The sequence below is a fragment of the Podarcis liolepis genome (assembly GCF_965112155.1).
Source record: "Podarcis liolepis genome assembly, chromosome: 1".
NCBI classification, from domain to species: domain Eukaryota; kingdom Metazoa; phylum Chordata; class Lepidosauria; order Squamata; family Lacertidae; genus Podarcis; species Podarcis liolepis.
Window position 1 is genome coordinate 119,405,817 of NC_139554.1, and position 144,179 is coordinate 119,549,995.

At 43.4% G+C, this 144,179-nt stretch overlaps 2 protein-coding genes across 4 annotated transcripts in view; one reads left to right on the forward strand and one right to left on the reverse strand.

The window, feature by feature from the left end:
- The first annotated feature begins 7,308 nt into the window (after positions 1 to 7,308).
- Positions 7,309 to 104,844, forward strand: COL3A1 (collagen type III alpha 1 chain). 2 transcript variants are annotated; one of them, XM_083467460.1, is made up of 51 exons: positions 7,309 to 7,565; positions 39,657 to 39,865; positions 44,375 to 44,425; positions 47,115 to 47,234; positions 50,981 to 51,043; positions 54,401 to 54,463; positions 55,496 to 55,549; positions 57,192 to 57,245; positions 58,131 to 58,184; positions 59,555 to 59,608; positions 60,643 to 60,696; positions 62,029 to 62,073; positions 62,733 to 62,786; positions 64,127 to 64,171; positions 66,255 to 66,308; positions 68,000 to 68,098; positions 70,384 to 70,428; positions 70,540 to 70,638; positions 72,933 to 72,986; positions 73,151 to 73,258; positions 73,951 to 74,004; positions 74,139 to 74,237; positions 75,555 to 75,608; positions 76,019 to 76,117; positions 76,563 to 76,616; positions 76,711 to 76,764; positions 77,574 to 77,627; positions 79,661 to 79,714; positions 80,814 to 80,858; positions 80,996 to 81,094; positions 81,193 to 81,300; positions 82,089 to 82,142; positions 83,055 to 83,108; positions 83,214 to 83,267; positions 85,284 to 85,337; positions 86,894 to 87,001; positions 87,103 to 87,156; positions 88,127 to 88,180; positions 89,550 to 89,711; positions 91,466 to 91,573; positions 92,531 to 92,638; positions 93,513 to 93,566; positions 93,930 to 94,037; positions 95,603 to 95,656; positions 96,420 to 96,527; positions 98,329 to 98,382; positions 98,513 to 98,620; positions 100,100 to 100,373; positions 101,710 to 101,897; positions 102,743 to 102,985; positions 103,661 to 104,844. In XM_083467460.1, the coding sequence occupies exons 1-51, from the start codon at positions 7,487 to 7,489 to the stop codon at positions 103,805 to 103,807; spliced, it is 4,380 nt and encodes a 1,459-aa protein (XP_083323586.1). In that variant the 5' UTR covers positions 7,309 to 7,486; the 3' UTR covers positions 103,808 to 104,844. The 2 variants fall into 2 exon arrangements, with proteins under 2 accessions (XP_083323586.1, XP_083323587.1); XM_083467461.1 differs by lacking the exons at positions 7,309 to 7,565; positions 39,657 to 39,865; positions 44,375 to 44,425; ... (1 more) ...; positions 50,981 to 51,043; positions 54,401 to 54,463 and adding an exon at positions 54,804 to 55,167.
- A 9,201-nt stretch (positions 104,845 to 114,045) lies between these two features.
- The window catches only part of COL5A2 (collagen type V alpha 2 chain), a 178,271-nt gene continuing 148,137 nt past the window's right edge, over positions 114,046 to 144,179 (reverse strand). For both annotated transcript variants that reach the window (XM_083467403.1, XM_083467402.1), the window contains 22 exons: positions 143,767 to 143,865; positions 141,510 to 141,617; positions 141,351 to 141,404; positions 140,765 to 140,818; positions 140,601 to 140,654; positions 139,794 to 139,847; positions 138,234 to 138,341; positions 138,090 to 138,143; positions 137,836 to 137,889; positions 136,917 to 137,078; positions 135,768 to 135,875; positions 135,409 to 135,516; positions 133,008 to 133,061; positions 132,121 to 132,228; positions 130,657 to 130,710; positions 129,863 to 129,970; positions 127,631 to 127,684; positions 126,367 to 126,474; positions 124,354 to 124,645; positions 121,312 to 121,499; positions 120,478 to 120,717; positions 114,046 to 117,756 (listed from right to left, as the gene is read on the reverse strand). In XM_083467403.1, the coding sequence (XP_083323529.1) occupies positions 117,610 to 117,756; positions 120,478 to 120,717; positions 121,312 to 121,499; positions 124,354 to 124,645; positions 126,367 to 126,474; positions 127,631 to 127,684; positions 129,863 to 129,970; positions 130,657 to 130,710; positions 132,121 to 132,228; positions 133,008 to 133,061; positions 135,409 to 135,516; positions 135,768 to 135,875; positions 136,917 to 137,078; positions 137,836 to 137,889; positions 138,090 to 138,143; positions 138,234 to 138,341; positions 139,794 to 139,847; positions 140,601 to 140,654; positions 140,765 to 140,818; positions 141,351 to 141,404; positions 141,510 to 141,617; positions 143,767 to 143,865 (2,370 nt within the window). In that variant the 3' untranslated portion in view covers positions 114,046 to 117,609. The remainder of the gene's footprint in view (positions 117,757 to 120,477; positions 120,718 to 121,311; positions 121,500 to 124,353; positions 124,646 to 126,366; positions 126,475 to 127,630; positions 127,685 to 129,862; positions 129,971 to 130,656; positions 130,711 to 132,120; positions 132,229 to 133,007; positions 133,062 to 135,408; positions 135,517 to 135,767; positions 135,876 to 136,916; positions 137,079 to 137,835; positions 137,890 to 138,089; positions 138,144 to 138,233; positions 138,342 to 139,793; positions 139,848 to 140,600; positions 140,655 to 140,764; positions 140,819 to 141,350; positions 141,405 to 141,509; positions 141,618 to 143,766; positions 143,866 to 144,179) is intronic.

The window sequence follows — 144,179 nt, forward strand, 5'->3', positions numbered from 1 at the left end:
CATGCTGCAACCCCATCTGGCCCATGCCCTCCCCCTGGCCCATGCAGCACAGGCTTTCGTTTCTTGACCAGAAGAAGGTTGGGAAGATCCAGCCCTTACACGTTATATCTTGCCTGTAAAAAAAAATCACGTACATGTTTATAAACGGAGCAGAAAATTTCGAGAAGTGTTGAAAGAGGAGCTGATGGATTCTTGGCCATTTCCCCAAAGCATTCATTTGCTAGACCTGCCCGGTGAGATGACATGTTAACTGAAACACGCCTTTATGGTTGGCCATTTGTGCTTGATGGTCAACCTTAAAATAAGAGGAGTAACAGGATTGCAAAGGGGTCCTGAACCCCAGTCATGGTATAGAAATGACTGAGTTCAAATCTGCCTACAAGTCTCTATGAGCTGTCAGGATGCCATAGAATCATTGTCAGGACTCTGTAACTGCCCCCTCTCAGGGAGAGCCACATGTTACACTTTGGCCATGTGTAAAGTTAGCCTCATCGATCCCTTCTCCTTTGAAAAGTGTTGCTGTTCTTACATTTCTAGCCCACTTTCCCTCCAAAGAGCTCAAGGTGGCATACGTGATTTTCCTCCTCCTCATTTTACTCTAATAACACTGCTGTGAGGTAAGGTAGACTGAGAGTCACTGGCTGGACCAAGGTCACTAAGTGAGCTTCATGGCTGAGTGGAGATTTGAACTTTGGTCTCCCAGATCCTAGTCCAACCTTCTAACCGCTACACCACTGGTGGCTGACAAGTAACTGGCCTACTGTTAGGCTAGCATACCAGACAAACAATACGTGTGGTCAGTCAGGAGAAGGCAAGATACATAGATGCTTGGATGTGATGCCCTCAGCCTGGCTATGGACTGTTCATAAGGCAAGCATTGAAATAAGGCCAACTCCTGGGGGCCGAGGTCCTTTCAGGCACCCCAAGAAAATATTTGAGGGGGCCAGGGCCTCCCAAAGTTGCATTGCCATTCTAATTGTGTGTATGTGCCACATCTTGTGATCAGTTGTGCAGGGCAAGGCTTACTGGGTCCCCTGCAAATATTTTCAGCCGTGTCTGTGTGCTCCTCCACCCAGCACTATCCCCATGAAATCCCACTCTTTAATGCTGATTTGGAACAAATGGCCATTCGGGGTTTCTGTGGATTCCAATTCAGCACAAAAAAGTGGTCAGACCCAGTGCTTTAAAGCACACATCTGTGCTTAGAATGAATGGGACAAAAGGTAAGTGTGGATAAGCCCTCATTTTGTGTTTCTCATCTCTTTATTCCTGGGTCTGGTTACAACAGAAACAGGTTATTAGACTGCTTCTTTTGAAGGGCCCAGTTCCACCCACCACTTGTTCTTGTGGTTGTAAATTGTGTCAACATTGTCAGTTTTTAGGTGTCTGGACAATGGAGCTGCTGCACCTTTAGTAGTTGCATAGAATTTCAGCAATTTTAGCTTGTGATGCACTCTCCTGGAATCCCCTCATGCACACCACTATTAAAGGTGCAGGAACCCTCTCCTCTAGTACATCTGGACACTCTAGTTCAGCCTATCTGAAGCTGTGGGTCCCCAGATGTTGTTGAACTACAACTCCCATCACCCCTAGCTAGCAAGGCCAGAGCTCAGGGATGATGGGAGCTGTAGTCCAACAACATCTGGGGACCCACAGCTTGAGAACCACTGCTCTAGTTGCTTTCCACTGGGATAACAGGTCGGCGGTCAACCCCAACAAATATCTGGCAGAAAAACATGTGCTAGCATCATTACTGGGAAGGAGAAATCCCAAAGGGAATACAGTGGTACCTCTGGTTACATACTTAATTCGTTCCGGAGTTCCATTCTTAACCTGAAACTGTTCTTAACCTGAAGCACCACTTTAGCTAATAGGGTCTCCTGCTGCTGCCACACGATTTCTGTTCTCATCCTGAAGCAAAGTTCTTAACCCAAGGTACTATTTCTGGGTTAGCGGAGTCTATAACCTGAAGCATATGTAACATGAGGTACCACTGTATCTCAGCTTGAAAGGAACTCTCTGCTACAGTACTTGCTGTGTTGTTCCTTCCCCACAAGGCAATGGTTTTTTCCCCTCTTGGGGAAGAGAGTAACAGGGAACATAACAATTTATGGATGTAAGCAAAATCACAGTAGGGAAAATCTGCTGTTGGCAGGTAATGTGAGCCTCAAATCTGCGTGCAAAAATTCAAGCAGGTATGCTCATCTCTTTGACCACCCCTGTGTCAACCATATAAGGACATTAAGGACTATCTGATCCCTTATGCTCCATCTTGATAACTGAGATCTTCTGGTGGGCCACTTCTGGTGGTTCCCCATACCCCTGAGGTTTGGTTGGCCTTCACTGGGGACTGAGCCTTTAGTGTGGAAAGCTCAACCATATAGGAGATCTAGGACAGATATGAGAAAATACTTATTCACACAGCTCCTAATCAAACTATGGAACTCCCCTCAGATGGAGTGATGGCCACCAACTTAGATGGCTTTAAAAAGGATTAGACAAAGTCATGGAGACGAGGGCTATCAATGACTACTAAGCTGTACCTCCACAGTTGGAGGCCGCAAAGCTTCCCAGTACCAGTTGCTGGAAACCATGGGAAGCGAGAGTGCTCTTGTGTTCTGCTTGCTGGATCCACACAGAATCTGGTTGACCACTGTGAGAACAGGATGCTGTACTTGATGGACCAATGTCTTCATCCAGCAGGTTAGCCCTACATTCTTATGTTAACTGCCTATCAGTCAGAGGGTCAGTAGAATGATAGAGTCATGGCATTGTAGTGCTGGATGGTACCATGAGGGTCATCTGGTCCAACCTCCTGGGATGCAGGGGGGAAAATTAGAATCATAGAATCATAGAGTTGGAAGAGACCACAAGGGCAATCGAGTCCAACCCCCTGCCAAGCAGGAAACACCATCAGAGCACTCCTGACATATGGTTGTCAAGCCTCTGCTTAAAGACCTCCAAAGAAGGAGACTCCACCACTCTCCTTGGCAGCAAATTCCACTGTCGAACAGCTCTTACTGTCAGGAAGTTCTTCCTAATGTTTAGGTGGAATCTTCTTTCTTGTAGTTTGGATCCATTGCTCCGTGTCCGCTTCTCTGGAGCAGCAGAAAACAACCTCTCTCCCTCCTCTATATGACATCCTTTTATATATTTGAACATGGCTATCATACCACCCCTTAACCTCCTCTTCTCCAGGCTAAACATGCCCAGCTCCCTTAGCCGTTCCTCATAAGGCATCGTTTCCAGGCCTTTGACCATTTTCGTTGCCCTCCTCTGGACACGTTCCAGTTTGTCAGTGTCCTTCTTGAACTGTGGTGCCCAGAACTGGACACAGTACTCCAGGTGAGGTCTGACCAGAGCAGAATACAGTGGCACTATTACTTCCCTTGATCTAGATGCTATACTCCTATTGATGCAGCCCAGAATTGCATTGGCTTTTTGTTCAACATGGGGCTCAAGCCCACGACCCTAAGATTAAGAGTCCCATGCTTTAGCAACTGAGCTATCTTCCTTGGTGTCAGGATGCTGTCAGCGGCTCCCAGCTGGTCGTCCAGGAAAGTATAAAGACAAGGAAAAGTTTCCTACAGTCTGCTTTTATTTCAAACTTTACAGAGATAGGCTTATAGAACCCAGCCTCTTGGATAATGGTGTTGTCCCAAATGAATCTCTACCCCTCCATCTCTCCCACTTCCTCATTCATTATCATCATCATCATCATCATCATCACCTCCTCTATGGGTGCCCTCTGTCTTGCAGCTCTTTGCTCTCACTGGGTTCTGGGAGATGGTGGATCTGGAAGGCTTTCTAAAGACACCGTGTCAGCCAGCTGTTGCTCTGGGCTCTCCCATGATTTTCCAGCTTTCCCCCTCATCTGCCTCTGAGCTGTGACCTCCCGCAAGCCCCTGTTGTAAATCTATGCTGTCTTCCCCTTCCTCCTCCCTGGAAGGGTCCGGATGGGGAGGCCTTCTCCACCATTCCTCCTCTGCCCCATCCCTGACACTTGGCTTCTTTTAGACATCTTCTGGAAACTGTGCGGTTCAGATAGGCCTTCACAATATCAGGTGCCTCTTTTTAACCAACCAGTATTTGCTGATGCTTCATTGATGTTTCTCATGAGGATTTTATGGATGCCTTTATGGATTTTACTACAATTTTGTATGTTGTATCCAACTTTGATATACTTTTATGAAATTGTGAGTTATAAACAACATAAACAAACTCTAGATGTATTTTAACTTTGGGTGAATGCTTTGCATAGCACAAAAAGGATGGGTGCAAGCTACATTTACCCAGAAATGTCCTGCCAACAATCACCACCAGTGATCTGAACCCAGGTTTACAATATGTACACAGTTCTCATGGGGGTGATTTTACCTAGTAGGGTAAGTGATAAGCACTCATTTCCTCTCATTCCTGGGGATGGGAGAAAAATTCAATTTAGTTGTCATTTGAAGGTGAACTTACAATATTTGTGATTTTCAAAACAGCATATGAACAGAAACAACCATTGACATTTCTGAATTTTGCAGTGTAGTTCTGCAGTCAAGCGAAGTGAACAAAGATGCATATACCAGGGTAAAGCGTGCATATAACTGCATATATTAGTGAAAGTAATATACAAAAATTAATTAAGTCATGAGAATCTGCTTGCAAAAATATGTATATTTGTCAAAGCAGCATATAAAAACATGCTTTGGGGGAGAAAATTGCCCTAGAATTCTGAAGAAATTCAATAAGATGTTTTTTAGAAAAGAAAATTGCTGCAGAAACGTAGAAAATTGAATTTTAGATTGGAAAAATGAGTCGCTGAGAAAACTGATAATTGACATATTTGCCCTTTCCCCTTCTTCGCAACAAAGTAATTTTTCCCAAGGGTACTTTGCAAAAGAGACAAAAACATTGGACCAGTTTTATACATCACCCCATTTCCTTCATACATTTGTTCATTTTCAGATTTTTCTGAGGGCTAGCAACTTGCTTCTCTACATAAACTGAAATTTTGACATTAGATTCTATAACACTCTCATAGCCATGCAAATTTCTTACCATTAGATAAGAAACAGACAAGTATTATAACAGAATTCAGTCAATAGCACCATTCAATAAACATCCTTTCAATTCTGCATGTGCTACTTGATGACAGGAAATGGGAAAAGTGGGGATATATATTTTCTATTTTTTAAAAAAGTCAATATACTGTGTGATCATATAAAGAAGAGGCTCATTGCCATTGCCATGGAAAAAATATATTTTATCTATCTGCTCTTAAGTTTTTTATAATCTCAGGAACAGCCTCAATACAACCTTTTACATGCTTCTCATGAACATTAGTGAAAACAATTCCACATCAGTCATATGCAAACATTTTAGGAATTTAATTATTTTCTCTATCTGCAGGACCCCAACTGACCTTAGCAGGTCGAGGGTTCATGCATTAAGTGAAAACACAAAATTGCGTGGGATGATGATGACCCCCACAAAAATGCTCGCCCCGGGGTCATATATTAAATACAAACCATTCATTGTAAGTTGATTACCTACGGATAGCAACGTTGTACTGTTATTTCAACACAAATGATGCTAAGGAGTCAAAAGGGAAAGCAAACTCTCATTAAAAGTGGAACAAAAGGGAAGAAAACGCATTGATTTAAATGGGTGGGATTTTCTTTATTTATTTTTAGTTGTTCATAGCCCACCTTTCAGGGTACAAATCCTTCAAAGGCAGCCTACAATTCACATTAAATACTCTGTAAAACACACACACACACACACACACACACACACAATTAGCAATAACAATATATAGAAGGTCAGCTAGATCCTTCCCAGAGGGCAGCTGGTGACTGATGGTCCAGACTGGGGTGGCGTAGGGGGATAGTCCTCTGAGGCACCTGTCATCCTTCCCAGTGGGCAGTTTAGTGGTCGATGAACAACTTGCTCTATAGAAGTAACAGAGTCCCTGAAGAAAACCAGTGTCTGAGGGCTTGGACTGAATCATATTTGACCTCCACACATCACATCGCAGAACACCTGTTGAACGAACCTCTCCAGGACCTCTCCCTTTCTTCATGGTTGTCACATGCAGCAGAAGAGGGTGGTAGAGTCCTGATATTTGGACTGTACCACTTGAGAGGGTTCTGCTGAGGTGCGCCATTTTTAAAAAAATGCTCCCCTGTGTTGCAACATACAAACGAAACCTACCTCAAGTCGAACAACCTGGCAAGGGAGAGGGGAAAGTTCTAACCTGGCTTCCTCCATGCCATCTTAGTGTTCTACTTGTATGGGTTTTTGAGCACTTAAAAAACAACAAATTACTCCCCCACCTGTAGTCTGAGGTTCTACCATCCATGCTACCACACCAAGACTCTAGCACTTCTCCTGCTCCTTGTGTAGATCAGGTCACAAGCTGCCCTGGATTCCATTCTTGGGAGACACGGAAGAAATAATAGTTCCTCAGCAGCCATAAACTGCTTCAGCAGGCCAAGGATGCAGTGGTCAAAAGTTCATTGCCACATTTCTCTTTGTATTCCAAAAACTAATCACAAGGGATTAGTCACTACCCTGGCTAGGAGAGATTCAGGATGACTACACACCATACATTTAAAGCACATTGTTCCCCCTAAAGAATTCTGGGAACTGCAATTTTCCCCCCTCGATCTACAATTCCCAGTACTCTTAACAAACTACAATTCCCAAGATCCTTAGGGGGGAAGTCATGTGCATCAATTGTGCTTCAAATGTATGGCATGCGTGAAGCCCAAAGCTGAGCTCACATTCCCTATAGCCAGTAATTGTACCTTTTCTGGAAGGTCTGGTTCACATTTTAAAAGCTGTGGCTTCAACGCTGGTCTCTCACAGAAAGAATTGCGTGGTCTCACATGATTTTCTGGGTTCTCTCCATTTTTGTGTGTGCATGAGAGAAATTTCTAACCTTTCGGGTAAACTCAATCCTCATCGTGGTCTTTCTGATTTAGAATCACCATCATCATCTAGAACAAAAAAAAAATCAACTGCTAAGAAAAAATGAAATCCAGTCTTCTCTGTCGCACTTGCATGCCACACATAAAGAAAATCAGCTCACACACCAAAGCCCCAAATCATATAATATAACATATATGTGCATGTTCTGTATTCCATGCACACAGAGCAGCTGCTGACAAGCACAAACTCTCCAGATGTGTTATGTAGCTGTTTCAGTTGGCTGTTCCTTCTGCAAGGCCAAAAGAAATATTAATCATTTCATTTAATGCTAAGGGGATGGGACCTCCTCTCATATTTCAGAAAGGGGCTGGGAAGTAAAGGAAGCCAAAGATTTTCCTATTTAAGGCCAGAGCAAAGGAATGTCTGTGGCTGAGTTGTGTGAAGGGCCCGGTGGCTGAAAGGGCAGGAAACAATTGATGGTGCTCTTTTGATTTTTCTTTCCCCCCACTTTTTTTCCTTCTCTCTTTTGCACATAGAGTCTCATGTCTAATATTTTTTAGACATGATGAGCTGTGTGCAGGGAGCTGTTTTGCTTTTCCTTGCTGTGTTGCAACCCTCAGTTATTTTGGCACAACAAGATGGTGAGTAATTCCCACTTAAGATTTTTCATGGATTTTAACCGCTCTGTTTTTCAACACTTTGTTTCTTCTCTTGCCGTAAAATCAGCACTGAGCAAACCCATTTTCCTGTCGCCGGTTGGAGCTATCAAAGAGGGTCCTGCTCTGCTCTGCTTTATTCTGTAGCATGCAGTACTAGCCTAAATAAAACAAACTTTATCTGAGCTTACGCATTCTTGTGCACCGTTTTCTTAGCTTAAGTTCTTTGCATCCTTTGCTTTGCTTGACAAGTTCTGGAAACTTTTTAATCTTCCTTTCTTTTAGCTGTTGGAGAAAGATCTGTGAATACTAGTTCAGCAAAGTCTGGAAGTCATTTTGACATATTTAACGAGGCTGTATCTTCAGCTCTTTGCAACATGACTGGTTTTTTTATATAGTAAAGTATTGCTTTGGTATACAGGAACATGTACCTTTTAAGAGAAGACTTTAATGTCAAAGGAAACACTTTTGCAAACCAGAATGGTTGTTCCAGCTTTGGGGAAAGATTTTCCAGCTGTGTGTGGTGTGTGGGCATGTTACTTCTTAGACATAAGCAGAAAGATGGAACATACTGCTCTAATATTGTACCATTATTCACCAGAGGCTGCTTCAAGCTTCTACATAATCTGCTAGCAAACTCCTTTAAGATTATGCACAGGGAGACTTACATCTAAGTAATTATACCTAGGATTGGGTTGCACTTGGTGAATGCAAAGAAAAGATCACTTGAAAATGAATTGGTACTAGGTGCCCTATACCTTTTGTAGTACAGATACTTTGTGGCCTGTTTTCTTTTTAGATCTTTTTAATCAGTGTGGATACATTTTGAGCTTTGAGGTGTGCTATGAGGTGTACCAGAAACTGAGCAACATTTTATTTATTTGTGCACAGAACTGGGTCGATGAAACAGGTCACAAACTTTTCATCACCACCAAACCCACTCACACAATCCATAGCTGCAATTATAGGAAAGGGTTTCTTGGAACATTCTGAAATCCATGTCCAAAACAGGCGTCACGTTTCCTGACAGAATGCAAGCTCTGTACAAGTCAGGCACTCTAGAGACCATAAGAAAAGGAACCACCAATAATAATCTTCATTACCCAGCAAAAACTGCATTGCTGAAACACGTTACTTCAGATCTTATGATTTATCTGAGATGCATGTAATAGCAACACATTCAGCAAACAAATGCTCAGATTTCAGTCTTCACCTAAAGGACACAGTCTGGCTGCAATTCTCTTCCCACTTACTTGGGATTAAACCCCATTTAACTTGATGGCACTTACTTCTGAGCAGACATGCAAAGGCTTGCACCCTCAGATAGCTATCCCCACCACGCTCCCCAATATTGATCATTCATACATGTCTACTGATTTTGTGGTTTCCCCCTGTATGCTTTGTCTTTCAAGCAACTCTTTGCTGTGTGGATGGTGTCGGATGTTCATCTCACATCTTAGTGAATATTAAATATGAGTATCCAACACCATCCCTTCCTTGGTTAACCATCAATCATCCATCTTTCAAACTGCAAGAAGGAAAAATTAACCATTTCCACCAAAGAAGCATGTTGTTTTTCAGTGCAATTGCATGAAGGAAACTTCTCTGCATTTTGGTTGCTTTCCATATTCCATTGCCTATTTCAAATAGATATTTGTGCCCTTATGGTTATGACTGTGGATTCTGACATGGTGTTGGGAGTACACATTCTGGGCAGATGTAGCAAAGGATTCAAAGGTGCAGACCAAAATGACATTTTTGCAGATTGTCTTGTCATGGGTGTTTCATTATTTCAGTGCCAGGTTAGATTTAAAAGGCAAGGACAAAGAGATAAAATTACCCTCATGAGACTGGGTTTTTGTTGGCATGGAATAGCTCAAATGCAATATCAGGTAAAGTACGTTCTTAGCAATGTATCATTTCATACAATGCAAGTTTCTAGGCTTCTGTTCTAGAAGCAATCTCATTTTTCCTCACTCTTCCTCCCATTTTTTTCCTTGCTCCCCATAATGGACAACGGCAAATCAAAGGGTGTTCGAAACCTATTTAGAGAGGCAGTGTAGGCGATGAAGCAGCAGTATATGGTTGGTGGGTGTTAGTGTTTACAAGGTTGAAAAAGAGAGTTTCTAATCACATTATAAAGTGCTCTGGATGTGTCAGAAAGAATTTCCATTTGGTCTATATCAAATTTAAGTCAGTGCACTGCTTTTCTTAGCATATCTTGCCAACTGACAAGCTCTGGCAAGACATTAAGGAAACTGCTGAGGATATACAGAACTGAGAATGATCAGATGTAGCCCTGCGCAATGTGCTTCTTCTTTTCCATAATAACTAAAGAGCGGAAATGAAATAGACTTGCACCATGATTCTAGCCTACCTTCCTATGGTGACAGTCACATCACCACCAGTTGCCCACTTTGTGACATCTACATCTGGCCACTGAGATACCCTATCCTTTATTCTATGCTGATATATGTCAACTTAGACTCAGACTGCAAAGGCATCTTTGGTCTTAGTTCTGGCTATTGGGGAATATCTGACAATAGTATTTGAATGATGGTTCTTTCACCAGGGCTCTTTCTTCCTTGCAAGTCTTGTTTAATTTGTGGTCCACCAAGATGAAGTTTTCTGGTTTGCATGAACATTTGTTTGAGTCAAGTCTTCTCCCTCACCCCTGCCACCGCTCCAACTCTAACTAACCAAAGCATCAGCACCTATAATGAAGGGCCATCTAGTGGTTGCTAATTCTCCTCCAAAGAATACTTAATCGTCCCATGCTCCAATTAGTATTGCCCACTGTACCACATGAGCCTCGTACCTAGTTCCATATAAATGATGAACATTTGCTATATTGGTTAAATAGACCAAAAAGACTTTTCATCCAATAGCACATTCAGAAAGTGATAAGTAAAGGTGTTTTCTTGGGGGGGGGGGAGAGGTTGCCCTTGGCGTAATCTCAACACTATCAATAACTGCAAAGCTTTAGCTAAATTGCAAATGAAAAGATGCAACATTTAATAACTGGACTGCGGCCATGCTAGATAGGCTTGGGGATTAGTGGCAGCCTTGCCCCTTCATGTTTGAAGCCTCCTTATGGGTGCTTCAAGAACAAGTTATGTGATTAAGAATTGCTTACATCTAATAGCTCTGCTTTCTTGATGATACCTTTCCATTTCAAGGCATTCAAGACATTAGGGGCAAATTGAGTCGTGCTTGGTTCTTTTCAGCACGTTTTCTGAAAAGATATGACCCCATTTGGGGTTTTGCCAACATTCAGATGTATGATACAAGTATGTTCACTGGGGAGCAATCAGTTAAAGTTGCTTTTGAGACAGAACAATAAACCTTTGCAACTATCATTCCCTCCCCCATCCCTTACATCAGCCTCCTCTGGGATCTGATTTATATGATACCTCTATGTTGCGGTTGCCCCTTCCTTATGGCTTAATCCCACAGCACAGCAGTAATGTTTAAGTTGGATAATCATGTAGCATTGTCATGTCAGGTGGGAACCCACCAGCACTACACCTTCCTGGGTGTTGGTGGCAGTGGATGGAAAATGTTCCACACAACCTATCCATCCCATCTGATTATCCTATTGGGTTGGGATCTATCCATGGGGAAGCACCAGCCACATGCAACGGAGTTAATGTATCAATCAGCTTTAGATTTCCATCCCTGAAGCAAAAACTTGGATAGAGTCTTATGTCACCTGCAATCAGGATTATGTCATCTGAAATAAGAATATAATGGACTCTATCCAACTTGTGCAACAGACACCTGTACATACAATGGAATTTTCTATACCTCTCTGCATCCCTTCCAGCTTACCACGTGCTCTCAAAAGCAGCTCTGGGGGTTTGAGGGACCCTCCAGAAGAAATGTGGAGGAAAAAAGACATCTCATTGCCCAAGCAGCACTCATACTACGCTGGGTACAACCCCATGTGATCTTCTGGTTTGTCAGTTACAATACAAGTGTTTGATGACCTGCACGAACCCCTGACATTGATTACAGTTGCTGGCATTTAAGCTTTAAATGGTGCAACTGAGAAATAGGCCAAACACAAAACTTCCCCCATGATACAGGCAAGTTGTACGGATGGACCACATTAATTGGATACATCTGAGAGCCATTGGCTTAAGACTACTTCATGCATTACCTTTTGTAATCAGTAACTGGTTCTGCTTCTCATAATACATGTGTGTACAGTGGTACCTCGGGTTACAGACGCTTCAGGTTACAGGCTCTGCTAACCCAGAAATAGTACCTCGGGTTAAGAACTTTGCTTCAGGATGAGAACAGAAATCACGTGGTTGCGGTGCGGCGGCAGCAGGAGGCCCCTTTAGCTAAAGTGGTACCTCAGGTTAAGAACAGTTTCAGGTTAAGAACGGACCTCCAGAACAAATTAAGTTCTTATCCTGAGGTACCACTGTAGTGTCATTTGTAAAAGACTTCTGTGTGGTTTCAACCTTAGGTATGGGGGCCAAATGTGACCATTCAGACCACTCTACCTGGCCCTCGGGACTAACCCCAGGCTACACATTCTCCTCAGCCACTCATCCCTCTCCCCAGGTAACATCCCTCACCAATGCAACTTCGCACCCACTTTGAGTGTTTTTGCCTGGCTGAAATGCGTCCTTGCTTGCTTGGCTGGGTGAAGCATAGAGAGGCATGTGCGAGTCTTAAAACACTTGTATGAATATGGATTGGGCTAAGCCTAAGCAACCTATTTTCTCAATTATTGAGTTAGTTGTTCAGAAAGGCAAGCCTTTCCATGTGTTGCTTGAAACCAGGGATGGGAATGAAAGCTGCCAGCTTTCAATCTGCACTTGATTTGGAATCTTTGTTTCCCAAGGCTAAGCATGAAAAGCTGTCATTAGTTCACTGTGGGGTGTGTGGAGGGCACAGCTTGTAGATGGCTCTATGCCCAGAATGCTATTTGCCTTCTGTTTTCATTCCCTAATGTGGGAAGCGCAACCTTTCCCATCTCCGCTCAACCAAGCCCATTTCATCTCCACCCAAGGCCTAATCATGGACAACTCATTTCTTTCTTGCATTTTGTGTGGGGATGTGAATTACTGGGAGATGGATGAGGAAGACATGCTTGAGACTCCCTGCTGTAAAGGCTCCTGAGTAAGAGCGCACAGCTGCGCATAGCTGGCTTGAGCAATGCTGATTGCCACATTTGAAATGAGAGCATTCTTGAAAGCGAGGGCCTTGAGGGGATTCAGAGTGTTGCACAATGTAACCTTCAGTACAGAAAATGGTCTGTGGCTTCCTGTGATTTAGAAAAGTCCAAATCTAAATTAAGTTCCAGGGAATCCACATCCTTTAGGTGAGTAGGTGTTCTTGGAAATTAGGCCAGCTTCATAAGTTTGAGGAGGCCTATGGTTTGATGAAAATTAGATAATTACCCTTCCCTTGCATGACTTTCCATATGTGCTTTTTGACTCGAGCCCAAGATCCATCAAACATTTTCCTTAAGAAGTTGGGGAAAGAATCCATTGCTTTATTGCAACAGGGTAGCGCTGAAGTTTCTTTTTCACTGGCGCAGATATTATTTTACTTATTTTTAACAATGTTGAATCAATGCCATAAGGTGCTCGATAGATCTTGATGCTATAAGCAGAACCTCTCTCCCTTTCCAACTTTCCAGCTTAATCTTAGACTTTGGTGGTTAAAACAGAAGATGGAGAGCAGGAATTCAGATGGAGGGCTCGTTTCTTTCTTTCCAAAAGATGTCGTCTAGTCTAATTCTGGCATTCATGTTAGACATGCTATCAGTTATATATATTGGAGAGCCTTTTGCTGATTCTCCCCCCCCCCCAATGTTTTGGTGACCACTGGGAAGTCAAATGCTCATTCAAAGTGACAAGGTGTTAAAATAGAAAGTTGGCTGTGCCCTGGTCTTCTGAAATATAGACACTTTCTCTGCTAATACAGTTGTTTGGTTTATTGAGGATCTCAGGCTGTTGTATTCTTGATTTCTACCATGATCTAAGTCATTGGTCTTAATTTCTTGTGCCATGACCTGCAGCTGGGTCACAAGCTAGTTCTATGTTGACATGTTCAAGAGAATGAGAACAGATTTAGGAAGGGGGATATAATATGTAAGGCCAACAATTAAAAGTGAGTCCTGGGCCACCAATCAAGATGACATGTTAAGCTCCAAGGAGATGCAACCCAGGCTTAAACTTGTATTACTGTTCAAGCTGCTAGCATATGCTTAAAAACTTCCCTATCCCTGTGAAATTTAATTTAACAGCAGTTTATTTCTCAGGGTGTCCAAGTTGGCATGTTTGTTCAGGCTATAAAGCAATGTGAACAACCCATACATTCTGTGGCCAAATTTTCACCCAGTGACACTGAGCAGAGCAAGGACAGCTACAAACAAAATGGCTCCAACAAGGCCTTTTAAGGCTCTGTGGTCCTCGGCCCATTCACTCTGAAACTTCAGTGCATTCAAGAGGTCTACTTCAGTCTATAAACCATGAAACTGCCCCACTGTTTCCTATAGAATCCTAGATGATTAGTTGTTTCACTTTGTTGTTCTATCTTTGCATTTATTTATCACATTTTTTTTGGCATTTTTTAATTATCTGCTCCAAAGGCCTCAGGTTATCTTATTATCTTATTATAATCAAACAGAAGCCCTACAGGGTAGGTGATGGGAAGGGGTACTCTGAACAAGACTTTGGACGTAGGTCTCCCTAAATATGACCAATCATTATTTTTATAGATTTATTACGTTTCCATACCGCGTTTTCCTCCAATGAGTTCAAGATGGTGTACATGGTTCTCCCTACCCTGTGTTATCCTTGCAACAACCTTGTGAAGTAGATTAAGTTGAGAGACAGTGACTGGCCCAAGGTCATCCAGTGAGCTCACACACAACCTTCTCCATGGATCTGGTCCAGTTCCAAGAAGTATTAGGCTAACTCTTTTGCCTAAGCAATTCTGAAAGAATTTAAGTCCATAATCTGATCAGTGTCGTGGAGTGCACACAAATTTTAAAATAAGGGTAATTCAATGGGGAAAATCCAAGCATTCTGGTTTCACAACTATTCCTGTAAAAGGATATGCTGTTGAGTGGCATGTGGTGGTTGATTTTCTAATTTTTGCACATTGCTGTGGTCTAAAGAAGTGATGAATTTGGCTTCTCTTCCTCAAAATGTTGCTAACAGCTTTTAATTAGTCTTTGAATCTATGGATCCAAGAGCCAAAGCAATAAATTATGTGGCCTGCTCAGAACATTTCTTCAACAAGCTTGAGCTTTAATTTAATGAGAACACCCTCTTCCATTTTTCATCCTCCTCTTTCTTAAGCCAGTGCATTTTGCCCAAATGATGGATTAAGGATACAATAAAGATTTTACAGTTGTGTTTTATGGGCAGAACTGGACGTTACAACAGACACAAATGTGTTGCTAGGGGTGGAGAAGAATATTTGATGCTATTCCATTCATTTGCCATTTCTATTTCATAGTGTTCATTTTGAAATTAATGAATCTCGAACTCCCCATTTAGTTAAGTTTAGTTTATTATTTGGTCTGAAATGAATGACCTCCACATGGAGTGCCAGTCTTACTCTCTTCCTAGTGATGTCTAGTTTTAACAGCAACCAAAGATATGAGGTGGGGTGAAGAAACTGTGTTGTATTAGATGTTGCAGTAGAGGAAAGAGACATGGAGCAAGATGGTAATGTCTAGTTCTATGTTATGCTTAGGGGCACAAAAATATCAGTAGTAGAACATGTTTGGACCCTGGGTGAGAACCCAGAGGCTAAGAATGGAGTGTACCAGAAGGAAAATGTATTTCTATTAGTTTATATATATATATATATATTGTAACTTTGTATTAATGTAACATTTTTATATGTAACTGTGTATTTTTGAAATATGCAGTTGCCTGTTGTTGCTTCTTTATTGCACACCACGTAGAGATATTTTAATATATTAAGCAGCATAGAAATTAAAGAACTATAATCAGCAAGAAGAATGAAAAACAGCTTTGGGTCTTCCTCCTTCCCCAAAAAAAGCTCAACAACTTTGGTCAATCCAATGGGTAGATCACTGCCAGTGTTTTTATAATGGGAGTAGATTGCAGTCTCTTGGGAGTTTTACATCCCTTACCTAGCCCAATCCCTGCAACGCAGGAATCTCATGACAGACAGTCGTCCAACCTCTACTTTAAAACTTCCAGGGAAGAAGAGTGCACCACCTCTTGTGGGAATCTGTTTCACTGTCAATCAGCTCTTACTGTCTGAAAGTTCTTCCTGAAGTTTAGTTGGAACCTCCTTTCTTGCAACTTGTATCAATTGATTCAGGCCCTAGCCTCCAGAGCAGGAGAAACCACGCTTGCTCCATCTTCTATGACAGCCCTTAAGATATCTGAAGATGGCTATCATATCTCCTCTGTCTCCTCTTGCAAAATGAAGTTTCAGCACACACATACACCTCTCTCCCCACCATATTGTTTTATTTCACAGTGATCCTAATTACATTTGGCTATACGATATGGCAAAGTAAGTGTCACCAATTGTTGCATAACTCATGTGATGTTTCATCCTTGGGCTCCAGCTTTATATTCAAATTGTCATCAAACAGCCAAAGGTTCCTTGCAGAGTGGTGGCTTTGATTCAAAGTAGTCTCTTGTTCCAGGTGAACAGTCTTTTCTATTGCAGTCTAGCTATTGACACAAGTATCAATCACAACATTTCAGCTAGTCTATGAACTGGATCAACTTTTCTTTTTTACTAAATTTCCCTAAACTTCACTTTTTGGTGACCTTGCATATGTTGCACTTCTCAGTGATTGAGGGCATGGCATCATGAAATCTACTTCCCTATCTCCTGGTTCAAATCTACTGCTGAAAGTAACATATCCATTTTTTCTTAAGAATAGTGGTTCCACAATAATTCCAAATCATTGTAGATATGTGCACATCCATCTTTTAATGTTATGCCTCCCCCATCAAAGCCCCTAGATAACAAAGACATACAACAGGGGCAATTCTTTGCCAGTCATAATTCTCCCTGTTGCATGAAAAACTACATGTACTCTTTTTTATTTTATACTCCTAACACCAGTCAGCTGGGTCCGATTTCCAAAGTTTGGAAACTGTTTCATGTCAAGATGACAATGGAAAACATGATATAACCCTTCAAATAACAGTCATTTTGTAGATTTAGTTTGGGAGTGCTTCAACCACTGGGTTTTCTTGGCTGTGTTTCATGAAACACAGCAAAAGAGATTCCTTTCCTATTAGCTAACAAACCACTTCCATTTTCCAAGATTTCATGTTGAATGAGCACTGCATTATTTTTTAAAGTATCTTTTAAAAAAAAAATGTAAGCGAATAAGAAAGAAAATGCAGAGTGCTTTAGACATGCCTGCTTCTTCTCTGCTTAGTTACATAAAATATATACATGAATGCCTGTCAGCTTGGGGGAGGTGGGCAGAGCAAGGAATCATGTTCCAAAACTTACCTCTTATCATTCAGCTGAATTGTTACACCCCTTTGATAACGTATTCTTCAGGTACTACGACTTAATGTTTATTTTGCTAGCAACCGTTGTACAAAATGGTTTGTGCCCAGAGGGTTGACAGCACAGGCCTGCGCAAGCTGCAAGCCACCAAACTAATCTAGCATTCTGAATGGAGAGAGGCTTTGATGGAAATTCAAATACACGGCCTCAAGCGCATCCTTTTATGCAGCTTGGTTCTTGGAGGGCTGGACCCCCCCTCCCCCACCTTTGAACATTTGAGTAGTTTCCGAATCAGAAGGCTGAGTACAAATTACCGTATTTTTCGCTCTATAAGACGCACCGGACCATAAGACGCACCTAGTTTTTGGAGGAGGAAAGCAAGGAAAAAAATATTCTGAATCTCAGAAGCCAGAACAGCAAGAGGGATCGCTGCGCACTGAAAGCAGTAATCCCTCTTGCTGTTCTGGCTTCTGGGATAGCTGTGCAGCCTGCATTCGCTCCATAAGACGCACACACATTTCCCCTTACTTTTTAGGGGGGGGGGGAGTGAGTCTTATAGAGCAAAAAATACGGTATATTCCTCCTATCTCCCATCACAATGCAACTGAAACATAGGGCTGCCATATTTCAAACAGTGTTGAGCTATTTTTGTGGAAATACAGTAAAAACGACGCTGCCGACATGGGCTGCCATATGTCTGGATTTTCCCAGAAGTTTGTCTGATTTCTGCCCGGACACTGCTGCTGACTGGTGTATATTGTATATGTCCAGGAAAATCCTGATGTATAGCAACCCTACCCATGTAACCTGTTTCCTTACCAAGTCATAACTGTGTTGCCAATAATGGGAGTCAGTAGAACAAGATGATGATGATGATTTTCCTAGTGATCAAGACCCAAAAGAACGATCACTTAAAAATACCATAGGTTGAACAAACACCAGAATTACCAAGCGATGCCATGCAAGAGGAAAGACTAGTACAGTGGTACCTCGGGTTACATACGCTTCAGGTTACAGACGCTTCAGGTTACAGACTCTGCTAACCCAGAAATATTACCTCAGGTTAAGAACTTTGCTTCAGGATGAGAACAGAAATTGTGCTACGGCAGCACGGCGGCAGCTGGAGGCCCCATTAGCTAAAGTGGTGCTTCAGGTTAAGAACAGTTTCAGGTTAAGAACGGACCTCTGGAACGAATTAAGTACTTAACCCGAGGTACCACTGTATAGAAATGTATCTGTTTTTATTGTAGAGAGCTACAATTCCCAGAGTTCCTTGGGAAGAGGAGTCAAACTAGTCTGGGAATTATAGCTCTGTGAGGAGAATAGAGGCCTCCTAACAACTACCAGTACCCTTAATCCTTCCAGAATTCATTGGGGGAAGCCATGACTGTTCAAAGTGGTTCTCAATGCTTTTTAAATGTGGTGAAGATGGGAGATGGGTCTTTGTTGTGAGAACGCTCGTTCCCTATGAACTTCTGTTCCTATTTCTCATGGGTTCACAGTTCACAGAATGAGTTGTAGGCAGCCTCATGTGCATTCCAGTTCTGTCATCAATACAGTCTTCACTCCAAACTAGGTGCCTATTACAGAAGAGGGAATTCCAATGCATGCAGTCCTTTGTGCGTATAAATCTTTGTACCACTGAACGACACAGCTATGCCACAGAACAAGAGAGTTTCTGAGCTGCTAATCAGTCCAGCCTCCCTTCTTGGGTGAAACACACAGGTTCCCATGGCAAGTGGAGATCAGGTATCAAGAGAAAGCAAGCAATCCCAAATTAATTTGCATCCCTGTTTATATAAAGAGTGCCTAGTTTTTCATAATTCCTGTTTCCCATCTAGGAACTGGTGTGTTGTGCCTAAGGATGGAAGCTGAGCTGCATAGCAGTTGGTTGTAGTTACAGATAGTTGGGGGGACTGGACCAGTCATTATTTGTTTTCTCCTTCCCAGCAGCCCTCAAAGCACTTGAAAGGGCCTCATTTGAATATCTGCTACATCCTCCCATGCTCCATTTTACCAGAGGAAGACATGGATGACTTTCTTCCCATCCCCCCCCTTTGCATTTTTAACCATCTGGTCCAGTGTTTCCCAAACTTGGGCCTCCAGCTGTTTTTGCACTACAGTTCCCATTATCCCTGACTACTGCTCCTGCTAGCTAGGAATGGTGGGAGTTGTACTCCAAAAACAGCTGGAGGCCCAAGTTTGGGAAACCCTGTTCTAGTCCGATGAAGAATTTGGGGGTACTCATGACCCGGAAGCTGCATGCCGGCTCCCTCAGCCAATAAAGCGAGATGAGCGCCACAACCCCAGAGTTGGTCACGACTGGACCTAATGGTCAGGGGTCCCTTTACCCTTTACCTTTACTAAGTGTCTGATAGCTGAGCAATCTCATCACCTGTCAAAGATGGCCTGTGGACTTAGGGAGATGAGATGGCATGCTCACCACTGGGAAACCCAGCAGAACTGAACTCCACACATCAGATTCTGTCATTCATTTTTTGTCAGCTGATAAACAGGTGGCTATGATTTGAGTGAAATGACCTCATGAGTCAATCTGGGCACCCTGGTGGGCAAAGACTGGCCCAAACCAACTTGTTCCCCATCCCTGACATAGCTGCATCACTGTAGAATAAGTTTTGACTCAGAAGCCTTTCAAATGGCCTCCATTTGGTAGTTCTTCAAAAGAGAAAGAAAAAAAACAGGATAAAGGTTCAGGTTGCAACATAGTTTAAGACTATCTCAATCTTAAAAATATTAAGGTACCACTATAGCAGTTTGATACATTATTTATTTTTAAAGTATCAGTCTGGGATAAAGAAAAACTATCTCCCAATGCCATGCATGTTTAGCTTAGAAGAGCAGGACAGATGCATAAAGATATTTCAGCAGAAAGCGCATAATGTAATGTACATGAAGAGTTATGTTTTAGTTGATGTGCCCGATAACAAAAAACTTCCCTGTAATTTCATTTTATTTTGTAGTCATTTATTTTAGATAGCGAGCTGGATCGCTTTAATGTACATCAAAATGAATTACCTGAGCTAAATTCTCCACTGACTTATAAACCTTGGAATCATCCAAGCCACTTATAAATTAGCTCAGAATTAGTCTTCTGCCATGGATGAAATATTGCTGCAGTTTGAGACAGACCAGGAATGCATTTCTTTCCTATCTGAAATATAAATGCACTGCAATATATAAAACCTTGACATCTCTGGAGGAAAGGAAGGTATCTCCATAGAAGTCCTTTAAAAGCTCACTGCATGGAAGATGTAGCTCTTCGTCTTGGCAGGAGAAGATCATTTCCCCTACTTTTGAGATTTTTTCCCATGCTTTCTCATGCTGAACGGGAAACCCATTTGGCAAACTCAGACTTGAAGCAGCTCATATTTTGAGTTGAGTATATTTGGGTTTCCAGGTCCTCAAAAAGGAGAAATATGCATCACAGGTTAAGAACATAAAAACCAGAGCCTGTCTGCTGGACCAGACGAAAGTCATCTAATCCAGAACATCCTGTTTCCAGTTGTCACCAGCCAGAGGCTATCCCCCAACCTTCACACAGTGAGTGTGAAGGTCCGCAAGGAGATTTTAACTGCCTGCATCTGAACATAGACAGAATCCTCCCTTTGATCGGGGAATCTAGTTGCACAGGGCCAGGGCTAGTCTTGTACTGGGCAGAATGAGGCAATTGCCTCAGGCAGCAAATGCTGGGAGGGGAGTGACAGTCCTCACCCCCTAGCTGTTTCTTTCTGAGTTCCCTAACCATTCCTCTCTGTTGGAGATCAAAACTAGGTGTCTGCTGTTCTCACATGTGGGGCAGGGTGCTTTCCTGTGTTGCCAGGGTTCAAGCAAGCTTCCAGGTCCACTTGACTTCTGTACATGCAATGCCAGGGCATGGCGGGGGAGAGATCATGTACTTTGTGGTACATATTACTGCCGAAGGCAGCAGAATGCCTTGGGCCAGCCCTCTACAGCTGTGGTTTTCAACCAGTGTGCCATGGCACCCTGGGGTGACTTGAATGGTGGTCAGGGATGCCATGGGCAACACTGGCCTCTGTCCCTCTTTCCTTCCCTCCTTCCTCTGATGCCCTCTTGCATCTCTGCCTCCCAAAGGCTTGCACAGCTGTTTATTGCAGCAGCCCTGGCTACAAGCTCCTCTTTGGGGCAGGGGTGGGGCAGTTCAGAGACCAGGGGCAGCAGCTGCAGCTGCCTGGAGGACTCCCAAAGGAGAGGGGAGAGGAGGCTGAGGGAACACTCCACAAGGGTGGGTGTTCAAAAAAGGGTGAGAGGCTGGCAGCTCCGCAGGCAAGGGGTGATACAACTGGGCTCCTGAGCCCCACAGGGTTGTTGCATAAAAAAATGTAGTTGATCAAGGGAGCCGTGGACTCAAAAAGGTTGAAAACCTCTGCTCTATAGAGTTCCTGGTTTGGGGGGCGAGCCTAACTGCATTATACTGAACGCAGGCTTTCATCTTCAGAACTTTGCATGGAACGCACAGAGTTTGGGAGATCAGCCGGTGAGTGGGGACACTGGTGGAAGGACATTTTGAGCTAATGCACATTCTTTTGAAGACCTTGCCATGCGGAATTCCAAAATACGTGTTGCCTTTTTAATTATTCCTGATCACTCCTAAGTAGTCCATAAGAAAGGCATTTGACTAGGCTTTCTTCAAGGTAATCCATAACACTGGTGTGGTTACATATAAGGCCTTTTGTAGAATGCAAAAACAAATAAAGAGATCATACCTTTGGGGAAATGTTGATTAAGCACTCCCATTTTTACTTGTATGTTTCAACTTTGGGGGCATATCTCTGCCTGCATTTATTCATTCCTTTTGGCTAATGGATTGCTATACCGAACAGCAATTCATTGACTGACTGAAGACATTTATAAATCGCATTTGTCAATGATTTCAGGGCAGGGTACAGTAAAGCCTCATTTAAATCAAAAGTGCCTCCGTTCTTTTTTTTCTCTGGCTGTGCTGTAGTTTTTCTCATTGTCTACAAGGCTGCTTCTATGTGATAGGTTACCGGCAACTTCTTTGTTGCTTATCTCTATCACACAAAGGTGACTAATGGCAAGCCGTTACTCTAATCTAATGTAGAGACTGATGGCAACCTTTCTAAAATAGCTATCCCAAAGATATAATTGACCGTGGTCCAGAATGGCAAGATGGTACAAATGTGGAAATAAATCAGCATTCTAGCCATCTTCAGGCATTTGTTACCTGTGTTAAAGAAATATCTGAGGTGAGCCATGGGGATGAGCCTGAAAGGTCCACCACCACCACCCCAATCACATTTTCCTTGGCAGATGACCCAAAATCAGGGTCCTACTTTACTCATTCAGCTCCCCCACCCACCACATTTTAGATTCCACATTTTCCCATGATACTCAAACATGCTGGTACCCTTCACAAGTGAAGGAGGCTCCTTGCTTCAAAATGCTACCCTCCAACTCTGAAAACTGTAAGGGGGCGAAGCTCACATGCTTCTCCCTGCGACCCCACCCCAGAGAGTTTCCTTAACCCAAATTGTGACTGCTTTAACTAGACTTCACTGTGGGAACAGACCAATTACTCTGAGACAGTTTTTGGGCAAATTAACAATGATGTTCAGCGATTGGAAGCACATGTTATAATCTTCTTGATGCAAGAAGCCAAACATGATCGTCGTGTTGTAATTTCTAAATTCATACATGCATGAGAATGTTTACTTGATTCCATCAGGACTTAATTACGGGTAAATTAATTTAAGAATGGTGTCTTCAGTTGCAGTGTACAAACCATTTGTTCTGGGAACGTCCCAGTCAAAGAAAATGATTGCTGTTTCGGATTCTCAGGTCTCCTCGAATTGGAGACTGCCCTTTTGTGTATCTCACAAGCATGTGGAGGGAAATGGCTTCATGGCAGCATGCTCAGCATCTGACCTACATGATTGTTGCAACATTTGAAGTGGGCGAACTCACATACCAGCGAGCTTCTGATCACAGAGAGGTCCCTAGACTACCCCAAAATGTGGAATAGTTAACCAATTCTCCTCCAAATGTTGCTGAGCTGTACCTCCCATCAACCCAGACTTTTGGCCATAGTTTAAACACAGAAAAAGTTGTATGTAGGTCAGAGTAGAACCTGCTTCAACACAGCCATCCTTTCCACATACATCTTTATGATACCAACAATAACTTCCCGTAAAGAGCTGTGAGAACTGAAAGAGGTACTTTCATTCTTCAATGGCTTTCTCCAAAGCCATTGGTTTTAGAGGAAGTTAATCACTCTTCAGTCCCACCAAAATCAGTGGTGTTTGAATTTGTTGCAATGCATTTGTTAAATGCAAGACATCTCTGGATTAGAGCCCATTTAAGATGCCAATTAAAAAAAAAACCAGGCTGCGTTTTTATTCAGTAGATTCCTGGGATACAACATGAATAGCATCTAACCTACTTGCCCTGTTTAGAACTTCTCTGGAAGTATATGGTGGTGGGAGCAGAACTACACAATCTAACCTGAAGGTCCCCATTCCTACTGGCTATAGGCTCAGACTTTTGTAGTTAACCAGGAAGATCTTGAGGGTTAATCTTCTTGTGTCCTGCTGAAACACATGCACAATCCTTCACACTGCATGATTGATGCTCCTCATTGTGTGGAGGAGTCTCAGTGTGTTCAGCTGAGAAGCACATTCCTCTTCTGCCCCTCCTACTCAATATGCAAATGTTGGGGTGGAGCCAGGAAACATAGCCCTGCCTGGAGGCACCATGTCTGAACAGGGCTGATGCATTTGCAACATCCCATTAATACATGAATTTTACTTGAGGTGCTAAAGCAGTGCTGGGGAGAATGGTAGACTCAGCTGTTTCTCACTCTGAGGAATAGCCATTGATTTTTGCTGGCTGATTCATCTTTTTATAGTTGTTGAATTTCCTCATATTGGGCAGCTACTGCTTTTGAAAGCCAGTGGTCCCATAAGAGTCACTGAACCTTCTGATGTGTTGACCCATTTTCTAAGACTCCCCACAAAGTACCACATGATCAACTCAGCCCATGTGGTCTTAGTCACATAAATGCCTCTGCAGCATGGGTCCTCATCACCTTGATGCTGCTTACCTACATTATGCTGGGCATCTCATTACAAGCCATGCAGCTTGTTAGGCCTGATCTCTCAATCTCTCTCTCTCTCTCTCTCTCTCTCTCTCACACACACACACACACACACACACACACACACACACACACTACCTTTCCCACAGCCTGCTTAGCAAGCCTGCCATTGGTCTGTTCCTTGCTTACCTCACTAAATCACCATGTATCTTCTGTCTATCCTCAACCTATTTCTGGTCTTCAGCCAGAATGCAAATCACCATGGAATGGAAGAGAAGGTACTCCCATCTGCTGATGCAAGTATACCTGAGAGAAGTCTAAGGGCCTCTTCATTGGTGTTGATGATGAGTAGGAGCTCCTCCTTATGCTCATCTTCCTTTCACACAAAAGAAACAATGCATTCCTTATAGTGTCACCAGCAGCATGAAATCCATCCCTGTCCAACTTTTTGTAAGTGCTAATTGCTTAATTTGCCTTCACTGGCCTGGAACTGGGGAATTCAGGAGATGAGAGATGGAGAGGGGGAACATAATTTTGTGAGCAACCTAGTAGAAAATTGATGTCACTCATGTTCAGTCTAAATCATAAATCAAGTGCTGAGGCGCATGGCAAAGGAGCCTTGTTGAACACATGTATCTGAATTTCAACCTGCGCACTGTACAACACAAGCTTTTCTTGTATGGGCAGTCATGTCAACTTTTGCAGCTTGGGGATCAGAGACAATGCATGTAGGAAGAAAAGCCTCATGTAAAATAACAACAAAATGTACTATAGAGTCAAGATAATAACATGGTAAAACAGGCAGCAGTAAAAACAATGCTTATGTCCCAAAGTCCTAGCAAAATAAAGTTTTAGAAACGTCTTAATTGGGTATCAATACAGGCAAAATGGGATAAATTCTGGTGGCCATGAATCACCATCCAGCTAGCTATGGGCATTGGTGAAGAAACAAGCTCATGGATTAAGTCAGGCATCCCCAACCTTCAGCCCTCCAGATGTTTTGGACTACAATTCCCATCATCCCTGACCACTGGTCCTGTTAGCTAGGGATCATGGGAGTTGTAGGCCAAAACATCTGAAGGGCCACAGGTTGGGGATGCCTGGATTAAGTCCATATTCTGATGTCATGTAAACATAGCAGGATGCAGTGATTCTCTTGGTATTTGGGCATTATATTTGTAGTTGTCACTTCTTGTTATTATGAATCAGTCAGTTCTGTTTCAATAAATTGGCCGGTTTCAAAGACATCAACCAAGGTCTGAGGACATTGGGCAAAGAGAAAATTATGTACAATTTAATCCAATCTAACATTTCTTGCCCAAGGAAATGTCATTTTGCACATTTTCTTCTCATTTCTCATTGCAGTGGTGCACCATGAGCATGAGAAAGAAAGAAAAATAGCATGTCTTCAATTTGCAATCCCACCAATCAAAATTGCTCATATCCATTAATTTAAAAAAGCTAGCTACAGGTAGGTAGGTAACTGTGTTGGTCTGCAGTAGTCGAAACAAAAGGGGAAAAAATCCTTCCAGTAGCACCTTAGAGACCAACTAAGTTTGTTATTGGTATGAGCTTTCATGTGCAAGTACACTTCTTCAGATAGCATTTTTTTATTTTAAAAAAGCTAGTTTTAGTTGATGGATCTACTAATACAGCCAGTGAAAGAAAGCAACCCAGCTAGTATGTGTTGATCCAAAATCAAGCAGCTGATGATCAAGTGAACCAACTGAAGAGACAAATGATAAATCTGATTAAATGATACATTACTTTCACTTTGCCCCGTATCCTCCAATAGGGACCTTTGTTGAAGTTTTGGAAATTTCTTTGCCACTAAAGAATGGAAGTGGTCCCAAACATTTACAGTGGTGCCTCACAAGACGAAAAGAATCCGTTCTGTGATTCTCTTCGTCTAGCGGTTTTTTTGTCTTGCGAAGCAAGCCCATTGACGGATTAGCGGATTAGCGCTATTAGCGCTATTAGCGCTATTAGCGGCTTTTAGAGGCCTTTAGCGGCTTATCTGCTGATCGGATCAGCTGATAAGCGGCTTAGCGGCTTAGAAAAGGGGGGGGAGGAAAAAAAAACCAGCAGGAACTCGTAAGACATTGTCGTCTTGTGAAGCAAGCCCATAGGAAATTCATTTTGCGAAGCACCTCCAAAAAGAAAAACTCTTTCGTCTAGCGAGTTTTCCGTCTTGCGGGGCACCACTGTACATATTTACATCTTCAGTATAGGCATAAGATTGTGTTTCATGATGTTGTGATGGCAGAGCAGTATCCTAAGACAGGAGTTAGCAACTAGAGGGAGATTGGTGTGTGCCAATCCAGAGGCCAAAGAAGGGCATAAGAACAGTGTAATGTGGCCAGAGTGAACCAACAGTCTCAAACTCCCTGCCCCGCCCTAGCAAAACTAGTTGATATAAATTCTTGCTTGGTGTTGCATCTGCTCCTCAATCAGGCTATTTAAGCTGCCAAATACACAGTTTAAAATTCAGTATACAGTAGATTAAATGCATAATATGGTAATAATCATTATCATGCCACCATTTGTGATTTTTTACTTCACTAATTATGCTATTTATTATAAACTAAAGCAATAATCCATTGGGGGAGCGAGGGAGGGAGAATTCTCTAAAACATCTGGATGAATTTAAGTGCTGACTGTTCCCTCAAATAATACCAGAGGCGTTACACATGATTGTGTGCATCTGTACAAAAAGAGAACATTGTATTTTTTACTCTTCTTGGCATATAAGCCCCGGAGGAGTGGTGTAGGGAGTAGTGAGAAAATGTTTTGAGGCATGAATCCAAAACTCCATGCATTGTGTAGGTGTTGGGATTTGGGACGTGTTTGCTTGTGAATCCTTTTTTTCCCCCATCCCACTCCATATAGATATTCATACACATAGTGTCCTGGTGCAATGGAACAATTAAGAGACACAGCACTGCAAGTCAATAATTATGTATATAGGGTTTGTTTTTCTTACATAAGGATTACCTAATCATAGCAACTGACGGCTGTGAGGCATTCCTGCTGCATCATAAATACAGGTTATAAAATGGATTTTTCCCATTGATGCACCATTTATTGAAAGAGGAGGAAGGGGTAAGGAAAAGAAAATTATGCATGACATAAACAGATTCCATAATTATCTCTAGGGCAAAATGAGTTAGAAATCACTGCAAATGACCATTGCAAGATTATTGGGAAATCTCTGCAGTTGCTCCAGCAGGCTCACCGATGAAATTATTTGCTGCAAACAAAAATATTTATTACATCAGAGTAGGAATCCCAGCTCTACGGTAGACATGGTATTTTTCAGCTGCAAGCAAGTGGTTGTTTTAAAGAGAGTTCAATTATGATCTGTTTCTTTCAGCTCCCTATTCTGGTTAGCCAGGTGCTGTTGTTCTTAAGTGCTATGCAGTGGCGTAGCGTGGGGGGTGCAGGGGGGCCCGGCCGCACCGGGCGCAATATCTGGGGGTTAGGGTTAGGGGGCGCAAATCCATAGGTTAGGGGGCGCAAATCCACGGGTTAGGGGGCGCAAATTACTTGCCATGCCCCGGGTGCTGACAACCCACGCTACGCCACTGGTGCTATGCAAAAGCCTTTGAGACCTGTTTGCTCAGATGCTATAGTGACCAGAAAAAAAAACAGGCAGCAACACCATGGCCAACAATAGTTCTCTAATTTCAACTCTTTGCAGCAGCAGTTTCCAACCTGGTGCCCTTTGATGCTTTGGGCTACAAAGCCCATCATCCCTAACCAGTGCAGCCATGTTGACTGAGGCAGATGGGTGGTGTAGTCCAAAATATATGGAGGGCACCAGTTTCGCCAAGGCTGCTCTGGAAAGGAACTTAAAAGCTTGTATTATATTCTCCCAGTTAACATTGGTTCAATGGGAGCAGCTTGGGTGGTGCATCTTGTTATTACTGTTCTGTAGCGCCCCGGTACTACTGGTTCTGCAAAGGGCATTTCCCCACACAGAGCCCCAGGTGAACCCTACATTGTATTTGTGGCTCTAATGCAAGTTAGCTCACCTAGTCACTTCAGCTGTGGGGAAAAGCTGAGCACACACTCCATACCTTCCAACACAACGCGGCCCAAATCTATGGCACCATCTTTCAGGTCTGCACTACTGTGCAAGCTGGATTTATGTATAAGCTAAACAAGCTATAGCTTAGGGCCCCACTCTCTTGCAGGGGGCCCCCAAAATATACTTCTCCTTAATTGTATTTCACTATTAATATACTTCTTCTTAATTGTATTTCAGTTCAACAATTACTTTGATAAAATACATATTTTGTTATGTGCAAATGGCTTTAGATACCTACTAGGGCCATAAATTACCATATAGCATATCCAGTGGTACCTCGGGTTACATACGCTTCAGGTTACATATGCTTCAGGTTACAGACTCCGCTAACTCAAAAATAGTGCTTCAGGTTAAGAACTTTGCTTCAGGATGAGAACAGAAATCGTGCTCCGGTGGCATGGCAGCAGCAGGAGGCCCCATTAGCTAAAGTGGTGTTTCAGGTTAAGAACAGTTTCAGGTTAAGAACAGGCCTCCAGTACGAATTAAGTACTTAACCCGAGGTACCACTGTATTCAAAACACACAAAAACAGCGACAATTTGTTGTTGACAAAGGACAGCTGGACATATAAAGGACCCCATTACTTCAGTAGCTTAGGGTCTCATCAAACCTAAATCCGGCCCTGCGCAGGACCCATGCGAGATCTCGAGTCTGCCCCCAAACAGGATTTTTTTCAGACACAGTGTTCCAAAACATGCATTTTGTGGCACCATGCCTCCCAAAAGTACAGCCTGAGATCACACGAGAGGCCACTGTCCTCTTGCAAGAAAAAATAGGATGCCCTGTGTGGTCCCCCCCCCCCCCGTTTTTTCCAGGGCATTTGATGGGTATGACACTGCCTTGGGCATGTCTCTTTTTGCTCTCCACTTGGGCGAATGAGGGAGCTGTTATAATGGGGAAGAAATTAGGGATTCTAGTGATTTTAGTGAGGTCATATCCAAGACCTCACCCTAAGCTATTGCTGGATCAGGCTGAAAAGCCTGCAGAATTCTCTCCACATTCTAGCTTTGTTAAAATATTCTTCTGCCTATGTCTTTGCAAGGGGGAAACACCCCACATGAGTATAAAGACTAGAATAATCCACAGAAGGACAAAAAGACTCCTTTCATGCATGCTCTTGTGTTATATTCACATCTAATTATAAGTCTTATGAGCACATTTTTTCCACTCGCCCGCACTCAGCACTTATCTAATTGCCCCAAACTGAAAACACTCTGCAGTTTGGCTCAGCGATCCAATGAGTTCATTTTGAGACTATGCTTTGCTTGTATTACGATTCTTGGTATGGAATGAACATCTTAACTTTTCTTGTAAACATTGCCATAATAACAGGCACCGGATTCTTTGGCACCTCACTCCAAGGGAAAACAGATTTTGATCGCCTTCATTTGTGCTGGGTAAATGAAAAGGGATATTGTTCCGATTCTCCCCATCAAATGTCTTTCAAGGTGCAGGTGGGAATCTACCCAAATTCATGGACAGGTTTTGTGTTGCTGTTTGTAAATCCCATTTCTGTGCCCATCGCCCCTTCACATGCATGCAAATCTCCATTTGCCTCTTCACACGTCATGCAAACGTCACCCTTCTCCATTCACTGACTCACACACATGACCACATGTGCATCCTAGAATATGCATGTATGTATTATATACATAACCTGCCTATTAATGGCAGAGGCAGCACAAATCCTTTTCAGGGTACACATGGTGTCTGTGGGTGTGAGCGTTTCATTATCTCCTCCCTTCACCCTAAACAAAGAGGAAGACACCAATAGCCTCAAATGTCTATAGGTGACCCAAGTAAGCAAGCTAAGCTGTGCCCAATAGGTTAGGAAAACAAACTCAACTGACAACAATTAGCACAAGAAACATCCTTGCTGACCTCCAGGGAGATCTCCATCACTGGCACTCCAACCCCACATAACAGAACAATCCTAACCTGAAGATCCACTGGCTGGTGGCAGTTCAGAAGGAGTGAAGGTGCCTGGGACTGGGAGGAGGAAGACTAAGACAGTTTAGAATTACAACAGGGAGTTGAGGAAGGTCACAGCTCAGAGGCTGATGAGGGGGAAAGTTGGGAAATAATGGGAGAGAAGGATGCACCGGGGGGGGTTGACAGCTGACAGACACGGTGTCTTTAAAAGCATGCCAAGCCCCCCCCCCATCTCCCAGAACCCAGCAAGCCTTAAAAGTAGGAGAGCAAAGAGCTCAAAGACAGAGGGCACCCATAGAGGAGGTGATGATGATGACGAATGAGGAAGTAGGAGAGACGGAGGGGGGTGGAGATTCACTCGGGACAGCGCCATTATCTAAGAGACTGGGTTCTATAGCCTCTCTCTGTAAATACTGAATAAAAAGCGGACGGTAAGAAACATTTCCTTGTCTTTGTACATTCTTGGGCAACCGGCCATGGGAGTCGCTGGCAGCAGCCTGGCACCCCTGGTGCAGGACCGCTTCATCGGCAGTGGGCATGTTTGCCACAATGCCTGTAAATAGCTCCCTGGGTGATGAGCTACTGTTGGTGGTTCCTTTACCAACAGTAGCCCAAAGTAGGCCCTGAGGTGGGGCAGTCTAAGCTGGGACAGGACAGGAAGGAGGCCAAGGATCCTGGAGAGGTAAAGGGAAGATAAATAAAGAGAATATATGTGCAGGGGAGGGGAGAGGAAGGAAGTCAATGTTTATCTGGAAACTTATTCCCAAATAAGTCAAGAAGCCACATCTGCCACCTGGCCAGGATGTACGAGCCAGGGCTTTAGATGTAGCAGAAAAACTGCCTTTTCACATACCCCCCCCCACTTAGGATTTCACTGAAAGACATTAGCCACAGTACCTACTGCTTTCTTTTGAACTGATATACAGCACTTGTTCTCACTCATTAACTACAAGCTAGGGAACAGTGATTGTTCTGACTAATGCAATATCAGGTGTTTTATCCTTTGCTCTGAAACAGAGAAAGAAACCACCATTCCTTTAGCCATTCTCCCATAGGTGCAGTGAAACCCATTATATTGACGCACACGGCATATGAAAAGTTCTGTGTAATTTTCCATCAACCCTGACTAGTTAAACTAGAAGCAGCTGCCGGACATGGCAGTCTTGAGCATAAAACTGGTGGGTAGGAAGAGGAGGAGATACTTACTCATTTCCCTGTAGGACCTCTTTTCTTCAAAATCACCCCACCCCACTCCAGATGGTTTCTCAGCACCCACATAATTTCCACTGCAGGGTTGAAAGCAGAAGGGAGGGGCCTAATTTTGAATGGTAAAGGTAAAGGTAACGGACCCCTGGACGGTTAAGTCCAGTCAAAGGTAACTATGGGGTGCGTCGCTTATCTTGCTTTCAGGCCGAGGAAGCCGGTGTTTGTCCACAGACAGATTTCAGGGTCATGTGGCCAGCATGACTAAACCACTTCTGGCACAACGGGACACCAGAGCACACAGAAACTCTGTTTACCTTCCTGCCGCAGTGGTACCTGTTTATCTATTTGTGCTGGTGTGCTTTCAAACTGCTAGGTTGGCAGAAGCTGGGACAGAGCAACGGGAGCTCACCCCGCTGAGTTAATTTGAACCACTGACCTTCTGATTGGCAAGCCCAAGAGGCTCAGTGGTTTAGACAACCCATGTCCCCCAATTTTGAATGGAGAATCAACTGGCAGGAAACCAATCAGGTTTCTCCTCCTTGATCGATACAGTATGTGCAGTATGGAGGTTGCTACCCCATCATCAGTACTGAAGTCAGCTTATGTAAGTGGAATGGGCAGGGGTGCCATCTCATCCTTTGCCCGAGCTAGCAAAATAGACTGAGGAGACCCAGAATCAAATTTCAGTCATGAAGCTCATTTGATGACCTTAGACCAGTCATCTCTCAACCTAATCTACTTCACCGAGTTGGAAGGAAGAAATGGACCAACCCCAAGTATGCCATCCAAAGGTTCTTGGAGGAAAGGGAAAATGCAACCATTTTTTTACAGTGCAGTCCTATAGATACCTCCTTTTGTGAGGTTTATTCCCAGATAAGCTTGTTTAGGATTACAGCCTTAATGACACAATAGCCCAATTCCCATTGGCCTTGCTTAACTGCTATGTTACAGCAATACCTTTTCCTTCTCAAACTTGCTAAATGTTGTGGTGCCTGATACATTTTTTTTTTCTGCACTAAATGGTGAAATGAAACATGGCTTTTGAAAAAAGCAATCACCATTTTGGCCCCTTCCTCATTATATCAGCCCGTTCTGTTTCTTTAGTGGTATACATGGAAATGTTGGCACTGTTTCAAAACTCTCTTGTTGGGCAGGAAGGTTTCCCTCTGTTTTGATTTCTCCTTGCTTCAACTCAAGGAAAGCAAACACATTGATAGCAATAGCCAATATTAAGATGTGAACGTTTAGGAAAATGCAGTTTTAATCTGCTACATAAATTTTCCAATACTGGAAGGAAAAAAAATCTGTTTCTGTGAAATGTTTTCCAGATGTCTAACAACTTGTAATTTATATAAACAATTTCTGGCAAGCCATCTCAATAATTACTCAAAAAGTAAACTTGTATACAACTCTAACGAATGATGCATTGTATGTTGAAAACAAGCTTTTGTGTTTTATAAAGTCTTAAGGGCCAAACCCCCGTGTACAGTGCACTGGAATAAATAGACTTAAATATGGCAAACTCTGTTTTGGATCGTGGCCAGTATCTTGGATTGCAACCAACATTTATCCCCACCCTCCTTCCCCATCTGCTCATTACATTCTGAATCACAATAACCATGGGAGCGACATGAAATTCACAGGGATAAGCAATTGGCTAACTGTTCCTCAATCTTGGGTTCCCAGATGTTGTTGGACTACAACTCCCATCATCCCCAGACAGATTAGCCAATGATCAGGGATGGTGGGAGTTGCTACTCCAACAACATCTGAGGCCCCAAGGTTAAAAATCACTGCCCCCACGCCATGTTTTCTGGATTAGCAATCCGGCCACAATGCAAAAGGAAGTCCTTGTGCGATCAGGAAAGTTTGCAGGGTCCCAATCCTACATTTGTGAAATTTCTTTGCTTATTACTCCACTGGCGGTAGGTTGCCTTGTCTCCTGACAGAATCTCTCTTCCCTCTTGATCATGGCATGTAGTCATTTATTAGAGCAGGAGTAGCCAACACGATACTCTTCTGAAGTTTTTGGTCTCCAGTTTCCATCAACCCTGCTCATTGGCCACACTGAGTGGTGCTGATGATGAACGCTGGAGTTCAGCAACATAGTGAGGGCATCACAATGGCTACCTGTAGGCTTGCTGTCACCTAAATGTAAAGGCAGGTGGTACCCCCGCTGCGGGGTAAATTGGAAGCCATAAAAAAATCCTCATAGCCTCAACTACAACTGCGCCAAAAGTCTGCCCAATCAGTGAATTTGTTCTTTTAGCCCCAAGTCTGGAAACAGACATTTCAACCTGTAGTATCAACTTCCCATTATGTCTACATACTCTTTGCCAGCGCTGGCAGTTTTGCAGAGTGTTTTTCACTTTTTAATTTTTTTTTTAAAAAAGGAAATCTTCATAGCCAATGTGCAGGGCATTATGTCATCGTGAGCTGACACAGAGAGCTGCATCTTACCCTAGCAGGGGTTTTGTGAACTGGCAAATCAACCCAGATGGAAGGTTCTCCTGGAAAAATGTATTCAATACATTCATCCTGCCAAAAGCCACAGAGATTTGTAGTGCGGCACTTCCAGTTTAGTTCTTAACTGATCTAGCAATATCCAGAAAGTTAGAGAGAAGGCTGAAAGTCATTATAACCAGATGTTTGGGTAGCATTGCCTTCTGTCAGGGCAATTGTGCCACCTACTGTATATGAAGAGAATGACAATGTTCCTAGATTAGACCATTCATCAAAGAGTCGAAGAGACAATTTCCTGTTCAATAATAGCATTTTTATTTAAAATCGTGTTCTTTTTAATGGCTTCCGTTGGCAGAAACAGCCACTTTTCTAAATCTGATGCCTTCTTATTCTAGCAATTTATTGCAGGCAAGGTAGTTCCATAGTTTCCCCATTATTTTTTGCTGAAGATACCGGTAATAGCTCTTTGGGACATAATGAGACAGCAAAGCCATTTTATGCTCCTTCTCTCACTATTCCAATAATTTACAATGCAATTCTCCGCATCTCCATTTACTTCTAAGACCCATTGTCTTCAGGGTCACTTACTCCCAATCAGTGCCTATAGGATTAAAATGCATTTGCTTTAATCTCCTTAGTAAAATGGCATTTTTATTAGTTTTAATCTGGCAGTAACTTGGGGGCACTTTGGGGGCGGGGCCCAAAAACTGGGGTTCCATAGGATTTTTTCCCCCAGTTATGTGTGCCTCGGGCTTAAAATAGTTCATATGCATTCTCCTAACAGTCCTTCTCTCACCACCACCATCATTTCATTCCCGTTTGCTTAGGGGAAATGGAGGTAACGAAATGGAATTATTGGGTTTCATTGCTTCGCTTTCCATAGATGGAATGGCTTCCTTAGTCCATAGAAAGCTTTTGATACAGTGGAGTGACCAAGGGGAGTGGCAACTTTTGCTGAGTCTCTCCTGCCACTACAACCCCAGTACAGTGGCCAAGCTGCATGCTCCACTACCGGGGGCAGAGAGCAGGCAGGGGAGTGTCTGTCACCCCCCAGGGACGTGATGTGCACCTGGGGGGCGTGGTGCGCATCCCAGGGGCATGGTACGCTGCCCGCGAGGGTGTGACACACCACCCGCAGGGCTGTGGCACGCGCTCTGGAGGCGTGGTGCGCTGTCTGTGGGGGCGTGGTGCCCAGTGCCCGTGGGGGTCCACAGCGCGTGTCCGGGGGGGGCACCGCAATGGAACCCTACCGGAATAGTAGTGCCGCAGGCGGACCACTCCCTCCGCACCACCGTTCCTCCATCAGTGCCCCAGTACCCCTCCCACATTGTTCTGGGGGGCACCCTCCAACTTTCCAGAACAGTGTGAGAGGTGGTACTGGGGACTGAATGGGGGAAGAGGAGTTGACAAAAGCTGCCTCCCCCACTGAAATATACTCGGAGTCGAGAGTGGATTTCATGCTCTTTATTCAGCTCATAGTGGTGAGGAGGAATGGAAGTTCCCTCAGAATGTTTGCTTTATATACATTATTTACACAATGGGCCCCACGTGATTGGCTAATTCCAGGATTCTCCTGTAGGCCAATCAGGTTGTGGATTCACTTCCACCTGGAGCTGGATTGGGTGGCTCCTGCGGACCAATCAGACTGCTGCATTGTTCTAGGACCAATCGGACTGCTGCATTCTGAATCCTATTGTTCTAGGACCAATCAGACTGCTGCATTTTGGATCCTATTCAACTCAGTACATAACACCCATGTGCCACCAGCTGGAGGGAGGGAAGCCAGAATGCAATCCATGCACTTGTCCACTTAAATTCATGTTGGGCTGAGATTTGTTCCAGAGACCTACCAGCTCCAACTTGTCCATTGTTCTGTCTACTGCATAACACTGAGTCTTGAACTGTACTGGGAACTTTGACAGGAAGGAAAGCCTCTTGTTCCCTGCAGGGATTGTCATAAAATGGTGTGGTTAGTTTGAAAGGCCACAAGATGCATTGCAACGGGAAGCATATACGACCTTTTGTTTAATGCTGCTAACATTATAAACGAAACACAATGCATAGATTTCAAGTAATCTTTTTATATTCATCAGGCTTAAAGAAATGATTTTGTTTAATGAATATAACTCTTCAGCGAGCTTTGATAGTCCTTTCCCCCCTCCTATTTCAGGAATCAATGCATTTTATTTCTGAACATTCACGTTTAGCTTGTTTCATTTCTGCCTTTTACGACTGCTGTCATGCATGGGAAAATTCGCTGGGGAATGCTTGGATTCAAGGGCTATAGCCAAAGTTTTTCCAGATTTGCAGATGATTGCTGGGGTCATAACAGTACAAATAAGAATAAAAGAATGATAATGTTGGAACCTTCATCCATACATGCATATGAGCCCGAATTCATGTTTTACCAGATTTCCGTGTGTGTATACAGCGGTACCTTAAGGGACGCGGGTGGCGCTGTGGGTTAAACTGCAGAACCTAGGGCTTGCCGATCAGAAGGGCGGCGGTTCGAATCCCCGCGACGGGGTGAGCTCCCATTGCTCGGTCCCTGCTCCTGCCAACCTAGCAGTTCGAAAGCACGTCAAAGTGCAAGTAGATAAATAGGTACTGCTCCAGCGGGAAGGTAAACAGCATTTGCTTGTGCTGCTCTGGTTCGCCAGAAGCGGCTTAGTCATGCTGGCCACATGACCCGGAAGCTGTACGCCAGCTCTCTCGGCCAATAAAGCGAGATGACCAGAGTCGGCCACGACTGGACCTAATGGTCAGGGGTCCCTTTACCTTATACAGCGGTACCTTACAAAAGCTTCAGGTTACAAACTCCAGTAACCTGGAAGAGTTAGATCGAGTTGAGAACTTTGCCCCAGGATGAGAACGGAAATTATGTGCCGGCAGCAGGAGGCCCCATTAGCGAAAGCACACCTCTAGTTAAGAACAGTTTCAGGTTAAGAACGGACCTCCGGAACAAATTAAGTTCATAACTAGAGGTACCACTGTGTGTGTGTGTGTGTGTGTGTGTGTGTGTGTGTGTGTGTGTGTATCCCTCTATTTTTGCTGTTCCCCAAAACAGCTCAGTGAAGACTGAGCATGCTCACTGGCCCCAGAATGCTGACTGCTGAGGGGCAAAAATGGAATTCTGGAGTGGAATGGCAGGAATCTCAAACAGCAACACTCCATCTACAACATTTGTTGCAGGTCTCACTTCTGTATTTTTGATACAGGAACATCTGTTAAGCAGAGTAACCATCTAATCCTTGCTACGTTTTCCCAGCAGCAGCTACCTGGAGGAAAACATTATCCTGAAACTGTCACTTAAAAGATAATTATGACAGAATCTTTACCATGTGCCAGTAAATTAAGGTGACAGGGAAGCAAATCTTTAGTATCCTTAGGAATCCTTCTGAAGCTCCATAGCTACCCAGATATCCTGTGACTGATAAAACAGTTCTGGGATTCTGGATTCTATTTTGTGAATGGAAACAAATAAAGAGTTCTACTATTTCCTCATTCCTCTGATTCCCAAGTTTATACTATATGAGCAAGTTCCTTAAAAGTTGGATAGCAGTAGCCTATTGTACATGCACAACCTGGTCAATGGATCGAGCCACCTGGCAAACGCAGAGTGTCATGTCTGACCAAAGCTGAAATACCAACGAAGTGAGCACACATGGTTGGATCAGACATAACATGAAAAAGATTGATGGAGATGCAGAGGCCATAGATGCTTGAGGGAGGAGAACTATTTTAAATGAACTGTACTCCTATGTTGTGAGAGTAAATAACAACATTGGAGTCTGGACTGCTGAGGGATTCTGTGCCAACGCAGATCCCTCCTCCTTGAGTAGAACTGGCCCACATCTTCAGATACAGGCTGGTTGGTGGTAAGGAAAGTGGTTGTTCAGATACTTGGGTCCTAGGCTATATAGAGCTTCATAGGCCAATGTCTATAAACCGATTGCAGTAGCAAAATTTAATATATGATAATGTGTTTATGTTCATGAGGGAAATGTTGTTGGGAAGTATGTGTATGTAACTATGTATCATTCATCAGAGTTTTTGTTTGTAAAGTTAAATCTTCTGAAATGTGTAACGTGAAGATACACATCATTTCCCACCAGGGCAAATGATAACCAAACTGAACATCTTTTTGTGCTGGCATTAACAATTTATGCATTGTATTTTCATGTAATTGAGCTAAGATTTAAAATATGCACAAATAAGTGTTTTTAATTTTCTGTTGGAAGCCACCCAGAGTGGCTGGGGAAACCCAGCCAGATGGGTGGGGTATTATTATTATTATTATTATTATTATTATTATTATTATGCATTATTCTCATATTGAGAGAAGTGGGATTCCCTCCCCCCTCTAAACAACTAATGACACTCATTGCTTTGAGATATTAACAAGAGAGATTGCTGTTGACATTGAACAAACTAGAAAAAATGTCAGCAAATTCTACTGATAATCTTTGATTTCAAAAGATTGCTTGTCATGCCACTACTACCATGCTACTATGGTACATACATACAGTGAAACATAGTCTGCAGTCATGACCAGCTTCTGTTTTGAGGTAGCCTTTGAGTATGGCCCCTTCTAAATCAGTGGCCCTGAACCCCAGTCATGAGTTGAACTGGGCAGCAGTTATGAGCTGCCATTTTTATTTCCCACAATGCCCTGGAGCAACACTAGAGACTGCTCAAGGGTGCCTGGTTCTGACATCAATGTTAAATAAGTTGGAGTTCTTGTTATTAAATACACCAAGAAAAAAGCACACCAAGAACTCAGAAATTGATTTGCGGGTAGGGACCACTCCCACTATTGAAACTTACATTGGCCTGAGTTCTTGGTGTGCTTTTTTCTTGGTTCTGACATCAAGCTTACGATTTCATGCTATTATAAGCAGAAATTATCAAAAACATTTCACTTTATGTACTGTAGAACTTTATGTCCAGCAATGTTCTCCCCCCCAATTTGTACATGTGTTCACAATGGAATCTAGTTTTGTTAAAATCTAGTTTTTAAAAAAGAATTGTAGGTGTCCATCTGTCACCCTTCCTAGTTGCTTGTCATCAAACCTTTCACATTTGTCTCTTAGCGTGTAGTGTAGAATTCTTTGTGAAAGTGTTCACCGTTCTCTCTGTGTGGGAAAAGACCCTAGACAAAACCCCAAATCTCACGTTGTTTCCTCTCCTGCCTGGAGAAGAGGAGGTTAAGGGGTGATATGATAGCCATGTTCAAATATATAAAAGGATGTCACATAGAGGAGGGAGAAAGGTTGTTTTCTGCTGCTCCAGAGAAGTGGACACGGAGCAATGGAGCCAAACTACAAGAAAGAAGATTCCACCTAAACATTAGGAAGAACTTCCTGACAGTAAGAGCTGTTCGACAGTGGAATTTGCTGCCAAGGAGTGTGGTGGAGTCTCCTACTTTGGAGGTCTTTAAGCAGAGGCTTGACAACCATATGTCAGGAGTGCTCTGATGGTGTTTCCTGCTTGGCAGGGGGTTGGACTCGATGGCCCTTGTGGTCTCTTCCAACTCTATGATTCTATGATTCTATGATTCTATGATTCTATGATTCTATGATTCTATGATTCTATGATTCTATTAAATAGTTGATCTCTAGTGACCACCTCTGCTCTTCAAATGCTAGATCATGGAATCACAACTGCCATTTTAAACTCTACCAATGATCAAATAGCAATGATCTGCCAAAGCTGTTTGCTATTTCTTCCATTTGTGTTTTACTGATGTGCACCCAACACTTAATGTTTATTATTTCTCTCCTCCACGTTTTTCTCCCCAGTCGTCTTAGGAGCATGTACACACCTTGGCCAAGTGTACGCTGACAGGGATGTTTGGAAACCAGAACCATGCCAAATCTGCGTGTGTGACTCGGGAGCTGTTCTGTGTGATGACATCGTCTGCGACGAAGAAATGGATTTAGACTGCGAGAATCCGGAGATTCCGTTTGGAGAATGCTGCGCAAAGTGCCCTTCACCAACGATGCCACCTGTAAGACCTTGTATAAACCTACCACCCTGAATCCAGCCTCAGCTAAGCCTTGATGTGCCTAAATTTAAAATGGTTTAGGCTGCAAACCTATGCACACTTCCATGGGAGTAAAGTTCCACTGAATTCAGCAGGACTTCCTTAAGACATGAATAGGTGTGCACTATTAGTCCTATTGAGTCGGATTCCACACAGTACTAAGGAAAATGTTCCATGAGCGCAGGATTTCTGCTTGCAGAATGGAATGTTCTTCCCCTCTTCTCCCAGCCTCCCACAACCCTATGGAAGAGATTTAAGTATGTCATGGTGGGAGGAGAAGAGGGCAAGTTCTATTGCACTGTGGTAATTCTTGTTTCCGTGCTATTATTTTGTTGACTATTGACCACTGGCTTCAAAGGGGTTATATTGGGCTCAAATCTATTTTCTTAGGCTTAACTATTGCTATGGCTGTTGATCAGTGCATACTCAAAATGGCCATGTGTGATATATTCAAAACCTTCCTTCAAGTATTGATTTAGACTTTGTGAGAGCAAGCATCAAAGAGGGCCAACATTAGGAGCACCATCTAAATACAGCTATTTCCCCATTCGCAAAAGGACTATTTCATGGAGGTCCAGGAACGCTGATTCCTTCCCTTTTCACAATCAACCAGGACCTCTGCACTTCCTAGGCTGATAAAAGGGTTAGAATTTGAACTGCCAGGATATACGGAGAAATATTGTTTTTGGAACACGTTCCAGTCCAAACACCAACAAGGAAGTCTCTCAGCAATCTCCCAACAAAATCTGTTCTCACTAGAAATGGAGAGATGCTATAAACTGTTGAGCATATAAAAACTGGGCAGGGCTTGTTATTCACTTGAATACAAATAAAGCCTGGCAAGTATCAGGTCTATCTACTTAGGCCAAAAACTTTGCATCCAAAGAACACTAAATTCTGTCCCCAGAGAACATCCACTCTCTGCACAATTTGCATTGCCAATTATAAATTTGCAGCTGGAAATTTCTCGTGGTGTGTGGATGCTTGGAACAAAGTTCATGTTCAGCGCTTGATTTCCGCTAGCTAAAATGCTCAAAACCCAGATCTGGAATCAAGATGGAAACTTCCATAAAATGGAGTAGTCTGCATTATGAGTTTTGTTTATGAACCGTTGGGATCTTTGTGTCGTTCCTCCCCTATCCCTCAAATACTGTAAGAATACTTGAGGGATTTGGTGCTACTAATGAAATAAAAATCAAATGCTTAGAGACACAACCTTTTACAGAGTGTGTGTATCTTTAGGAATAAGCCCCGCTGAATATAGCCGAGGTGATGAAATGTTTCTTTGCCAAAGGCTATGTTCTCTCAGGGAATTATCTGTCAGGGCCCCTCAGGGGCCACATGGCAGAGATAGGTAAAACCAGAGATTAAAGTGAGCAATACCACCTCTTTCTCCACTCTTTCCAACAATCCTCTCTCTCTCTCTCTCTCTCTCTCTCTCTCTCTCTCTCTCTCTCTCTCTTCCCTTCTGCCCAGTAGCTGTCATGGAAGGGACTGCTCACTCGTATCCCTGGGATGGCTCAGTAGAGCACGAGACTCTTAATTTCAGGGTTCAAGCCCCACTAGGTGAATTTTGTGGTTCTTTCCAACTGTACAATTCTATGATTCCATAACTCAGAAAGGTCCCAGGGATTTGAACTGATTGCTTGCATAGAACTTTCCCTCTTCCTTGCTTCCATTGTTCCATCCAATTCTACTCCCCCTCCACATTTTATTCCTGTTCCTGGTCTTCTTCTTTCCCTAATGGGCTCCCAATACCCAAATGAAATTAGGCAGAGGGCCACATGTACCTCTTAGGCCACAGATTTCCCACCTCTAGTACCGAGATATAGAATATTCTTTAAATGAAAGTTGATGGCATAGATTTAAACTGCTGTCTCTGGCTGAACTAAAAGTAACTGGATGTGTTAAAGTTCTCTGTTACTATTCCCTTACCTGAATCATTATGTTCCATCCTAAAATTACCTGCAAGAATGTTAACTAAACTCTACCTTCCCCATATGATGTTTGTATGAATGCACACTGACCTGGCTCGAAGTTTGAGGGACCAACTTTGAGGCCCACTCCTGTCATAGAAGTTTTCATAGAATTATAGAGTTGGAAGGGACCACACAAATTGTCTAGTACAACCCCATGCAATGCAGAAATCTTTTTGCCCGATGTTGGGCTTGAACACACGACTCTGAGATTAAGAGGGTCCATGCTCTACTGACTGAGCTATTCCTTCAGTTGTCCTGATGGGAGCAAGCGGTTTAGCACATTCAGTGAGTGCTTCACATCTAGGATCTTTTAATTTCCCACAATGCCCTGATGCAGCAATAACCACACAAATCGCATGGGAAGAAAATAAACATTTCTAGAGTGCTGTGGATTTCTAATTTCTGCATTAATCTGAAATTAATAGCATTTAAATATGTACATATTTTTGAACTTGTTTTATTTCAAACATATGCATTTCCAAGCATATCTTTCTCTTTTAAAAGTATTGTTTTAAGCAAGGTTTATAAGCGTTTTTTGGAGCCAATAACGGCATCACTAAGTGTAGAAAAGTGTAAATTCCAAAGGAAAACTGTGTAGAGATCTGCAGTTACAGTGGTGCCTCACCAGACGAAATTAATCCGTTCCGCGAGTCTCTTCGTCTAGCGGTTTTTTCGTCTTGCGAAGCAACCCTATTAGCGGATTAGCGCTATTAGCGGATTAGCGGCTATTAAAGGCTTAGCGGATTAGCGGCTAAAAGGCTATTAGCGGCTTAGCGGCTTAGAAAAAGGGGGGGAGCGGGGAAAAATTGGAACACTCGCAAGACGTTTTCATCTTACAAAGCAAGCCCATAGGGAAATTTGTCTTGCGAAGCAGCTCAAAAACGGAAAACCCTTTTGTCTAGCGGGTTTTCTGTCTTGCGAGGCATTCGTCTTGCGGGGCACCACTGTGGTTCTAGGGGTGTAGATCATGTCGGGCTGTATCATTCTCAGAGAACAAAAGAAAGAAGCATTTCTACTGAACACAGGCCTAAATAATCAGCACTCTTTAGCTAAAGGCTAAATTGTATGATGACATCCCATCACCCTCAATCAAAAACTAAATGAGTTTATAACTAAAAATGTGGAGTGTCCCCTCATATTGCTTGAAAACAGTTGGGCAATTTATTGTCTTTCCTTGAAAACTAAGCAGCTCCCTTTGATAAACAGGGTGACATGGTTTGTAATACATACCAGAATTTATCTCATCTAGACCATATGAAAGAAGTGCTCATTTTCATGGATTTTATTGGGGTTGTACTTGGAAAGCTTAACAATAGCCTTTTCTCTGAATTTTATTGCCCTCAAAACACCAAACGCCAAGCTGTTCAAACAGAGACATTGTGCACTGAGGGAAGAGGGAAGGGAAAAGGTGAGGAATACCAGGAAAAAGAAGAAAAGGAAAAGAGAACATTATTCTTTATGTCTGTTAAATTTCTGTTGTGCCCTTCCTCCCAAAGGAGCCCAGGGCTTCAAAGAAGTCAACAAAACAATGTAATTAAAAATAAAATAAAATATTTAGAATGTTAAGAATACCCAAAACATTGGGAACATCTTTAAAAAGTCATCACAGCTAACAGTGTTCAGATTGACACGAACGGTATATTTCAGCTATCAAGCACCTGGGTGAACGTGAAAGCTTTGACATACTTCTTGAAAGTTAATAATGAGGGAAACAGATGCACCTCACCACGGAGGGCATTCCACAAATGGGGAGCCACTACTGAGAAGGCCCTGTCATGGGTCGATATCAGCCAGGCAGCAGAGGCAGAACCATCAACAGTGTCTTGTCTGCCAATCTCATGGCCTGCAATGGTTGATCGTTTCCTTCTAGTAGCTAGCTCAGCAGCTCCTGTTCTGATTTTTTGCATTCATAAAAAGAATGCATTTCTTTTCAACAGTGTGGCCTTCTGGATGTTAGTTAGTTAGTTAGTTAGTTAGTTAGTTAGTTAGTTAGTTAGTTTACTAAATTTCTATACAGTTATACCTTGGATCCCGAACACTTTGCGAGTCAAACGTTTTGGCTCCCAAACACCGCAAACTCGAAGTGATATGAGTGTTCCGGTTTGTGAACATTTTTTGGAACCTGAACGTCCGACATGGCTTCCACGCAGCCAATCAGAAGCAGCCAATCAGAAGCCGTGCCTTGGTTTCCGGATGTTTTGGAAGTCGAATGGACTTCCAGAACGGATTCCATTTGACTTCCGAGGTACCACTGTACTGCTCCATTTGGAGGGGACTCGGTTAGGGAAAGTTGCACCTGGGGATATGCCAGCGAAGCAAAAATGCAGTCTTTCACTTATTTTGGTGGGGGAAAACGATACAATCTTTTTGAAAAGTGCCAATGTGGATGTATATTCCAGTCATGTTTGAAACTCTGGTCAATTTCTGATCACTTATTTTCTTTATGTTTGTACTGACATTTATTGCTCACCTTGATTTCTTTTTCTTCCTCTAGGGCCCTGATATGAACGTTCCAGGTGGTCCTCAAGGCCCCAGGGGAGATCCTGTAAGTTCAATAACTATAAAATCATGTCCTTATTTCTCATTTTTTTTAAAAAACCAAACCACTGCAAGCGAGCCTCGGTTCCCAATAATACTAACACAAGGGAAGAATGAAAAACTCAGGCCACTCGCTTCGGATGTTGGTCTCCTGCCGCAGATAAGCTTAGGGTTCAAAGTCCTAGTTTTTCACACTAGGAGAAAGCTGTAACATTTCAGACATCTGATGGGGACCCATATAATTGACTGCTTCTTACTGCAAAACTTGCCCTGCTTCCATATCCCATACTTGTATCCCATACTTGCAGGTGGCACCAGTGGCGTAGCGTGGGGGGTGCCAGGGGTGCCGACCGCACCGGGCGCAACATCTGGGGGGGCGCGAGTCCAGAGGGAAGGGACAAGTTCCTTCCTCCGCCGGGCTCCCCGCCGCCACCGCCAGCCTTGCGCCCTAGCGCGCGCGCCCCCCGCCGTCGCTGTGGCTGCGCTCCGCTCACTGCTCGCAGGAGGAGCAGCCTCTGCACCCTGCCGCCGCCGCCATCCCCTCGGCCCAGCCACAGGCGGTGGCTGCTTCTGCCTCCACCCTCCTCCGGGCAAGCAGCGTTGTTTGCGCGGCAACTCGCAGGTTAGGGGTTGGGGGGGCGCAAATTACTTGCCTTGCCCCGGGTTAGGGGGCGCAAATTACTTGCGTTGCCCCGGGTGCTGACAACTCACGCTACGCCGCTGGGTGGCACTGTGGTCTAAACCACTGAGCCTCTTGGGCTTGCTGATCATAAGGTCAGCAGTTCAAATACGCACAACGGGGTGAACTCCCGTTGCTCTGTCCCAGCTCCTGCCAACCTAGCAGTTGGAAAGCACACCAGCGCAAGTAAATAAAGAGGGAACCCGTGTGGCGGGAAGGTATATGGACCCTGGCTTCCGTCATGGTGTCCCATTGTGCCAGAAGCAGTTTAGTCATGCTGCCCAAATGAACCAGAAAACTGTCTACGGATAAACGCCAACTCCCTCAGCCTGAAGCGAGATGAGCGCCACACCCCATAGTCAAATTTGACTGGACTTAACCATCCAGGGAGTGAGACGTGGGTGGCGCTGTGGGTTAAACCACAGAGCCTAGGACTTGCCAGTCAGAAGGTCGGCGGTTTGAATCCCCGCGATGGGGTGAGCTCCCGTTGCTCGGTCCCTGCTCCTGCCAACCTAGCAGTTCAAAAGCACGTCGAAGTAGAAGTAGATAAAAAGGTACCGCTCTGGCAGGAAGGTAAACGGCGTTTCCATGCGCTGCTCTGGTTCGCCAGAAGCAGCTTAGTCATGCTGACCACATGACCTGGAAGCTGTACAGTGGCTCCCTCGGCCAATAAAGGGAGATGAGCACCGCAACCCCAGAGTTGGTCAAGACTGGACCTAATGGTCAGGGGTCCCTTTACCTTAACCATCCAGGGATCCATTACCTTTATCTTTTTACTTGTATCCCCTTATGGTTGTTCACAAGAGCTCATTGCATGCAACAGGCAGGGGGCCAGGGGGATCTGCCCCTAATGTTTACATAGACTCCCATTCTTGCTCCTAGTGCCCATGTTTCATGGAACATCACCAAGGGCCTATGCATATAAAGTATAATGTGCAGACTGGGTGGGTGGAGGACTGGAGGCAGGGCAAGACCTTTGCACATGCCCTCACTGCCCTTTCACACATTTGCCATTGTGGCTTTTGTGTGAACAATCCTAAGTTTGATTTTGTTTTGTTTTTTAATATTTTTATTAAAGATTTTCTTGGTTTACAAATGTATGTGCATCGTCTCTTTTTCAAGTTGTAAAGTCTTTTCTACAGATCAGTTGCATTTGATATGAGACATGAGCAGTGCCAGATTTACGTATGAGCTAAACAAGCTATAGCTTAGGGCCCCACTCTCTTAGAATCATAGAATCATAGAATCATAGAGTTGGAAGAGACCACAAGGGCCATCGAGTCCAACCCCCTGCCAAGCAGGAAACACCATCAGAGCACTCCTGACATATGGTTGTCAAGCCTCTGCTTAAAGACCTCCAAAGAAGGAGACTCCACCACACTCCTTGGCAGCAAATTCCACTGTCGAACAGCTCTTGAGGGCCCCCAAAAAATTTAAAGAAAAAAATAACACTGTACATTTCCAAAATATAAGATAAAAAACAAATAAAATAAAACCTACATACCGCAACAGTGTTTTGTGTTGTGTAGGTCCATAAATTACCATATAGCACATATTCAACACAAAATACAGCGACAATTTGTTGTTGACAAAGGACAGCTGGACATATAAAGGGCCCCATTACCTTCAGTAGCTTACGGCCTCATCAAACCTAAATCCGGCCCTGGACAATAGTGTTGTGTACAGTATAAGGTTAGGGAAGAAGAGTGGGGAGGGGGTGCTGAAACTTATATTCTTTTATATGGTGCATGTGTGGGGTTTTGTGGCAATGTCAGCTGGGTAAGTTCTCATTCTATTCACTCATTACATTTCCTTGATAGTGAGAGGGATTGTGGGGGCCCAAGCTAACACAACTATGGGTCATCAACACACCATGCCTACTTGATGTAAGAAGGGGAAACACATGGGCAACACACACTGTTTTTGTTTTATAATATTCCGTTCTAGTTATTTGAATGAGAAAGGTCTTGAGCACTTAGTGCATGCCTCAACTATTATTATTTCAATTCATGTTCAGGGTCCACCTGGTACTCCTGGAATAAATGGTTCACCTGGTCCACCTGGCCAGCCAGGAACACCTGGCACTCCTGGCCAACCTGGAGTCTGCCCAAATTGCCCTGGTCTCGGTACAGGATCGGTAAGTCACTCTCTCCTTTCTGTTTATGTTTTGGCTCTGAATTTGTTTTAGGTGAAACAGTACTATGTGCACGCCATATAGTCATGAGAGATACGTTGCTCTGTTCCTCCATAGAACAGCGTTTTGTCAAAGGTTCTGAATGAAGATGGGAAGTTTCTGGAAAGTCATAAAATGTTGTCAAAAAAGTTCTTTTAGCCGATGGGAAAATGGATCCCTAGGTTGCCACCACAGTTCCCTGGCCCCCCACTCTTTATAAACCCCACCCTAGATATTTGTGCTTCTTTAATTTTTATATTCCAGGGTCCCTGCCACAATAACTCACTGAGCTCCTCCATTTGACTATTTTCTGCTGCTACCCTTTCCCTCAGAACATTTTTGTAGCCTCATGGTGGCTTGGTATGTATGATAGGCTTAGTCATGAGACTGGCACCATTACAGGATACAGGATGAACTAATAACTAAGATTTTTATTAATACTGTTGTTGTTGTCATCTCAATAATTTTGTTTCTTGATGACAGTTTCTAAGGACTCAAGAGTTGCTGTTGCTGCCACCAGCCTTTAAGCACTTTGGGCCAATTTCCCAAATTCCTAGCCAAATTCACGCACAACTCTGTTCAGCTACTGGGGACAATCTGCCTCTGGTCAAAAAGCTCCACCAGTTGTACTTACAGCTGCTTGGGCAGCTTAGCTGATTTTAAAAACCAACCTGTGTAACTTTCTTCTGCTAAGACCTTTACACGGGGCAGCCCCTTAGCCCAGGCATAGGCAAACTCCGGCCCTCCAGATGTTTGGGACCACAATTTCCATCATCCCTGACCACTGGTCCTGTTAGCTAGGGTTGATGGGAGTTGTAGTCCCAAACATCTGGAGGGCCAGAGTTTGCCTATGCCTGCCTTAGCCCAACAGAGTCAATGGCTCCCTTCATTTAACTTCACCATCAAAGAACTGTTACACACTGGGGCTGAATGGTTTTGTAGGCCTCACCTTGCACTTTCAGTTGAGCTTTCTTTGGTCTTTGTAAAGGACAAGACGGCACTCTGGACTGGCAGTTAAATCTTACTTCAGCTTTGGGGAGGGGGCTGTGTTCTTTACCACACTTGAGATAACAGGCTCATTCAGGAGCTCCAGGATTTGCTGTGAAGCACAGCTCTGTCCTCACACAGAGCAGAATAGCCAAGAAGGAGGAGTTTCGCAGGTCTCTACATTCCCCACCTTTAGCATTTGCTTAATGACAAGGCTGGTCCTGATACTGCCCATTCCATTTGATTTTTGTGTCCCACCGCAGCTGAGAACCAAGGAATCCTTCTGTCCAACATGTGCAAAATGCACTCAAAAAATGTGTGTCTTTCCAACCAGTAAAATACAAATTTTACTTTTGTATATGGTAACAGCCCTGTCTCCTTTCATGGCAGCTGTAGCTAATTTTACTACCACGTGGTGCGCTTCTCGCAATGCCAAAAAGAAACCTTTCATTAAAGAATTGGTCAGATAAACCTGCCGTTCTCCAGGAATGTTGGGGAAAGTGAGAAACTTAAGTCAAAAGAAGGAGATGTCTGCAAACGCACCCCATTTACAGAGGACTGAGGAGCAGTCTCCCTGTCCCCCTGCCCTGCATTTCAGACCTTCAGACTCTAGCCACCTCATTCATTCTATGCACTGAATATCTTCCAATACAAATAATTAGAATCATAGAATTGTAGAGTTGGAAGGGACTCAGAGGATCATCGAGTCCAACTGCCTGCAATACAGGAATACGCAGCTGTCCCATACAGGGATCGAACCTGCAACCTTGGCATTGCGTGGACAGGCGGAGTCCTCAGATCCTGAGCAGTCCCCCCCGTCCCCCCCCCCCCGTCATGGAATAACGACTCAAGACAACGTGCTATGGGATTAAATTGGCCACAACTTTATTAAATTTCAAATGTGGGTAGACCTTGGCTCAGGCATTGGGCGTTCTCCCTCCCCGGTCCCCAGCCGGGGACCTAGGGAGCATCAGGGTTATCCAGTGTGGGGGGGGATGGGCCGGCTCTGGAGAACATATGTTCAAGCAGAGATAGCCGCCCCCGTTACGCCGCCGCCGCAGGGGAGAGCAATGACGACCTTTCGGCGTACGGTCAAAGCCTCCCTTCAGAAACTCCTTTAACGGGGAACCCTGGTATCGCCGCCGCAAAGAGGAAGAGGGACTAAAGGATTCCGCCCAAGGCCTGATACCGCCAAAGTTGTGACGTTTTGCTACGAGAAAGGCGAAACCTGCCAATGCAGGGAAATTCCTTTCCGGCCCTTTAACAGCGACCTTAACGTAGCAGCGCCTGCATACCTGTGAAGAAAAGTTAACCTGCAAAACCTGTGAAGAAAAGTTAACCTGCAAAATAAGACATTAACTGAGGGTGGGTAGGGTGGGAGAAGCTCTGGAGCCAAGTGAGGATTCCCAGGTAAGATCCTCCCTCTATTGTGTGGGCAGGTAATCCCTCCCCTACCTGGCCTGGTCTCCTTGGCAACGCTTCCCCCAGGTGGGATTAGACAACTGACTGAGGTAGGCGGAGACCTCCAGGTATCCCACCTGAGGGAAGGCAAGCCAAGCCTATGCTGATGGAGCCGCTCCAGATCTAGGGGCTGCGCGCGTCCACGCAAAGGGCGCCCCCTGTTTTAAGCGGGGAGCGGTCATTATCAACACCACACTCTTACCAACTGAGCTATTCAGTCCATTAAATGAGCCTATAACTTTGCATGGTTATTATGAAGTGTTATGAAGTATTAAAACAGAGTCCACAAATCCACAAGTGTATGCAAGTCCCCCCTCTAGCAAGCCCTGATCCTTGCTACATTGAATGCTCGCTGCTGAAGTGCTCAGTAGACCTCCTTCCAGAAACTTGAATGATGCCTCCAGCCAGGAGTCAGAGCTCCGGGAAAACCTCCCCATGCCTGCTGTTGTGTATTGGCCCTAGAAGGAACTGCATGAGTAAGCTGTCCATCCCTGTGCTGTTATGTTTTTCAGTTGTACGTTTGTTTGTTCATGCAAATTTGTATTTGTTTGTGCAGCCTTGGTTTGGCTTCTTGGTGTGGATACTTTTCACTTTCTTGACCTTCTACAGCCGATCACAGTGGTTTTTCCTTTTCCTGCCTGCCCCTTCTGTCAGTTCTCCTTGCTACAGCTACAGCTCACAGTATCACCCACGCAAGCTTTGGGCTATGGTTTGCATACATCTCCTTTCTCTCTGATAAAGCAACATGTGTTCCATGGACTCATGGATCCATGTGAGGCCCTTACAATGTTCTTTCTTTACCCGTTCGTTCTCCCAAACTGCCTCTTTCCCAGCTTAAGGTGCAATACTGAGAATGATGGCGACGACAACACTGCTCAGAGAAAAGGGTTGTGAAAGTGGACAAGAGCTTTATCTTCAGCCTCCTGGAAGGCTGACCTTTAGCAGTTCATTAGACAGATTCGTTTGCTCCCAAGCTACATTTTGGTCAACCCTGGCAGTGTAACTGAAAGCAATAGCATTATCCACGCTAAAGGAAATTATAACCTTATCTTGACTAACCAATCATGAAGATGTGTCCTATGGACTTTGAGTGGGACACCTCTCCATTTCAAATATACAGTATTGCCAGTGGATCTGTGGACAGCTGTCAGCTCCTCATTACATGCTTACATGTGCTGGTTTTGTCATTGCAATTGTGTATGCTGTCCTCCTGTTTTATGTGTAATGGCTACATCTTTTTCGATTTCTTTTTTTAATTACAGAACTTTTCTCCTCAGTATGATGGCGATTATACCAAGTCTGGTGGAGGAGGATACGGCCAACTTGTAAGACAATAACACTGTCTCTCATCTTTTTATTGAAATTACTGGTTTTCCCTCCTTGTACAGATTGTATTGAACATATACTATTACTGCTTAGGAACATAAGAAGTTTTAAAGCAGGTCACATTACTCTGGATCTGGATTTGAGCAATTCTTTAAAATATTTTGATCAACCTTTTCAGACTTTTCCTTGACATCTCTACCTTCCCATTATTTCTTCTTCATTCCCCTCCCCTTTGATTTTTTTACTTCCTTGCTCCCATGTTCAGCTTCTTCCTTTTTTCCCTTTTCTTTTACTCCTATATTTCCCTACTTTCATTTAAGTTTTTCCCCATTACCTGCTCCGCAAATTTCTCCCTTCCAGTCATTTTTGTCATTTTCCCCATTAGTAACAACATTTCAGACCATTCATTGTGTCTCATTCTCTATTTCCACAATGCAAATTTCAACTGATAATGGATCAAAGCATTGTTTATAGCTCTTTTTGCATAAGAAGACTTTTATTGCCTTTTCCCCTTATCTATAGCTGCCCAGATCAGTCCATAAGGATTTTTAAATACTTATTCAGCATTGTATATATGCTTTCTTTTTTGTTGGAGGGGCGTGTCCAAGAATTATTTTGATGTAATCAAATCAAAACTGTGTCATGAAAGAGGCATTCCTGTAGCTCCCACTTTCTATGTAAATTATGCAAGCAGCTCATTTCCCCTGGAATAGGCAATAGCCACCTACAATTGTCCGTTCCTTATTTTCTTGAATGGAGCACACGTTTAGAAGAACATTGCAAATCTAGGAATGCAGGGCCAGCCCAAGATATTTTCCTGCATGAACCAGATCCCAAATGGTGCTCCCCACAAAAATATCAGGTCCAGCTTGCATCCTGCCTTCATCTACCACCAGCACCATTCATGATGCCACCTGAAGCATGTGGTTTCACAACACTACATGGCAGGACTGGCCCTGTTGCAATCAGGTTCGTATTCTGTATATTCTGTTACAAGGGCTGTATTCCATGCACTGGATTATTAAGAAAGCTGTCTGTACAAGTGGTCTACAAAGGAGATAAGAATCCTGGTTATCTCCTACATCTTTCCTACTTTATCCATTTATTAATATGCTCATTAATCACTATATTCATTCACCTTCTGTTCCTCACAGGTTGTTTTTTTTTCCTTTCAGTTTGTTTGTTCATTAATCCATCCATCCATCCATCCATCCATCCATCCATCCATCCTCTAACCCATTCATCCATTTCCAGTTGTTTACCATATTTCTCTCACAGTTTGTGTCATTTGCATTCTGCTGCTTGGCTTCCACATCTGAGATGCGCTGAACCAGAGGGGGGAAAGAAATAACCTGACCATTTAATGTTCTTGGTTGCTACATTGCTTGTGAGCTTTCTGTTTGACTTTTATCATGTGGGTATGGCTAGAGCGTCATTAGACACAGATCACTAGACGGTGCCAAACTTCGTTTTGTGTGCAGCATTTATTTGTTCTTGGTTTTTTTGCAACTCTTGGAACATTGATGCACAGCCAGTCCTAGGCCCTTTACCTAAAGAGAGCTTGTTTCTCCATTGAATCACCTACATCTGGAAGAACTTGGTATGACTGTGTCTGGCACAGCAATCACAAGATAATCTTACATGTCAGCTACAATGGAGCCTTTTCATGATGGGCAAACAGTGCCAGCCAATAAGAAAGGATGCACACAGGTGATTGGCCGTATGATGATCAAGTGTCATGAGGCTCTCTGCAAAGAGATATCCAAACTGAAATCATCAACAATGGGGGAATTCCCTGTTATTTTGGTAGACGCAAAGCAAGCACATCTACATAAATCTGTATCTGTGCCAGCTTGAGAATACTTTCAGATTTAGCTTGTAACTTGTAACTTGCAACTAGCCTTTATTAGCATAAGTGAAAACAGTAAACTCATACAAAGTCATCCAAATACATTGATAATCCAAACACATACAATATATAAAAGACTAGATAACCACCATTGAATAAATCAGGCAATTTTAGATTTAGCTTTAAAGATCTCGGCTAAGTTCCTCAAAACAATCTTGGTACAGATTCAGGTCTTGATATGCAATGATTGCAGTGGAATAATTGACTTGTGCATCAGACTGCACTTTCCTTCACAACTTTGTTTACTTATCCCATGCCTATTTGTAAATTAATATTTACAGCATACAAATCAGCAGTATTGAGTAAGAATGCCTTATAAGTGAAGCATTCGGCTGCCAAATATATTAACTGGTGCAAATCCTTGGATACATTAGCTGCATTATGGAATATATTACTTTGCCATTCATGTCATTCACTTCTTGTCACATGGAGCATGCCATCTAAGTTGCAGTTATTGCAACACAATTCCTGTGTTGCTATCAGAGGGGGCTATAATTAAGTGGCGAAAAAAATAATTATTCCCTGCTTTGTGAAATATATTTTATCTGTGCTGTAAGTCACAGGATATATTTCCAGTGGTCGGGAATATATTATGTGTGCTTTGACTTATGGGCTCAGCGTGTGGGGAGAGCGTTGTCCTTTCCCACAGAAATTACAAAAGCTTAGAAGACCTTTTAAGCAGACAAATAAAAGCATAACTGGATATGGATGACAAAATGTGGCTTTTTGCCTAATTATCAAGCATCCACTATACAAATTTGTTCATTTTCCATCAAACCTTTGAGCCTTTTATGTGTGTGACGTGTGTGTGTGCTGTAGATATGTGGGGAAAGGTTGCAGATCAGTGGTAGAGCATTTGCCTTGCATGAAGAAGATCCCACGTTTAATTCCTGGTATCTCTCTGTAGGGCTGAGAGAGAGATCCCTGTCTAAAGCCTTGGAAAACACTGGCGGTCTATGTACTGTACACAAGACTGAAATGGATCGATTGTGCGACTCCGTATCAGCTAACTTAACTTCTTATGCTTGGCGTGTGGAGATGGATAGATAGAGAACGCGCAGAATAAACCAACAAGAAAGTTATCAAATACTGCATAAAAATTTGACTATAATTTTAGTACTAGCACTTGCAATTCAGAACCACTAGCAGTGAGATTGTTTTTCATCATAGGCAAAGGGCTCACTGTATGATTATGCTACATTTTCCCTTGCTCTCAGTGCAGCTGTTTCTCACCAAAGCTTCAATTCTGTTGCCAATGGAATAGATGTGAATTGAGATGGGTTCAAAATTGCCTAGTTAAAGCACACTCTGCCTTTTGCTTCATCTTTTCCAATAATACTGACGAGCCCTTTTGTTTCAGCTCGCATTTGGTCTCTACACTCTGTCTCATGGGTATATTCTAAATTCACTGTGTCTGATGGTATTGTTTTTACAATGTTGTTTGCAGGGAGCACCTGGAGCTCCTGGCTCACCTGGCCTCCCTGGGCCTGTTGGTCAGCCCGGTCCACCTGTAAGTAAAAGTAATGCTTCTCTAATCTAATATCTTTTCTCACTGAGAAATAGGATCACGTTTCATGAATAAGGGCCAAACCAACCATTACCTAGACGATTACCATTTCGATTTAGCATGCTTCCAGACTGTCACTATTTCGGTGTGGGGTCAATTATGACATTTCAACCTCTGAAAATTTCTGAGGGAAATGCCAAAAGAGATATCCAGCTAGTTGTACCGCCATCTTTCACATGGAGCCCTTTCAGACATGAAGCTAAGTTATGGGTGCCCAGTATGCATGATGTCACAATGTCACATTATGACGTGACATTATGACATCATGCACGGCCCCTGGCCTCAGAACCTGACTTCTGGTGGTAACGGAAGTTGGGTTTGGAGGTCTCAGAAAGCATCTCCAAGGCTTCTGAGATGCTGTCCGAGGCCTTGCAAGATCTCAGAAGTTGCGTGGGGGCCCTGCAGTGTGGGTGCTGAGCTAAACCATACTTCAGTGCTATATAAAGGAGTCTCAAGTTGGCCTGCTCTCCTCTCCCTGATCCATCCCCAGCTCCAGAGAGGAAGATTGGAAGCACCCAGTTCCACAAATGAGTTCCCTATTTCATCCAATCTCCAAGGATTCTGGTTCGTTTAAACAAGCCAGGATCAATCCATCATTTTTCGAATTAACCAGAATTCTCCAAGTTTGAGCATGACAAGGAACTCTGGTTAGTCTATTAGCAAAAGTGGATTGTTATTATCTCTTCTGTTGCATACCAAAAGGGGAGAGTGGGGAGAAAACTGAGGCTCACTCTTGCAGAATTAAACTATGGTTTTAGCGTTGTGTCCAAACTGAGCCATTTTTAAAATTTTAAAATATGAAGATAGCACAAATTATTGCATGCTCTTTGATGGAATCTCTTTGAAGGTGTTGAAGGAATTCATTGTCGACGACTCCCGCCTGATGTCTCAGAAATTTGGAATTTGTGATTGCAACATTTAATGAGCCGACTCAATCCATGATTCCTAAGGTGTGCAATTTGTCTTGCCTAATAGGGACCCCACGGATACCAAGGCCCCCCTGGTGAACCTGGGCAAGCTGGTGCTCCGGTAAGTATCAGTGTACACTGTTAATTAATTGGTCTCACAATTTAATTTTGGTAAATTGTGGAAACACTTAGCTGAGGCTCGCAGGCACATTTGAAAAGAACCTTGTCTCTTGGACTGGTGCAATCATAAAGCATTGGGGAGAATACCGCCTTATCCTACACTCTGATTGGAAGGTGAAAGTGAGGGCAGAGGAGCATCCGGAATGCTTCTATCCATTTTAGGAGGCTTTGAGCATTTTTCTTTCTCGAAAATGCTTCGCTACCCATTGGAAACCATAGGAGAGAAAATGGAGGAAGAGATTGAGTCAACAGTGTGACTAAGTTTGTTCCTGGTTTGTGGCTGTGTCAGGGGAGCGTGACAGCTTTGGATCCTTCAGATCCAAACCTCTCGCAGGGACACGCCTAGAATGCCTCTGACATGACCCCCGCTTTTTGGGGGGCCATATGGACATCAGAGCTCTGCCAGGGCAGCAGAAAAGGAGGCTTTGATGTCACTCTCCAATGCTAAGAATTTTGTCTCAGATGTTGGAAAGATGAATTCAGTATTCTTATGGTCCCTGGAATGCCCTTGCAGAGGCAAAGTGCTGAGGCAAAAGTGCCAAATAAATGTTTATTATTTTTATTTTTATTTTTATTTTTATTTTTATTTTTATTTTTATTTTTATTTTTATTTTTATTTTTATATCCTGCCCTCCCCGGCCAAAGCCAGGCTCAGAGTGGCTAACATCATACAAGTAAGATAATGCATAAAACAAGCGATCAATAAATTAAGATACATCCCACAATTAATTCAAATAAATTAAAATTAAAACTGAACAAGTGGCAATCTTCAGGTTAAAATTGACAGCGGTTACCAACTGTTTCCACTGATATTATAAGCACCTGTGAGCGGGCTGGGAACCTCCTTCGTGCTTGTTCTTATAAAAGGAGAACTTACTTTGAAAGCTCCAGCTGTGCTCAGGGACATATAACCTTTTTGGGAACATATTTTTAAAGATAATATCAAGTCAATGTTCAAAAAAATCAATACAATATTTATTCATTTATACTTTTTAAAGCATTTACTTTAAAAGGCATTAAAGGGACAAATTGTCACCTGAGTTAATATTTTTCAGATAAACTGAACTACAAAACCATGACCAGGCAACATTCTCTGAGAATCATGTTCATGCTAATTGGACTCACAAAAGTGAATTTCTCTAGCTAAAGCCTGAGAATATAGATTAATAAAACAATGTCCTGTTTTGCAAGACTTCTGAAATCCTAGATTTCACCATGTGGTGGGAGGGACAATAACAAGAAATATTCAGCCATGAAATTAACAAACAACAGGTGCCATATAATTGACATCACCGTACAAATCCATTGTGGATAGATTCACAGCCGCCATATTTTGGGCACCAGTTTCTCAATAGCCATAATGACTACAGACTCCATCTTACTATTCCACTTCGTGGAAGGTTGTAAAGAGTTGCAGAAAAGTAGGGGAAATCAGTTTGGATTCCGACATCACCTGCTTGAACGAAACAGGGACTAGGTATTCTCTGTTGATTGCAGAGTTCTCTTTCTCTCAGAACCTACATAATCTGATTTCCACTGGCTGTCATTTCTGTAGACCACCATATATTGTTTCTGTTTTTCAGGGTCCTGCTGGTCCACCTGGAAATATGGGTCCACCTGGCCCTGCCGGAAAAGATGTAAGTTAAGTTCATAGTTAACATTAAGCTTATAATATTACATAAGGCTATCTAAGGAGAGTCATTTTCTTCTAGACCGTTGGTTTGAATCCAAAGGTGGACTGTACAGGTAGAAAAGTAATTCTCTTGACACAAGGTGTCCCCCATTTCCTGTTTTGCTCAAAGATCGATGAAAGAGACTTCAGACGCCATGAATGCTGATTTGCCATCCGCTAGCCTAAGTCCCTGGTTCCTCATGTCCAACCATGCTTGTTGACAAGGACAGACGAGCACATTTTGTCATGTGGGTTGCAGGGATGGGGAGCACACAAGGGTAGATGGACACACAGCAGAGGAGGAGGCAGTGACAGCTGACAAGAGCAGCCAATGGCAGGCAGTGTGCTCCACAGAAGCCGAATCTGACACCCCACCCAGCTGTCTAGAGCTGGCCACCATGAGGCAATTGCCTCACTATGCCTCATAGGTGAGCCAGGCCCATAGCTGTCACTGTTTCCCTTTTTTAAAGGGAAATTCCCTTATTCCAAATAGGATTCCTCGCAAGAAAAGGGAAAAGTTGACAGCTATGGCCTGGCCTGCTTGTTGAGATCAAAACCAGAGGGTTGTATCAGGCTGCCCTTCCATCATATACACACCTTAGTACACATTGGAAGACCTGCACAGGGTGTTCATTATATGCACAATGAGTTGTGAGAATAGATCAATTAAAGTCAACAAGACATTATTGTTCTTCTCATAAAGGAATGCTGTTCACAAGAGTGATTTTTCTGTTGTAGGTCTGGTCCTTCTTTTGAACTCTTAAGAATTTACTGAGACACTATAGCAAGACAATGCATTATTATTATTATTATTATTATTATTATTATTATTATTATTATCTCTCTTTAGGGAGAATCTGGAAGACCTGGCAGAACTGGCGAACGTGGATTACCTGGTACTCCTGTAAGGAAGGGGGGGAAAATATTTTCTTGGTTTTGAGTATAAATATGGGTGGTTCTGGAAATGTGGTCCAATCTGAATATGGCTGAGGGCAGTTTAGATTTACAACAGGGGGTTGCAGGAGGTCACAGCTCAGAGGCAGATGAGAGGAAAAGTTGGGAAATAATGGGAGAGGAGGAGGCAGGACCAGAATGGCAGCTGGATGACACAGTGTCTTTAGAATGCATTCTAGACCCCTCATCTCCCAGAACCTGGTGAACCTTAAAAGTAGGAGAGCAAAGAGCTCAAAGACAGAGGGCACCCATAGAGGAGGTGGTGATGATGACGAATGAGGAAGCAGGAGAGACGGGGGGGTGGAGATTCACTCGGGACAGCGCCATTATCTAAGAGACTGGGTTCTATAGCCTCTCTCTGTAAATATTGACTAAAAAGGGACAGTAAGGAACCTTCCTTTGTCTTTATATTTTCCCGGGAAACCAGCTGGGAGTTCCTGACAGCATCCTGTCACCCAAACACCTAGAGCTGCTCAGGATCTCCCTTGCGTGGAGGAGCTCTTTACATGTACATGTAACTAGGCACATCAGGTACATCCAAACACTGGCCAGATGTGCAGGTAGCAGGGTACGTAACCACACTGCCTGCCAGCAGTGACAAGACTAAGCCCATACAACCCTGAAACTGCCCCACACATTAATTCGGTGCTTTGTGGGGTTGTTTAAACTCCCTGCTGGAAGCCATGCATTTCAGGATTGTCCCGATGGGCGGAGGGAAAAAAACCCACTTCCCAATTTGGAGAGTATTTCCACCGTATCATGATGTGTAGCAGTTGTAGAAATGTGGCTCTTGGAAGCTGTGGGAATGAGGCACATGAGACCACATGTGTTGGGTGAAATCAGGCCATTACTTTATGGTTATACAGCAGGTAAGTAGGGGTGGCATGGCAGTAGGGTGAGGATCAGGTCATATTCCAATCAGCCCTTGCTGCAAATAATAATGTGCTCAGAGATTCGTTAGTTTGTTCGTTCTTTTGTCTTTCTTTCTTTCTTTCTTTCTTTCTTTCTTTCTTTCTTTCATCAGTTTGTTTGTCTGTCTGTCTGTGAAACCCAGTGAAATCGGTGGATATACTCTGACTTATTTGGGTATCACCCTAAGTCACATTTGGGAAATCCTTGGCCCTCCAGATGTTGCTAAATAACAACTCCCATCATCCTTTGCTTGCTGGGGCTGATGGGAATTGTAGTTCAGAAACAACCGGGGATCCATTGAACTGAGAATGCAATAAAAACTCTTTCAGTGAATATTTATATAAAATTATCTCCATTTTACATGTGCCTTCATGGATTCTTTTTCTACTACCTCTCATTTCCATTTAGGGTCACAAAGGTCCCCCTGGCATGCCTGGCATGCCTGGAATGAAAGGTCACCGAGTAAGTATTTTAACTTCAGCCAGTGCATGTTAGAAAGCATATCAACAAGTGGTAATTCTCCCAGTTCTTGTATATAGCAGAATCTTACTCAAGCCAATGAGATGTTTATTCACTCAAACACTTTTCTAAGCTAAACTAGCTGAAGCCCCAAAGATCAGGGCCCCAATTCAAGCAGTTAGGACAAGGTAACTGCAATTAGCTTTTGTTGGCTTGGGGTCCAGTTGTGTTAGCAAGTATTCACTGGCAGAGTCAGTGAAAAGTGGAAATATTCTCAGATGAGTACAATTTTTCATTAGCACTGCTGTGTTCAGGCAATTTCAATGGAGAATTCTTTTTTCTGTATAAATTGGCTTTGGAGATATGCAGGCCCATTTCCTTGGAGTTTGCATTCCTGGGGTTACTTTTTCTCTGGCATTAAGAAGAGATTTTCAGAATTTCCCCTGAAGATTCTCATTTTGTTGTTGTTCTATATTATTTTAATTTGGCGGCTGCTATTTCCCTCCCACAACGCTGTTTCCCTACCATGATTGGAGAATCCAAAATGGTGGTCAGACTGGCAACACAACTGCTGTTACTTCCACTTGAGAAGCTGTTGAATAATGTCAGTCCCCCGTAGAATAAATAATAAATAAATATAAATTCTGTGAAATTCTTAACCCCCTCCTCCCTGAAGTTTCTTTGACCATAGTTAAGGTAAATGATTTCTATTTGTGCGTCTCTACTCAGATGTAGGCAGTGCTTTTCTCCCCCCCCCCCAAAAAAAAAATGTTTAGGAGTACTCTCATTTTGACTCAAGAAACTCACCATTTTATAGTTCACATCGGGGAAAATGAATACAGTAAATGGACAAAAGTACAAAGATTCAAAAAATGTTTAGGGATATGCGTACCCCTGCACACCCCCCCCGGAAAAAGCACTGGTGTAGGGGGAAATGAACAGAGCAAACTCTGTTGTTTATCAAAATGGGGGGCAGGGAGAGAGAGAATGGCATTTTCCAAAGAGATGTGCTAATATTTTTATTTCCTTTCCCAAAGGGATTTGATGGAAGAGATGGTGCCAAAGGTGATGCAGGTGCTCCTGGTCTGAAGGTAAAATATGTTTATTCTAAATACTGTACAGAACCGCTTCTACCAAATTAGGGATTGTTTTAAATGTATGCCTGAAGGGGCCATTAAGCTGTATTATGAGGCTGCATGCTTGGTTTGGTTGAAGGAGTGGATGACCCTAAATATGGGATTTTTAAGTGCATTTAGCTAAACATTCATCTAGCCTTCTCTGCTTGAACAATAAGGTTTCCCAAACACAGGGGGGGGGGACTGTAAGTGGGTTCTGCCAAATGCAAAGTTTGGGTGAGAGTGGCATGCACAGCCCCACACCAGTTCCATGAATAGAATTAGGAATGCCTGAATAGAGTTTAGGGCGGCAATTTTATATACCCTTACCTGGTAGTAGGGATGGGTGACAAATTCAGTTTGGTTCACAAGACATAATATATACGGCTGTCCTTTGGAGCTCTCTGAATTTTGCACTTCCCTGGCATAAAAGGTATACAAAATGTCTATGTTGCAGGAAAGTGTGCATTCTATTAATTAATGCATTCTATTACTAAAAATCACATACAAAAATGCCTTACATGAGGGGGAAATTGCTTGCCTAAAATGTGTATATTAGGCAAAACTACAGTTAAAATGATGTGTATATTGTGAGAAATGTGCCTACAAATTTTCACGAGGACATTTTTTACATATATATTTCTCAAACCAATGCAAAAATGTGTGAACTGAACTTAAGAATGGAAAGATGAGAAAGTGAGAGAAAACTTGAGACTGACAGGTTCTACCATCCCTACCTAAAAGCAAGCCATGCCAAAATCAGTGGTGCTTGCTTCATTCTGAGGCTGAGTAAACCTGTGTATTATTGCACCATAGTATTTGCCTAATTATGCAACCCCTTCACACAATTAATTTAAGAAGAATAGGAAAATATTTACCGTTTCACATGAGGTTTTAATTCCAGAGATCCCTGTGTTCAGCAAAGCCCAGCAGGAACTCTACAACACACAAAGACCTCTTTACATGCTCACCCAGTTGTCTTTGGTGATGTTGATCTTACTTTCCAAGCAAATGATCGCTCTCCCCTATGGCCCAATCCAGCCAGGATCACTGCATGTATAGCCCAAGATAGTGCAGGCAGATTTGACCTATGTATTGCATTTTTATTTTTATTTTACATATGAGGGTCTGATCCAAAAAGTGATCCTCATTTAAAAGCCTGCTTCCATGAGCTTATTGACCTTGCTGGATCAGGGAAAAATATCTAACGATTCACAAAAAAAAGAAAAAACTGTTTTCAAAACACACCAGATAAAATGTGAAACAATATATGTTGTATATTTATCCAGTGTTTTCTTTATTAAATAGGGTGAGAACGGTCTTCCTGGAGAAAATGGATCCCCCGGACCAATGGTAATTTGTTTATTTCAAAACAATTGAGTAGGAAGTCTCAAAATGAATACTTGATAGAACATTCAGCTATTGGATTAAATTTATATGCCTTGTTCCCTTTGCTATAAATACTTCCAGGGCAGCACACAGAGGAAAACCAAGGCAAAACATTAAGATGACCTTTATTATTATTAAAAATGTAAATAAAACAAGTGTAATAGATATAAAATAATCACATAGGAACAGTTAAAAACCTGGAAAATTAAAAAGCAGTTTAGTCATGTGGGCCACATGACCCGGAAAGCTGTCTGTGGACAAACCCGGCTCCATTGGCCTCAAAGCAAGATGAGTGCCGCAACCCCATAGTTGCCTTTGACTAGACTTAACCATCCAGGGGTCCCTTATCTTTTATTTATTTTATAAAATGGTGGAAGGATTGGAGTGTGGAGATGGTGTCCTCCTAAATAGACACTGCCTCCTCCAAGCCACCCCAGCTCCTATAGGCAGTGAATCCCAATATACATGACCAAAATAGTCTTACTATGAGGCCAAAATCTTAAAGAGTCATTGGTGGTGTTTCTCTCATAAAGGTTTTCCAGCTATCCAGTCAGTGATGAATAATTTTAAACAAACTGTGTTTGATTTCCATTCCTTCACTGAATTTCATATATATTCATTAGGGTCCAAGAGGTCAGCCTGGCGAGAGAGGAAGACCGGGAGCTCCAGGAAGTGCTGTAAGTTACTGAACCAAAACTTCACATTGATTGTTATTTTTAGTCCTTCAGGCAAGGCATCTTCAGTAGGTCTCAAGAATCCTGGAAGGTAGCATGCAGACCCAGAATTTTCTCATGTTGCCTCTGGTTTTCTTGTGTACAAAAGGAGATGACAAAGTATAGCATGAGTGTGTTTGGAGAAAGGGTCCGTATGTTACAAAAGTACCATCCACGCAGAAGAGGGAGGTTTCAGCAGGCTGAGAAGAAACCCCAAGGATTACAGAAGCTCAAGAAAAATATTGGGATTGGGGGCTAAACTGGGGAGGGTGTGCAGACAAGCCTCTGAATATACAGTGAATCTCTACATGTTCTGTGCAGAGATTTGTCAGTGATTGCTGTTGTTGTTAATATGCTTATTGGTGACATTTTAAAATCAATAGGTGTATGAAAAACAACATGTATTATTATTATTATTATTATTATTATTATTATTATTATTATTATCATCATCATCATCATCATCATTATAGCAGCAATCCTAGATAGGATTGCATCCTCCATGCCTTGTTGGAGGCCTGGCTACTTCAAGAATGGTGAACTACCGTATTTTTCGCCCTATAAGACGCACCTTTTCCCCTCCAAAAATGAAGGGGAAATGTGTGTGCGTCCTATGGGGCGAATGCAGGCTTTCGCTGAAGCCTGGAGAGCGAGGGGGGTCGGTGCGCACCGACCCCTCCCGCTCTCCAGGCTTCAGGAAGCTATCCGCTAGCTGTGGGAGACCCAGCTCTCCCAGGGCTAGCGGAGAGCTTGCCTGCACCCAGAAGCTTGGGGCGCGCTGAGCTCCACATGCCCCAAGCTTCGGGATTAGCGCAGCGGTCCGCTAGCCCTGGGAGAGCCGCGCGGCTCTCCCACGGCTAGCGGACTGCTTGCCGGCACCCAGAAGCTTGGGGCGCGCTGAGCTCCGCACGCCCCAAGCTTTGGGATTAGCGCAGCACACCTGGGGGGGGAAATAAGAATTTTTTCCCTTTATTTCCCCCCCAAAAAAACTAGGTGCGTCCTATGGGCCGGTGCGTCCTATGGGGCGAAAATACGGTATTTATATATCCTCTGCTCCTTTGACACTGATGCTCCCAAATTCTGTGTTTTTATTTTCCAAGTATATCCCAAGTGCCCATAGTAAGAATCAAATTATTCTCCCCCTATACCAGGATTGAGGGACGCGGGTGGCGCTGTGGGTTAAACCACTGAGCCTAGGGCTTGCCGATCAGAAGGTTGGCGGTTTGAATCCCCGCAATGAAACATATTGATATTGTTCCGTGTCAGATTTTCTTTGTTCCTAATGTATTTAATTCCATTTGCAGGGCGGTCGTGGTAATGATGGCTCTCCTGGAGCAGCTGGCCAACCCGTAAGTAACTGTGCATTGTGTAGCTATCAGCCACTCTGCATGTATTCAAAAGCTGACCTGTTTATAACTCGGAGTACAGCCCGGGACGCAGTTGGCGCTGTGGGTTAAACTACAGAGCCTAGGACTTGCCGATCAGAAGGTCGGCGGTTTGAATCAACGCGATGGGGTGAGCTCCCGTTGCTCGGTTCCTGCTCCTGCCAACCTAGGAGTTCGAAAGCACGCCAATTCAAGTAGATAAATAGGTACCACTCTGGCGGGAAGGTAAACAGCATTTCCATGCACTGCTCTGGTTCACCAGATGCGGCTTAGTCATGCTGGCCACATGACCCGGAAGCTGTACGTTGGCTCCCTCAGCCAATAAAGCGAGATGAGAGCCGCAACCCCAGAGTCGGCCATGACTGGACCTAATGGTCAGGGGTCCCTTTACCTTTACATCTAGCCATATATTATATTAAGTGCTGCTGAATTGCAAGTGAGACATAAAGCACTTCTGGCTTCCCTCAATGAAGGCAATGGCCAAATTAAAACTTCAGATGTATTGCACTTCAGATATTACATTTGTTGCAGAGAACCAGTAGCGCTAGGCAACCTGCATCATTAAAACAATGCCTGGCCCTTTTGTTATCCGCACTGGTATCTTCTGCTTCTATATGTTCATCCCACACCCTGGTAGTCTCTTGTTTTATTCAAAAACTTGCTAAGTTCCATCTCAAAATCTTTTTTAAAAAAAGGTTGAGAGCTCACCCCCTGTGCACTCTCCAGAAGTTGTGACAGAAGGGTCAGATAGATATCCAACAAAAATAAATAAACCTATCTAGTCACGTCTCTCTGAATAGCATTTAGATTGAAATTCTTCTCAGGTTATTGATTAACGAACAAAATCTAAAACCACAGTTTCCATATGTGCTGAGGAAACCCAGACAATGTTAGGCGTGTCTCAGTCCACTGAACAGAGTGAAATTTAAATGGGTTTACGCCATCTTGCTTTTAACAAGAGTCTTCCCTGTGATTGGGAGTCAAAGTCTGTGGCTGAAGTGAAAGTCTCACCACATGAGAGCAGCTGCGCTAAAGACTCATCCAATTTGCCCTTGCCACACCACTTTCCCCTGGGGAAACCCAACATTTACTGCTGAATCAGAGCAAACGTCAATCATGTTTTCTCCAGACTGACTTTGCTCTGATTTATTCCTAAAGAGCTGGTTTCCCAGGGGAAAGCAATGGGGCAAGTGGAAAACTGCTCAGACTCATGCTTTCTAGGCATGGGACAGGTGCAAGTTTGGATGAGCTCTAAGTCTCCATTCCATCACAATGCCTTGGGACTTAGCCAAGAGACTAATGTGTGCTAAAATCTGTCCATATTCAACATTATGAAATCCAAGTAACTTATATCTGGCATACTGCAAGGACCAGTGTATAACCATTCACGTGGTCATAACACAAGCTTCCTGTGTTATTTATATATTGTTGTGATATCCATATCCTGCTTTTTCAGTAAAAAAATAATAGTCAAGTTTACTTGCAACATGTTTAAAATCACAAAACATCAACATGTCGACCACATTTTTTAAAAATGTGTAAGGAACAGGCCATAGGAGATAGATATCAAATCTAGGGATTTGTTGTTGTTGTTGTTGTTGTTGTTGTTAAAAAAGACCAGTTTAGGAAACCAAAAATTTGTGTGAACAAGATGATGGAAGTCCATCAGAGATGAACAAAATGAACCTCTCTTGGTGGGGAGTCCCACAACCTAGGTGTGACCACAGAGAAGGTCCTCTGTGGTTTGCGGTAATCAAATGCAGTTTATGGTTTTGTGAGAGATCCTAGGCTAGATACCTGAGCTTAAGCTCTGTGCTTGATGTGTCACTTCAAGCACAGGGTACCAGCTCATGATGGTGAAAGTAACCTTCCAAAGTCACACATTCAGAAAGGGAAAGATTATGTTCATACGTGGGCCACATAATCTCTTGTTTGTTTTCATCTATTCTCATAAGAATATGATGCAACACAACTAATACTTTAAAAAAATAATGACCTATATCATGTTTTCTTCCAATAATAATATTGTTGTTGCTGTTTTCTTAAGGGTCCCCCAGGCCCTCCTGGACCTTCAGGATTTCCAGGTTCTCCAGGTTTTAAGGTATCTATCCTATCCTATCCCTTTCTATCCTATATGTTTGCCTTTAAATAAATGTCTCATATATGCGATCCTAAGGACGTTTTGCTGAAATCCACAATTCGATGAAGTTAGGAAGTTTTATCAAAAGTAGGTCTTGGGTCTGGGTTTTTCACTAACGAGGTGTTTCTTATCTATTAATAGCATGTGGGGCACGGGTGGTGCTGTGGGCTAAACCACAGAGCCTAGGGCTTGCTGATCAGAAGGTTGGCAGTTCAAATCCTCACGATGGGGTGAGCTCCCATTGCTCAGTCCCTGCTCCTGCCAACCTAGCAGTTCGAAAGCATGAAGTGAAAGTAGATAAATAAGTACCACTCCAGCGGGAAGGTAAACGGCATTTCCGTGCGCTGCTCTGGTTCACCAGAAGCGGCTTAGTCATGCTGGCCACATGACCCGGAAGCTGTACACCGGCTCCCTCAGCCAATAAAGCGAGATGAGCACTGCAACCCCAGAGTCATCCGCGACTGGACCTAATGGTCAGGGGTCCCTTTACCCTTTACCAATAGTATGTGAAGTGGTTATTCCCCCCAAAAAAATCATGCAGTGTGATTTTAATTGAAACACTTGTGGATTTGAATGGCCAAGTTCCAGATTTAAAATCTTCTCTATTGATGCAAACATAACAAGGTACTGTGTAGATATCTGGAAGAGGATCTTCAGTGCCTCATTGATTATGGTTTTCAGTATCCCTTTGTGGGGAGAGGCAGAATGGTAAAAAAATGAATGTGTTTGGTGTTGATGTATCCTTAGTTTCCACTAACTTTTTCAGAAAACAATTCCACGCACCCTTTCCTTCACATTCTAAATAGCAACAATTATTGAGAGATCATGGCAAACATATTTGCTGACATTACTTTGTGCTGAAGAATTATTCTTCTTCTTCTTCTTCTTCTTCTTTGGCGATTACTCGTAGCCGACTAAGATTGTTTTCTATAAACACGGTTTTAACTGTGAGTCCGTAAGTGACTGTGGAGGCCAATTCTGGATCCACACGTCCTTCCACAGTGGGGACATTGGTTTCCGGGCGGGATTTGATCACGGTGTGGATTTGCCAAGTGTGCCTTCCTCTTAGCATGTTTATCCCTTGCGTCCTGAGTTCGAGTGTCTTCAAAGCCCAGTGTTTCCCAGTTGTCAGTGGTTTTTTTTAGATTTGCCTTGAGACAGTCTTTAAACCTCTTTTGTTGACCACCAGCATTACGCTTTCCATTTTAAAGTTAATAATAGAGTAGCTGCTTTGGAAGATGATAATCAGGCATCCACACAACATGACCAGTCCAACAAAGTTGATGTTGAAGAATCATTGCTTCAACACTGGTGATCTTTGCTTCTTCCAGTACACTGGCATTAGTTCGCCTGTCTTCCCAAGTGATGTGTAAAAATTTTCAGAGACACCGTTGATGGTGCCTGATTGCCATGTCCCTCGTGTGATGTGATCTTCCACTTAATGAAACCACCAGAAGAAACTCCAGTGAAAATCCTCATTATTACATATTTTACACGGCTGTTTATAACTGTATATATTTTAAAATTTTATATATGGATGTTTTGTGATGGCCTATGTTAGCAATGCCTAAAAAGTTTGGCAAAGTAGGATGAAATCATCAAGCTACTGAGTTTTGTTTGTTAAAACCGATTGCTTGCTCTCTTCTATTCAGGGTGAAACTGGTCCTGTTGGCCCCCCTGGCTCTAGTGGGTCTCCTGGAGCAAGAGGAGAACCTGGTCCTCAAGGACAGCCTGGTGGTCCTGGTCCTGCTGTAAGTATCATATGTCCTTTATACACCCATACATTGTTTTACTCACCTAGCAAAATCTGTTTCATGGAGACATTTTAAAAGCTGCTTCCGTGAATGTCAACATTATTACCTATTCTCTTTTTTCAATTCTATTTTATTAAGTTTCAACATTTTTAAATTATATAATCAAAACACAGTTTTGTCTTTTCTCTTATTTTTGTCAGCTTCCTTCCCCCCCCCCAATAAATTTTTATTAATTTTCCAACACAATTATACAATTTTATCCAAATTTTAACAAATTATCTCTTTTTGGACTTCCTTCAGCTTCTCTGGCAATCATCCATATTTATCTCTTCAGTACGCATTCCCTTCATTTGTATTGCCATTTGTCTTCCCTCCCCTTTCTATTTCTTTTTAACAATACATCTCAATTTTTACAGTGCTTCTTGAAACCCCACTAGCATTGTTTGCACATCACATACACTTTTCAGATATTCTACAAACTTTCCCCAGTCTTCGATGAACCTTTGGTCTCGCACGTATCTAATTTTCCCAGTTAGTTTATCCAATTCCGCATAATCTGTCAGTTTCATTCTCCATTCTTCTACCGTCAATATTTCCTCTTGTTTCCATTTCTGGGCCAGTAAAATTCTTGCTGCTGTAACTGCATACTGAAAAAGTTTACAATCCTTTCTTCTTATTTCCTTTCCTGTAATCCCTAAAAGAAAAGCTTCTGGCTTCTTTACAAAAGTATATTTTAACATCTTTTTTCAATTCATTGTATATCACTTCCCAGAAACTTTTCACTTTCTTACATTCCCACCACATATGATAAAACGTTCTTTTTCTTTACATTTCCAACACTTATTACATGTCTTATACATTTTTTGGTAGTTTTACCGGTGTAATGTACCATCTATAAAACATTTTCATAACATTTTCCTTCAATGCCGTACATGCAGTAAATTTTAAATTTCCTTTCCACAGTTTTTCCCAATCATCAAATTGAATATTATACCCAAAGTCTTTGGCCCATTGTATCATTACCGATTTAACCTCTTCATCTTTCGTATACCATTCCAACAATATCTTATACATTTTTGACAAAATTTTACATTCATTATTTAGTATATCTGTTTGAAATTTTGAATCTTTTTCTACATAACCACTTTCTTTTATATCTTTTTTAAACATTTCATTAACCTGGAGATAATGCAACCAATCATATACATGATCTTTAACTTGTTCATATGGTTTTAATTTCCATTTTCCTCCTTCTTTAATTACCATTTCACCATACGTAATCCATTTACCTCTCATATTAATTTTCTTTACACTCATAACCTCCAGCGGAGATAGCCAGTGTGGAACTCTTGGTTCCAATAGATTTTTGTACCTGTCCCATATTTCTATTAATGAATTCCTGAAGATGTGGTTCCCAAAACCTTTATGGATTTTCTTCTTGTCACACCATAAGTATGCGTGCCATCCAAATCTGTTATCAAAACCTTCAAGATCCAATAATTCCTTATTTTCTAGTTTTATCCATTCCTTTAACCGACATAGGCATGCTGCTTCATAGTATAGTTTCATATCATATTTTTGTCAGCTTCCAACCTCGTTTTCCATGCAGTTGTTGTCTGCTTCACCCTATCTTCTATCTATCAAGTTATAACCACAATATTATAATCTAATTACTTCTGTTACTCATAGCTGAAATCCTTCTCGCGAGTTCGTCATACTATAAAATTTCTTTAAATAGTCCAAAAAAGGCATCCATTCTTCCATAAAACCCTCATCATTAGAATCTCTTGTTTTTGCTGTTAATTTTGCCAGTTCTGCATAGTCCATTATCTTACTTATCCATTCTTCTTCAGTTGGAACTTCTTCTTCCTTCCATTTCTGCACATATAGAATCCTAGCTGCTGTTGTTACATACATAAACAACTTTTCACATTTTCGGTGGGATTTCTGCCCCTATAATCCCTAACATAAACACTTTGGGCTTTTTCAATACTCATTTTACACATCTTTTTGTCTTATCATGTATCATTTCCCAAAATACCCTCGCTTTCTTGCAAATCTACCACAAATATATGTAAAAAAACCCATCTACCTGTTTACACTTCCAGTTATTATTAGGAACCTTCTTATACATTTTAGATAATCCATTAGGTGCTAAGTACCATCTATACGACATTTCATATAATTTTCTTTTAGAGCACAGCAAGCAGTAAATTTTATATCTACTTTCTGCAGCTTTTCCCATGCACTCATTTCTAAACATTATTACCTATTCTCTCTAGGGTCCTGGAGGTAGAGATGGAAGTCCTGGTGCAAAAGGTCCCCCAGTAAGTAATCCTGCTGTCATACCACATTGGCTGTGCCTGTGGTCTAAGCTGCCATTTTATTCAATATCACATGGGAATTTGTAAATTTGAGCACATTTTCTTTCCACACAGGGTCCTGCTGGCATGGCTGGTGCTCCTGGACTGAGCGGAGGCCGTGGTCCTCCTGGCCCCCCGGGTACCAATGGAATCCCTGGACAAAGAGGTCCAGCTGTAAGTCGCCAGCTCATCTTTGTCAAGTTTACATGAAAACTGGATTCAGGAAAACAACATCTGCAACCCTACAGATGTTGGAAAACAACACCTGCAATCTATACAGTACTTATAGGCACAAGGACATGACTTGAACCTAATTGGGGAGGATTATCTTTTGAGCTTCCAAATTTCCATGTTTCCTCCTGAAAACTATTACATCTTAATAATAATAATAATAATAATAATAATAATAATAATAATAATAAATTTTATTTATATCCCGCCCTCCCCAGCCAAGACTGGGCTCAGGGCGGCTAACAACCAATAATAAAAACAAGTTGATTGAAATACAACTTAAAAACAAGATTAAAATACATTAAAAGAATTAAGACATTCATTAAAATGCAGCCTCATCATAGAAAGAGAAAGGAAAAAAGAAAGGGGGGAAGGGAATCAAATTGATTCTAAGCCAAAGGCCAGGCGGAACAACTCTGTCTGACAGGCCCTGCGGAAAGAAATCAGATCCCACAGGGCCCTGATCTCATGAGACAGAGCACTCCACCAGCCAGTGTTGAAAAGGCCCTGGCTCTGGTTGAGGCTAATCTAACTTTAACTTGCTGTTATTATCGATATATGCCTGGGAATAACCTGAATCAGAGGGTTAGGGAAAGCATTCTCAGGCAGAGCAGCTCTTCCCTGAAGAGGAGCTGGAGGAGGAAGATTTGTCCCCACTTGTCTCCAGTGGTTTCAGAAGCAGGGAGGGACACAGACACTGAGCAGCTTTGGCAGGAGTTACCTAGCTATGAGATAATGGAAAGAGAAACAGAAGGGAGGGAACAGCCAGCAGAGACGTCATTAGAGTGTGAGAGACCCCCCCTCCCCAAGAACTAGGAGGTCTGTCTGTATTAGAGAACAAAGAATGCAGAGAGGAGGAACTTACTGCTGGTGCTCAGGATCTTGGGGGGTGGAAGGGGAAGGATTTAGAGTAGCCAACTGCTCTCCTAGTGGAGAAATGTGGATTTTTGCTTGCAACCAGATGACTGAATAAAAAAAGACTATAAATTATAAACTGCTCATTAATTCTTATCTGTGAAGTTATCAACGGGAGGGGAGGACTCTCGATGCCTTGACAATATAATACAAATGGGGATGGCACTAGAAGCCAAAAATATTAATGATAAGAAAATATTTTACTAGATATAGTGGCACGACAAATAAAAATGCGTAACTTTAGGGTGGGTTCAGTCATGCTTAGGAATAATTCCATGTGCCTTGCATCCTAAATAGCAAGAATTCTTGAGAGATCATGGCAGACAATGGATCATATTTGCTGACAATACTTTGAGCTCAAGATGAATATTCAGCAGCAGATTTTACTAGATTGCTTTTCGCTTGCCTACTCAACACTAAGGGTGTAACCCAAGTGCATTGAAAAGCCATGTTTGATCAAGGCATAATCATGCTTAGAGAAGCTTCATTGAAATTAATGAGACTTAAGTTAGCTGTGACTAACTTGCCCCATTGATTTCAATGGGTCTACTCTATGTATGATTAAGTCCAAGCCACTGTGAGATTTTATGAAAGCTGTCATTGTAGTGTTAGATCTTTGCTGGCTCATTCAAACAAGCAAGTCAAGCGGTGAATGCGCATGTCTGAAACAGCCGTTAATCTTTACCGCAGGGGTAGCTACCCTGTTGCAGCAAAATGACAAAGAGTGTCATGGCAAAAGCTTTAGTGCTGCAGAATCCACTTTGCCGAATGCATACAACGTGATCCTAAATCTCAGAACAGCACAATTTTTCTCCTAGCGTGTGTGGTTCATTTGGTCTCAGTCAGTGAAACCTCACATTCTATCGGAAGTATAATGTGAGGTATAGGGATGTGGGTGGCACTGTGGTTGTCAGTTCGAATCCCCATGACAGGGTGAGCTCCCGTTGCTCTGTCCCAGCTCCTGCCAACCTAGCAGTTTGAAAGCACACCGGTGTAAGTAGATACTGCAAATAGGTACCACTGTGGCAGGAAGGTAAACGGCATTTCCATGCACTCTGGTTTCCATCACAGTGTTCCGTTGTGCCAGAAGCTGTTTAGTCATGCTGGCCACATGACCCGGAAAGTTGTCTGCAGACAAACGCTGGCTCCCTTGGCCTGAAAGCAAGATGAGCTCCGCACCGCATAGTCTCCTTTGACTGGGCGTAACCATCCAGGGGTCCTTTACCTTTACCTTTTTATAATGTGAGGTGCTTCACCTGCTGGAACAATTGCTGTTTAATAAGTCTTTTGGTTAAATTTTAAGGGTTGTATGTTCTCTTTAGGGTGAACCTGGTAAGAATGGCGGAAAAGGAGAACCGGGACCAAGAGGTGAACGAGTGAGTATTTGTCGACCCAGTACCTAGTAGGTTTGGATGGGGGGGGAAATGTAATTCCTGCTTATGGAAAATTGGTTTCAAAAGACATTGCTGTAGTGAGATTTTATCTTTGGGACTCCTCCAGCTTTACCAGTTAATAATATTTTATTGTATTTCATTATAAGGGTGAAAATGGTACTCCCGGCGCTGCTGGTCCTCCAGGAGAAGAAGGCAAGGCAGGGGGTCCTGGTCAACCTGGCACAAATGGTATACCTGGAAGTCCAGGAGAACGTGTAAGTACTCAGCAGATCAGGTTTTAGACAAAGGGAAACACACCTTTGAAATGACTCGTGTGACCAACAGTGCAACCAGACTCATGTCTGCTCAGAATTCAGTTCAGCTGAGTTCAGTGGACTTACTTCCAGCTAAGTATGGATAGGATTGCAACCTAAATACCACTGAAGCAGCAAAACATTAGCCTGGCCCAACTTAAGGGACTATTCAGAAGACGGTAAATTCAAGAGAATGAAATGGAGTAAGAGCTTTTTTCACTAGAAAAAAGCCAACGAGATTGTTGAATATACATATTCTTGAATATATATTTTTTTGAGAAACAGTGTGGATTTGCAGTGTGTTCCCCAACTATAGCACTTTCCCCCATCAGTAGCATTAAATTGTAAGCTCCTCGGTACAATGACCTTGTCCTTTCATTAGCTGGATCAGGTCCAGTGTACATGAATTCTAGAACAGCAACAGATAAACTTTTCATCCAATGTGAAATGTCGCCTATAGTTATTCTTTTGACTAAATCTCATATATCATCTCATATATAAATATATTGTTATGTGGACATCTCAGTACAAATAAAAGACTGAAAATGCATTTGACTCTCTGCTTGGTTGGGATGTAGCATACTTCAGCGCATCCTTTTCCTCTGCTATTAAGTGACCCACAACATGAACATTTCTGTTGGTTTTTCCTTCAGGGTGCCCCAGGTTTTCGCGGCCCTCCTGGCAGTAATGGACTTCCAGGTGAAAAGGTATACTCTTCTCTTCCTGCTAAACTGTTCACTTTCTACTTTGCTTATTGTTTTTCCTCAAATTACAATACAACTTTATATTTCCACAATCTGTTACTAATCCTATATTGGAATTTGTTTCAATGCCATTTAAGGGCGGCCCCGGTGAACGAGGGTCTCCTGGACCTGCAGGACAAAGAGGCGTTCAGGGTGAACCAGGACGTGATGGTAGCCCAGGTCTTCCAGGAATGAGAGTAAGTTAAAATACCTTCTGGGTGGGATAGATAGATAGATAGATAGATAGATAGATAGATAGATAGATGATTAGATAGATAGATAGATAGATAGATAGATAGATAGATAGATAGATAGATAGATAATAGATAGAGATGATATAGATATAGATATGGATGCGGGTGGCGCTGCGCTATAAACCACCGAGCCTTTTGGGCTTGCCGATCAGAAGGTTGGTGGTTCGAATCTCTGTGACAGGGTGAGCTCCCGTTGCTCTCTTCCAGCTTCTGCCAACCTAACAGTTCGAAAGCGTACCAGCTCAAGTAGATAAATAGGTACCGCTGCAGCAGGAAGGTAAATGGCGTTTCCATGCGCTCTGATTTCCATCACAATGTCCCGTTGCACCGGAAGTGGTTTAGTCATGCTGGCCACATGACCCGGAAAGCTGTCTGTGGACAAACGCCAGCTCCCTCAGCCTAACAGCGAGATGAGCGCCGCAACCCCATAGTCACCTTTGACTGGACTTATCTGTCTAGGGGTTCTTTACATACACAAACACACACAATATTATATATATTCCATATTAGTGATGGCTAGCTATAGTAACAAAGAGCTCATATGCCAATACTTTATTCTGCTAATATCCAGATACCAACTTTCTAGATTTCTAGATAATTCCCTACCAGTGTCCAATCCTTGAGAATCCATTTACACCTATGCACTTAGTGGTCAATGCTTGTAAAGAGCTGTGCTTCATTATAGAGAAGAAATGGTGGACTTGTTTCTTGACTGCACCACTAGGACATCTTGAATTTGTCAACTTTCGAATTCCAAAAATGAGAGGTGATAAAAAAAGTTGTAACATGACTTGGGAATTCAAAAGGAAGTTTGGTTAAAGTAATGTAATTTAGTTTTGCTAAGCAAGCAAAATGTGTGTAAATCATTGAAAATATTTGCCAAGCACTTGCAGTTATATTTTTAATTAATTTATTTAGCATCACCTGACATTTGCAGAAGGGGAAATTTAAATTATTTTGTTTTCTGAAAGCATTTTGTGTGCTACTGCACCAAAAGTAGACTTACCAAGCTAATAGTTGTCCAGCCACAAAATAATAGCAGATTTGAATTTTTCACACCCAAAAACAATTTTTAAGACCCTTCACTGGAGAGATTAGCAAAAATTAAGTTTCATGCCCTAAAATAACATGCCCTACCACTTAATAAAGCTTGTCTTCAAGGCTAATGCTGTAACAGTGGGGAAAATAAAATGGAACCCTAAAATGTCCTCTTACGAAAGGTCTCTTTTACACAAATACTATTTTCATTTCCTTGCGCAGGGTTTAACAGGAAGCCCAGGAAGCCCAGGACAGGATGGAAAACCAGGTCCTTCTGTAAGTAAATAACTTTATGCCACTCCTGTTACCATCCTTGACTTTCACACCTGTAATAAAATAAACATAGCAGCTTATTTAAATTTACTGAGTACATTGGTTTGCTCTGAAGTTATATTAGCAAAGCTTTTACTCTGGGTTTTACTAAATGGCACTGTCAACCCTACTTTGCTAACATTCATGGGGACACCAAATATTATTAGATGAACGTATACTTTCAGTGTCTTAGGGTTCTCTTGTTTTTGTTTGTTTGTGTGTTTTAAATTGTTCAAGAATGTTTAAAATGATGGGATAATCTAGAACTGTCTTTGTTTAATTCACAACAGCAAGATGATCCCTTGGCGTTTTCATATTTCTCTGTTGTTTCTTTACATGTCCCTATACATTTAATTTGCATTTGTTTTCATCAGGGGTCCCCGGGAGAGTCAGGGCGAAGTGGTCCCCCAGGACCAGCAGGTCCACGAGGTCAACCAGGAGTGATGGGTTTTCCTGGTCCCAAAGGTAGCGAGGTTAGTATAATCTGAAGAATATATACTTAAGAGGCCACACTTACTTATACTTACAGGTTCTATAAACTCATGGTGCTGTGACTCAGACAACAGAATATCTGTTTCCAGTGCTTTTTCTCCTACAAAAAAAGAGGTGCCGGAACTCACCATGAATGTCTCTGTTGTTCTCTTAGAATGACACCCACCTGAGAGGTGCCAGAACTGAGTTCCAGTGAGTTCCAGCTGAAAAAAGTCCAGTCTGTTTCTGCTTTGAGTATGGCACCCCTGAATGTCTGTGACTGGCCATTAATTATGGTTCTATCACATTACTTTGATAATAAATAGAATGTAGTATACTGAACTTTTATTGCTTTCAGTGCACAGCCATTGAAACTTTCCACTATTAAAAACAAAAAAAGATTTCAGAGATACATTTCAACTCCGCCATATGTTTTGTATTTCTTAGGGTTCACCAGGTAAAAATGGAGAGAGAGGTTCACCTGGACCTCCAGGCGGACTGGTGAGTAGAATTAATCAACCTGCTAGTAATTCCACGTTATATCTTTATGGCATTATGCTGACCATAACTAACACCACTTCTTCTTATTTAACAGGGACAACCGGGAAAGGATGGTGAAGCAGGAGCACAGGGCCCTCCAGGACCTTCTGTAAGTAAGCTTCAGTGAGAAACATGACAACAATTTCATAGACTCAGAGTTGGAAGGGACCTCAAAGGTCGTCTACTCTAACCTGCTATTACTGTTGCAGCATCCCAATTATATCATATCTGCTAAAATTGTAACTATTGGTTATAAAAAGACAAAGTAAATTTATCACCCATCCTATCTGCAATTCTGTCTGGGACTTCACATGACATTGGGCAGTGGGGTACAAATTTCATCTGATAAACATGCAAATTATTTTTTGATATTTAGGGGAAATGAGTATGTTTGTTCCGATAGCATTGGAAATGAGATTGAGGGGAGCAGAACAAGGAATCATTCATCAGGAATTCAGGAATTCAGTACTTTTGCCTCCTCCTCCTCCTCCTCCTTCTACTACTACTACTACTACTACGCCAGCGTGGTGTAGTGGTTAAAAGCGGTAGATTCGTAATCTGGGGAACCGGGTTCGCTTCCCTGCTCCTCCACATGCAGCTGCTGGGTGACCTTGGGCCAGTCACACTTCTCTGAAGTCTCTCAGCCTCACTCACCTCACAGAGTGTTTGTTGTGGGGGAGGAAGGGAAAGGAGAATGTTAGCCTCTTTGAGACTCCTTCGGATAGTGATAAAGCAGGATACCAAACCCAAACTCCTCCTCCTCCTCTTCTTCTTCTTCTTCTTCTTCTTGATTAGTGTTGCCCTCTTATTGTTTCTTTATCTCAACATATCCAGGAACAAAACAGTACAGATGTGCCAATGATGAGTAGAGTGTGTTGGCAAACTATTATGACTACTTTCCCCCTCTGTTTTTTCCAGGGTCCTTCTGGGGAAAGAGGGGAGCCAGGAGCAACAGGACCACCTGGATTCCAGGTATTTTGATATTCGGCTGTTATTCATTCTTGAGTATGTATTTTTCCCCAAACCAGATTCTTTAAAAGCAAGTTAGGGCAAAAATGTGGAAATGCATTTATGACACGAATCATTTAATTATGTTTTGATGTTCAAGTCTGCAGTCCTGAACTCAGCTTGCTTATCCCATCCCATCAGAATCAGTGGGATTTGAGCAATGTAACTCTGAGCCAATTTCAGCCAGAAAAAAGCAAGGTACCATAGATTTCCCTACTCTGTATTTTTATGCCTTTCCCAACTGCAAAGACACCATCAGGTTATCAAATTTAGCTACTGGTCATCTAAAAGGAGTTGTAAAAGATCCATAAATACCTCCCAAGGAATTTATCTAATCCTATTTGTAGGTTTCCTTCAATATTCCTACAGATGTTTTCCTTGACATAGACCCTTCAGGTTAGCCTCACATTTGACTATATGAACAATTATTGGTGACAGGCTGCAAACATACCCTTTGTTAGGGTTACTCTTGAACTGCACGTTTGTGCTCTATAATGGAAGAGAGATAGTATTGACTCAGAGATGGAGTAGCCATTTGGCATGCTTAAGGATCTAGGCTTATTCCCTGACATCTCTAGTTAAAGAATGTCAGGCAGGTGGGGAAAATAGGCCGGTGCCAATCAGAGTAGACAATAACTGAAAAGATGGGTCAGTACAGTGGTGCCTCGCAAGATGAAATTAATTCGTTCCGCAAGTTTCTTCTTCTTGCGAGTTTTTCGTCTTGCGATGCACGGTTTCCCATAGGAATGCATTGAAAATCAATTAATGCGTTCCTAGGGAAACCGACTTCGGACCAGGTCCGGGGACAGTCTGTCCCCCGACCTCTTCTGAAGGCTGGGGGGGGGACAAGGGCTTTTCTTCCCACCCCCAGCATTTTAAAAAACCCCGGGACAGCGGAGGGCTTCTCCGCTGTCCGGGGCAATCTTAAAATGCTGGCGGGCAGCATTTTAAAATCGCCCCGGGACAGCGGAGGACTTCTCCGCTGTCCGGGGCGATTTAAAAGCCCCTGGGAAGGCAGGCAGGGGGGACAAAGCCTTTTGCCCCCCGCCAGCCTTCAGAAGAGGTCCTGGACCTCTTCTGAAGGCTGGCGGGGGCGAAAGTCTTTGCTCCCCCCGCCTGCCTTCAAAAGCTGTCCGGCCAAGGCTTCGCGGACCTCTGCCGGCATGGCGAAGCCTGGGCGCGCTGACATCAGCGCGCACAGGCTTCGCGGAGCGCTCCGCCAGCAGCGGCTGCGCTGCCGCTCCTGGCGGAGACTTACCCGCATGGCGAAGCCTGCGCGCGCTGACATCAGCGCGCCCAGGCTTCGCGGAGCGCTCCGCCAGCAGCGGCAGCGCTGCCGCTCCTGGCGGAGACTTGCCCGCATGGCGAAGCCTGCGTGCGCTGACATCAGCGCGCCCAGGCTTCGCGGAGCGCTCCGCCAGCAGCGGCAGCGCTGCCGCTGCTGGCGGAGACTTGCCCGCATGGCGCTGACATCAGCGTGCCCAGGCTTCGCGGACCTCTCCTGCCTTCAAAAGCCATCCGGGATAGCGGGAAGCGCTTCCCTGCTATCCCGGACTGCTTTTAAAATGCTGGCGCTGGGGAACAAAGCCTTTCAGCCCCCGCCAGCCTTCCTGGACCTCTTCTGAAGGCCGGAGGGGGGGGGGAGGCTTTGCTCCCCACCGCTATCATTTAAAAGAGGTCCCCAGAGATTTCCCTATGGGCTTTCGTCTTGCGAAGCAAGCCCATAGGGAAATTTGTTTTGCGAAGCGCCTCCAAAACGGAAAACCCTTTCGTCTAGCGGGTTTTCCGTCTTGCGAGGCGTTCGTCTTGCGGGGTACCACTGTAGTTTGACACAATATCATGCCTATATTCAGATGGAAATCACTAAGTGGAGGAAGCCACTTTCTACTCTTTCGGAATTTTTATTTATAAAGTCATGCAACACCATTTGGCGGTTTATGTGCTGGAAAAGCAGACCTATATACCGTATGTGTAACGAGTTCTTTTGCCTCTCCTAGGGACTACCTGGTCCTCCCGGCGGACCCGGAGAGAATGGAAAGCCTGGAGAAGCTGTAAGTTGTCCTTTCGTCTTTTCTTTTCCCTCCTCTTTCCCCTCAATCTTCACCTCCAGAAATAAAATGGGGAAAAAAATGGATGCACAGATACACAGTGCTGGGTGGTGTGGCGAAAAACATGCAGGCTTTCCCACATACTATCACAGCAGCATCTAAATGATATCTGGAAATGGTGGCATATATCACTGCTGAAATATCAGCCCTAGCAAACCTGGGACACAAGGAAAATTCCAAGGTTGCTGTAATGAATTCTGAGTCCTAACTGTATGTTGACATAGAGCCATTTTCCAGGGGCAGTGGCGGGGTGGGGATTAGTTTCTAGTATAGCTTTAATTGAACAATTAATGAGGTATTACATACCAAGTAATTACTGCCATGAAGTGATGTGACTCATGAGCCAAATGTTTTTTTAAAAAAAACCTACAACATAGTAGAAAAATAAACCATAATAATAATAATATAAAACTTTAAAAAGAATGAGTAGCATAAAATATATTCCATAGTGGAATACAAGGTTCATATTTATAGAAAACATATCACATAATCATGACTGTTGTCAAATAAATTCATATTTAGTATGAATATGATTTTTTTAAAGCTATATTTTTAAAGCAATGTCTACAAAATGTTTCCATCAATATTTGCTTCTTACTTAAATAAAAATCTATATTCTCCTGATATGCCAGGATTTCATACAAACTGTAGGGCATAAAAAACTATTATATAAGGACTAAACACGAGGACAGAAAAGAGTGTGAGTTGTTAGCATTTTCCTACAGGTCAAAAAGGGTTTTGATAAATTAGAATTGAATTATCTTTTTAAAACCTTAAAGAAAGTTAGCACTGGTTCAGTTTCTGGATGCAAATAATGTATAGTTTACTTCAAACCAAAATAACAGATAATTAGATGCATTGTAAGCTTTCGAAGGAAGTCTAGTTTATTACTTGTACTGTTCACAGTACCTTTAGCAACTGAAGTGTGAGCAATCCATTGTCTGAGGACTATGGCCATGACATGACCTATAAATGTTAAGCATTAATGAATATGTATTTCATGAAACATGTAAGTAATCTATCTGCATTTGGTTCATAAAAGGGTCCAAGAGGTGAAAATGGAGCTCCAGGACTCCCAGGAACCAAGGTACATTTTGTAACAACTGCTAAATGTTTTTGGTGTGTGTTTGTGTTTAAGTATGGAACAGGGGGGCTGGGAACCAAACAAATGCATGCTGTGGCCCTTGGAGATCGTGCAAAGCAAAATGTTTTAATTCATATTAGGGTGAAAATGGCATCCCAGGAGAACGAGGTGCACAGGGACCTCAAGGTCCCCCAGGAAGCAGAGGTGGAGCTGGCCCTCCTGGACCAGAAGGTGCAAAGGTATGTACAAGTTTATTTAGTTTTGTGCACACCTTGCATAATATTTCCGGTCTTCCTCTTTTGTTGTCATGTAATAGCTTCTTAAAACATTCCACTAGGGCCCAGGTGGTCCTCCAGGTCCTCCTGGAGGTCCCGGACTACAAGGTTTACAAGGAATGCCTGGAGATAGAGGAGCCAATGGAAACCCTGGACCTAAAGGGGACAAGGTATGCATTTCTGTACTTACAACAACAACAACAACAACAACAACAATAACAACAACAACAACAACAACAACAACAACAACGCATGCTATTCTAAACTCATAATGATCATCTGGCTAGCTTTACTACTGACCTGATCATAGGTTCCTTGAAAAACTGCATTGCCAGATGAGGCCACTAAAAGCTGCAGGTACTTATCTTTCCTGAGATCCTCAGTTTTTGGATACAAAATGATATATAAAAATATTGGGGTCAAATCTTCAGGTAGCATACCTCTCTCACCCCAACCCTAAGTATACTTAGCTTCCATTGGAGTCAGCAGGACTCCAATTGAAACAAAAAGGATTAAGAATGGGCTATTAATCACCATAATATGTTTATATTAGTGGGATTGGTTCAGTTTGACTCTTTAACCCTGAACTTATTGATCAGATTTGCACTTGAGTTCCATGATTGACTCAGCGTCCTGATTCATAACTTTCTAATACTTCCTAATCCTTGCTTGCATACTTTATATACTTTGTGAAAACCAGTATTTTCTCACAGCATGCTGTGTACCAGTTCTGTGCCACTGGTAACAATAGCCATATGAACATAAGTTACAGATTGGCGAGGAGGGAATGACCCTTTTCCAGACACTAAGTAGATTGACTCTGTTGGGAGAGTCATTATATCTACAACACTGATCACAGCAAACAGACTCCTGGTGATTTAGCAATGTTAAGAAATAGCAGTGGTGCCTCTTTCTCCCCTTTTCCTGTTCTGGTAATCATATAAGCTTTGTTTGACAGGGAGAGCCTGGTAGCAGAGGTGGAGATGGCTTACCTGGAAAAGATGGTGTCCGAGTGAGTAAAACCTCCCATGGGTTCATTTTTAGATAACTTGGCTACAACATCCCTTTATGGGCGGGAGGGTGGATTTCCAATAGTTCTCTTCCAGCTCATTATATGAGTCCGGGGAGCTCCTTGCTAACCTTCCCTACCAGTTTCCCAAACTTCCCCTTGTCAGGTAAGTCCAGAGGGCAGGAACCAGCAGCGGAGGCCAGCAGGGAGGGTTGGTAGCAATGGCACAGGTCACATTGGAAATAGACAGTCATGTGTATGCTCAGGAGCGTTTACTGCACAGGGAGTGCAGTTTTCCAATATTTCTCTGCTCAGTGGATAAAGCTGGGAGGGATTGTAAACCCACACATTCTATGCTCCCATGTAGCAGTGGATGCTCCTGAGCTGGGAGGCAATGCAAACTTCTATATAGCCCATGTTCCTCAGTGTTGATAGATGTTTGACTGTTTCGAACCCTCCTAGCCATTTCTCCCCAACTTAACACGTGTGTGTGTTTGTGTGTGTGTGTGTGTTTTAGTGGTGGGGATCAGCTTTGACTACTGGTAGTGGGTGAGCCTATTTTGAGACGCAGAGATTTAACTTCAGCTTGGTATTTCCAAAGTGGAAGATTCAGTTCCAATCCGTTACCCAATTTGGAATTTCAGCACCATCACTAATTCTTATAGCATGAAAGTATAAAACAACAACAACCCAGATTTACCCTATAGATCATCTATAACCCCTGCAAGCCTCTGAGTTGATCGCTTTTTTGTGGAGCGATCAATTCCACACCGCCATTACCTCCGCAGGAAACCAGAAGTCTGGGGAAAGAATATTCAGAACACTTTTGCTTTCCAGACTTTGTTGAAAGTTGTGTTCACAGTTTTTTATTAATATTACACTGCTGAATATATATATATATATTTCATCCTTCAGGGTCCTGTCGGTTCCATTGGACCCCCCGGTCCAGCAGGCCAACCAGGAGACAAGGTATAGGTCTCATTCCAAAATGGTGATTATTATTCATATGTAAATGTCAACTGTGCACATTTTGAAGAATCCAATTCTGAAAAAATATATATTCTTTTCTTTCAGGGAGAGCCTGGTACAGCTGGGCCTCATGGCCCAACAGGTCCCCGTGGTGGTCCCGTAAGAGATCCTTTATTTTCAATCATAATTTAAGCCATTTTTTGTTTCCTACTGCTCCTAAAGTATTTTCCAAAGAAGAAGTGTAGCTCTGTACAACCCATTGACTTCACATATAGTATTTTTCAATGTTGGTTTGCTTGCTTAGGGATCAATATATAATAGAAGGTGCCAGAATATCATTTCTTTTTGGCATGTATTTTAAAACTATACATGAAAGTAAATCAATCCCTCTTCTGTACTAAATTATATGCATAATCTCACAAATTTCACTACCAACCAATAGGAACCTGTACACATATTTCCCTCTCCTTTCCCTTCCCCCACTAACATTTTGCATTTACGCAAATTTAAGGAGCCATGATTTCAACATTACCCTATTCATTTTTCTTATAATAATCCATTATAAGATCTCTAGTGATCCATTTTAAACATTTAACTCTGCTGGTGGCATAAAATTGTGTAACTAAAATTGATGCCTAGCACAGAACACTGATTATCGACAAAATAAGCATATTTAGCAAAGCAGTCTGGCCATGTAGTTACGTACAAGAATATAATCAACGTTTATTTTTATTTATTTATTTTTCTTGCATTCATATCCCACCTTTCTTCCATCATGGAACCTAAGGTGACACACATGCATATTATTGATTCTTCCCTATGAGGGAAATTAACCTTATTGTCCTATTTAAAATATTATTGATCATTTCCTAGCTGCTTGATAAATAATAGTTCATTATTAGAATGTCCATTTGTGGGTTTATTTAACTTTCCTGACACACAGAGTACATTTGGACCCCTGAGAAACATATGAAAATCTCAAAGGGGGAGGGGAGGAATGCATGTCTTTCTTGCATTGGTATACAAAACAGATAAAGAAATAAGAAAGGAACTGAACACAGCAGGTGGGGAATGAGTCAATGTATAGGGCATTCAAGCAAAGTCTGGGTTTAGACGCTTGCTATCCTTTATAGCCACGCGGGTGGCGTTGTGGTTTAAATACCACTGTGCCACTTGGACTTGCCGATCGGAAGGTCGGCGGTTCGAGACCCCATGACAGGGTGAGCGCCCGTTGCTCTGTCCCAGCTCCTGCCACCCTAGCAGTTCGAAAGCACGCAGTGCAAGTAGATAAAAAGGTACCGCTCTGGCGGGAAGGTAAACGGCATTTCTGTGTGCTGCTCTGGCTTCACCAGAAGCGGCTTAGTCATGCTGGCCGCATGACTCTGAAAAACTGTCTGCAGAAGCGGACAAACACCGGCTCCCCTGGCCTGTAAAGCGAGATCAGCGCCGCAACCCCAGAGTCATTCACGAATGGACTTAACTGTCAGAGGTCCCTTTACTTTTACCTATCCTTGATCAAGTCATTCCCACAAGAAGTTGCCAAGCTAACAAAACATAACCAGCTGTGAAAGGGTTCAAAACTTTTGCACACTTTCTTCGATGTTGTAAATACAGTGGTGCCCCGCAAGACGAAATTAATTTGTTCCGCAATTTTTGTCGTCTAGCGAATTTTTCGTCTTGCGAATCACGAAATCCCATAGGAATGCATTGAAAATCAATTAATGCGTTCCTATGGTCAAAAAAAGTCCAAACAAAGCCAAATTTGGTACAACAACAGTTTATTAACTGCTCTTTAAAGTCACACATACTGTAAAGAGCAGTTCAAAAATTTAAGGGAAAATAAATTAACTTTATAAACAAAACATGTCTTTGTTTTTAGACAAAGAAAAAAAAGTCGCGAGACGTTTTCGTCTTCCGAAGCAAGCCCATAGGGAAATTCGTCTTGCGAGGCAAATCGAAAACGGAAAAACCTTTCGTCTAGCGAGTTTTTTGTCTTGTGAGGCATTCGTCTTGCGAGGTACCACTGTAGTTTGACGTCTTGAGAGGAGAGAATAGGGGGATCCTGCAAATGCAGAATATCCGCAAACCAGAGCAGCTGAAATAGGAACAACATTAGAGGTGGTACTTTGCAAACTTCTGAGGTGATTTAATCGTATTACTCGTTGGCATTTTCAGGGTGATCGAGGAGAGCAAGGACCCCCAGGACCCGCTGGCTTCCCTGGAGCTCCTGTAAGTACAGAGATGCATAGATAGATAGATAGATAGATAGATAGATAGATAGATAGATACTTTTTTGTATTTTCCCAGTCTTTTTCCATAGAAAAAAAAAGTACATCAGAAGATAATTATTACCCCTTTTTCACTCTCACCTGTGCATAGCAAGAGGAAGGCAACAGCTTCCTAGAAATATTGAACCTTCTAGTAAATTCAGGCAGTGAGTGCTAATAGAACTACAGCTGTACCTTGGAAGTCGAACGGAATCCGTACCGGAAGTCCGTTCAATTTCCAAAGCGTTCAACTTCCAAATCGCAGTTTCTGATTGGCTGCAGGAAGCTCCTGCAGCCAATCAGAAGCTGTGGAAGCCCCATCGGATGTTCGGCTTCCAGAAGAACATTCGAAAACCCGAACAGTCACTTCCGGTTTTTGATTGTTTGGGAGCCAAAACATTCGAGAACTAGGCTCTTTGAAAACCAAGCCACAGAAAGAAGAGAGAGGTTTCAGGGTTCTCTGTGAAACTTTGATATTTGTAGAAGTACAATAAATGTTTTAGAAACCAAAAACAGAAACGCCTAGCCATAAGGACTGAGTATGCCCAGCAACCACAGAATCTAGGATAATTGTTGGAAAAGACCAACCAGAAAAGACTGGCTAAAATGGCTGCCTAGGACCCTGAACAGGAGCTCTACTATTAGGAGGAAGGATGCACAGCAAGCTTTTGGTGCACATCCACTTGTCTAATAGTAATCCAGATGTGCTTGCTTCTCCTTCTGCATCAAGTACACCTGGCTGCTGCTTTTTACAATATAGCGATTTAACAATGAAAAACCCTCAATGACATGTAAACAGCAATAACCCCCATAGTAAGGTGCTTGTGCCAAACAGAATTTGAGTGCTCCTCTGCTCACAGCAGAAGGCCCTGCTGCAACCAGTTGCTTCTCGAGGCGATTCTACACTTCGCCCTGCACTGAGATTGCCTGTAACATCTTTTATAAGCACTAAATGCTGGAGCTGGAGAGCAGAACCAAGGAGGAATCGTGGTCTTTTGAAAAGCCCAGTCTTTGAGGGAAGTTGTCAGGGAAATTAATAAGACATTAGCTCTGTGCACACTACTTTGCGATAAGCATCTTTAATTGCATCTACAGTGAAACAAACATTGAGCTTGACAGGTGATTAAATTTGGATTCCAGCTTTCCCAAAGCACTCTTTAATAATAATAATAAAATTTTATTTATAGCCCGCCCTCCCCAGCCAAAGCCAAGCTCAGACAGGCTTTCTACCAGAATCATCCATGACAGGATTTGCAGCCCCCGCAAAAAAGCAGGGGAGCAGGTCTCAATAGCTACTGTTAGCTCTCATTATTCACCTCCTAATCAGTCATAATTATATCTCATCAGTGCTATTTTTTCTAGAAAAAGAGGTCCCGTGTTCTCTTTTAATGGCAATGGTGCCCACCTGAGAGGTGCTGTAACTGAGTTCCCGCAAGTTCTGGCTGGGAAAAAAGAAATCCTGTGTCTCCTACTGATAATAATGTTGATGTTTAACATGCATGTCTTACTTTTCTATAGGGACAAAATGGAGAACCTGGTGGAAAAGGAGAGAAAGGCCCTTCTGGTGAGCGTGGTGAACCTGGAGCCCCAGGTGCTGCTGGTCCGTCCGGAGGCCCTGGAGCACCCGTAAGCATAGATATCCTAATCTAATGTTTCTGAAGTCAATGTATTGCTGGTCTGTATTTTCCTTCTGGTATTATGATGTATCGTTCTCATATTCTGTCTAGGGTCCAGCCGGTCCCCCAGGAGGAAAAGGAGAGCGAGGTTCGCCAGGCCCAGTAGTGAGTATTGTTTTTTCAGTCTCTCCTTTGTCAGTAAGCAATGCTGATGCATATTCCAGTCCCAGTCAGATGCAAATAGTTGCACTTGCTCAAGTATCTAAGAGAAGCATGCTGGATTCCCCTGACATAGATAAATAAGAAAGTAGTTTAGGTGCGACATGCTTTGGTTCATCTGGCCTGAAAGCTCTAATTGACAAAAGTACCGTATTTTGATGCATGCTTTGACATATTCCGAGGGCCTTCTGGCAGTTCCCTTGCTGTGAAAAGTGAAGCTACAGGAAACCAGGCAGAGGGCCTTTTTGGTAGTGGCACACCTTCCCATCAGATGTCAAGGAGATGAGTAACTATATAAGCTTTAGAAGACATCTGAAGGCAGCCCTACATAGGAAAGCTTTTTAATGTGTAATGTTGTATTGTGTTTTGTTATATGATGGAAGCTACCCAGAGTGGCTGAGGTAACCAGTCAAATGGATGGGGTACAAATAATAAAAATGATTATTATTTAGTTAGACCAGCCCATCCATTGTAAAATGTTGACCTCCTGTTCTTACGTGGAGATAAAATGGAAATGCATTCATATCTTTTCACAACATGGCTACATATTGCACAAAGATGCTCTAGCATTGGTCTCTTAATATATATCTGCCAACAGACGACAATGCTTCCTGCATCTGATGAAGTCCAGAAAGGTTCTGCTGCAATAGCTCTAGGAGTCTTTAGGTTGCCACAATAATCTTATATTCCAGACCTGTTTCTGACAGGCACATTCACCATATAAATCTCAGTTAGTTGCCATGTAAAAAATGCGGTTATTTTTCACTCTCATATAGTAACTTCCAACATAGTCATCAAAGTAGGTGATTTAATTATGTACTTAAGGATATTTCAGTCCCTTGAATTCTGCTTTTCGGTATTTGAAGATACTAGTGTTTTATGACCTGTTAACTTGAGCATCACTTATATTTTTCAGGGTCAGGCTGGCTTTCCTGGTACTCGTGGCTTACCTGGCCCTCCAGGCAACAGTGTAAGAATACCTACCATTTCCTAATCCTTTCCATGCTACTAATGTCTCCAGTTGCCTTTGAGTTCTCAAGTGGCCAGGGATGAGTGCCCAGCTCCATGGACATGAATTTACTTGCCCATGGGTTGAGCACATATTGCTTGTGAAGTCTTAATCTACTGGTTTTTGTTTTAATAAATTATAAAACTATCTTCCTGATGGAGAAACACCAACCTGCCCCAAACTACAGAGCCTCCAATTTTGCCTGCTTAGGTTCTCCCAGACTCACCTACATCAGAGCTGTAAGGAAGAAACCTCTGGGTGGAATTCAGGGTCACACTCAGGCCAGCAGCTGATGTGCCTCTTCATGACTCCTTGTGCTTAAATCCTACCCAACGCCACTTCCACACAAGTTGTGACATATGTCTATGTATCAGGCCCAACAACCCCATGTAATCCACTAAGTGAAAAGCGAATCTTCTCAACTAAAGGCCAGTTGTGGTTATGAGTCAAATTCCTTCTGGCTCTGAAAACCAGCAGCCACTCAATGCCTCAGTGGAAGACTCTAAACCAAGGGATGGAGGGCTGCAAAACTGGCCCACGATGTGTGAAAGAGGTGAGTGGTGGGCTGCCCTGCCTTGTTAAATGGCCTGCCACTCCAACCACCTCGCAAGAACCTGTTGGCCTCTATGAGAGGTCAAAAATCTCAGCGATGGAATTGGGAGGCCATAGTGGCATCTGTGCCACCCTGCAATCTTTCTCCAGGCCATTGCTCCTTTCCTTTGCTCCTATGCCACCTGGTTTGAGATCATGCTGTCGCCAGTGTGGTGTGGTGGTTAAGAGCGGTGGACTCGTAATCTGGGGAACCGGGTTCGCTTCCCCGCTCCTCCACATGCAGCTGCTGGGTGACCTTGGGCTAGTCACACTTCTCTGAAGTCTCTCAGCCCCACTCACCTCACAGAGTGTTTGTTGTGGGGGAGGAAGGGAAAGGAGAATGTTAGCCTCTTTGAGACTCCTTCGGGTAGTGATAAAGCGGGATATCAAATCCAAACTCCTCCTCCTCCTCCTCCTCCTCCTCCTCTTCTTCTTCTTCTTCTTCTTCTTCTTCTTCTATATAGCAAAATGTCCTTTTGCAACTTGGCTTGAACTAAAGCCTAGCTGCGAAGAACAATTCCTGCAACTGGATCCAAGCAAGACTTAGGACAAGGAATAAATACATTTTTTTGAAAGTGTTCTTAGAGCTCAATTCAATCCATATTGAAGGGTGGCAAGTCTAAATCAAGGAGGTCTATCTCTTTGGACACATAACATAAATTCTCCATTATTTTGGTATTCTACGAGTGTTGATTCAAATACTGTATGTCAAGCATCACTTTCAAATATTGACTCCTAGGGTAACCCAGGACTTCCTGGCAATGCGGGTCCCCCGGGCAAGGATGGGCCTCCTGGCCCAGCTGGTTCTACTGGTCCTGCTGGTGGCCCAGGAGCTGCTGGTCCCAAAGGTGAGCCTGGCCCACCAGGTGAAAAAGGTCCGGCAGGTGTAAAAGGAGAACCAGTAAGTACATTATTTGGGAGTCTATAAAATAGAGTTTAAAATATCCGGTGAAAGATTACTGTTTTCCTGTGACGTCTTACTTCTGATACGTAAAAATTACAAATGCAGTGATTACACTGATCTGTTGTGGGTGTGTGGGTGTGTAATAAATTAGGACCAATCTTTACAGCTAGTCATAGCAGCTCTTCTTCTTTATCAATGCATTACCTTGCCTACATGTCAAAATGGCTGCTCATCACTCTCCCGGGGGTGGGGGACAGTTGCAGCCCCTTACACTTGGGCTCCTTCCTCTGATGGCTTAGGCACAGGCCATTGAAGGGGAATTCCCCCTGGCCAGCAGGAGTTCAGGGGCGGTCTTCCTGCCCATGGCACCGTCTTCAAACAGGCCAATCAGTGGCCCCACCTGGAGGGCAGTGCCTTGCTGTCTGGCTGGCTATTGGCTGCTGTCTCCTCCAGTCTGGAAGCAAGGCTTAAAAGGCTAGCTGCATGGAGATTTAACAGCGCTACAAAAAATTTCATTTACTTAAGTTTTTGTTAACACTCTTCAAATGGTAAGGAGTAAACATACACCTTCCTGCCAACGTAGCAGTTCGAAAGCACATCAGAGTGCAAGTAGATAAATAGGTACCGCTCCAGCGGGAAGGTAAACAACGTTTCCGTGCGCTGCTCTGGTTTGCCAGAAGCGGCTTAGTCATGTTGGCCACATGTCCCGGAAGCTGTATGCCGGCTCCCTCGGCCAATAAAGCGAGATGAGCGCCGCAGCCCCAGAGTCGGTCACGACTGGACCTAATGGTCCGGGGTCCCTTTAGCTAAACATACACATTGTTTTATCTATATCACAGGATTGGATCATGGTTTTTGATCCTAGTTTTCAGGGCAAGCTCAAATCATAGTTTGCCAGTTCACATTAAATGGTAAACTATGGTTGGCCTCAAACCAGGAAATGAGGGAAGGATTTCCCAGGCTCATGGACAGGAGAATACTTCAAGCTCAATGTTTCTGCCAGGGTCATTCACATAGCGCCAAACTATGGTTCTGCATTATGCCTCAACCATTCCTCTGTTTCTTAGAAATGGAACAACTCAGAATGTAAAAAGTATCCCCCCCCCCCTTTAAACATAATTGGTGGGAGGCAAGACTTGAAGTCAGCCTTCCTCAATTTTTGGGTTCCTCAATGTTGTTGATCAGCCCCAGCCATCTGGATAAATGGCACTGGATTGTGGGCAAGCAGTCCAACAACATCTGGGGACCTAAGATTGGATTATTCATTATCTGGTTCTAAAAGCCTTAGCGAAAGTTTTATCAGAACACTATTTCTAAGAAATATGGAGGCCCATAATCGTGACAGGGGCCCATGGGTCCATTTGCTCACTGGAGAAGCTGTTATGGCACCGCACAAACACTGCAACCAAGCACACACCACAGTGTTCTGTTGGCTACAACATACCGCTTCTTTCAAGCCTAATCTTAATGAGGAGAGGGAGACCTCGTGAGTGTCAGGGAATATGGTCCCCATTATGCTCTGCAAGGCATGGAGTGCATTTTCATCTGTACCATCTCTGCTCAGCTGAGCATGTTCTGCAATAGAAACCTTCTCCCCCGTCCCCCCAGCTACACATATCTCAGTAGGCTTCAAAAGCCATTTTCTGCATCTGTATTTGTTGGTGTGGGGGAAATGTTTATTGTCCAAGGCGATAAATACAATCAGTAAATAAATCCCATAAACAAATTTGTTTCTGTATTTCTCTTCATAGGGTTTTCCAGGTCCTTCAGGATTGGGTGGCATACCTGGGCAACGTGGTTCTGTAGGGCTGCCCGGCCCGAGAGGTCCATCTGGTGCCAATGGCGCACCTGGCGGAAAGGTAAGGCATTATTCCGCTACTTTTAATTCTCCAAATTATTTAACAGAACAAACGTTTTGTGTTTTTAGAAATTAGGTCTTGAAGTGGTGTGTGTGTGTGTGTGGGTGGGTGGGTGTGTGTGTGTGTGTGTGCTTCGTAAAGAAATGTGTGAGGAAGCTGTTTTGTGGACAAGTCTCCAGTGATCGGTGATTTCCTCCAGAGTTATAAAACATATAATTCCATTTTCGTGTCAGTATCAGCAGTTTTGTGGTAATATAAGGTGACATTATGTCAATGATGGTCAGTGTGGTGGGAGAGTTGGTAGTAATCACTTGCCTTCAATGAATAGAGTCCAAGGAAGAACAAGCTTAATTATTTACTGACAGATGCAATGCAATACTGCTGGAGGCAGGAAGTGGCTGGGTCAGCCCCATGGGGGCAGCTTTTGACTAGCCAGCAGCTTTCAATATGGGTGCAAGCTGGTATAATTAGCCGGCATCAAGGGAATGAGAGGTTCCCCCCCTCCCCCGGTAGTTTTGGAGTTTGCTTATGATGGGCAGAAATGTTACTGAGCCCTTTTGCATATCCCATTGCTTTAAAGCTCTTGCCACCTCTCTACCCCTCTAGCAATGAAATTTAAAAGCTTTACTTACTAACTCCTAAGGTCTGATTCATGCATTGTTCCTCGCAGCAGCAAGGAGAACACAGGTAGATTACTCTTGGGTGCCTAATACAGCATATAGTTTCAAACATGCAAGTTCAGATCCATCTGTCTTGGTGGATTATATAGTGAGAAGAGAGAGTGAGGAATAGGAAAAGAAGCAGCTTCACTTTCTCCCTCGAGAAGAGGTTTGACCTAGCTGAGTCTAGGAACAGCTCTCTATGGCCTTAACCTCTTCATGCCTACAATAGCTCACATTTAGCAGGGTTTTAAAAAAATGTCAGTATGTCATTAATCCATCTGTTTTTCCATTGCAGGGTGAAGATGGCAAACCAGGATCCAATGGTAGCCCAGGAGAACGAGGACCTCAAGGTCCACCAGGTCCAATGGGCCTCAATGGAGCACCCGGAGAACCAGGCAGAGACGTATGGAAAGAATTTCATCTTCGTTCTATCCTAGGGATAAACATACACTGCGTGTAGAAATTTTGCCCACCTAAAATGAGACAAATTAGCCTCATTCAAACATCCTGTTGTATATCCTAGTACAGAGACTAGGAACGATTTGGTCTTCCTTCTGTGGGAAGCTGGATACTGGTTTGCACCCATGCATGCACATTGCTTGATTTCTTTGAATTTGATTACTATACAAGACAAAGGTCCTTACTTCCTGGGAGACCCATTTGTTGCTGTCACGTGGGTTGGAGGGAGATCTGGACAAGCTTCCTCTGGTGTGCTTGAGTGACTGTTGCTTGACTGTAGCACTGCTTATTTTGCACCCCTGTGGCCAGTCAGCTGCAACAGCCAGCCTTATGGGGGCAGAGACTCCAAGCAGACCAGAGAAGGAACCTCTCCCAACTGGTCTACGCCTAGACATTAAAGGCTTGTTTGCACATCTTTGTGCTTGGTTTCTCTTCACATGATTATGGTTTAATTCAGACTCACAGCTGAACATAAGACCAGATTCAATGAAGAGCATTGTGTCAGAGGTAGCATGGAAGTTTAATGTGTGATTCCCTATTCGGGCACGCATATCAGCATGTGGTACTGCGTTCCTCTTCATGTGTGATGTGTGGGAAATCCCTTAATGAGTGAGCAATCTCAGAAAAGCAGCAGCAGCCTCTTTTGACATGCCATTATGACCACGATAATTTCAAAGTTAAACTCTTGGTGGAAATATCACTCCAGAGCTAAATATTTCCTAAATGTTAAAGGATTTCTTTTAAGAAATCCAGTCTTTCCCTTTGCTTCAATCTGTTTATACTTATATTTAAAGCCTTCTTTCTCCCATATTTCTCAGGGTAACCCTGGATCAGATGGTTTACCAGGTCGTGATGGGTCTTCAGGACCAAAGGTGAGAAGCGACTTAACCAAGGTGGTCATGTGTGCTCTTTCAGATCCCAGTGACTGTGGTTGCTACTGCTAGTCCTAATCAATACAGTGGACCTTGGTTCTTGAACTCAATCCATTCGACTTCCAAAATGTTGACAAACCAAGGCGTGTGAACAATGCCAACAGCCAAAACAGATGTTCGGCTTCTGAAAAACGATCGCAAACCAGAAAACTTACTTCCAGGTTTGCGGCGTTCAGGAGCCGATTTGTTTGTCAACTAAGCCGTTCGGGAACCAAGGTACTACCGTACTAGCATTTGACTGTGTTTGTGGTCATTTAGAAAATTAAATGAATTCCTCACGTTGGCCATTTGTTGTCTCCTCAGGGTGATCGTGGTGAAAATGGTTCTCCTGGTTTGCCAGGGGCTCCAGGTCATGTGGGTCCCCCAGGTAATACTGGTCCAGCTGGGAAATCAGGCGAGAGAGGACATCCAGTAAGTATGAAAACAGTGCTGCCTTCCTATGTTTCCTTACTAGCATCCATTTAATAGTAAACTAGCAGGGTATTAACAGTATGCTATGCTTTTTCCACCTCCGCCTGACACCACAAGGAAGCGGGGAACCCATCAGCAATACCACAGCGAGGAAGGCACTTTCCCAAGAGATTTACCGTATTTTTCGCTCTATAGGACACACCCGACCATAGGACGCACCTTGTTTTAGAGGGGGAGAACAAGGAAAAAAATTATCCCCCTCTCTGCTCAGTGCCCCTTCAGCGAAGCAGCAGGAGAAACGGAGCCACTTCCATTTCTCCTCCTGCTTCACTGAAGGGGCGCTGCGCAGCTCTCCCTCTCTGCTGAAGCCAGAAGAGTCTTGCTCTCCCGGCTTCAGCGAAAGGAACCCGAAGCCTTCGGAGTGCAGCGCAAGTTCCCGCTGCGCTCAGAAGGCTTCAGGCGGCTATCCCTGAAGCCTGGAGAGCAAGAGGGGTCGGTGTGCACCAACCCCTCTCGGTCTCCAGGCTTCAGCGAAAGCAACGCAAAGCCTCCGGAGCGTGGAGGGAGCGCTCCCTCTGCGCTTCGGAGGCTTCGTGTTGCTATCGCTGAAGCCAAGGAGCCTGCATTCACTCCATAGGATGCACACACATTTCCCCTTCATTTTTGGAGGGGGGAAAGTGCGTCCTATAGAGCGAAAAATGTGGCACCTTGCCCGTTTAGTGGATTTTCTTTGGGTGAATTGCTTCGAGTCGATCCCACTAACTAGCAATTGCAAAAAAAAAAAAGCCTTATCAAAACAGGAATTTTCAAAATGATTTAGTTATTTGTAATGTCATTTCCTTTGAAATGCTGAAAACAGTGGGATGTGACCATGTGTCATACTCTAGTGCTCTAGAACAGAATTTCCTCCACTGAAACAACTTGAATTTGGATTCTTCAATGACCTACTGCCATTTTTCCCAATGAAAAGCCACTCCAAGTTAAATCCAGGGGCATACACCAACATGACCTGAGGGCACTGTGAAAAACTATGCTGCCTACAAAGTGTTATTTTTCTAGAACAAGAGGTGCCAGAATGCACCATGAATCCCTCCTTTTTCTCTTATACAGTGGTACCTCAGGTTAAGTACGGGTTAAGTACAGAGGTCCGTTCTTAACCTGAAACTGTTCTTAACCTAAAACACCACTTTACTTTATGGGGTCTCCTGCTGCCGCTGTGCTGCCACTGCACAATGTCTGTTCTCATCCTGAAGCAAAGTTCTTAACCCGAGGTACTATTTCTGGGTTAGCGGAGTCTGTAACCTGAAGCGTCTGTAACCCGAGGTACCACTGTAATGGCAACGGCACCCACCTGAGAGCTGAGTTCAAATTAGTTCTGGCTGAAAAAAGCCCTGAGCATACATGTGTTGTTTTTTTAAAATGGAAGTGATGTTTGTTCATTATGTTTGCTAATATATTTGGGAGCTTGGGATGTGAATGTTTTCTCTGTTTTGTGACACATCCAGTTTATAGCCAGAAAATCGATTCTCGGCATAGACATAATCCTGTGTTGTTGTTTGTTACAGGGACCTGCTGGTCCAGTCGGCCCTGCTGGCCCTGCCGGTGCCCGTGGTGCTCCCGTAAGTCTCTGCTTCAGAACTTTGCATGTATGAGTCCAGGGCAGCTGTCTACCAGCTCCATCTGGTAAGCAGGCTGAGACCTTACCTGCCCGCAGACTGTCTCGCCAGAGTGGTGCATGCTCTAGTTATCTCTCACTTGGACTACTGCAATGCACTCTACGTGGGGCTACCTTTGAAGGTGACCCGGAAACTACAACTAATCCAGAATGCGGCAGCTAGACTGGTGACTGGGAGCGGCCGCCGAGCCCATATAACACCAGTCTTGAAAGACCTACACTGGCTCCCAATACGTTTCTGAGCACAATTCAAAGTGTTGGTGCTGACCTTTAAAGCCCTAAACGGCCTCAGTCCAGTATACCTGAAGGAGCGTTTCCACCCCCATCGTTCAGCCTGGACACTGAGGTCCAGCACCGAGGGCCTTCTGGCGGTTCCCTCACTGCGAGAAGCCAAGTTACAGGGAACCAGGCAGAGGGCCTTCTCAGTAGTGGCACCCGCCCTGTGGAACGCCCACCCACCAGATGTCAAAGAGAAAAATAACTACCAAACTTTTAGAAGACATCTGAAGGCAGCCCTGTTTAGGGCGGCTTTTAATGTTTAATAGGTTATTGTATTTTAGTGTTTTGTTGGAAGCTGCCCAGAGTGGCTGGGGAAACCCAGCCAGATGGGCGGGGTATAAATAATAATTTTTTATTATTATATTACTAGTTCTCATTAAACCCAAGTATATGCTTATGAAAACTCTTTGTCAATATGCTTCTAAAAGGGCCCTGCGGGTGCACGTGGTGACAAAGGTGAAGCCGGTGAACGTGGCAACAATGGGATGAAGGGCCACCGAGGATTCCCTGGTAACCCCGGACCCCCTGGTCCAAGTGTAAGTTTGCAGAACTCTCCTGCCTTCCTTGCGTGGGGGGGGGGGATGCTGGATTTGTTTCATGACCCCAGTGTTTAGCACAGTATGTAACTTTGACAAGAACGAAAAGTATCACAAGTGATCCCTACAGTGCCTGGATTATCCACCAAATGATGTACAATTTAATGTTTTGGCAGAGGAAACCAGGAGTGATTTTGCAGACGTTTTGGAATTTACCAGCCTGTTTCCTGAGCCTTCATTATGTTTCGTGGAGGAAACATGCCTAGCAGTATCACTTGGGAATACGGTGGTGCCTCGCAAGATGAAAATAATCCGTTCCACGATTCTCTTCGTCTAGCGTTTTTTTCGTCTTGCGAAGCAACCCTATTAGCGGCTTAGCGGGTTAGCGCTATTAGCAGTTTAGCAGCTATTAAAGGCTTAGCGGCTTAGCGGCTAAAAGGCAATTAGCGGCTTAGCGGCTTAGAAAAAGGGGGGGAGCGGAAAAAAATGGCAAGACTCGCAAGACTTTTTCGTCTTGTGAAGCAAGCCCATAGGGAATTCATCTAGCGAAGCAACGCAAAAAACGGAAAACCCTTTCGTCTAGCGAGTTTTCCGTCTTGCGAGGCATTCGTCTTGCGGGGCACCACTGTATAATTATTTCATTTTTGTAGGAGTAAAGTTGAACCTTTTGGGATATCCCAGTATCCTTGGCAGCAATGCATGAGAGAAACTCCTTACTGTTTTGTTACTGGCATTTATAGACCACTCATTTATGGGTAGGTTACATTCAAAACAACAAAGAAATTAAAAAATGGCATTTCAGTTTTCTGATACCCCATATGCACAATGGCTCTAAGCCAGAGGAAGTTTCTTGTACTTAAGCCTCCTTGAAATCTATGTAAAACATGGAATTGTGTCATTGATTTCAATAGGACTTAAGTCCAGCTAACATAATTTGATCAGTGGAGCCAATGCTGAAATCAATAGATAATCCCTGAGTTACCTACCTGTAAAGCGACTGGTACCACCTATATTCTAGAATGGAAGCATTCAAGTTGTATTTACTTCTGAGAACATTTAGCTTCTAAACCATGCACATTAACATAGCTTATGGTCCCATACAAAACTGTAATAATGAAAATAGAGAACCATTTTATTTATATTTGATCCGGCCAGTGTAATAGCTCAGAGGTGGGGATCTTTTCTGGCTGTCAAGCTAGATTATTGTCTCCCCACCTCAGCGGGTCACATTTGACAGCTATGCAAGGCCACCCACCTGTCACTCTCATGAGGTCATGATGGTGTCAGGTGATGCTGCACTTTGAAGCCCTGATTTTCGGGATGTCAAAGTGCAGCACAGAGCTGTCGGAAAGCCCTTTTGCAAACATCCCTGCACTGCTATTTGAATCTCTAGGTTTCAGAGATTGGAAGAGCAGTGCTGTGAGGGAGAAGCTCTATCCCATGGAAACTACTTTCCCCTCCTGGAGCAAGGCATAAATCCACCCATCTCAGCTGGATGAGCAGGGGAAGCATGCCTTGCTGCAGCAAATGAACAATCGGGATTTCAATTTAAGCTCCCAGTTTGTACCCTTACTTGTCCCATACCTGATGTCATGCATCTGATATCTAGAGAGGTTCTACCTTTGGAGTTTGATGTTCCAGTTAACTTGCATGCCGAATAGCTGTAGATATATATATATATTCATCTTCTATGGATTGCCAGATCTTGTAGTGAGTGCAACAATACAGGTGTTCCAATGTAAAGAAAAGAATGTAAAAACTGGATTTTACTAGATCTACATGATCATTATTTTTTTGACAGGGTGCATTGGGTCCCCAAGGTCCAAGTGGAAGCCCAGGGCCTGCTGGTGCAAGAGTAAGTAACCTGTTGATTCTGTCCAACCTGAATGCATTCTCAAATTATGGCTAGACAGTCGAGAGAGAACTAACTTTCTCCTCCTCCTCCTCCTCCTCCTCCTCCTCCTCCTCCTCCCTCTTCTGTTTAGGGTCCCCCTGGTCCAAATGGCCCACCTGGAAAAGATGGTACAAGTGGTTACCCAGGTCCCATCGGCCCTCCAGGTCCTCGTGGAAGCAGAGGTGAATCTGGCGCTCCGGTAAGGGAATCAGCACTCTTTAAGATGATGAAAAGTGAGAAGCATCGTCTTGAAAGCTAGTCTCCATACCCTCTGGGAGCCTAGCACAAGACTTGACAAGAAGGGAGATCAAGTTTGGGCCCAAAGGGATCTGAACAGAGCTTCTCGATAAAGAGTGGCAAAAATAAAAGCTGCAGAGTTTAGCCTGACCATGCTGAATTTCAGGCAAATGGCTTTTCCTTATGAGAGCTGTACCTGAGCCACAGTTATGGTACCCAATCCTGAGTGTGGGAAGTAGGTGGCACTAAACAGACAGCTTCCGCACTACAACTGGCCACATGCACAGCCAGTTACAATGAAAGTGAAGGTGTCTATCCAGCTGGCCTCACTATTCAGATTTATTCAGATTTGTTGCTCACAAAGCTCAAGCTGAGTGATAGAAGGTTCTTGCGTATTTCATAGGTATGATGATAAAATAGAAGGATTAATAGAATAAAATAAAATAAATAGACAATGATTATTATATCTGCTGTTTCTATTGGGTGACTGTACGTTTCCGAGCACAAGTCAAAGTGTTGGTGCTGACCTTTAAAGCCCTAAATGGCCTCAGTCCAGTATACCTGAAGGAGCGTCTCCACCCCCATCGTTCTGCCCAGACACTGAGGTCCAGCTCCAAGGGCCTTCTGGTGGTTCCCTCGCTGCAAGAAGCCAAGTTACAGGGAACCAGGCAGAGGGCCTTCTTGGTAGTGGCACCCGCCCTGTGGAACGCCCTCTCACCAGATGTCAAAGAGAAAAACAACTACCAGACTTTTAGAAGACATCTGAAGGCAGCCCTGTTTAGGGAAGCTTTTAATAGGTTATTGTATTTTAATATTCTGTTGGAAGCTGCCTAGAGTGGCTGGAGAAACCCAGCCAGATGGGCAGGGTATAAATAATAAATTATTATTATTATTATTATTATTATTATTATTATTATTATTATTATTATTATTATTTAACAAGGCACAGTTATGGACTGAAATATCACTGGGGAGAGGACTAGTCTGAAACCTTTCCTATCTAAATAGTCCAGTGTCATGTGGTTAGTGGAATAGGGGAACTAAGCTAGTCCCCTAAATGTTCCCAGTAAATAAGAGTATTAAAGCATTAAAGCCTAGTACCTTCTTTCCAAAGCCTGGAAAGCTTCTGCCTGGTTTAGGGAGGGAGGTATAACACTCATCCCCCCCCCTCAATAGCCTTCACAAGCTGGCCCTAACTGTTCAACTATTAAAATTTCACCACGCGCCACTGAAATAGCCACATACAAGACCAGATCAAAGATAAGCTTGACCAAAGGATAAATATTTAGTCCAACCCTATGTGGAGATTTTGAGCCTGGTGTCTTGCAGCATAAGGCTAAAAGTGCCAGTAACACTGACTGGTCCTTTTCTTTGAGTGTACAGATGAACTAATGTACATGTGCATTTTTGAGTTATGGGCGGGGCTTGTTTTATTTTCTAGGGTCCTGCGGGTCATGGTGGTCCTCCAGGGCCTCCTGGTCAACCTGGAGCTCCTGGTCCATGCTGCGGAGGTGGTGGCCCAGAGAACCTTGAAAAAGGACCATCCTACTACAGAGACCAGCCAGATGAGGACAAAATAGCCATGAGCGATATTTTAACTTCGCTGAAGTCAATCAACAACCAAATCGAAAACATCGTTAGCCCCGATGGCTCACGGAAGAACCCAGCTCGGAATTGCAGAGATCTGAAGTTCTGCCATCCTGAACTTAAGAGTGGTATGTTCATTTCTGTTCTGATCCAGGTCATAGAGAAGTCAGTGAGAAATATGCAGTCTCAAGAAAAGAACCGGGCATCGCGAGGGACACAGAACTGCCCCATAGATCTCTTTTCCCTCTCTTTCTGGTAAAGACTAGTAATATAAAATGTGGTGCTCTTTTGGTACACTATGCATTTCTTAATCAATGACAGCAAATGATGATGATGATGATGATGATGATGATGATGATGATGATAATAATAATATCTCTATTGTCATTGCCCCCTTCGGGGACAACGAAATTACTTGACTGCTCCATAAAAACACTAATTAAACAATGCAGTATAATACAGCAAGGGAGATTAGATGACTTTCAAAGTCCGGGCTTCCCATTCAGGGCCGAGATCGCTCTGGAGAAGAAGCTGTTCTTAAGACGGCTCATTCTTGTCTTCATCGTCCTGTATCTCCGTCCCGACGGCAAGAGCTCGAAGAGACAGTGACCAGGATGCGATGGATCTTTTACTATGTCCAATACCTTCCTATGGCACCTTGTGGCATAAATCTGCTCTAAGGTGGAGAGTGGGCAGCCAACAATGCTCTCTGCTGCCTTAACAACCCTGCACAACCCCACCCTGTCCTGGGTAGTACAGCTTCCGTACCACACACATAAGCCATAAGTGAGCACGCTCTCAATGGCACAGTGATAGAAGGCAAGCAGCAGTTTCAAATGATGCTGCACAATGTAATGCTCAATGTAATCATATTATATATTTCCATGAAGAGGGGAGAAGGAGGGATCGACTAGTGGCTGATTCCTGCACTTAGCCACAACAGGAGGCAATGAACTACATTAGCTCCAAGTCTGGAATAGTTTCAGGGCTGGATTGCAGGCAAATTGTGGAAATAATAGGGCTTGGGATCCTATAACTATACTATATAACTATAACCTATAACTTTAATGTTTGATGTTTTATTCTGTTTCTGTATATGCTGGAAACTGCCCAGAGTGGCTAGGGCAACCCAGTCAGATTGGCGGGGTATTATTATTATTATTATTATTATTATTATTATTATTATTATTACCAAAGTGCTTGATGTGCCTGATAATGAAGAAATGTGTCAGGGGAATGTGTAGCTGTTATTCAGTTAAATTAGACTTTGAAGGAAGTGTAAAGATTAACAGTACTAAATATGACCCAGCAAACGTTAAGAGCATACAAGTGTAGAGTAATATTATCATTTAGTTTTGTATTCTTCCCAAAGTAACCCCACAAGGCAGCAGAAGCCTTTGGCATCCAGCGTAAGGAAGAATCTAATCCCAGGTTAAAGAATGGCCTTTTGCTTTGTCACTTTAGGGGAGTACTGGATTGATCCCAACCAAGGTTGCAAATTGGACGCCATTAAAGTATACTGCAATATGGAAACTGGGGAGACGTGCATCAGTGCTAATCCTATGAGTGTTCCAAAGAAGAACTGGTGGACAAGCCCAGGACCCGAAAAGAAACATATTTGGTTTGGAGAGTCTATGAATGGAGGCTTCCAGGTAACAAGAACGATGCGTCTCCAGCCCTATCATTCAGCCCGGACACTGATGTCCAGCTCCAAGGGCCTTCTGCCCTGTGGAACACCCTCCCATCAGATATCAAGGAGATAAACAACTATCTGACTTTTAGAAGGCATCTGAAGGCAACCCTGTTTAGGGAAGTTTTTAATGTTTGATGCTTTATCGTGTTTTTAATATTCTGTTGGGAGCCACCCAGAGTGGCTGGGGAAACCCAGCCAGATGGACAGGGTATAAATTGTTGTTGTTGTTATCATTAATATTATTAATATTATTAATATTTGGTCAAGCAAACCTTGACTTGAGTGTGTAATTAAATTGCTTCTCAAGAAAGAAGCAACTCTGGATCCATTTCTAATTGAATGAAAAACATAATTGTCTTCTCTCCCAACTACCATAGCAACTTTCATGGCTCTTGCCATTTTTATCAGATGTTTCTTGCATTGCTAATGCTGATTTTTTAAAAATATTTTAAACTATAATGTAACGTGCATGGATATCTATATATATTTCCAAATTTATACGCTTGAATTTAAAAGGGGGATGTACTGGGGGAAGGCATTGATTGGAAAGACCCCCCCCCACCCAAAAAAATAATAATAATCAGGAAACAACCTTTGCCAGCTCTGGAGCTGGTATCTTTTCTTCACTTTTATTTCCTCTCCATTGTTTCCAATGGTGGTGATGGGGTGGTGGTCTTTAAAAACTGGGGAAAACTCTTCCAACCTCACGGCAAGAGCCTAGCATGTCTTTGGTTTTGGTGCACAGACTGCCTTTGCAGTCTACAACAGTCTACAACAAACAAGCCTTTTGTGTTTGCCCCATAGTTCAGCTACGGAGACCCAGATCTCCCAGAAGAAGTTGCAGATGTTCAGCTGGCCTTCCTCAGAATTCTTTCTAGCCGAGCGTCTCAGAATATCACCTATCACTGCAAAAACAGTATAGCTTACATGGACGAGGCCAGCGGGAATGTGAAGAGAGCCCTGAAGATGATGAGTTCTACTGACAGCGAAATCAAGGCGGAAGGAAACAGCAAGTTCACATACACTGTCCTGGAAGATGGCTGTACTGTAAGTAAACATTGCAAAACAAAATTGAGATTCGGTTCATTGTTCCATTATGAAATTTCAGTTTTGCAAACCTCCTATTCTCACTCCTAATCTTGTGCATTTTAAAGAGCCTTAAATTTGTAGTTATATCTTTCGACTGGATTTTATAGTGCAGAAGAACTTTAGCATTTTCCCTAGCTGACTATAGAGGGGCCGATCACAAGAGTGAGAAGTGGAACAGGAAAGTAAAACTTTGGGGCAATGCTTACTAGCAGGGTGGTGGAAACTTTGATTCAAGCTTCCACACATATAGTTACGTACAGACATCTCATCCTCTTCACTGGATGACCAGTGACCAGTGACCAGTGAGCTACTCCCAGCTCAGATTGGACTGATGAATAAGGCTATCAATGGGAATACCAAGGCTATCAATGGCTGCAAGTCAGGATGGTTGTGTGCTACTTCCTTTATCAAAGGCAGTATGCTCTGAATTCTACTTGCTGCTGATTAATACTACTGCTAATAATAATAATAATATGCATTTTATCCCTCACATATGACTCAGAGGTCTGGGGAGGAGAATCATGATGGGTCGTTCATGCTTCCTCCTTCACCATGGAAGAGCCTGATAGATATTAATCCAAAGTGTCGCTAATCAAACCTTTTTAAAAGCACTTTCTGCTTTGCATTTCACAGAAACACACTGATGAATGGGGTCGAACCGTCTTTGAGTACAGAACACGCAAGACAATGCGGTTGCCGGTGATAGATATTGCACCCTTCGACATCGGCGCTCCCAATCAAGAATTTGGTGTGGACATTGGCCCGGTTTGCTTCTTATAAACCCGAGAATCATGCTCATTCCGAACCCCAACAAACAAATTCACACTCCCATCTTTGCTCTTCTTGTCTTAACCTTGTCAGCTATTAAGAGTCAAATCAACTGTATCCCAGTTATTTATTTGCAAAAAAATTCTGGAGAGAGGGAGGAAAGAGATAAATTGAGATAAAAAATACCATTTTCTTATTTTGCTCTTTACACGACATGCAACAAAATCCCTTCTGCTGTTTCTTTCACCAAAATTGGAAAAAAACCCTTCCAACAGTATCTCCATGGTGCTACATTACAACCTCAACACTCAGTACAGCGAAACTGTAATTATAATTGAATGCTTGCCCACCAATCAAGCACTGACGGATTCCAGCATCCAAGTTTGCCCTCCAATATAAGATGCAGTTCATAAAGCTAGAGAGAATTCCCCGTTTCAACTACCTCAACATGGACAGAAACTGGGATGAGTTTGATGATTCACACCAAGAGAACCAACTCAAAAGATGTTGGAACCAATGAATACATCTGGTCAGGTGGTTGTGTTTCTGTACTGATTATTGATGAACAGAGTACAGTCCATCTGAAGAAGTGAATGCCCCTAGTGTCAACAGACTAATATAATTTTATTGCTGGACTGCATTGTGTGATTTTTTTTTTTGATTTTTTTTACCGGGTGCTCCTATACTTTCCTGTCATTGCTGGTCAAGACCACTAAAATTAGGGAAGTGTAAAAAGATTAATGTGATGGTGCTAGTTGTGTGATTTTTTTCCACTCCTAAATCTGCAAGCCAGGTTTATTGGCTTGCGTTAAAACATCAAGGCTTGACAACAATTGTAAATGTCTCTCATCAAAAGTCGTATCGTCGGTAGGCCATTGCTGAGGGCTTTTCTTCCTTCCCTCTGTAAAAGTCAATAAAGATGCAAAATCGTGAGCTTCTTTTGTCACATTAACACATTTATAGTGTTGGAGGTTAACCATCTTTGTAAGCTTTTATATGGTTGTTGGTCTTTTCCTTACAGAGACACATAATAAAATATTGTAATAAAACTCTAGCATTGCCGTTTATGTGTTTTGCTAGATAAATCTCTTTCTGGAGGTTTCATCAACAGTGAATTTAGCATAGTGATCATTTATTTCTTCAGTGCCATCCAGGTCAATGGCATTTTACAGAGGAGCACGGCAAATTAGCCAAGAAGGAATTTTACAATCTACATTTCAACTGAGGAGCGGGATGGAGCAGAGGGAGAATAGAGGGGGCTGACAGGGAGCAAATGCAGCTTCATGTATTTAGCAGGGCCGTCTTACCCATAGGTGCTAGGGGTGCGGGGCACCCGGGCGCCGGGCTCTCAGGGGCGCCAGGCCAAGAGTCCAGGGCCCGAGAGTTGAGTCCGGGGAAGAGCCCGCCCATTGGTCAGAGCTCCACAGCGGGCTCTGCTGCTGCGGGAGGCTCTACGCCGTGAGTTCAGGGGCGACCGAGCCAGCGAGACACTGAGGCGGCCGGCTGCCTCCGCCCTCCTGCATGCCTGGGACTGGGCAACTGGGAGGGGCGTTGAGCGGATCTTTGCACCCTGGCACCGCATATGCTTAAGACAGCCCTGGTATTTAGATATCATTTGGCTAAAGATGGGAGCAGATAACGGCCAAAGGGGAGGGAGTTGAAGGGAAGCGTTATCGTTGTTCTTGAAAAAGAACATAATTCTTGCAGGCTTAAAAACATTCAGCTGCCAGTTGGCACAATTTCCTTTCAAAGGAATATATTTTGTGTTGAGGCAGGTGCTACACTACCTAGATCAGCCTTTCCCAACCTGATACACTCCAAATGTCTTGAGCTCCAACTTCCATCAGTGATAGCCAGCACAGGCTGCGACTGCGAGGGAGCTTCCCATGGCCTCTCCATGGCCTCCACTGATGGCCTCCTTCTTTGGGCAGCTCATAGTGGCTGCTGGAGAGTGAACAAGGAGGAGGGGAGGCAACAACCACCAAGACCAAGCCTCATATGACACGCCAGCTCCAAGAGGCAGGCAGAGGGCAGGGCCAGCCTTGGAAGGAAGAAAGGGGAATCAGAGCACAAGGAGTCTGAATTTCTTTTCAATTTCTTTTTTCAATACATTTTATTTGTTTTACTAATAAAGAGTACAAATAAACACACATCAATAAAGTCATACTGAATCTCAAGACTTCCCCCATCCCATCCATGGAGTCTTATTTTGAACATCTACAACTGCACATTAGTCCGTACTCCAGTTTTTTTAATATCAAACCATATTGTCCATAATGCTTTTTACACTACAAGTGAGTCAAAATCCTGCTCTTGTTTACCTCTGCTTACAGTGGTCTCCTAAATAACTTACAAATTTTTCCCATTCTTTTATGAAGTTTGTATCCTCTTGGTTTATGAGGTTTCCCATCAGCTTTGCCATCTCGGCATAGTCATGGTTTGCCACTCTTCTCTGCTAGGGACTTTGACATCTTTCCAACTCTGGGCCAATAACATCCATGTGGCTGTTGTTCCATATCTTAATTTCTATTTTAAAAAAAATGCTTTGTGCATCCACGTCTAATCCTGCAGTTATTTACTGCTGTGTTTTTCTTTTTATAAATCTACCAAAGAAAAATAGTACAATACTAGTACAATAGTACAAAAATAGTACAATACAATACAATACATATTAAGGGGTTTCCTTGGGATGGTTGAAAGCATGTGTGCTGTGTCCCGTTGGTGTAGTGGTAGCACCACTCGCCCTTCTTCTGCTAGGAAATGCTCTGCAGGGGGGGAGACAAAATGGGGGGTCTAGTAGGGTCAGTTGGAGGAAGTGATAAATGTCCCTATTTTCATCTGAGAAATGTTGGAGGACATGCATTCATAACACCACCACTTCCTGAGACAGGGCAGGCATCAGTTTTGTGTGGTCCATGCTGTATCATCATGACCCACCTCCATGCCATGGACAACAGGCAGCTACAGATTCTCTCATTTGTCCTTCTGCTGCTGGTGGAGTGAGTGGTGTGCTGGGTGTGGAGACAGAGGAGGTGAGGTGTTGCCTCCACCAACCAAGGAACCAGATGTGGCGGCAGCACCGTGAACAGAACAGAATTTATTAATTTTGGTCACAGACCAGTTCCAGCTCACATACAATATCAGGGAAGTCATAAAACACAATAGGGATACTTTTGAATTTGCAATTGGGTATAACAGGGGCAATACAGATATAGCAGCAGTTAAAAATATATAAGTTAAATCTTAATACTAAAATATAACCTGAAATTGTCACTTAAGGCCTTAGTCATTATGGTAGCACAGCTTGTTCCCTAGAATTTACAGCAGTCGCACAGAATTTGACCACCCTTAGCGTGAACTCTGGATCCCTGTCCTCTACCAGGGATTTTAGACATTGGAGTTTGGACCCATTTGCAGATTTTTGCATAGCAGGGATGATAAATGCAGAGTGTATATCCCCGTAGAAACGACAGCGTAACAAGGCATGAGAGACAGTTTCTACCTCCATCAAGTCACAGGGGCAGACTCGTTCCCCGTATGATTTACCCTCGAATCTCCCCTGCCATAAGGCAGATAGCAGCACATTGAATCTAGCTAGGGTAAACAACCATCTGCATTTAAGTATTTGTAATTTTGACAGATATTTTGCTGAGGTGAACCCTCTCCCATTATCTTTTATTGCTGGGTTTTTATTCATTTCACTCACGTGACACACCATGAATAGAGAAGCTGGAGTAGGAGCAAGCAAGTGCTACTGGTCCGTCAACAAGGCAAGTGCCTGACTATGTGACCAGGTGCCAACAGGCCTGGCCTGAGATACCACACAGTTCTCTCTTTTTTCCAATTTTTTTTATTAATTTCCCACATTTATAACAAAAATAACATTACAAAACACACAACAAATAAAAAACACATTTCAATACAAAAAACTAAACACAAAAACAATTGCTTCTTCAGATACCTAATTTTTATAACACTGTTAACTGACTTCCTCTAATCCCTTCTAACTGAATTTCATTATATCACTTACGTAACAGTTCTTCAAATTCATATTTCTAATAATATTAGAAGATTCTGGAGAGCCAGTGTGGTGTAGTGGCTAGGAGCAATAGACTCGTAATCTGGGGAACCGGGTTCGCTTCCCCGCTCCTCCACATGAAGCTGCTGGGTGACCTTGGGCCAGTCACACTTCTCTGAAGTCTCTTAGTCCCACTCACCTCACAGAGTGTTTGTTGTGGGGGAGAAAGGGAAAGGAGAATGTTAGCCGCTTTGAGACTCCTTCAGGTAGTGATAAAGTAGGATATCAAATCCTAACTTTTCTTCTATTAACTCCTTTCATATACTAACCTCTTCTCCTTCATTAGTACTCTAATCCTTAGTGCTTACTACTACATATTCTTATTCTAATCTCAAACCTAATTGTTACTCCAAGTACATTCTAATTATCTCATATTACAATATTTAGCTAAATATTCTTTAAATTTCTTCCAGTCTTCTTGTGTCTACTCCTCTTTCTGGTCGCAAATTCTTCCACACAGTTCTCATCTTCAACTCAGGCAAAGATTTCTCATAATCCCACAAATCCATCAACACTTTATGAAACTGTTTTAACGTAGCCTATCAATGCAACATACCTTTTGCAATGAAGAGGAGTTTCTTGAGAGAATGAAAACAATTCTTTTATCAATATTCTTCTGCGGTGCTTGGACGGATGCTGCTACACATGGGCACTTGGGAAGGCATCCGTTTATATTGTTTCCACAGCCAACTCCCCTTTCTCCCAAGAATCTACACTGACATATTAACACATGCTCCAGCATTAGGCAGGGTCAGGTCTCTGCCTTGGGCAGCAGAAGCCTCCCAGGTAGCACTCTCATCGGCTCCCCACTGCCCTATCACCCCCACCAGTGATGGAGAAGAGGCGCCGCCATCGACATTGATTTTGGGCAGGTCCGTGTCCATGCTGGGTGAGAGTTCACCTGAAATCGGCGCCAATGGCAGTGGTGCTCCTCCACCAGCGCTAGATGCAGCAGGGGGCTCGGTGGCAGCAAAACGGGTAGTGGTAGCAGCAGCAGCTATAGTGGTGGCGGGACATGTGGCAGTGGCAGGGTAGGGCAGCACTCCTCGTTTCACCTCAAGCAGTGCAAAGGAACGTGCTGCCCCTGGCATGTTAAGGGAGGTTAAGGGAGGTTAAGGGGTGATATGATAGCCATGTTCAAATATATAAAAGGATGTCACATAGAGGAGGGAGAAAGGTTGTTTTCTGCTGCTCCAGAGAAGTGGACACGGAGCAATGGATTCAAACTACAAGAAAGAAGATTCCACCTAAACATTAGGAAGAACTTCCTGACAGTAAGAGCTGTTCGACAGTGGAATTTGCTGCCAAGGAGTGTGGTGGAGTCTCCTACTTTGGAGGTCTTTAAGCAGAGGCTTGACAACCATATGTCAGGAGTGCTCTGATGGTGTTTCCTGCTTGGCAGGGGGTTGGACTCAATGGCCCTTGTGGTCTCTTCCAACTCTATGATTCTATGATTCTATGTTCACACCCTAAAGCAGAGGCAGTTAACCTTTGGCCTTTTAGATGCTGCTGGACTATAGCTTCCATCATCCCTGACTACTGGCCATGTTTGCTAGGTGAGTTGTAACTAGAGAGAGAACTCCTGGTTATTAGGAAGAGTTTCAGAGGGTCCATAGCAAAAGTCATAAATTGTCAGGCTTTGGGGAATCAGCTTCCTCTCCCCCTCTGGCAGTAGAACAGCAGTCACGAAATTAAAAGACGCCTGCTTCTTGGGAGAAAAGCAATGACAAACCTAGACAGCATCTTAAAAAGTAGAGACATCACCTTGCCAACAAAGGTCCGTATAGTAAAAGCTATGATTTTCCCAGTAGTGATGTATGGAAGTGAGAGCTGGACCATAAAGAAGGCCAATCGCCGAAGAATTGATGCTTTTGAATTATGGTGCTGGAGGAGACTCTTGAGAGTCCCATGGACTGCAAGAAGATCCAACCTATCCATTCTTAAAGAAATCAGCCCTGGAAGGACAGATTGTAAAGCTGAGGCTCCAATACTTTGGCCACCTCATGAGAAGAGAAGACTCCCTGGGAAAGACCCTGATGTTGGGAAAGATGGAGGGCACAAGGAGAAGGGGATGACAGAGGATGAGATGGTTGGACAGTGCTCTCGAAGCTATGAACATGAGTTTGACCAAACTGCGGGAGGCAGTGGAAGACAGGAGTGCCTGGCGTGCTCTGGTCCATGGGGTCACGAAGAGTCAGACACAACTAAACGACTAAACAACAACAACAAAGCAGAACAAAGGAAAGGAGTCTTCTTACCAGTTAGAAATCTTTAATGAGCACAGCAAGAGAACAAAGGATTCCTGTCCTAGGAATTGCGGAGCTCCCAATTAAGGGTTCCACCCACTTCCTCCCTAGTCACCCACGTCACTACCACGTTTTGTAACCTGATCTCGTAACCACTGTGCTTTTGGTGCTGCCACCTTATCAGCTCTTCTTGACCTTGGGCTGAGCGGATGAATGTTTTACAGAGACAGTGAATCTGTTAACTCTCTCTCCCAGCACATCTTCTCCTAGCTGTTCCCCATCCAGTATTTCCCAGCTTCTGCCTTCTGAACTATGTCCCTCTGCAAACCGCTATTCCAAATCTATACTGTTCTCCTGCTCCTGGGAAGATTCAGGATCCTGGTCAGAACCAGGGGGAGGGGGAGGCTCCTACCATTCCTCCTCAGTGCATTCCTCCTCAGCATGATCTCTGACATAAATGAGGGCTCCCATCCCCAAAAAGAAAGTTGGTAGAAAGGCTATAAATCCATATAAATCTTCTTACAATGTTTCTTCAAGTTAGATACTCTCTCATAAAAGGGTGTAGGCCTGTGCTAGTAGGCCCAGAACAATGGGGCCAATTGGCACTGTGATCATGCTATATTTCTCATAGGAAGCTGCCTCAAAACAAGTCATTCCATTGGTCCGTCTAGCTCAGTTTCATCTAAACTGACTGGCAGTAGCTTTCAAGGGATTCAAAATGGAGCATATGCCATGGATTGCACCTGAGACCCAGGAGCGCCAGCTTTAGGAGGTGGAGGAGACCGAACTGCCAAGCTGAGCATGACACAGCATCACAGTCAGGCTCCTCCTGAGCGCAAGAGAGGAGGAGCCAAGGCCACTGAAGCTGCGAAGTGCTGGGCAAGACCTCCTCCCAATGACTTGCCTCCTCCTGACGACATGCACATGACACCACTGGCCTCTCCATCTTTGGTCCAAGGTGGCGCCTCTGCTGAAATGCTGCAAAATTCTCCTTTCACACAGGCATGTCTTGCCTTGCATACATACTCCTTTCTAGGTTCTTCACCTGTGGAAAGACATCTTTGGATGCTCGAGGCATGATCTTTCACTTGATAGTGGGCTCAGCGTGAAACCACAAACACTGGCCCAGCGACTTTTCATCTCCATTGTACTGCAGAGTTTACTATAGTGGCTTGCCTGTTCTTTGTGATCCTGATTTCCAGAACAGGGTGAGGCAGGTTACTTGCAATACAACAGGAAGGCAGAACATGGAACTTGCATTATGCTCATCCTCTGTCTAGAAAGATTTTCTCTTTCCCTTCACTAGGCACATTCAGCACAGCTGCACTAGAGTTCAGAAGGGGCTGCTTTTTTATAATTGGGCCTCCATCATTTGAAAGTACCCCACACTACACATCAAAGGGATCCATTACTGAAGCACAACCATTTTAATCAAGGCATTGGATTCTGCAAAACAGAAAAAAGTACTCTCTCTGCCACCACATCAGTCTTGTTACACTGGGTACCAAGGCTTAGAAAGCACAGTTAGATTGAGGTATCATTACTGTTACAGCCTAAATCAGTATTTTAAAACTGTGCCATTTTTGGTGCTTTCCTGATCAGGCCTTATCTATGCCAGTCTGGAACCAGTATAGCAAAACACTATGAGAAAGATAATGCTGTGGGCCTTGGATGTGACAGTTGATTCACCACTTTGCTCCTCTTAGACCACAAAGGGACACGGGTGGTGCTGTGGTCTAAACCACTGAGCCTCTTGGGCTTGCATATCAGAAGGTCTGCAGTTTGAATCCCCATGACAGGGTGAGCTCCCATTGCTCAGTCCCAGCTCCTGCCAACCTTCAGTTCAAAAGCCCACCAGTGCAAGCCAATAAATAGATACCGATGTGGCAGGAAGGTAAATGGAGTTTCCGTGCATTCTGGTTTCCGTCACGGTGTCTGTTGCGCCAGAAGCGGCTTAGTCATGCTGGCCACTTGACTCGGAAAACTGTCTGTGGACAGACACTGGCTCCCTCAGCCTGAAAGTGAGATGAGCGCCGCAACCCCATAGTCACCTTTGACTGGACTTAACCGTCCAGGGCTCCCTTACCTTAGACCTCACTTAGGATTGCTTTGTATATTTCTGTTCTCCCTGTCCATTTGTCATTTCATCGATCCTTGCATTTTCAGAAGCCTGTTGCTACTGAATCATGAATAGGAATTGAACCTAACATTTGACAAGGCAATGTTGTGTAAATACTACAGCAAGTCCTGAAGACTTCTCCCTGGTGGTTACAGAACTGCAAACACAGACTCCAGATCATGTTAGGTCTAATGCTAGGAGTCTCAAAAACAGCCTCTTAAACCGTATAGCCTGTATCTTCTTTGCACTGTTTTTTTTTTTTTTTTTTGCTAGAATGCCCAGTGTGAACCTTCAGATATTTCAGATTATAGCATGTAATGGGTAGGACAATCCTAAGCTATTATCCACCATGCTGGAAGATGTTTGGATGGATAGGAAGTATCCCTCAACAAAGGTTTACCAAGCTCCGCCAGCAGCAGAGAAGCCAACTCCTAGGAGCTGAGGTCCCTTCACCCTCCCCCCATGAAATATTTGAGGGTCTGCCTCAAAGTTAATGGGCATTGCCATTCAAATGGTCTGTGCACCACTGTACTCACCCAAACGGTGGGCATACACTACTGCCAGAGATGTCCCCACCAATGGTAGCCAGTGAGCCCCCTGAAACACGGGTGGGGCACTGAATCAGCATATGATTAACGGGATCTTGTGCAGGCCCTGTTGCTCTCACAGTAGACTTGATCCTGGTCTCTTCACCACATCAGTCTGCAAGATGGTGCGCTGTACAGTTTCCCCCCCCCTGTACACACCTATCTTTCACTCTGGCTCTTATCGGTACAAGGGGTCTGGTGGCCCCCCTCCATCATGCCCTGAAATTGCCAGCCACAGGTTAGGACTGCAGCCTACAGTGGTACCTCGGGTTACATACGCTTCAGGTTACAGACTCCGCTAACCCAGAAATAGTGCTTCAGGTTAAGAACTTTGCTTCAGGATGAGAACAGAAATCGTGCTCCAGCGGCGCGGCGGCAACAGGAGGCCCCATTAGCTAAAGTGGTGCTTCAGGTTAAGAACAGGTTCAGGTTAAGAACGGACCTCCAGAACAAATTAAGTACTTAACCTGAGGTACCACTGCATAAGCACAATTAAAGGTGAAATGCTACAACCACTGATTCGAGAAGTGCAGTTTGCTTTGAATCTTGCACTCTGTTGTGGATTTCCTCCTATAGTGGGTAGGGGTGGAAAAACCTGTCAGTTTGGGTTTCTCATTTTTACAGCCTTCAATTTCAGTTCTCTTCATTTCTACATCCGTTAGAGAAATATTGAGATAGTTTTAAAAATCCTTGAAAAGATTCATCAACATTTTAGTGCAAATTTCCCCTAATAAACCTATTTTTGTATGCAATTTGGCCTAATATACACATTTTTGCAAAGCAATTTCCCACTTAATATAATACAATTTGGAATGTTATTTGCACCAATACATGCATCTCTATGCACAATTTACCCCAGTACATGCATTTTTGTGTGCATTACCTGGCCAAAGAACTGCCTTACAAAATTTGGAGAAATATGAATTCCAAAGGCTGGCTGTATTTCGTTTCACATATTGTTTTGGGACATGCAAGTTAGGAAGGGTCAGGGCTTTAGGGAGAATTCACAGGAACTTAGTTCCGGCACCTCTCAGGTGGGTGCCATTGCCATTGGGAAGTGTTCATGGCGAGTTCCAGCACCTCTTTTTCTAGAAAAATGGCACTGGGAAGGGTTGCCTTTAAATGTGAACCTAATTAAAAAATTTCCCCCTTCTCAAACTTCAGGAGATGTTCATGTGTCTTTCCTGATATATTCCATGTAATTTAAACTGACACACTGATTTTATCACAATATTTTATTCAGCAACAATTTTTAAAAATTGAATTTCCAGAGTTCCAAAGCCAGAGTTGTCAAATCCTGAGTTTCCAGATTTGCATTCAATGGCAATCAATCAGATTGCTTGCCTTTAGTTTTTAAGCACTGTCATAAACATATATAACTAAAAAAAAATTCCCCTTTATAATTTAATTTATAAAATACTTTGGGTGCTACATTAAAAAAAAAAAATCACAGGCAGCATAGTGCACGCTCACTTATCACACACACTTATTACACACACATACACAAAAACAATACAATCCTGTTTTCTTCCACCAGAAATAGATATTGTGAGAAGGACTCTTATAGACAAAGGAAGCCACTACTCAACAAGAAACTTGTATTTAATTAAATGCTTTGCAAAGATACATGAATAAAGCTATGCGTATGGCTTTTCTTTCTTTTTGTGTGTGTTTATTTTCAAAAGAAACAAAACAAGAAACGAGAGAGCATAATTCTTCAAGAAAGGAACGGACCCCTGTATCCACATGCTCTGTGTAAAAAAGATATGCTGATGTACACAGCATTCTGTATATGGTATAACCATAAGGGAGAAAAATGCACAGAATAACATTTTCTCCCGGACACCAGAAAACTAATACTAAATTCTACCAAAAAAAATAAGTTGATGGCAACAGTCTTTTATTTTCTCAGGATTTTACAGACACCATTTTAGCACCATTCCCTTTTTTTAATTAAAAAAAACAAAACCATTTTACTTTATTATATTATATTGCCCTGCCTTATATTGCCCTGCCTATATCCATTCTTGGAATTATAACAGAAGCATAGCACCTTGTTGTATCTAGAACAAACACTAGATTATTAAATGCATCCCAGTTTCTAGAGATGAGGTAGCTCATGCTAAGAAATGATGGACCATTGGCTTGCCCTGATTGATCAAGGCAGTTAAGTCAGAGTTTCCGGTGATGCATGACCAGTTGTTAAGCGAAAGTGTATCTCAGCAACAGTAATTTATATTAATACTTGGTTTTGGGGTTAATATATGGGAATACATGACAACACACATAACTGGGCAATAGACTAGAGGCAGTAGGGAAATCCCGATGTCATGAAGTCATTCGGGAGTTTTGATATTGACCACAATGCAACAAAACTCTATCCACTGACTATAACTTAGAAGAGGTAATTTCCCATTGGGGATTGCTCATTAGACAGGCAACCAACCACCAATCACTGCCCCAATCCCAACCACTGATTTTGAATTGGAGACTTTGGGGGTAAAACATTACCAAACCGTCGACTTATTAACAGTAATTGGAATTATGCATTTAGCTAACTACATTAGGTAGCACGTGTTGTTCTTAATTTTGTAGAATTTGAGCCGTAAGGAATGTGCACACCATCTACTTCAGCTCTCTTCACTGTGTCAGAGTACATAAACGCACGATATGCATTATTCCCTATGATTCCAGAGGATAGCTTTCATCAGAGTGCTTGATGGTTCACAAATGGTGGCCAGGACTGAAAGGGATGTCTATACACACTTGCAAATGGTGGCAAACAGCTTTGTGTTCCCGATTTTGCTGCAGCAGTTGACAAGTCACTGCTTAGCTTTACAGCAGCTTGTTTCTTTCGCAGTAGGAGCCGCTGCCTCGAAATCAGGAAGCAGAGTTTCAGCTGCATCCAGTGCTGATCTCTACTGCATGCATAACTCTTCTTTTGGATCGTATCTGATCAGGGGTCAAACGAAAGCAGAAAGAAGGCTGTTTCACAGATTCAAATTTTTCCAAAAGTTTGAAATGGCTTAGCTTAAGAACGTTGCCCACGAGCTCATGGAAACTTAAGTCCTTTGTTGCACTAAGGATAGACTCTGACATTAATTCCCCCTACTTACATCATGGAAGTGAGACAAAAATGCAAAAGAAGCGAGCCTTTGTAATATCATTGTGGTAAGAAAGCATCTGATGAACGGTTGGCAAGCTTCCAGTGACTTTTGCCAATTGGATGCATCAGAGTTGCATTTAAACATTTGGAAACTGCAGACTCTCACACCTTTTGCCTATTTTCTATGCTGTTTCAGAAGGGCATAAACTAAAGAGACAAGGAAATTAGCCCTGGCAAGATGCGCATGAACACTACTGGAAAGTTAATATCAGTTAAGTAGACATTAACCTTGTCCCAAAACACTTCCAAATGTGTATTGAATACCTACTATGGTTGACTACTGAAATTGGGAGCAAAGCTGAAGCAATGATGTTCTGTTTGCAGAGAGTATACCACACCTTTACAATTCATGGTGCGATTCACTGGAGGAATTGATGGCAACACTGTTAGTAAAATCTCTTGGCAATGTTTCATTGAGCTACCTTGATGTTCAAGAACATTCTACAGTGTGAAATTGCCCAAAGAATATTCTGAACATTCCAAGTTTCGTGACGAAAGTGAAATCTCAGATTGGCTGGGGGAATCCCTCACATGAGCTGGAGGGACAGGAGGAGCTATATGCTAAAGCAAAGTGACCCCAAACTGGAAAGCTAAGTGGGCCCCAGGAGATAGTGAATTTCCTTGAGTTACCAAACCCAGGTGCAGAATTGATAGTGGTGGTGGTGGTGGTGGGGAGCTAAACAGCAAATGAGATGGACTGAAAACCAGGGAGTTGAGGAAATGAGTTGTGGTAAAGTCATGAAGTTGAATGACGGAAGTCCAAGGATAAAGTGGAACATGAGGAAACCTCACACAGGGCAAAGAGGACAGGAGTGGTTTTGTACTATTAGCAAGAAAGAAATGGAAAGGTGAGGGAGCTTTGGAGATGGTGGGCCCAGTGGCCTTAGGGGTCCCTGTGTCTGGAGCCTGAGGGGGCCTCTGTACCTTTAAGAGTTACATAGAAGGGATAATTTGACTTTTCTTCCTTGACCACAGCACTGTGACTTGGCTAATCTAAGGGATCAGTAAAGGCCAATAGGTGGTTCAGGGCAGGGGTCAATTTCACATATTAATTTGAAGTAACTAACCAGTTATTGGTGTACTGGCTTCTTTAAAAAAAATATCAGTGTCATAATCTACAACGCCTCACTGGTGCAGTAGTGAGTTTAACTTGGTGGACAATTGACCGTCTTACATATACCCATCTGTTTAGAGTACTTGCTTCATGTGAATTGCACCCATTTTAAACTGAGCAGAAACCCCATGTATAAATAATAATGACGGTGATGTTTTTCTTTTGTTTTTAATTAAGAAACATGTTAGCTATTTTTGCATCAAAGGGTGGTCATTTGTCCTTCTAAAGTCCTATTACTTCATTAAAAAAGTTGACTTGGGACAATTAAGACTGAAGGTGTGTAAGTCAGTAAAATAAATAACCTAAAGCAGGCCAGGGAATTAGAAAGAACTGTTATATACAATGCTGATTCCAATATCAGCCATTATTTCAAGAGTCTCAGGATTAACTTCACTCAGTCTAAATTCTTGTGTTTTGTTGCTGTTGTTTCCCAATGCTTGTGAATATGTATGTTTCCCCCCCTTTTTTATTTATTTATTGTTTTTTCTTTTTTTCCTTTTTTTACTACACAAAACAAACTGGCCCAATCTCTATTCCAAACTCTTGGTCTGCACTTCCAATGTCCACTGGAGCAATGTCGACTATAGGTAAGCGTGCCACATTCTGTGTTTTGTATTCGAAGACGGTGCTGCCCACGTTCCCATTGCGTTTCTGCAAGAAAAGGAAAACAAGAGAGGAGGGAAATGACTTGAGGCTATTGGTCAGATCCTCTGCAAACCAAGAAGAAAACTAAGCCTACTTAGCCCATAAACATGTGCTATGCTGGGTGCAAGGGATGCGGGTGGCGCAGTGGGTTAAACCACAGAGCCTAGGACTTGCTTATCAGAAGGTTGGTGCTTCGAATCCCTGCGACGGGGTGAGCTCCCATTGCTCGGTCCCTGCTCCTGCCAACCTAGCAATTCGAAAGCACGTCAAAGTGCAAGTAGATAAATAGGTACCACTCCGGCGGGAAGGTAAACGGCGTTTCCATGCGCTGCTCTGGTTCACCAGAAGCGGCTTAGTCATGCTGGCCACATGACCCGGAAGCTGTACACCGGCTCCCTCAGCCAATAATGCGAGGTGAGCGTCGCAACCCCAGAGTCGGTCACGACTGGACCTAATGGTCAAGGGTCCTTTACCTTTACCTATGCTGGGTGCAGTGAAGATTCAGGAAAGGAAGGGGGAAAGAAAGCACTTCTTTGCACAGCGCATAGTTAAACTATGGAGCTCGCTTGCACAGGAGACAGTGACAACCATTAACTTGTCTGGCTCTAAAAAAGAATTGGACACATTCCCGGACAATATGGCTATCAATGGCCGCTAGCCATGTTGATTATGATCTGGCTCCACAGCTGAAGGCAGCAAAGCTTCTGAATACCAGTTGTTGGGAACCTTAGGAGGGGAGATTGTTCTTGTCCTTAGATTCTCCTTGAGGGTTTCTCTGCAGGCATCTGGTTGGTCACTGTGGGAACAGGATACTGGACTAGATGAGCCTTTGGCCTGATCCACCAGACTCTTCTTATGACCAGCTCCAGTGTGTTGCACATAGACGCACCCCCATAGCCCTCCTTAGTTATTACAATCACTACTTATCCGTAGTTCGCAGTAGCTAAATGCGGCCTCCGACAACCGAGGTGGGCTGCAATCTGATACACACGTCCCGAGCTTATAACTGAGAAGACGTGTCCCAAACGGAGTGCCTGCTATTTAGCGTACACAAAAGTCTGGGCGATTATATGCTATGTTAAAGGACAGCCTGGTTTGTGCAGAAGAGCCGCTACAACACACCGGCAACAAAAGAAGGACTATAGAAAAAGAGGTGCCAGAAAGCCACTTCCGAACTGGAGAGGAGGTGGGGTTGCGGGCCCACGCCCTCCCCACGAACGTGGGGGCTGACTCACAGCCCCAGCGAGAATGAGGGAATCCTCGGGCGCGTCATCTCCCCGATCAGCCAATCGGCTGGCCAGGGAGGCGTGGCCTGGGCTACTTAGGGCCGGCGCACCTGATGATTTTCCTCTCTTCTCCGCTTCAGCTGCTCCGGTTTCCCACCCCGCCCACCCTTAGGTTTAGCTCTTTGACATTGCTATGGACTTTGGTTGGTCGTAGGCATTGGTAGGGGTATTGTTATGCAAATGAGGGGGGAAGGAAGCGCCATCACCTTCCCCCAAAGCAAAGGGTAGTCCGGTAAAGGATTCTGGGGGGCGTTGCCCTGTCCGAAGCCTATGGAGGTGTGGGCCTAAGGCACCCCCCCTGAGCGGTGACCCTGGGGGAGCTCCTAGTTGATGTACATCAGCAGCACACACCTCCCCCACTGGTGGTTAACCCTTACCAGCCTTCATGCAATTAGGCTGAAGCCGGTTAGTTGATAGGACCAATGCCTAAGCCAATATCGCTCAATTCGTGCAATCAATAAAGTTGTGGCCTTTTAAGCCCATTAACCTTAATATACCGTGTCCTGTGTCTTTATTTTCCAAGGGGGGAGGGGGACTTGCCACGCAATTCACCATGAGCGCCTCCCTTGTTCTCTTAGAATGGCAACGGCACCCACCTGAAGGGTGCCGGAACTGAGTTCCAGCGAGTTCCAGCTGGAAAACAGCCCTGATTATAACTCAGTGATAGAGCACTTTCCCCCCAAAAGGTTTAATCCCTGGGGGATTAAATCCCTGGGGGAGAGGGAGACAATTTTCTGAAATTGCCGGTCAGTGTAAACAATACAGTCGTATCTTGGTTTTCGAACAGCTTAGTTCTCGGATGTTTTGGCTCCCGAACGCCACAAACCCGGAAGTGACTGCTCCGGCTTGCAAACTATTTTTGGAAGCCGATCGTCTGATGGGGCTTCCACGGCTTCCGATTGGCTGCAGGAACTTCCAGCAGCCAATCGGAAGCCGCACTTTGGTTTCTGAATGTTTTGGAAGTCAACCGGACTTCCGGAAGTGATCCCGTTTGACTTCCAAGGTGTGACTGTACTGAGCTAGATGAAGGAAAGGACTGACTTTGTATAAAGCTGCTCCCTGTGTTCCTATATTTAGCTGGCTCTTGGCAGGCAGATAAAATTGCCAGTTCATACCATATATAGAAGCTGCTATGGGCCTTTGTTGTGTGTAGCATCATTGTGACTGTCCAAGGTATGTTGAGCATTCCCTTCCACTCAACTGCCATCTGGCTGTGATGACCAATTAATTGCACAGGGCCTTCACTGTGACTGGAAATTACACAGTGCAACTGGTTGTGGTATCATTTGCCCCCCTGCATTGTAAATTCTGATTTCAAAACCCAATGCTGTGGGGATATTCTCTTGCTGAGAGAAGCTTGTAGTAAAATCCTGTTTTGCTTCATGTCTCATTAGGAATGCCCAGTGCTGAAAATGCAAAACAAAGAAACCCGCCAACTTACGCTGCAGCTGTCTTGAAGGACAGTGTATCTAAAGCGGCTGTTTCCTTCAGCTTTAATCTCAAGGTCATTAGCTGCCTTCAGGACCACAGCTTTCTTCAGGTTCTTGGCTTGGTCATCCATGTACCCTATGCTGTTCTTGCAAAGGTAGGTGATATTCTGAGAAGCTTCTTTGGACAGCAAACGGAGGAAAGTCATTTGAGTGACAGCAGTGTTGGGTGACTCACTATCTCCGTAGACAAACTGCAGAGGTATGAAGAAGTGAAAACTCATTTACACAACTCTAGATAATATCTCCTCTTCTCCCCTAAATCCATGCAATTCAGTTGAAGTATAACTGAAACAGCTTGCTACACAGTATAAGGAATTTTAATTTAATATCTGAAAGACTGTCTCCTTCCTCCCCTCCTTCTTGGGTGCTGAAATTGGCAGAGGAGGACCTCTTAGTAGTTCCACTGCTCTCAGAAGTTTGGGGAGGTGTGGTGGCCCAGGAGAAGACATTTATCCATGGTGGCCTCTAAGGTGAGGTGTGTTTTTATGCTGGCATTTGATTCTGCTTTGCTGCAATTTGTTACTCCTGTACATTACAAAATTGCTTTTGTCATTCTAATTCGCAAGCAAAACTGAGAGCTTTGGCTGCCAAATTGCCAATAATCAATCTAATACATAAAATACATGATATATTAAAAACCAGACATATTAATAACTAAATGTGCTTATATTTTTCAACTCACCTAGATTTATAATACTATTTTCATTATGGATTACATTTCTAAAAACCTCCAAAAGACAACGATGAGGTGAATACCCCCCCCCAAAAAAAGTAACTTTAATTACCTGTGAACCTCTATTCATATCAAGTCCATACCATACGGGCTTTAGGTCAGATGATCTACTAGTCCACCACGTTTTACGTGGGATGCTAGCTGGGTTGGCAGGTATACACGATTCTCCTGTTTCCAAATTGCAGAATACTTTGATAGCATCTTCCACACAACCCTGATTAGGATCAATCCAATATTCTCCTGCAAAGATCAAACAGGAAAGTTTAAAGCAAGACAAACCAGCAATTACTGGTCCAGGTAAGGTCCAGTGACTAGGTCATAATTATCGCACACAGGTTTCTTCCAGTAAAAGTATACAATGGCGTAAACCAGTTTTGTAAGGCAACAAGCAAATGCGTAGACGTCTGGAAGTAAACACCACTGAACAAAGTAGGACTTGTTTCCAAGTAAGTATGCTTAGGACCATACTACAATTCTTCTGGTTCAATATCATCCATTCAAAAATGAGTCATGCAGTGGTAATGTAACAAATTAATATGGGGCATCTTTAGAGAAGGGGTGGAAAGAGAATTCAACAGTCAGCGGAAGGAAGGGAAAAAGCTCCGTATACAAAAACCTGAGAACAGTTGAACTAATCCTCAAACACTACATTCACGTTGCCAGCACTTCAATCTCGGGACAGGTTAAATTGGTGTTATATACCATGTTGCCGTTTTATTTTTATTTTTATCATTAATTGAATTTATATACCGCCCTATACCTGGAGGTCTCAAGGCAGTTCACATAAAAAGATCACAGTACAGTTGTACCTCGGGTTAAGAACTTAATTTGTTCTGGAGGTCCGTTCTTAACCTGAAACTGTTCTTAACCTGAGGTACCACTTTAGCTAATGGGGCCTCCCGCTGCTGCTGCACAATTTCTGTTCTCATCCTGAGGTAAAGTTCTTAATCTGAGGTACTGTTTCTGGGTTAGCGGAGTCTGTAACCTGAAGCGTCTGTAACCTGAAGCGTCGGTAACCCGAAGCACCACTGTATATAAAATAAAAATAAAAGCAATAACCCAATAATAGCCCCCACCCAAAAAAAGAACCACATTTTAAAAGGGTATGGGATGTTGATCAGGTCAACCAAAGGCCTGGTTAAAAAGGAATGTTTTTGCCTGGCACCTAAAGGTGTACAGTGGTACCTCGAGTTACATACGCTTCAGGTTACAGACTCTGCTAACCCAGAAATAGTGCTTCAGGTTAAGAACTTTGCTTCAGGATGAGAACCTCCAGACCTTTTCAGGTGATATTTGAATACGGCTGCATAAAGTTTAATATTTATGGGCTTGGATCTCAATTTAGTCTCCCACAAACTCAAAGGTTCTTTCCACCCATGGAAGACTCTTGAATTTTGCAGCTCCTTCCACTGTTCCAGAGGCTGCCACAGTCCAAGGAAACAGATTTTCGTAGGGTTCGAAGGCTTGCAGTGGGGAAGAAGAATTGGTGAGAGTCACCTCTCCCCTCCCATCTGGCAGTGGAAGGAAAGTCATGAGCCAGGTCATTTTATTATATTTAGTCATTCTTATAAGCTTATTCCACTCTGAAGACTCTAGGACAGAGCTTTCCAAACTGTGTGTTGTGACATGTTACTGTGTCGGCTGCAGTGTGCAGGTGTGTCGCTGGGAAGGGGTTAGTTTACCTCCAGTTTGCCAGTAAAACGGAATTACTGTGTTGTGAAATGTTGCATGTCTAAAAAGTATGTCACCAACATGAAAAGTTTGAAAAGCTCTGCTCTAGGAGGTTGCAAGAGATTTGGCTGAAATATTTGATAACTCCATCACGGTTAACCAGTTTTTCTTAATTTGTGTTGATAAGTTCAAGGGGAAATCGTTTTTCTTGGAAACTGTGTTAAATCACTCCAGCAGATATTGTTGAGGGTTTTTTCTTTTTAGATGAAGAGATATGAGGCGAACTGCAATTTTTGCTGTTCTCATCTTCTCTAGCAATTCTTAGACATTCTTGTCTTATGGACCACAATTCTGGCTTGCTTCCTCATTGAGAGCCAGTCTGGTGTAGTGGTTAAGAGTGATAGGCTTGTAATCTGGGGAACCGGGTTCGAGTCTCCGCTCCTCCACATGCAGCTGCTGGGTGACCTTGGGCCAGTCACACTTCTCTGAAGTCTCTCAGCCCCACTCACCTCACAGAGTGTTTGTTGTGGGGGAGGAAGGGAAAGGAGAATGTGAGCCGCTTTGAGACTCCTTAAGGGGAGTGATAAAGCGGGGTATCAAATCCAGACTCCTCCATTGCAGATCACCACATTTTCTTATGTCATGGCTCCCATATGAAAGACTAATTAAAACCCAGTTTCTTCTACACTCTGACACAGATGTACTGAACATGTAGGGTAAAGAGAAAGAGGATCAGTTGCTACATAGCAGATAGACATTGCTATGGTGGTGCTTCTAAGACCTAAGAACATTCAGTGCTGTGGCAGACTGCAGAAGTTTTAAGTCTACATCAGTTGATACATGCGGCAGCTAGACTGGTGACTGAGAGCGGCCGCCGAGACCATATAACACCGGTCTTGAAAGACCTACACTGGCTCCCAGTACGTTTCTGAGCACAATTCAAAGTGTTGGTGGTGACCTTTAAAGCCCTAAACAGCCTCGGTCCAGTATACCTGAAGGAGCGTCTCCACCCCCATTGTTCTGCCCGGACACTGAGGTCCAGTGCTGAGAGCCTTCTGGCGGTTCCCTCACTGTGAGAAACTAAGTTACAGGGAACCAGGCCTTCTCAGTAGTGGCACCCACCCTGTGTAACACCCTCCCACCAGATGTCAAAGAGAAAAACAACTACCAGACTTTTAGAAGACATCTGAAGGCAGCCCTGTTTAGGGAAGCTTTTAATGTTTAATAGGTTATTGTATTTTAATATTCTGTTGGAAGCTGCCCAGAGTGGCTGGGGGAACCCAGCCAGATGGGCGGGGTATAAATAATAAATTATTATTATATTATTATTATATTTGCCTTCATCAACAGTGACTCTGACAGCCGACATACATACATACATACATACATACATACATACATACATAGACAAACAAACACGTACCACTCTTCTTGGATGGATGACACAGCCTCAGGTCATCACAGGTGCGGGCTGGATGTTTCTTAGATCCATCAGGGCTACGCATGGTTTCAATCTGACTACTCAGCGACTTCAGTGTGGCATGGACTCCCGGGTCTGTTTTATTGTTGTCATCTGGGGCAGCTTCGTCTTCTGTGAATTCTGGCAGTGGATCGTGCATCATATCGTCATAATGTCCCATGATGTCCCCAAGTGCAGCAGTGAGATGGCCTGGAGGACCAGGGGGACCTGGGGGACCAGGGTCACCTGGTGGACCCTAAAGGTAAAAGTAGTGAGAGAGACCAGACTCCTGATGACTCAGTGAAATGCCTGGGGCACAAGCTATGAAGGGACAGCATTCTAGCCGCCGAGACCATATAACACCGGTCTTGAAAGACCTACATTGGCTCCCAGTACGTTTCCGAGCACAATTCAAAGTGTTGGTGCTGACCTTTAAAGCCCTCAACGGCCTCGGTCCAGTATACCTGAAGGAGCGTCTCCACCTCCATCGTTCTGCCCGGACACTGAGGTCCAGAACTGAGGGCCTTCTGGCGGTTCCCTCACTGCGAGAAGCCAAGTTACAGGGAACCAGGCAGAGGGCCTTCTCGGTAGTGGCACCCGCCCTGCGGGACGCCCTCCCACCAGATGTCAAAGAGAACAACTACTACCAGACTTTTAGAAGACATCTGAAGGCAGCCCTTTTAATGTTTGATGTATCACAGTATTTTAATATTCCTTTGGAAGCCGCCCAGAGTGGCTGGGGAAACCCAGCCAGATGGGCGGGGTATAAATAATAAATTATTATTATTATAGCTAAATTGCTAAACAACACCTGGGTGTGTTGATCTGGCATGCCCAACTGCAATGGATTTGCGAGTAATGGAGGAGGGATGATTGCATTGTCCCAGCAAGAAAACACTACAGTTACAGCTGAGCAACAACTGGACAAATACTTTGACACAGGATGGTGGTCTGAAGACCATCTAATCCTACGCAACATGGCCATGCTGCCTGGGGCGATGGAAGTTGTAGCCCCAGACGTCTGGAGAACAGCAGGTCGGGAAAGACTGCTATACAATGTGCAGTGAACACTTAACTGGGAATAAGTCCCATTAAATTCAAAGAGTTGATCGGGCATGTAGAAGATTGTGCTGTCAATTAATGAACTCACTTTTCTGCCATAAGCACTCAAAGCAGTTTGTAACAAATCAATCTAATTTCATCTGGTGCTAATCAATCTAATTTCAACACAGTGCTGTTAAACACTGTTGAAATCGATCTAATTTCCGTTTTTCTTTTTTTGACATAAATAAACAAGAATAAATAAATAAATAATAAAAATGTATACCCCACCACTGAGACCATTCCATTGTAACTATCCAACCTCCCAAAATTTCAACACCTCTTGCGATAGTTTGGCCCCTTTCCATTTTAACAGTACAAATTCTACAAACACCCTCCATATCTCCTCAGAATCATTTCTCCTGCATATTCACCATCTTACCTTAATGACCCATGTTAATTTATCATGACAGTAGTACCTCTGGTTACGTACTTAATCCGTTCCGGAGGTCCGTTCTTAACCTGAAACTGTTCTTAACCTGAAGCACCACTTTAGCTAATGGGGCCTCCCGCTGCCACCGCCGCGCGATTTCTGTTCTCATCCTGAAGCAAAGTTCTAAACGCAAGGTACTATTTCTGGGTTAGCGGAGTCTGTAACCTGAAGCATATGTAACCTGAAGCGTATGTAACCCGAGGTACCACTGTAATAGCTATATCCCACAAAATTGATCTAATTTCAACACAGCGCATCCTTTTTTTCGCTAATCTCCTCCTTTGGAAATTAAGTAGAGAGTCGCTTGCCCTCCAAAGCAACAAAATTCCCAGTAGTAAAATTACTACCAATAGCTATCTTATTTTTTGCACCAGTAGTAAATGCTGTACAAACTGATACAGCCCCAAGGCACCGCCACCCTCCCTAAATTTCCCATTGTTTACCTCAGGTCCTGCTTCTCCTAAATTTCCTCTTACACCAGGAGGTCCAACTGGCCCATGCGGTCCAGGATTTCCTTCTTTACCTGAAGGCCCAACTGGACCTGGAGGGCCCTGCATTGGGAAGGAATTTGCACATTAATCACCCACTTCAGCTGAAGAGTTATACTTCTGGTTTTTCCTCCGTCTTATGTACCCCAATCTTATACATTAATCTTAACATTAATGACTCACATTGAATGTAACTGATCTGTAGAAAAGACTCTATAACCTGAAAATGGAGATACTACACATATTTCTGTAATTCCAAGAAAATCTTTAATAAAAACTATTTTTTTAAAAAAAAAGTATCTCTGGACTCAGCTATACAGCTGCAAATAAAACATTTCAAGTGTGTTTTAAGTGCAATATACAATGTGACACTAGATGGCAATAGCGAGCCTTATGGAAAATTCAATGCAAAAAAGCATTTTCAGAATTTTTTTATATATGTGTAGATTCCACCTCTGTATTTTAAGGCACAGATACAGAGCTAAGGCACTGTTTAATTTGGCCTTGCATCTACTTTTTATTCTCCCTTTCTTTAGTTTCATGTTGCATCATATTATATGGTTATTTTTGTTGCTAAAAGAGTCGTGTTGAAAGCTGCCCTGGGAATTTTTTGTTATAGGGCAGCCTACAAATGCTATAAGTAAATAAATAACATCTAACCTGGCATCTAAGCAGGTAGGGCATGAATAACTGAGGGCAGAATCTGTCACACTATCTGTGCTTTGTTCATATGCAAAAAAAAAAAAATGGAATTGTGTTTGCAAGGAACAGGGAGGCAGTGTAAGTGATGCAAGGACATAATGGGAAAATATTGCAAAGAGTGAACTGGGAAACATAACTAAGGGTCATTAAAGATATGCAAATTAGCACACAGGGCACACACCATTTGCTCCATGAATTCCATTCACCTTTGTACACAAAAAAAATCCAAGCATTTCCATAACCTTGAGGGATAGTACCTTGTTATTTGGGATTGAAAATTGAGATCCTCTGCAAGCTAACTTTTTTATTTTGGACAAATCCAAGATTATCTTTGGAAAAGAATAGGACAAATAGCCTCAAGCAATAACCTTGCTTAACGAAAGTACATTGTAATCCCCATGCAAAGTTCATTTACTTTGAAATCAACAAAACACCATCTGCACAACAGCAAACTTTCAACGGGGGGGGGGGGGAATCTAATTGTTTCCATATTGTTTTTCATATCTGGTGTACTCACTCTAGGGCCAAATGGACCTGGAATCCCAGAACTGCCTTGTTCACCGATAGGACCCTGCAGGGAAATAATATGGGTGAGGCATTATTTAAAATAAACATTATGGTAGTGTTGTGAGTTTGGGTGTTAAGATGTGTGCCAGACTCCTCTAATCCCTGGACCCTGCAAGTGTTAGAATTTAATCAAGGCTTAATTCTTGGAATAGCCAGGTTAGCCTCCTGATGAGCTGGTAGCCTGGTACCCTTAAGGGGGAATTAAATTAAGGGGTTAAAACAGTAAATGGATGGAGCCCCCTCCCTCAGCAGATTGAGAGAGCTGGGGGTGCAATGATGTGACTGGGAAGGAAAGCAGCAAGCCGGAGAGAGAGTCAGAAAAATATTTGAGAGCAACATTTGATTTCTGTTTGAAACCTGCGGCTATGAGAGAGAGAAAAGACCCTTTGGGGGTGTTAATGCTGTGAACCCCTCTATCACAGGCTCAGGTTGTATATGTAGGTAAATAAAGCATATATAATATCACCACAGTCTCTGCTGTGCCTCATCCCCAAAGGAAACACGAGCCCTGGGTTTGGGACTTTCGTTTTCACTTGCTTTTAAAAGTGAATGGTTGTTTTGTTATAATCCGCCCTGGGACCTTATGGAAAAGAGTGAGTAGGAAATATTGGGTTTTCTCCAACTAAGTTATACTCAGAGTAAACGCACTGAAAAGAATGGGTTTAAGTTAGTCATGTGAACAGATTTCAGTGGGTCTACACTTTGTTTGACTGAGTTTGGATACTGTTATGTACTGAAGTTCTCACCCTGGGCCAGCAGGGGGATACTGTAGATAGTTCAGGTCCACATATGCAAATAAGGGATCGAAAGTGACGTTCAGTGATTGGATAGCTACAGAAAGTTGTTACAGTTACGTTGTACTGGAGCTCTATATAAGCAGGCTGGCTGAACCCTTCGGTTCAGTTGTGTTCCAGCTTACAAATAAAGAGCTGCTTTGGAGAAATTGCTGCGTCATCTGCTATGTCTACCCACTATTCAACAGATACAATCCCAAATAAATAAATAACGCAGTTCATCATAAGAGGATGCAAAAGCAAAATTGCCTGGAAAATGTTGCCTATTGTGTTATATGCCCAAGCTTGCAAATAGTCACACATCTACCTTCCTGTGGCAAGAGCTTTCCAGGCAAAGAAGAAGAAGAAGAAGATGATGATTTTGATGGGGTGATTGTAAACTAGAAGGGACTTGGTACTCATCTCTTTCAAGTTCTTGATATGGCAAAAGATTTGCATTTTGGGGTTGAGGGCAAGCAGATAAGAAAGAAAAATGTGTTAGTACATTTTATTTGCAAGACACACAGAGGACCCTTTGGAGTGTGGGGATTCTGAAAAGCAAACAGAGTGCACTGCCTACAAGAGGCTCCCTATTAACTGCAGTGAGGAAGGGGAAAACCCTTCTATCAAAAGTAATAGGAAGATCATGCACAGTTGCTCCATATATACAGTGGTATGTGTTATAAGAATTTTAAGGTCTTATATATATAATAAATGTTCATAAATGTACCAACCAAGCATGTACATAGATCAGCAGAGGAAGACCGACCTGAAACCATTTTGACTCCCAAACTGACCAAATGTTTTCTCTGCAAGGAGGGAGGGGGTCAGGGAAACTTCCCATTGTTACAGGAATTTAGTAATCACCATTTCCAAGGGTGACAGACTACCAGGAAAGGCAATCAGATAAGGCATTATCAGATAACCCGACAGACAGGAAAAACAACAACATTCAAATTTCTGTTGTAGATCACCTTTTCTGTGATGTAGGTATGATGTTTGTGGGGGGTGGTCTTGGGTTACACCCCTTCTGTGATGTATGTATGATGTATGGAGGGGTGGTCTTGAGCACCAGGGCAGGGAATTTAAAATGTCTATATAAGGGCAGGCACACCTTTGTTCAGGGTCCTCCTCCTTTCCTGCGTGTGAGGGGAGCACCCTGTTGCAACAGATCAATAAAGATCAGGCTTACTAGCTGCTTTGCTTCTCAATATTCTCTGGTTGGCCTCTGTTATTTTCTCCTACCAATAGGGAACCTGCGTAAGGACTCTATATGGGCTCTTGGATACCCCATAAGGGGAAAAGGGCAGATTTTGTTTACAACATACACAAGTTCCAGATCAGAGATCATAGACAACAATGAAATCTTTGAATAAAAGTTAAGGCAAAAAAAATTGATAAAGACTCACAGGAGGTCCAGGGAGACCTTGAAGACCAGTGAAGCCTCGGTGACCCTTCTGTCCCCTGTCCCCTCGATCTCCGTTGTCCCCTTTGTCACCACGAGGACCTTGTGGACCCTAGAAGTAGGAAGGGGGCAAAGTTAAGCATCATTCATGGATTTTAACTTGAAGGGTAATGCATGAGGCTTAACACTGCACTTAGCACTAGTCAAATGGTGGAAGATTCAGCTTCCATAAGCTTATATTCAACTAATAAATACAAGTACACACCCTGTGTATACTTACTGAACTCACTTTTAATCTACGGTACCTTGGATCTCAAATGCCTTGGCTCCCGAACAATCGAAACCCAGAAGTGAGCGTTCCGGTTTTCGAACGGTTTCCGGAAACCGAACATCTGGCGCGGCTTCCGTGGCTTCAGATTGGCTGCAGGAGCTTCCTGCAGCCAATCAGAAGCTGCGCTTTGGTTTCTGAAAGTTTTGGAAGTCGAACAAACTTCCCAGAATGGATTCCGTTTGACTTCCAAGGTACGACTGTAAAGGCATGAGCTGTTTCAAGGCAGATCCCAAATTGCTTCAGTTCATAAGTAAATTTAGATTAATTTGAAATATTGCAATGGGTTGCTTGCATTAAGTTGGTTGAACCGAAATGCAATGTTATCCCTTTATTTATTTTTTAATAGATGATTTGAAACTGACACTAATTTTGGGAAACAGCTAGAAAGAACTGCAATGGTCTGATATTTTTTCTGCCCTAAATTTAACTCATTTACAGCCAGTTAAAAGTACTCATGTAGGACATACAGGCAAACCTCGTTTTCCAGCACGACCAGAAGGGCCCATCGGACCTCGAGAGCCCTACAGGGAAATGAAAAGTGGTTTCATTAGTTTATTCATGATCAATGCCATTATTTTATCAACTTCATTACCATGTTTGTAGTTCTTTTACATAGTATCTCTATGGTCACCAATGACACTTCATAACGGCAGGCACTATCTGAGCAGAAGAAGAAGAATAAGAAGAGGAGGAGGAGGAGGAGTTTTGGGACTTCAACTCCCATCATCCCTAGTTAACAGGACCAGTGGTCAGGGATAATATTAATATTTATATTAATATTAATAATAAATTTTATTTATACCCCGCCCTCCCCAGCCAAGGCGAGGCTCAGGGCGGCTAACAAGCAATAATAAAAACAAGTTGAATGGATACAACATAAAAACAAGATTAAAATACAACATTAAAATATTGAAACAGTAAAATGCAGCCTCATCACAGGAGGAGAAAGGAAAAAGAAAGAGGGGGAGGGAATCAAATTGACTCCAAGCCAAAGGCCAGGCGGAACAACTCTGTCTTACAGGCCCTGCAGAAAGAAATCAGATCCTGCAGGGCCCTGGTCTCATGAGACAGAGCGTTTCACCAGACCAGTGTTGAGAAAGCCCTGGCTCTGGTTGAGGCTAATCTAACTTCCTTAGGGTCCGGGACCTCTAGGGTGTTGCTATTTATGGACCTTAAGGTCCTCCGTGGGGCATACCAGGAGAGGCGATCCCCTAGGTATGAGGGTCCTAGGCCATGAAGGGCTTTAAAGGTCAAAACCAGCACCTTAAATCTGGCCCTGTACTCCACTGGGAGCCACTGAAGCTGGAAAAGCACTGGGTGACTATGCTCACATGGCAGAGACCCTGTGAGGAGCCTCGCTGCAGCATTCTGCACCCGCTGGAGTTTCTGGGACAGCTTCAAGCGCAGCCCTGCATAGAGCGAATTACAGTAGTCAAGCCTGGAGGTGACCGTCGCATGGATCACTGTGGCCAGGTAGGGGCGGGAAAGGTAAGGGATAATGGGAACTGTAGTCCCCAAACAGCTGGAGGGCCAAGTTTGGCCATGCCTGTCCTAAAGCCTTTCTCCCAAATGAGTACAGTCACAAGGCAGCAGAAGTTTAGGATCAGAGTTTTCCTTCTCCTAAATGAGCTACCTTCCCAGGTTGACGGGCCCCATCTGCCCCTCACTTCCCACTACAGCACATACAGAAACCACCTTCATGGCCATTGGACCCACTACTTGTCTCAATCCACTGGAGCCTGTCTGCACATGCAGAGGAAATCCCTAACTCACCATTGACTACCCTCACCTGGTTTAGCAACCAGTGAAAGCTGTTTCCCGTGGTGTGGCCGCTGTCCCACTCTGACAGCCACAGGTGAGAACTGAGCACAGGGTGGGGACCAAGGGTGGAGAAACTACATACAAAGGCAAAAGGAATTGCCCATACTTACTGGTTCACCCCTTAGTCCTGCATCCCCTGGAGACCCAACTGGCCCTGGAGTGCCTGGAGAACCCACAGAACCAGGAACGCCTGCAGGTCCAGGTTCGCCACGGTCACCCTGCAAGAAGAATTACAAATATTCTCTCGTCTATATGTCACAAATTCATTCTCTGAGTGCCAATCCCTACATAGCTAAAGCAGCACCTTATGCACACAGGGCAGAGGTATTAGCAGGAAGACCAAAATAATTTTAGGGAACAATTCTAAGCAGGGGAGAAGGACTCCTCAAACAGCCCAGTCAGGAATGTGCCCGTTCAATAGCCACAACAGCTACTCACTTTGGGTTCTAGCAAAGCAAACAGCCTAATTTGTCAGCGCCTAAATGATATCAAGCATCAGAACAACTTGAGCACAATAAGGAAATTTTGCCCAAGGTATGAATATTGTCCACCTTCCCATCTCGACTCTCTGGCACCCAATCTGTATAACCCAGCAATTCTAAAACATAGACCAGGCATAGGCAAACTCGGCCCTCCAGATGTTTTGGGACTACAACTCCCCTCATCCCTAGCTAACAGGACCAGTGGTCAGGGATGATGGGAATTGTAGTCTCAAAACATCTGGAGGCCGAGTTTGCCTACGCCTGACATAGACACACTTTTACCCTCACAAGATTGAATGTATTGCCCTGCTGTACTCGAGGGACGATTCCACACAAAAAACACCTATGTCCCTGTGGTTAAGTTTGTTTTCTTGGCTTTCTTATTTGAAGCTCTTAAGCTTTGAAACTGGCTTTTCTTGCAGCAATTCAGAGTTCAGATTGTGATTTAACCCAAAGACATAGAAGACGCCAAAATTTACTGCACAGCTCCATATAATATTGTGCACTATTCTTACCCTTTCTCCAACAGCTCCATCTCGTCCTGGGGTACCATCATTGCCAGCAGGCCCCTACATCAAAAAATAAAGTCAGGTGTTAGCAGTGGCACTGATTATGTCTTAAACAGTGCAGTGTGCATGGGACTTCCCTTGAACACAGTTTGGAAACTGCAACTGAAGTCAGGGCTGTCTTAAGCATATGCGGTGCCGAGGTGCAAAGATCCCGCCCCCTCCAGGTTGCCCAGTCCCAGGCATACAGGAGGGTGGAGCCGGTCGGCTGTCTCGGTGTCTTGCTGACTTGGTTGCTCCCGAACTCGTGGCACAGAGCCGCCCGCAGCAGAAGAGCCCACTGTGGCGCTCCAACCAACAGGCGGGCTCTTCCCCAGACTCAACTCTCAGGCCCCAGACTCTCGGACTGGCGCCCCTGAGAGCCCGGCGCCCGGGTGCCCCGCACCCCTAGCGCCTATGGGTAAGATGGCCCTGACTGAAGTACAAAATTTGCAGGCAGACACATACAAACTCAGCTGCGAGTATTTGCACTTTCAGAATATATTACAGTGGTGCCTCGCAAGACGAAAATAATCCGTTCCGCAAGTCTCTTCGTCTAGCGGTTTTTTCGTCTTGCGAAGCAACCCTATTAGCGGCTTAGCGGCTTAGCGCTATTAGCAGTTTAGCGATTTAGTGGCTATTAAAGGCTTAGCGGCTTAGCGGCTAAAAGGCTAATAGCGGCTTAGCAGCTTAGAAAAAGGGGGGGAGCAAAAAAAATTGGAACACTCACAAGACGTTTTCGTCTTGCAAAGCAAGCCCATAGGGAAATTGTCTAGCGGGTTTTCCGTCTTGCGAGGCATTCGTCTTGCGGGGCACCACTGTACTATAATTCACTTCCCTCAAAACTTCCCTCAAAACACTTCCCAGCTACTGTCACGACCTCAAAAATGACGCAGCAACCAGATCATAATACTGAGACAAGGCATTTCGATCATTTTAAAACAACTACGCAAGCTCTCTGTCCATTACTGAATCCAAATCAAGCTGCCAAGCATAACTAAGGCACTAAATGGCTGGGTATTCCTCAGTTCCCCTACTCTCAAAATTTAGTTAGTTGAAGATCTCTGAAAGATTGTGTCCCCTCAACCTTGGAGCCTTCTTTCCAGGGAGGCATGTCTGCCACCGAGCCTAAGGGTTTTCCATTGCCAGGCAATTTGTGCAGGCCATTAAGCTATTGTATTTTTACAACCCTCTTGCCCCAGATGGTTGTTCTGCTGCTCTGCTTTTACCTTGATATTTTTAGGTATTACTGTTGTTACAAATTATGCACCACTTGGCCTGAGGGGCTTTCAGCTAATTAAATTGTAAACATAAGCTTCTGTGAATTGGGACGCTTAATCAATGCATACATTTACAGTGGGTCCCCCCCCTCAAGAAAAATAGGTACCAGAACTCACCATGAAGTTCTAAATTTGCCGGGCGACTTGGGGCAGCCCTGAACAGATGCCAGCGTAACAATAGAGGTGCTAAAAACTACAACAAGCCGACACCCTAGCTGGTTTGGGGGGTGAGTCGCCCGTGGTTCTGGTGTAGGTTAAATAAATGTGCCCCCACCTCCCTTTTTCTCTTAGATTCATGTGGATGGCTAGGGCAGCTCAGAAGGGCCCTCATGCAAATGTGAATGTGCCTGGCTGGAAAGCTTAAAGCCCGCCACTGCTAGACAGGAGACAAATTGAAGAAAAGGAAATGAGAATTGGCCCTGCGCCATAGCTTGACCAATCGCAGCTAGGAGCAAGGTGGAGTCATAGATCTGAAAAAAGGTGGTCGCACATGTTGGCCAGCTTCCATTTAAAATTGAAATGTTTGTTTTGGACTTCTCAGAAGTACATAAAGGCAAGAAGCGGGTGAGGGGAGCGGCGGACCATAATGGCGCCTGCCTGAGAGGTGCTGGAACTGTGTTCCAGGGCAGCGGCGGAGCATATGCCCCCGCTGCCCAGGGCAGGCACGCTCCCGAGAGGGGCGTGGCATGGAGGGTGCCCTCCCAGGCATGGGATAGCCGCTGAGGTGCCTGGAGTGGTGTGTGAGCCCTGCAGCCGGGGGCGGAGCGAGCCGCCCATGGAGGACAATCGGCATGCCGCCCGCAACTCCCAAGCCTCCCCCGAGCTGTCAAAATGAAGGGGAAAGGGGGGGTGCTGCTGGCAAAGTGGCGCAGCTCCCCTCCCTTACCCCGACGGCTCGGGGTAGGCTTGGGAGTCGCAGGCGGCCAGCGCACCAAATGTCACCCCCCTCCGTGAGGGCACCGAGGGCGCTCCGCTCCCACCGCCCCCACCCACCATCTTCCTACACCCCTGCTCCAGGGCGCTCTGGCTGAAAAATAAGCACTATACCTATATTTCTAATATATTACCGTAGCCTAGAAAAAGCCACTTACCTCTGAACCTGCTTCACCCACCGGGCCATGAGCACCTGGAGGACCTAGTGGCCCAGAAGGTCCTTTGTCTCCTGGTGGTCCTGTTGGGCCTTGTTTTCCTGGTGTGCCCTAGAATGGAAAAAAATATCATGCCTATGGTTAAGGTCACTGAAGACGCATTTTGTGAAACATACAACTCTTTTCACATTGGGGGTAAATCTGAATGAGTATCGGTGCAGCATTAAGAATAACTATCACGTGTGGCCTTCAAATTTTTGTGTTGTTCTACTAAGCGACAAAACAGTGTGGGGGGAACTAACAAAACCCAAATCTTACAGCCTATGGAGAAGAGATTAGGATCACATTTTGCTGATACTCACAGCAGGACCAGGTAGCCCAGGCATACCCCTTTCTCCGCGTTGACCTGGCATACCCACAATGCCTCTCTGGCCAGTAGTTCCAGCAGGGCCTGGAGGACCATCAGGACCCTAGGAGGTAGAAGTGACAAGACAGGAGGGTTGCATTGCAGACTCTAAGATGCATATTTAGCCCAAGTGTACAAGCTTTAGTTTGTTTTAGGGATAAAGGGGAAAAGTACTACCTGTACTATAAAGAGTAGCAACTGGGAAAGATGTCAGAACAAGATGCAAAAATGAAACACCATAATGCCACTAGAAGGCCCCAGTTTTAAATAAGAAAAGAACAGACATGGAAGTTTTCGATCCCATTGTCACGTGTGACTTGTGAGAAATGGTTTGAAGGTACAGTCATACCTCGGGTTACAGATGCGTCAAGTTGCGCATTTTTGGGTTACAGAGACGCTGAAACCCGGAAGTACCGGAACAGGTTACTTTTGGCACTCGCGCATGCGCAGAAGCACTAAATCATGCTTTGCACATGCGCAGAAGCACCGAATCCCAACCCACGCATGTGCAGATGCGGTGCTGCGGGTTGCGAACGTGCCTCCTGCACAGATCACATTCGCAACCCGAGCATCTACTGTAATGTATACTGTAAAAATGGAATGGAATAAACAGCATTTCAATGATGGATGTCTTTTGTACTTCCCTTTAAGCTCATTCCCAAACAGACCTGGGCCATTTGGGTAAAGGCCATGGGAGAACGGACTATACCACTGGGGCTCAAAGTAGGAGTGCCCATGTGTTGCGTGCAAGGCTTGGGAGGAATTATATGTTGGCCAAGATGGGGAAGAAAAATGGGGGAAGCTGCAAGATGTGCAAGATGAGGAGAAAGGGAATTAGGACTGCTGAGGGGAAAGGACTGTAAGTGAGGTCATGAGAGAAGAATGGCAGCCATGGCACAGAAAGGCAGAAACTGACGTATCTTTGTGCCTCCTGGGGATGAGATTTTTGTTTGGTTATAAAATGTTTCTTGCTGTTAATCCTGTTCAAGGAAGCCAAATGACTGGATCTTTCAAACAAAAACAAAACAAAACACATTTTGGAAAGGAAAGCTTTGTTATATCTATTGCAAATAGAAAACCCTCCCCAAGCACCGCTCCAAATTACAGGTTGTCCATCTTCTCCTGAGTCTCCTTTGTCTCCAGGACTGCCAGGTGGACCTGCAGGACCTCGATCTCCTACTCGACCATGAGAGCCAGGATCTCCATGGAGACCGGGAGGACCTTCTTTGCCTGGTTCACCAAGAGGTCCAGCTGGGCCAGGCGCTCCCTAGAAATGAAAGTTTGGGTTAGAACTGAACGCAAAGGAGGGAGCTAGATGTTTTCCACGCGGTCTCCTTTCTAGGCACTAACTAGCTTTTTTAAAAAAATAAAATAAAATGTGTGATTATTTTCAAATTCTACCTAACAGCCTCGATACTGAGCTGTCCCTTTTATTTATTTCACGAACTGGGTGAGGAAATACAGCATATGCTCCCGACACATATTGCTTCTGACTTAGAATTCACTTAAGGGTGGGATAGCATGTTACTTTCAATTTCTCCTCCACACCCATGAGAGGCAGATAACCCCAAATCTAGACATTGGCGAAGCGGTCCAAATTAATTTGAGATGGTTTCTTGCATGAGCAAAACCTTACCCCAGTGGGGTGTTAAAAGTAGATCATGTGCCCTAGTTACAACCAGTTTATAACATTATGCTCTTGCCTTCAAGAAACTCAGAGAAGCATACAAGGCATGTCTTCATTTCACAGCCCTTTATCCTCACAACAACCCCGTGTGTGAGAAAGTCTTAAGCTGTGAAAGGAAGGAAGAGTATAGGTTACCCAGTCTAAATTTAGCACTCAACCCACTTGACTAAACAAAAATGGTAGGGTGTTGTTCAGTGCTAGTCAAACTCAGAATCAACCTATTGAAAGCAAATGATGCTAGATTTGTATTAATAAATTTGCATTAATTTAGAATGTATATTTATACTTGGATTTTTTTTATTAAAAAAACAATCTCCCCAAAAATGTTTCAACTTACGGTAGGTCCCGGGGGCCCTACTCTTCCAGCAGATCCGGGGAATCCGGTAGCACCCTAGAAATAAACAGACACGGACGAGACATGAGACAAGAAAAAATGCACCGTATCTATAAAACAAACATCCATATATCATGCATTTCATTTAATTATCATAAGCAAAACACAAATCAATATCAAGTAAGGCCTAGACATTCCCAATTTTTTTTATTAAATTAAATTATTAAATTAAATTAATAGAAAGCAAATCTACTTACTGGGGGTCCTTTAGTACCACGGCCACCTTTTAGTCCAGGAACCCCAGAAGGACCCTGAATGGAAATGAGAAAACAAAGGAGATATTCAGTTGCTGCAATAGACAGAAACCCTGCATCACCTTTTCCAGTGCTGCTTTTACTTACTGGTGGTCCATGAGACCCTGCAAGACCTTGGGGTCCTGGAGATCCAGCGTCTCCTTTCTGCCCAGGCTCCCCAGGTTCACCTTTCACACCTGGTTGACCATCAGGCCCCTGTAAACACAGACACACAGAAGGAAACACCACGTTAGAGACCTTTGAAAGGTTCCCAGCTTTACATTCTAAACACCAATGGATAGCAAAGTTTATTCATTTATTTAATGCATTTGCATGACATTGGACATACGAAGTTGCTTATTTTTAAACTGCTTTATTTTTCCCTTTCTAAAAATATACACAACATACAACCCCCAGATGCCCACGCCCCCTTTAAAATCAAAAACAAAACTCCTTGCATATACGATGTAAATAATAGTGAAACGCTAAGGCTGCATGTAGTCTGGAATCGATTACATAATTTAGATGTATTCTATTCTCCGCCAAAGAAGTTGCCTTATACAGTGGAACCTCGGAAGCTAAACACCTTTGAACTCATACATTTCGGCTCCCGAACGATCGAAAACTGGAAGTGATCATTCCAGTTTTTGAATGATTTTCAGAAGCCGAATGTCCAGCACGGCTTCCGTAGCTTGGTTTTTGAACTGTTCCAGGAGTTGACTGCACTGAGCCAGAAAATTGGTCCAATGAGGTCTACACTGAATGGCAGTGGCGGTCAAGGCTTGAGGGAATCCTATCTCTCAAACGGTGGGATGCCAAGAAGCAGAAAAACCAGAAGAGTTCTTACCAAGTAGTTTATTCAATATTCATAGAGAGAGACAAAGGAATGCAGTCTCTCTTAGATAATGGCATCGCTCCAAGTAAAGTCCCACTCCTTCAGTCCCTCCTATTCTATGTCACCCCTGAGCCGGCTGATCTTTGCTTTCTGCCTCTGAGCTTTCTGTTCTACTACCCTCAAGGCACGCTTGGTTCTGGGAGAGGGGGGTTCAGGAATGCTTTCAAGGGACACTGAGTCTGCTAGCTGTCTCTCCCCTGGTGCTTCTTCTTCCTGCTGCTCCCCCAATGTTTCCCAGCTTCTCCCCTCTGCAGCCTCTGAACCATGCCCTTCTGTAAACCACTGTTCTAAATCTATACAGTCCTCCTCTTCTCAGGAAGGTGCAGGAAGAGGGGGGCAGTGGTTCCCACCATTCCTTCTCAGACCAGCCCCTGACAACCTCCAGTATTTCAGGCACAAACTTTTCCCAGTCCTACCTGAAACTCTTGGAGATTTCCTAGGATGTCCTGCATGAAAATGCACATGCTCTATCTCTCAGCTATGACACGTCCCTATACTGATAATTAGGTAGAGCACAAATAAAGGAAATTCAGTTGGGTACATCTGAGTGGTAAACGCGTAAGGCCATAGCATCAAAGTGTTTCAACCTGTTATCAGCAAAATCTTTTAATGACTTGCATTTACTACTGTTCTAAGGGCTATTTTACAAATGCTAGCAAATGACCCATGTTTTAAGAATCTTTCAGAATAGTCTAGCATCTTACTGTGCAGAAGATAACATGGATGTCATAACAGGTGGTGATTAAAAGAAACTTATTAGAAGATTCGCATACCTGGGGACCAGCAAAACCAACCGGACCAGTTGGGCCATTTTCACCACGGGAACCCTGAGAATGAAATTTAGAGAGAGAAAATAGTTTTAAAGGGATATTCAAAACTTGCTTCTAAAGATATAAAATGCAGGCCTCTATAATAAAATAACATGAGCGGGACAGGAATGATTCTAAGGAATTTTCTGTTGAAAAATAAGTTGATTTTATGCTACAGCTACACTTGTTACACCATTTGTTTTGTAAAAGAAGCTAATAGTACAGTTATAGTTAATTTAGGAAAGAAGCCCAGAAAGCGATGTGCAAGCCTATATTTATTCCCTGTACTCAGGGAAGCACCTTGGTAATTGTCATAATGTCCATCATTCCCATATGCTATAAGTAGGGATGGCTTTTCAACGCCCAAAGTAATTACTTATTTTACGACAAAGCTCTTTTAAGTTTTACCAAAGGACTAAAATAGCACGCGCATATTCATGTACATATAATTATTTAGCTAACAAATCATTTTGGAGGGATTAATTGTAGGGAGAAATCGAGGGAACTCAAAATTATGGATGCATAGAATCACAAGACTAACAGAGATGCAGTATAAGGGGAAGTGAAACGTAACATGTTGAGAAAGCTTGGTCAAGTTAAATAGAAGAAACTGATTAAGTGTGGAGGCGGGGAATCCTGGGGTGAAAGAAGCAGCTAGAGAGTAACTAAGTAAGCAGGCGGGAGCAGCAGGAGGAGAAGGAACTAGACCCTTGCAAGGAAAAACAAAAGCATAAGGGAAAAAAAGGAATGTAAATGCAGTTGTTCACTTACAGGATTTCCACGAGAGCCTGCAGGACCGACTAAACCTCGAGGACCAGGTTCACCCTTTAAGGGGGAAAAAAAGTACACAATATATTATTGCGCATAGTCTGGAATAGATAAAAAGTAATAGAATACCATAAAAGACACTGACGTGTTTACCAAAATCCTTTTACCTTTTCACCAGCGGGACCTGCGGGGCCAACTGGGCCTAATGGACCTGGGAGACCCTATGGAATAATAAATAATAATAGTAAATATCCCGTCAAAGGAGTGAATTTTCAGAGTCCTGCATTTAAAGCAGGGTTTCCCAAACTTGGGGAAAGGACCTCAGGGGTCATCCAAGTTCAAGCCCCCACAAGGAAGGAATCTCAACTAGGTTATACATGCCAGGGGACCATCCAGCCTCTGTTTAGAAACCTCCAAGGTTTGAACCCTATAGCAGAATCGATTCTGGAGCTACTATGCTGGGCACTTTCAAATGGTGTCTGTGACACTTCTGGAATAAAATGACTGCAGTATGAAGAGCACAGAGATAAAAGGAGCTATGTGTCTCAGCCCAGCCCACCCTCAAAATCAACTCCAGTTTCTTAACTCCTGATATCAAAACTGCATTGCTACAGTTTAGCGTGCATAGTTGTTGATTTATCGTCACCAGGAATTCCCAATTGTATGAGCATCCAAAGAGGATTTTAGAGCACATTATTATGTCACCAGGGTGTGGGTGGGGAAGATAAGAAGAGAAACCAATAACTGACTCACCCTTGCGCCATCGTTGCCAGCTGTACCTTCACTGCCTTTTTCTCCTATACTGCCCTGAAAAAAGCATAATGAAAGTTCAAGTTATTTGCAATGCATGATACAGAATCGTGGACAGAAAACCAGTACTTGAAGGAGAAATAATGGGGGAGGGAGGCTTACCCTATCGCCTTTGGGACCAGGAGTTCCAGCAATACCTCTTTCTCCTGGCATACCCTGAAGACCTGGTGGCCCTTGATCCCCAGGAGTTCCAGTGGGGCCGGGATTCCCCTACAGTGAATGAAGGAAATTGGGTCTTTTTTCCATCGCAAAATGGAAATTAAGAGGTCTTCTCATATCTGTGGAAACTTACGGGAGTGGCTTTCATTTTTCTTTCTTTTTCCCCCATTTTTTTTAATTGATTTTCCACATTTATCACAAAAAAGACATAACAAACTACATAACGAAGAAAAACACATTACACCACAATAAACACAACTAAACACAAAGGAAATTTGTATCTTTAAATATCTAATTCTCATTACATTGATAACTGACTTCCTCGAATCCCCTCTATCTGAATTTCATTAAATCACCTATATAACAGTTCTCCAACTTCATATTTCTAGTAATATTAACTCCTTTCATTAACTAACCTCTTCTCCTTTATTAATATTCTAATCCTTAATATTTACTACACACATTCTTATTCTACCCCTAAGCCTATTTGTTACTTCCAAGAATTTTCTATTTATCTTATATCACAACATTTGGCTAAATATTCTTTAAATTTCTTCCAATCCTCTTGTATCTCCTCTTCATTTTTCTGTTATATTTTTCTGCTTAACGTTTTTGCAGGAAAACGGATGTCAACAATGCTCACTTTAGCTTAAGCAATGGCAGAAAGATGATCATAATTACATCAGGATTTGTAATAGAGGAGATCTCTTTGTATAATGTGGTAGGAAAGGGTGGGCGATAAAAGTACTATGGAGTACTAGTGGGAAGTCAACCTCTAAAGATATATTAAACTGGAAATTAATTTGAGATTTGATAAATTTGTTGATCTCTTTTTTGAAAACTTAATAATTAATTAGCCAAAAAAAACCCCCAAAAAACACCAATGCTCATGTTAGGATTCTGGAGTACACTTGTATGTTTCTCCTAAACCTAGATCTAGTCCAGATCTTCCCAATCCATGGCCCACCAGTAAGAATGAATCCCACCAGCCACAAATGGCAACATGCCAGGGTTGGAAAATGTTCCGGTTTTACTGCCTGACTGATACCATATAAACAGCAGATCACAATATATGGCTGGAAGCTTGTGTTTGGCTGGGCGAAGCCACATACTTGCAAACCCAATCTAGTCACATTCCCCTGGAAAATGTGGATTATATACAAGAAGGGAATGGATTACATAAATGCATGGCTCCTGACCAACAGGGAGCCAAGTAGATTTCTCCTGAGGTTAATGATATAATACTACTAAAGATAGGCCTATTCTGCCAATTTGGGGGTGGGGGTTAAAATCACAGCTGTGCTCTTTAGTCCAGGCTTGAAGACAGACATACAATTGCCAGTGGTGAGCAAGAATTGCCTATGAGTGATCAAGCAAGGAAGTTTGTTTAAACTAGAAGACAACTGCTGCTTTTTTCTGTTAGAGCACAGGCAACACAGGTGCACACAAAGAGCAAGTCGCCATTCTGGTGGGCCAGTAAATTATAAACTTTTTTGCAAAGCAATGTCAGCTACCTTGGTTAGTTGTGCAACACAGCGGCGTAGCGTGGGTTGTCAGCACCCGGGGCAAGGCAAGTAATTTGCGCCCCCTAACCCCTAACCTGCCGCCGCTGCCAGCTTCTTCTTGCTGCTGCCTGGTCTGGTCTGGTGTGGTTCTCTCCCGCGCTCAGCGCTGCGCTGGGCGGCCGCTGCACTGTCCCTCCCCCAGATAGTCCCTCGCTCTCTCTCTGCACCGCACGCCTGACACCCACCCCCTCCACAGTGGGCCGCGACCCAGCGGCTCGGATCGAATTCGCACAGCCAGCACTGCAGTGAGAGAGTGTGAGTGAGCCAGGTAGGGGCAGAGAACTGCGAGTGCGAGCGCCCCCCCCCCCCGATGTTGCGCCCGGTGCGGCCGGCACCCCCTGCACCCCCCACGCTACGCCACTGGTGCAACATGAAAGAACATGGTACATCTGTACCAAGGTTAAGACAGGAAAGACTTCCACCGTACCATTATATGAAAAGGATGCTTTAATTTGTCCCTTAATATTTAACTTTCCTGTGTATTCTCAGCTTCCTTAGTCACCTACTAAAATTTAATAGGATCGTCATCTGACCAGCATATTGCTGGATTTTTCCAGAACGTAAGAAAATTGTTTTGTCCATACTGGTTTGCCCTTAAGTAAGTTTTGAATAGGACACACATACACAAAAATTACCTTTGGACCATCAGGACCTTGACCTCCAGCCATTCCCTTTTCCCCCTGAAGACCAGACGCTCCTGGATTTCCTCTCTCACCTGGATTGCCACGTTCACCCTGGAAATAGACATATTAAGCAATTATCTATCCACTGTGGGTTTGCTGGCTGTATGGTCATAATTATTACAGGACAAGGAGATAGTGAATTCTGCAGACACTGGATATGAGCTGTACAAAAACAGAGTTTAAAGAATAATCCATCATTGACATTGGTGACATTTTGTACAGCATATTATGCTAGGCCTGCATTTTCCCTTCTCCACTCACTCCCTTGCGCAAGAAACAGGTGCAAGTTCCTTCACCTGTGAAAAGGCAATCGATAAGGAAAACGTGATTTAGTACTATATCTTTATTACAGAGAAGAAATGCTT

Excerpts from the sequence above, each read along its gene's own strand:
- COL3A1 (XM_083467460.1), top strand. The coding sequence starts at position 7,487 with ATGATGAGCTGTGTGCAGGGAGCTGTTTTGCTTTTCCTTGCTGTGTTG. Across the intron at positions 64,172-66,254 it reads CTGGAGCAGCTGGCCAACCC|GGTCCCCCAGGCCCTCCTGG; the intron begins GTAAGTAACTGT and ends TGTTTTCTTAAG. Across the intron at positions 82,143-83,054 it reads CTGGAAAAGATGGTGTCCGA|GGTCCTGTCGGTTCCATTGG; the intron begins GTGAGTAAAACC and ends TTCATCCTTCAG.